Raw genomic sequence first — 142,138 nt, forward strand, 5'->3', positions numbered from 1 at the left:
GGATCTACCCCTGACTTGCCAGGTGCCACCCACTGTTTATTTATTATTTTTATTATTTTATTAAATTTATACCCCGCCTTTTTGCCCAACGGGCACACAAGGCGGCTTACAACACCTTAAAAATACAACATTAAAGCACAATTTACAATAATTAAAAAATCTAAAAACAAACAAACCCCGTGGATTTTCATATAAAAAGCAAGAACGCCAGCCAGCTTGTCAACAATTAAAAGCTTTTTGAAATAAAAAGGTCTTCAGTCCACACCGAAACATTATCAACGAGGGAGCAGTTCTCAGTTCTACGGGGAGGGTATTCCACAGTTCGGGGGCCACCACCGAGAAGGCCCTCTTCCTGGCCGCCGCCCCTCTCACAGTCTCTTAGTGGCGGCACAGTGCTTGTTCCCACCAAGCACTGCCTCATAATCTGCTGGCCACCACCCACAGCTTCCTGCCTCCACTCCCTGCATCCTCCATACTAAAAGCCACCTTCCAGTAGCCAAGTTTAGCTTCAGCTCAGTGCAAATGGTGAGTGGTGAGGTGCAGCATGACATCAGTTAAAACCAACTGCGGGAAGGTTTGTACATCACCATATCACCATCTGCATCCATGCATTCATATCCTAGGCCAATCTGTGGCCAAAAAAATGGCCAATCGCTCTTGGATGCATCTTGAAGTTCCTTTGGGCAGAAGTGGGGGGGGGGGGCAAAGCACACCATGTTCCTTGATACCCTGCAAATGCAAAGTCTCCTCCTGTGTGTGCTGGACACGGCTGCTGAATCTCAACTGCTTTTGTCCCATCAGACACTGTCCAAGTTCACCCGGCTGGGCCATCTGGTGGCAGTGTTGGGGATCTGCTGCGGGGACCCTGTCAAGTCAATCAGCTCAAAGGCTGCCAAGAGTGTCCATCTCCTCCTCGCTGTCGTGCTGGGCCAAAAGAGTAAGAGACTAACACTGTGAGCATGTTTTGGCCTTGTTCCTGGAGGGAGAAGTCAGTAGTGTCCACTTTGTCTTTCCTTTTCCCTTTTCTCTCCCATACCAGTGGGGGCAGTAGTTGGGAACACCTACATTCCAAATAGTGGAGGTTTGAATTTATACTCCAAAAATTGCCATTTCTAGGAGTGTGCATGATAAAGAAACCCCTTCCTCCTGTGTGTTTTTTAAATACCTGCTTGCAGCTGTTGCTCCCCCAGTCTTCTTTTGCTTTAGGTGGGAGAGGGAGGATGCATTTCCATAGCCCAGGCATCGAGGCATGATCCTAGCTGGGAGAACAGAAACAGCAGAAAGGACCCCTGATTCCATCTCTGAAATGTGGGAGAGCGTGTGCAGTCTCGAGTGCCTCACCAGAAGGGGCATCAGCACACAGACCAGGAGTTACTGGCTACTGCACAGGCTTGGCCAGCTGAGCAACTACCCTTGCAAAATCCTTCCCGTTGGCAGTGCAGTGCTGCTAATTCACCCCAACGTCTAGGGATTCTGTGTCTGTTTTCCGGTTCACTGCTAGATTTAAATTTTAAATTGTATTATCTTCTGTTGTTTGTGGTGTTTGCTTTAGTAAAAACTTTTTGAAATTTTATATGAAAAGGCAGTGTGTATATTTTTAAAAATAAAAAATAAGCACAATTGCCAAGCAGAATTCAAAGTGCTGGGGTGACTACCCTTTAAAACCCTAAAAGGCTTTGAAGGTGGTTATTAATTTTGATTATTGTCCACTGCCTTGTAAGTACATGGTAAGTACATGGTCCTTCTTTACATGAGTGAATGCTGATACTAACAAAACTTGTGTCTATAAAACCCTGCAAATGCCTGATCTTGTCTGATCTTTGAAGCTAATCAGGGTCAGGCCTGGTTAGTACTTGGATGGGAGACCACCTGGGAATACCGGGTGCTGTAGGCTTATACCATAGTCTTTCGAGACTGAAGGCTGCCAACCACTGTGTCTGTAAATTAGATTTGTTATATGTTTTATATCATTGTTTTAACTCTTAGCTGCCTTGAGTGCTCTGGATGGGCAGAATATCCATTTGCTTAAAAAATAGCCCTCTGTTTAAGCAGTTGCCATGTTCTTGCTATGTACCAAGATGGCTCTGGAAGGGTCTGGAGCCGAGGGTGGGGAGAAGGCACCAGTCCTGCTGCCAAGCAAGGGAGATGTTGTGACACTGTGAAGGAGAAACATTAATTGGGGGGGGGGCTGTTTGACCGCTTCTCCCTGCCTGAAACCTGAGCGGGAGCCCTAGACTGAGAATCTGAAAGGTCTTCCTGAAGAGTCCTCCCAAGGTTCTCTCCAAATCTGTGGGCTGGATTTGTGCTGACCACTGAAGTGGGGTGATGTTTTCATCCCTGTGTGTCTCAGTTGCGAGGCTGGATGAGAAGAACGTCCACACAGAAGCCATCAAGAGGAAGCATAAGGAATTCCTGGAATCATGGAACCCACTGGTGTTTCTCAAAAACCCCTCTCGAGTGGCAGAGGTACGTGGATCCCCTGGGAGCTGCAACTGTGGATTATCAGCAGTGTAGCAAAATGCCTGGTGTGTAGAGTGGCCAACTCAGACTGCAGATATTCCTGGAGGTTTTGTTTCCATGAAGTTGTTGTGCCTAGTAAGCCAAGAAGTCCAGCTGCTGCCCCTGTTAACATCTTCAAGGTTGCATGCAGTTTTCTCATAGAAAGTGATGCTGATCCCTGGAGACTCCAGGCCAGTCCTGCTGGTGTTATGACTGGTACAATGGAGATCTGGCAGGGCAGCCTCTGGAAAGGGTCTGGAACCTTCTGCCGGCTCAAAATGCCGCAGCAAGAGTTTCAGCGGAAGCCAGTGTGGAGCACGTGAGTCCTCTTTTATACCAGCTTCTAGCCCATTTTCAGATCCAGTTCAAAGTGCTAGTTAACACCTTGAGAGCCCTAAACCATTTCAGACCAGAATTCCTCCTCCTGTATGATCCTGACCACCCACTCTCAACAGCTGGGGAGGGCTTCTTGGCTGTCCTGCTGTATGATTGGAAGGGACATAAATAAAGACCTTTCCTATGGTTGTGCCTCAGTCTGGCATTCCCTGCCCTGGAATATTTGCCTGGCCCCCTCCCTGATAACTGTCTAGCATCACTTAATGACCTTTTTGTTCATTCAGACAAATACAAAATCTATTTTATTTTTCTGATCCTGGTTTGTATGAATTGAGTTAACTACCTACGACTGCTAGCAGTGGGGTGTCCTTTAATCATTCTTTTCATGATGTTTCATTTTTGTATGCCTCTTTGGGCATTTGTAGGTTGAAAGATGGGGTATAAATGCTTTTGGTAGATAAATGTGTGGAGGGACGCTGACCACAGCCTCCTTGGAGCCATGAAGCTCTAAGCAAGGATTGGCAACTTTTCCAGCAAAGGGGCCGGACATTCGGTGATGACACCCTCACCAAACTTCTAGGTTGCGGATTTCCCAAAAGTGGCTGTGGATAACTTGGTTTGGGAGGGGAAGCCTCGCGCCCAATTTGCCGCACATTGGACAGGACATGGCAGAGCCACCTGCCCAGGCTTGTGGAATCCCTGTGTCACTGTGCAGCATAAGAACTCAGCGAGCCTGGGCAGGTGGCTCTGCCATGCCCTGTCCGGCACTCAGAAAATTGGGCACAAGGCTTCTCCTCCCAAGTTTAACTCTGAGCAGGCTGGATGACTTTGCATGGCAGGTCCATGGGTCAGAGGTTGGCAACCCATGCTCTAAGGATTTCTTCAGACAAACATCCTAAAGGGCTTTCCCCTTGCTTTTTTATTTTTATTTAACCTAGCAAAATGTATACTATGGTCTGTGTACAATACATCTGTGGAAGAATTTGTTCGGTGCAAAAGGATTCCAGGTTCTTGCATAGGTTCCACCTGGAAGCCCACCAGCACTCAGTCTTGCAGCCTTCCTTGAGAAAACTATTGTGAATGTTTAAATAAGTGTTGGTAGAGTGGAGGTGGCAGTTCTAGTTACTTGGTTTCTAGAAATCTTCAGTATCTTTAGAATTGTGTTTTGGGGTTAATTTTGCCTTGAACTATGTACTTTCTAATTGTATCTTGGAAAAAATGGAGCATAAATCTTCTGTCTATGTTGCCATCTCTGCCAACTATGCCAGTGGTGAAAGACCTTCCTTCCTTCCTTCCTTCCTCTCTCTCTCTCTCTCTCTCTCTCTCTCTCTCTCTCTCTCCAGGTCTTTGGACTCTACTTTAGCCCAAGAGAGAAGACTGACTTCATTCTGACAGCGTTAGATGGCCTGACGGAGCACTCCAGCAGCACCTCTTGCACCACCACTGAGGGGCTTCTTGCCAGCATAGCAAGGACCTGTGGTGCTGAAATAGAGAAGGTGAGGGAGGTGAGAGTTTGGAGGCTGCATGTCACAGGCTGCTGATTCTTGCCAGCGGGAGTCCTTCACGGAGCCAGTTCTGATGATGGTTCATTGCCCAAACTGACTTCACACAATGGGAGATGTATGCGCATTCACAAAATATGCACCAACTTGCCACTGCCACCCTGTCCTGTGGGGGTTGGGTGCTTTTCTTTTAATAGAGATGCAGGACGAGGTTCATCCGAACTGTCCTCTACACACACTGATCAACCTACTTTGAAGTTTAAAAGAACCATTTACTGCCTCCCATGTGATTTCAGGAAAAGTCCCAAATTTCCCCAGACAAGCCAGAAGGGGCTAGGATTATGGGCCTCAGAGCTGGTTCAGGTGATAGTGTCACCTGAACAGCCCATAGTACTTACTCCACCATCTCCTCTCCATCAATAGTCTGTTGCCTGCACTGGCCCTGCTTTTCGCCCATGACTGTGGCTGAACACCTTCTCACTTCTGTCTGCCATCCTCCCAGGTGTCAGATATCGTGGATGGGATCTGCAGCCGCCTGAATCTGATCCACCGGCTCAGCACCAGGAGACTAGTAATAAAGTTGGTGGGCTTGCTAGCAGGCAGGGCTGAACATTTGGACACCGTCATCTCAAGTCTTCTGGAACATTCATTTCCACCAGACAGGTACAGCGTTCCTCACATATGTACCATTTGAACATGGAAACTCCGGATGCATCTGGGTTGGTGTCTTAGGGGAAGGTGCTGCTAAGGGGATCTCGAACTGGGGCTCCCAGCAATTAGGCCTCCCAGCACTTTGCCACTGAGCCACCAGCGCTCTACTTCTGCTGCAAGCCTGGCAGACTGAGTGTTAAGGGCTGTTGGGATGAAGGATCAGCCTGCCAGAGCATTGGGCCAGCTGACCTCAGGGCCCGGTCCCTGCTTTCCAGGCCCCGTACATACCAAAGATACTGACGCTCCCAGCTCCCTTCCCCAGATTGATGCCTCGGATCTTGATACCCCTCTGGCTTTGACTAGACCCTCACTTCTGGGGCCTTGGATCTCTGCTTGCTGCTTTGGAACTCCACCCCTGTGCACTTGCTTCTGGCTCACTGAGTCTGCTCTCCCAAGTCATGGAATGGACCAGCCTGTGCAGCACAAAGATGCTGATGCCAGGCACCAGGCTAGACAGGAGAGTTCAGCTGTCTGTGACAGCTCAGGAGAAAGATCTTGGGGTGCTGGTGGACAGCTCGATGAAAGTGTCAACCCAATGTGCAGCAGCAGTGAAGAAGGCCACACTAGGGATCCTTACAAAGGTGATTGAGAATAAAACAGCTAGTATTATCATGCCATTCTACAAATCGATGGTATGGCCACACCTGGAGTATTGTGTTCCGCTTTGTCATCTTAAAAAGGATGTAGTGAAACTTGAAAAGGTGCAGAAGAGTGCACCTTAAAATGATTGCACTCTTAAAATGATTGCTGGACTGGGGCACCTCCCATATGAGGAAAGGCTACAGCATTTGAGATTCTTCAGTCCAGAAAAAAGGCACCTGAGGGGGGACATGACTGAGACATACAAAATTACGCAGGGGAAGGATAGAGTGGATAGAGAGATGCTCTTTTCACTCTCACATAACACCAGAACCAGGGGACATCCACTAAAATTGAGTGTTGGGAGGGTTAGGACAGTCAAAAGAAAATATTTCTTTACCCAATGTGTGAATAGTCGGTGGAACTCCTTGCTACAGGACATGGTGATGGCATCTGGCCTAGATGTCTTTAAAAGGGGATTGGACAGATTTCTGGAGGAAAACCTCATCACAGGTTACAATCCGTGATGGGTATGTACCATCTGAGATTAGCTGGTCACTCATCATGAGGGTCAGGTAGAAGTTTTTTTCTGTCATCTGAATTGGGTGGCAGTTTTTTTTTGTTTTTTGTTTTTGCCTACCCCAAACTGGCAAGGGAGGGAAGGTGTGTCCAGTACATTTCATGTGTTAAAAATTGATCACTTATATTTAATAAAGTGGCCCAAGTTAAACCAAGGGCAGTCTGTTGTCTTTGGGGGGTGTGTGCAAAGGTATATAGAATGCCAGATGCAGGGAGTGGCAGCGAGATGCAAGTATCTTGTGGTCTTGTATGCTCTGTGGGGCATCTCCTGTGAGATACAGAAAGCTGGACTAGATGGGCCCTAGGTCTGATCCAGCAGAGCTCTTCTTATGTTCATAAGTAAATAAAATGTTCACTTATCTTCTCTGCCGCTCCCCTGCCCCCTATGGGCCTACTCAGATGTATGCCAGCTATTTTTCTGGTGTAGATCTGAACTAACACAAGGAGCATGACAGTCCAGGATCAGAGCTTCAGGCATCACTGCCATTGAGATTCGCCCTGTCCCACCCCCAGTCTGATCTCTGCCCTGATCCACCCCTGATTCATGCCACCGCAAACCTACCTGTGCTGATGGCCAGTCTGCTGCCAGTGTGGGCCTTACCAGCTGCCGTGCCATCATCAGTACGCCACAGACCATTGGAGTAGCTGCAGTAATGACAGCCTATGTGATACAATGGCAGGCTGTGAGATCCAGATTGGAGTGGGCTGTAGATCTGTAACCAGAAGTTCAGGAATCACTACCTGTCGTGGGATCTCACAGTAGGACATGAAGTTATCTCAACACCCTTCCAGCCAGATGTCCTTCTTACAAGCCAAACAAAACATATCTTTGCTGTTAGAACATATAGCAGCTATATGTCACCTTGTGGGACAGCTCCAAATTCAGGTTCCTCTCAGGGGTGAACCTCACCTTCAGGACACAGGAGAGACCTGTCATGACTGTCATGCCAGAATGGCAGGGGTTGCAATGTCTATAAACCCAATTGTGTGACTCCTGCCCTTCTCCCTCTTGCAGAAATTCTTCTGAGCTGTGGCAGTCGCTCTCTACTGAAGAAGTTGTGGAAGAACAGCTCATGGAGAACCTGCTTGCCAGGCTGCAGAGTCAGCACAACACTGAGCAGCAGACCTCAGCCTTGACTGTTGCTGTGAGTCTCAGGCCAGGTCTTCCTTTGGAAAACAGGGTTCTAGGCCTCCCTCTCCTGGAAGCAAATGGGGCTGATGTCGATGTGATGAGCTGCATCGCTTCCTTGGGCTCATGATGAGGCCAAGCTTCTCCAAGCAAGCTGGGTCCTCGGAGTCTCCCTTGAGATGGAATCGGGGTGCATTGGCAGGGGCCACCCCATAAGGATGTGCAGTTTGTGCACTGCACAAGGGTGCTACATCTAACTTGGCTAGTCTGATGCACACCTGTTTGCCCCCTCCAGGCATTCGGCTAAGCACTGGAACAGGCCTGCATTTTGTGCTCTCTTCCAAATCTCCCAGTCCACATGTGGCAGCACCTTCTCCAAGGCTGGTACCCCAGATGAGGCAGCCAGGGTCTTGCCGTCTGCTCGGCAGCAGACGTATGCTGAGCCTGCAGGAAAGAGAGACCTTGTGGTGTGCTCAGCTTTTGTCCCACAAGAGGCAGGAAGGTGGTCCCTGCCCAGCTTTGCCCCTACCCCCACTTCAGCTGCCTCTTCCTGTTGGTCCAGGGAAGGCGCCCCCCAAGAGGGGACCAGACTTGCATCACCTGGTCCACCAATGTCCCAGAGCTAAAGTTGCTGTTGAGTAGCAGCATCTTGCACCAGGAAGTGCCACACTAGAGCAGCTCCTCTTGGAGGCCAGTGTGCAATAAGGGTGCCAGATGCCATCCTAGAGACAGTGCCCCAGCAAGTGCCACCATCATAAGAGTAGGACTCAAGGAAAAGGCAGCACATCTAGGACAAGAACCTGCTAACATCCCCTCTTTGTCTGCTGGTATTCTTTTTGCATCTTTTTAGATTGTGAGCCCTTTTGGGACAGGGAGCCATTTAGTTATTTGATTTTTCTCTGTAAACCGCTTTGTGAACATTTAGTTGAAAAGCGGTATATAAATACTGTTATTATTATTATTTGTCAGAAGTGCTGATGAAGCAAAACCGCCTTCTGCATTATCCAAATGCTGGGATTACTTGCAAGAATGTCTTTGAGATCATGCGCAAGTTAGCTTTGCTTTCTAAGTGGCCCTGAGGGAAGGTGTTCTCTCGGAGTGCCCTGGGCTTCAGAGACAGTGGCATCCCAAGTGCCCCTTGGGGCTTTTCTCACTTCCCTGCCTCTATGCTGAGGCCCAGTCCCTTCCCATCCCCTTTGTTCTTCTGCTTAAGAAGTGAGCAGGTTCCTGGCAGCCAGTGGGAATCAGCCTCCAAGCTTCCCCACCCAACCGTCTTTGTTTGCACTTTCCTCCACCAGATCACCCAGGCTCTGTATGAAGTCATTTCTGTGCCCGAGTCCAAAGAGGCAATCCAGCGCCTGTACCCAGAGCTTCTGATGGTTCTCCTCAATGAACTCTATTTTGCCATGGAGGCCAACACTTCGCCAGACCTGGCTTTCCTTCAGAAGCAGTGCAGACGGGCAGATGGCCTCACAAGGTATGTGTCTGGATGGGAGTGAGTCCCAAGGCCAACAGTGCTGGGATCCAACAGTTAGCCGTGGGGTGAGGAAGCATCACGTGATGAGTGGGCCTACTCATCCATCCAGTCTGTATTCCCTGCCAAAGTGGATCTCTTATGTTTAGCAGCTGTCCCTATGCCATGGACTGAACCTGGGACCTTCTACGTGCAAGCAGGTGCTCGATCACTTAAATTTTCTTGAAGAAGCACAGCAGCCAAGGGAATGCAAACATGCTGTCACAGAGAGGTGCTTTTAGAAAAGGGAATTAACAAGGCTGTCCCACTTGTGTAGCTTTGCAGTGGAGGCCATCAAGCTGCTCCTCCTTCGCATCGGGTGCCACTACGAGGTCACATTCATGGAGAAGACACGGGGCTGGTCAATGCTGCAGAGCTCCAGGGAGCTGCTCCAGGGGGTGACCGTGCTGGCCAGGTGAGAACTGCTCACTGTCCTTCCCCCTCAACATGTCAGAACCCTGGGTGGAAGAGCATGGGGCAGGAGGACACACACACGCACACACACGTAAGGTATTTGCTGGAAATCTTACACGCAACCCAAGGACACACACGTGCAGGCTGGGTTCATAAGCTGGCGTTCTGTTGAGTCACAAATACAGTATTTACAACTGGTAGAAGCAGCAGAGCAGAGACTCAGCATAACTAACTACTAAGTGAAACCTGACTGAAGATACACAATGCTGACTTTTTCTCATGGGAAGCTGCTGCCCCTTTCTGTCAGTGTTTCAGCTGGCCTCAAAAGCAGAGCTGGTCCTTCGTGTTCGACCTTTCATCCATACAATGGCACTAAATATATTTATTTGTATATCTTGCCTTTCCTTCAAGGAGCTCAAGCCCACATACATTGTTCCTTCCTCTGATGTATCCTCACAACAGCCCTGTGAGGTAGTCCCTGACTGAGGTCACCTAGTGTGTTTCATGGATTTGAACCAAAGCCCTTTTCCAGGACCTGGCCTGGCCTAGCCTGTGCCAGGCTACGACCCCCTCACCTTCATGTCCCGCTGGGCGGCATCCACAGGCAGCTGACTGACAGCTGCTAAAGCACAGCGCAGGTTTCCAAGGAGCACTGCCATGTAAGCACCACAACACATCAGCTGTCTTTAAAACTTTGCTATTCAGTTTTTAAAGACTTCAAGAGGTTTTTAAGTCTCTGAGACAGACACACTCGCACACAGTAGCCCCATTGGTGGGCCAGCCATGATCACAGGTCTGATTTGGGGGGAGGGGGCAATCGCTAGTGATGAAGATGCGCCATCATTCTTTGAAGGTATTGGGAGCAAGTGCCACCTTGTGGCTCGCAGGCAGAACTGCAAGTGGCTGGGTTAGGAGGGATGGAATGTGACGCTGAAAACACAAAGGCAACTGGGTTTATCTGCTGGATTATTTTTCAAAGTCCTAACACAGGAATTCTACCAAATTTCCTCCGACTTGACAACTGCCTGCTTCTGAATGAGGTGGGGCTTGGGGCTGGTGTTGCTGTGCCAGTTGATGGGGCTGCAAGAGCTGACAATAGGGCCTCTTCCCTTCTTTGCCTGGAGGGGGTGCTTTCTAACCATGCAGAGTCCTGCTCAGGGCACCCCACCCCTGACATAAGAGCCTGACTGGTCTTGGCATGCTCATCTTCCCCCCCCCCACAGGGTTCTTGAGGCCTCTGGCCATCCAGCACCCATTTGCTTTCAGATGTCCAGGCCCTTATTAGAGTGTTAGGCTACGCTACCAGATTGGGAAAATACCAAGGGAGTGAAGGGGACATCCATGTTCATAGTCCATGATCTTGGCTTGCTCCTTCCCTTACGGGAAACAGATTCTTTCTCCTCCTCCTAACAGAGTGGCTGCCTTCTGTGTGTTGCAGGGCCATGATGCACTTCACTTGTCCTGAGACCATGAGGATCCTGGATTTGTTGTTCTCTGTACTTGGCAGACCTGGGGGGACGCTCAGGCCAGCCACCATGGCCTTCTTTGTAGAGGTAAGAGATGGTTGTTACAGGGCAAGTAGGGTGTTGTGATTCAGGGCTGCACCCCACCTGATCTTGTAGCAATTTTCTGCTCCGCTACTGAGTCATTGCCCTCCGATGAACTCAGCATAGACATTCGCCTATAAGTCGACCCCACAGGCAGGTTTTGAGCCAACAATCATGGAATTTTCTATGATGCTCGGATAAGTCGGGGGTTAAACTTAGGGGTCCATCCCTAAGGCCTTCAGATCCCTCTTGCAGATGTCCTTGTATCGCAGCTGTGGTCTACCTGTAGGGCGCTTTCCTTGCACGAGTTCTCCATAGAGGAGATCCTTTGGGATCCGGCCATCATCCATTCTCACGACATGACCAAGCCAACGCAGGCATCTCTGTTTCAGCAGTGAATACATGCTAGGGATTCCAGCACGTTCCAGGACTGTGTTGTTTGGAACTTTGTCCTGCCAGGTGATGCCGAGGATGCGTCGGAGGCAGCGCATGTGGAAAGCGCTCAGTTTTCCCTGGCCTCTGAGCGGCCCGCTTGGAGGCAGGCTGTGCAGCATGGCCTTTCCCAGTTTGAAGAGACACTTTGCCAACAGTCTGAGGCTAAGAGGCAAAGAAGGAAGGCCCATAGCCAAGGAGACAGACCAGGGACAGACTGCACTTGCTCCCGGTGTGGAAGGGATTGTCACTCCCGGATTGGCCTTTTCAGCCACACTAGACGCTGTGCCAGAACCACCTTTCAGAGGGCGATACCATAGTCTTTCGAGACTGAAGGTTGCCAATACAAACTTAGGGGGGTGTCTGACTATAGTTTTGTCTGATTTTGAGGCCAGATCCTGAAAAATAACCTACCACAAATTGTTACCTAAGAACTGTAGTCTAATTTATTAAAAACAGTTTGCCAACACAGTAAAAGATCACAAGATACATTTTTATTCTTTTTAAATTCTGGTCTTCACCACCTTTTTGTAAACACTATCAGAGTAAGTGCACTGTAAACAACATACCAGTAAAACAGTGGTTCCCAACCTGGTATCATGTACTCCCAGGGACACTCAATAGGACCTTTAGAGGTGCTTGAAAAAGATTGGAATAAAGGCAGGTTGTGCTCCAGAATGCCTTGCAAGGACCAGCAAGGCAGGAAGGGAGGTAGCTAGTTGGCTGTGAAAGCCCCATCAGTAGCTAGTTTTTGGTCATCAATTCATGTATGAACCAGTGATTGAAAACCAGCACAGTAAAAAAGCTGAAATATAATATGGAAAGTGATCAATCACCCAGAATTTCTCAGGACACTTCTGGTGCAAAACAGTAAAAAGGCAGAGTCTTCTGTTTTTCAAACAGATTACAAGAGAAAGTATGTGATGAATATATGTAGTCTGGGTTTTCATAGAGAGGAGATGAGGGCTTGTATTATTAATTACAAACATTTTGCTAATAGGAAGGGTACGATTTACGGAAATGAGCTGCCAAGGGATATGCAAGTGAAAAAGGTTGGGAACCACTTGCAGGAGTTATGTTGGCAACCTTCAGTCTCGAAAGACTCTGGTATCACGCTCTGAAAGGTGGTTCTGGAACAGCGTCTAGTGTGGCTGAAAAGGCCAATTCGGGAGTGACAATCCCTTCCACACTGGGAGCAAGTGCAGTCTGTCCCTGGTCTGTCTCCCAAGCCAGAAGCTCTACATACAACATACAACCCATAACACATAACTGAGAGTGTGTAATTCAATTCACAGCAGAGAGGAGATATTTGAAACCCTTTTTACTCAGAAGTAGATCCACTGTTTTCCATGGGTGTTATTCTTAAGTAAGGGTGCATTGAACTGTAACCTGGGACTTTGCTTCAAATGGAAAGGAGGATCCCATCCTGGTGTTGAAAAAAACAGACCTGCTTTGCAAGCATTTGCAAAGCAGAACCAGGCTGCAGCAGCAGCATTTGCAAAAGGGAACTAAGGAAGGAGAATAAAAGGTTAACTTTGACTGGAATTTCTCAGTGAAGTTACTGTAGAAACAAATTGCTTCTAATGAGCAGTGTCTTCCTGCTGCTTGAGAAAGAAAGGAAACTTTTCAGAGCTGAAAGGCTCTGCCCTCTGATTGAGTGATAATTGGAGCTTGATTACTTGGCAAAAATTTTAGGTACTATAGGTGAGGAGTAATAATAATAATAATACAGGTATTTATATACCGCCTTTCTTGGTCTTTATTCAAGACTGTATTCAAGGCGGTTTACATAGGCAGGCTGATTAAATCCCCGTAGGGATTTTTACAATTGAAAGAAGGTTCTATCTTTCAAGAACCACAACAGTCCAGATGTTTCACTCTGATCTGGTTTCACATCCTGGCCTCCATCCTCCCACGCTCGGAGCAGATGGAATAGCTCGGCTTCAGCTTGTCAGCTGCTTCAAGGTCGCACGGTGCCGGTGGCCTCGAACCGGCGACCTTGTGGATGTTATCTTCAGGCAAATGGAGGCTCTACCCTCTAGACCAGACCTCCTGTATCTAGGTATATTCTGTTTCTTAAATAATGGTGTACCTCTGTACTTATATTCTTTGATATATTCTTTTTCTTTAACTGGCTTACCGAAAACCAGTTAAAAAGATATGAAAAGAAATTTGAGCAATTTAGAACAGCAGAATTAAGAACTGTGAACATTGGCACAGCAATGAATAAAACACTTTCAAGCTGTCCAGCAATGTGCACTCCAACAGAGGAGAGTTTCTGTAAAGCAGTGGCGTAACTAGAGGGGGTGCAAAGCTCTAAGTTTTATAGAAAGCCTCATCATGTCATGCAAGCAGCCCCTCCCCTTCAAAGTCAGGCATTTGCCTCTCAGTGGCGTCACTAGAGTTCACGTAACCCGTGCAGGAGGCCAGCACGTCACCCCCCTATGCAGTGGGTGGGATAACACCCCGGGCAGTGGACATGGTGATGTACCATTGCCTGACCCCCATTGGTTTTTTGGTTGTACCTTTTGATAGAACAAAGATAGAACACATTCTGCATGAAATTACACATTGATTGATATATAACAAGATGGTATCATTCCTCCAAACTGTGATTTTTGGTTATTTGGGTCACTAGTGGTGTCACATTTCCCCCCCCCCCCGGGTGTTAACTTACTAACACCTTATTGCAGCAGTTCTCAAACTTTTAGCACTGGGACCCACTTTTTAGAATGACAATCTGTCCAGGACCCACCAGAAGTGATGTTATGGTGGAAGTGACATCATCAATTAAACTAAGTAATTATAAATAATTAAAGTAAAACAATTAAATAAGGAGAAGCCAGTCCTGGTCCACCAAGTGAATTTCCTCTGTAGCCTGCCTGCAATAACACCCCCCCCCTCCAAAACCAGTAAAGTTTTCAGCCCTACCCAGTGCCCAGTTCAATTTAAGATCTTCAGTTTAAACCAGATCACTGGCAGGATCCACCTGGCTTTGCAAGTTTAAAAAAAGTTCACCTTATCAGCTAAAGCCTCTGTTTCGATCCTTTTTGGGGGGGGGGCTGCCTTCTGGAGCATTTGTTGAGCTCCAGTCCCATCAGATCCAGACCATTCTGGTGGCCTCACATCCCCTTTTGCCTGGCCTGACCACAAGCCAAGAGATGTTTTCTTATTCACAAGTTTACACAACCATTTGGTTTAGTTTCGCATTCCATCGGGCTCAATACATTCGACTGCTTGGAGGGAGGGACCTCCTTCTCAGGTGTTTTTGGGGGCTGCATTCATTGGATCAGGACCATTCTGGTGTTGTTGGATTCCTCTCAGCCTGCCCTTTCCGACAAACTAAGGCACGTTTGCCTACTCTGAATAAGTGCACAATACGGCTCGGTTTCACTTTCCATAGGGCTCCATGCATTTTTTGTTTTCCGGTTTTTTGCCCATAATGTTTGATAGAAAGGAGATGATGTGGCCCTCCTGCCAAAAACTTTGGACACCCCTGCTTTACACTGCAACCCTATATTTTCTTACCTGGGTGTAAGTCCCACTGAACCATTGAACCTAATGGGACTTACTTCTGAGAAAGCATGCAGAGGCTTGTGCTGTTAGTATCTCAAAGTCGCTTACTGAGGTATGGGCTATATGCAAATGAATTTAAAAATAATCAATTAATTGATTGGCTTCAAAGCATGCAATTAATGGACCAAATACACTTTCATGCATTGACAGCCCTGACGAGTTGGAATGTATTATTGGAATAGGTATTCTTTCTACAAGACTGGTATGAAAACCCCTTTGTGACTTGCACAGACAATGGATACACTTTTGGGTCTTAATCAAGGCTTTGTCAGTTTTTGTGTCACAAGTTCCAGCTGGGTCTTCTCCTGAGTCAGCCAGCTGGCAAGAAATGGGAGCCCAGCAAGAGCTCCTTCCCTTCCTGCCAGTTGCTTCTTCCAGCAGTTCATGAGCTGAGTAGGAGGGAAGCTTCTCTGTCCCTGTGATGATGGACAGTCCCTCTCTTCTTTGCTTCCTCAGCTGCTGCATTGCCAAGAGATTGAGCAGCTCCCTGATGAGCAGATTTTTGAGTGCCTCGAGGACTGGATCCAAGACCCCAACCCGGACGTTCGTTCTCTTGGCCTGCGAGGACTCGGCATCCTGGCCATCCATCCAGATAAGGTGAGGAAGCCACCAAGGAGTTAAAAGTGGAGAACAGCCCCTCTTGTGACACTGCACATCAACACCTCAGACTGCTTAAGCTGAATTTGACCATTCCCACTGGGAGGAGCGCTCCAAGGTCAGGCAGGGAACCTGTCCCAGCCTTACTTCCCTGGGACTGGGCTTAGGACCTTCTGCAATCATCAAAGTCAGTGCTCTGTCAGTGAACTGGGGGCATGGTCCACTTCCTACTACTTCAGAACTCAGAAATTACATGTGGGTTTTGTTTAAAAGCTGGGGCTTGGCATGGCTTAGCCCTGGTACCCATTTCCAGAGCCACAACTCAGCCCACAGCCTTGCCAATGACTCATGAAGAAGTCTGTGCATTGGGACACATGCAAAGTGCCTCTCCCAGAACACCAAGATGAAATGAGACACAGCACTAAACACACTCAAATGGAAGCTGTGTGTGTGGGGGGGGGGGGAGGGAATGACATAAGAATGGCATTTAACCCTTTCCATGAGCACCACTATACTGCTGAAATAGTCATCTTCCTCCCCTGAAGCTGTTCTAGGCCCTGGAAGGAAACTTTCATTGGCACCAAGTAGGGAAGGATGGACTGGTGGCTGGCTGGCCTCAGAACAAAGCAAAAACCCTGCTGGATCAGGATGAAGGAGACCCAGCCACTCTAGCATCCTCTTTCCCGAAGGGGCCCACTAGCTACCCTGGTGGGGAAGCCCACAAACAGGAGATGATAGAGACATTCCTCTCCCTGCTATTGCTGCCTTGCAGCTGTGTTCAAAGGCATTGTGCTGCTGAACCTGGAGGTAGCTATTGATAGGTCTGTTCTCTATGAATTTGTCCAATCACCCTTGGAAACCATCCTGTGGAAGGGAATTCCACAGACTAATTATTCATTGCTCTGAAAATGCTGATTTAGGTGAATCTTCAGTCTTGGGGGAATCCAGCAATGGTTGCGCAGAGAACATAAGCACTGCTCTATGGGCTGAGCCTGAGAAAGCCTCTCAACCAGCATTAAGAACATAAGAACAGCCCCACTGGATCAGGCCATAGGCCCATCTAGTCCAGCTTCCTGTATCTCACAGCGGCCCACCAAATGCCCCAGGGAGCACACCAGATAACAAGAGACCTGCATCCTGGTGCCCTCCTTTGCATTGGCATAACCCATTTCTAAAATCAGGAGGTTGCACATACACATTGTGGCTTGTAACCCGTCCTAACCCTCCCAACACTCAATTTTAGTGGATGTCCCCTGGTTCTGGTGTTATGTGAGAGTGTAAAGAGCATCTCTCTATCCACTTTATCCTTCCCATGCATAATTTTGTACGTCTCAATCATGTCCCCCCTCAGGCGTCTCTTTTCTAGGCTGAAGAGGCCCAAACGCCGTAGCCTTTCCTCATAAGGAAGGTGCCCCAGCCCAGCAATCATCTTAGTCCTCTTTTGCACCTTTTCCATTTCCACTATATCCTTTTTTGTGCCAGAACCACCTTTCAGAGCGCGATACCATAGTCTTTCGAGACTGAAGGTTGCCAATACAATATATCCTTTTTGAGATGTGGCAACCAGAACTGGACACAATACTCCAGGTGTGGCCTTACCATCAACGGCATTGTAATATTAGCTGTTTTGTTCTCAATACCTTTTCTAATGATCCCAAGCATAGAATTGGCCTTCTTCACTGCCACCATGCACTGGGTTGACACTTTCATTGACCTGTCCACCACCACTCCAAGATCTCTCTCCTGATCTGTCACAGACAGCTCAGAACCCATCAGCCTATATGTAAAGTTTTGATTTTTTGCCCCAATGTGCATGACTTTACACTACTTACACTGAAATGCATCTGCCATTTTGCTGCCCATTCTGCCAGTCTGGAGAGATCCTTCTGGAGCTCCTCACAATCACGTCTGGTCTTCACTACACAGAAAAGTTTGGTGTCGTCTGCATACTTTGCCACCTCACTGCTCACCCCTGTCTCCAGGTCATTTATGAAGAGCATTCTGATTCTCAGGGGATCTGGGAGACTTGTAAGCAGGTGTGGTGGCATCAACCCTTCCCATGGCTTATCTTCAACCTCAGAAAATTAGGAGATGAAAGCAAAGCCCATCCCCAGCAACTGGCACACTGTAACCCTCAGGGTAGTTCATACCTGTAAATGGAGCTGTCCTCCCTGAATTCATCTCATCCTTTTTGGATGAGCCATCAAAGTTAGTGGTCCTCACCTTGTGTTCCAACCATGTATTCCATAAGTTAATCGTTCATTGTGTGAAGAAGAGCAAAGTTCAGCCACGTCCTCCTTCCAGGTGGAGGAGGTCAAGGCCCTGCTACCCAACCTCCTGGGGAGTCTGGAGGAGATCAATGGCAGAGTCGTCACTGAAGGCATCACTGCCATCCAGAACCTCCTGAAGTTCATGCAGAGGAATGACATTGTCACCCTTGCCGAGAAGCTGCTTCCTTTGTTCAGCAATGTAAGTGTGGAGCCCTCTGGTGAAGGGGGGCTTATAGTCTTCCCAACCCCAGAACTCTCTCCCTGGCCCTCCCATCACTTCGCTTCCCATTATGCCCCTGCTCCTGCTTTTAGGATGTGGGGGTTCCCTCCTCATCTGATGCTGGCAGGCTGACAAAAGAGGGTCCCAGCATTTGGGCTGTCCTACCTAGATGTGCTGCTTCCTCCTTTGTGTATTAGCCCTGGGGAGGGAGAGGCCTCCCTCTGGGCCAGTGGAAAGCAGGGCCCAGAAATGGACTAATGAAAGTGTGGAGAGCAGCACCGTGAGCTCACACACCAGGCTTCCTTCCCTGGGCGGGCCAGAGGGTGGCCAAATCCAGCCATGCCTGGGCCAGCCTTTCCCCAGAAAAGCACTGCTGTTCCCTCAAGGTTAGCGCGATTCCCCAGACTCCCACAGACTCATTCCCATTGACTCTGACCTTGATCTGTGGAAGGAGACAAGCAGAGGTGTCCACAGGTCCAGATAACTGCAGGGCATTGGCATCCTCTCTTGGGCTTCAGCAAAGCTCCTGGCCTGGTCCTCAGGTACTCAAGAGCTTCCTGTCTTCAGAATAGAAATGCATCCTACTGTCTGCCAGCAGCTTCCATGCAGGAATGACCATAGAGTCAGGATTGGACAGTTGGTCAGTGAGGATGAAATGTAGAGGATGGGGAGTGAGAGTCAGATGTGGTCAGCTAGTGTTTGCTAGTAAACTGACGGCACAATCCTAACCCACTTTCCAGCACCAACAAAAGGGCAATGCAGCTCCGAGGGAACAAACATTCCCTTACTTTGAGGAGGCCTCCGTGAGTGCCACCCAACTGCAGGATGCAGCACATGTCCCATTGGCACAGCTATGCCAGTGTGGGAAAGTTATAGTACTTATGCCAGCTAAACAGCTGGTGCAGGTTCAGGGAGACCAATCTACACAGTGGGAGGTGTAGAGAGGGGTAAGGAGACATAAATACTCTTTCCCCTCCCAAGCCTCCCTATCCTCCACCACCACCTGCTAGATACAGCACACTCTTTTTCTGGTGCACCTACATGGGGGGGGGGGAGAATAGGATTGGGCTCCAAGGCTCAGACTCCCCAGGGGAGACTGCCTTAGGTTCCGAGCGTGTTGTTTGCAGATAGACCCGAAGGCCCGCACTTCCGCCATCACCCTCTTTGCTGAGCTGCCCAACATAGTGAAAAAGAAGGAGAAGTACCTCATCCAGGAGCAGGTGACCCAGAGTCTGGTCCCACTGCTGCTGCACTTGCAAGATGAAGAGCCAGACGTGGTGAAGGTGAGTTGGGCCCACAGTTCTCCAGGCCACATTTGTGGAGCCTGGCTGGTCCATGCTGCTAGATCAGCATCGGCAGGATGCGTGCAGGGATACAGGAGGTGCCCTAGTCAAGGCTGTCCGTTTACTGTCATTTTGCAGTTGCGCTGTGTGTTCATCTGTCTGAACATCCTGCCACTCCCCCCCCCAGCCAGTTACCACCCCTTTGGGCTGCACAGGCATAGGGGGAAAATGATAGGTTTGGGGAATGAGCAGCTCACATCCATAGGGAATATCTGGAAGAACTGTATGCTTTGCCAGCCAATTTTTCTGTGTATCTTGCCATCCAGAATCCTTTGGGGGGAAACTCGGGTCTCCAAAATTATTACTCCAAATAAGTAAACGTTTAATTTTTTAAGACGGCAACATTTGATCCATTAATCAGATTGATTAAAAGATTGAAAACACGTCTTCATAAAATTGGTCAGTAGGCACTTAATTAAAATTATAATTGTTAAAGAAAAACTGTTAGTGGGAAGGAGCATTCCAAAAGAGGCATTCTGTCTTCCTTTGCATAGGAAGGCATCGCTCTGCTACAACTCATGCATGCAGCATCTAAAAACAAAGGAAACGGGCCTCAAGGACCATTGTTTTGACTCATGTGCAAATCTAATCAATCACTTAATCACCTAAAACTCATGCAATTAATTTACTAAGGCAGTGGTTCTCAAACTAGGGCATCACCATGCCCCAGCCAGAGAGACCTGGCCTTTGCCCCCTTAAGGGTGGGGAGGGGGTGAAGGCAACGACGCAACGCACTAGATCGCCCCGCTTTGGAGGGGTACAGTGACTTGCTGCCACTTACCATACCCTGCTGCAGCCTCCCAGGGGTGTGGGGAGCCACCACGCCAGCCTCCACACGGCTTCCCAACGTGCGGAGACCCTCAAAATCATGATTGCAACCACTTCTGCTTTCATGAACACAAAACCGGAAGTGATCACGATTGCCATTTTGAGGGTCTCTGCTGCATGGAGAGACCCCTGCACACACTTACTGAGGCTGAAACTCTTCCTTTGAAGAGTTTGAGAACTGCTGGATTAAGGGCAGCAGTTAGTCCCTGTCTAACTTCCCAGCATCTGTGCAGCTGCAATGCAGCCCCAAGTTAAGGGAACCAATATTTCTTTATCTTGAGAAGGCCACTGTAAGTAACTCCCCAACCATGTGCCCTGTTAGCATGGCTGCATCAGTGATGAAAAGCTGTGGACAGGATTGGGCCCTAAGATTTCTTTATGCCCTTTAAAAAATGGACTTGTAAACCAGAGTGCAGGGCTCCTGTGAGCTTTGTGTCACATCATTGGGCAGAGCGTAGTGTTCACTGGAGGGTATTGTCTTATAGGTGGAGTTCAGACAAGCGCCATAATTTACAAATGAAGTGCTTGACAGAGTCTTGTAAGCAAACAAATGCAGGCAAGTCTCAGCCCCCAAGGAACGCACAGTCTAAAACAGACAATGAAGAAGACATCAGAGGGAAGGAAGGGGAGCAATGAATGGATGTGAGCAAGTCTGATTCCACAATGTGCTCACTGCCTTGCTTCTTCGTTTATCATTCCTTAGTTGATCATTCCTCTTAATTGCATGCTGCAGGGATGCCAGGAAGCCCTCACCAGGTGCTTTCGGTTTCTGGGGTGGTCGCTCCCAAAGAAGATAAACAGCAAGAAGGCTTGGCATGACCACCCTCAGATTGCAGAGTCCCTCTGCCGGCAAATTGTGAGTTGCCCAGAAAAGGAGCGAGCCACCATTCCCTTCGCACAGGATGGGTGGGATGGGATGGGGCAGAAAGCAAACTGTTTCAGATATCTGGACCAGTGGATTAAAATTCTGGATCTCAGCAGTGCAGTTCCTATGTTGTGTAATTACAACATTATGTTGCGCAATTAGCAGTGCAATTACTGCCAAAGATGTGTCACTTTGGACCCAGTCTTTGAATGATCTGGAGAACCTCAGATTTCAGGTTTTGTAAATTATTCACTTGGAAAAGAAAGCGGCCCCAGATGAAATTACAAGCCCACTTCTGTCTGTATACTGGGATAGAGAAAATGCATTCTGTCTAGTGTGGTAAGGCAAGTGACTGGCCAGACTTTCAGGTTCAAATCTCTCCTCTGCCATAAACAACCTTGGTGGCCACAGGCAAGCCACTCTTTCTCTGCCTCAGTCTTCTTTAGTATAGCAATAATAGGTTGTAAGCAGAATAAAATAATTTGGGAGGGGTGGGTGGGAGCCTTTTTGTGGTTACCCTTGTTCAGCAAGTGGAAGTCAGAAAATCATGTGGATCCACTGCAAATCTCCTGCCAGTGGATCCCGATCTCCTTTCAACCCACCCAGGGGCCTTAGCACTTTGCCCTCTTGCTCCCATTGGCCATCATCTGCACTTGCTGGTCCAGATTTTTCAATCTGCTGGTCATTTATTTATTAAGTCCTGTAGTGATTGGTTGCCTTCTCCCAAATAACTCTTGGCAGTTCACAAAAGCAAAACATTCAACCATTCTTTTCAAAAACCCGTGAATCATTAAAAGCAGCAAAAGCACATCCGTTTAAATGCCAGGATCACTTTAGAACCAGGCATCATGGCAAACTGGTATCTGAGAAGCCGGGCTTTAGTCTCTTGCAATAGCCTACCACAGCAGGGAACCAACAGACTTCCAGGGACGTTCCTGGAAGTCTGGAAAGTCTGGAAAGTTCCACAATGGCCTAGTTGAGAATCCGGTATCCTGCCCATGCACTTGCAAACTGAGCCTCTCCAAACATGGAGCCGTGCAGAAGGAATATTCCCCAGCCATGCACAACTTTTGCTCCCCAAACTTCCTTATATTTAAACACCAAAATCTGCCACACCTACATCTACTTTGGAGGCATAGGGTAACACATCCCACCCCACATTCCTGCCCCATCTGAGTCCCCACTTGGTCTGCGAGTGAGAAGGAGGGGTGTGCCTGGGAGCAGCAAGCCAGGTGCGGTTGGGAAGGCAGGTCACCTGTGGGAACAGCCACTCCAGCAGGAGCTGCCGGGTGAGGTCTCTTCCCCATGGCCAGAAAAGATCCCTTGCATTGTCATTTTCCCCATCATTGCTTTGCTAGTCATGGAAAGTCAAGAGCATCCCAGCCATCTTGCTTCAGTGCCTGGACCACCTTCAGTGCCCGCAGGTCTCCATCCGAAGAGCAGCAGCCATCTTCATTGGTAAGGGGGAGGAGGCGGTGGGCTGCCTTCTGGGGCTCATGCTCCGCTAGCCCAGAAGGCTCTCTAGAGCTTGGTGGTGGGGCTGGGCAGGATGCAGCAGCTGGGCTGGGACAAGAATTGCTGTGCTGCTGGAGGAAGCAAGAGAGGAAACGGGACATGACAGACAGGTTCCCTGGAGTGTCCTGGGCCTGTTGGTTGTTTTTTCTGCCACTGCAGCATCTCCAAATGATATCATAAGAACATAAGAACATAAGAACAGCCCCACTGGATCAGGCCATGGGCCCATCTAGTCCAGCTTCCTGTATCTCACAGCGGCCCACCAAATGCCCCAGGGAGCACACCAGATAACAAGAGACCTCATCCTGGTGCGCTCCCTTGCATCTGGCATTCTGACTTAACCCATTCCTAAAATCAGGAGGTTGCGCATACACATCATGGCTTGTACCCCATAATGGATTTTTCCTCCAGAAACTCGTCCAATCCCCTTTTAAAGGCGTCTAGGCTAGACGCCAGCACCACATCCTGTGGCAAGGAGTTCCACAGACCGACCACGCGCTGAGTAAAGAAATATTTTCTTTTGTCTGTCCTAACCCGCCCAACACTCAATTTTAGTGGATGTCCCCTGGTTCTGGTATTATGTGAGAGTGTAAAGAGCATCTCCCTATCCACTCTGTCCATCCCCTGCATAATTTTGTATGTCTCAATCATGTCCCCCCTCAGGCGTCTCTTTTCTAGGCTGAAGAGGCCCAAACGCCGTAGCCTTTCCTCATAAGGAAGGTGCCCCAGCCCCGTAATCATCTTAGTCGCTCTCTTTTGCACCTTTTCCATTTCCACTATGTCTTTTTTGAGATGCGGCGACCAGAACTGGACACAATACTCCAGGTGTGGCCTTACCATCGATTTGTACAACGGCATTATAATACTAACCGTTTTGTTCTCAATACCCTTCCTAATGATCCCAAGCATAGAATTGGCCTTCTTTACTGCCGCCGCACATTGGGTCGACACTTTCATCGACCTGTCCACCACCACCCCAAGATCTCTCTCCTGATCTGTCACAGACAGCTCAGAACCCATCAGCCTATATCGAAAGTTTTGATTTTTTGCCCCAATGTGCATGACTTTACACTTACTGACATTGAAGCGCATCTGCCATTTTGCTGCCCATTCTGCCAGTCTGGAGAGATCCTTCTGGAGCTCCTCACAATCACTTCTGGTCTTTACCACTCGGAAAAGTTTGGTGTCGTCTGCAAACTTAGCCACTTCACTGCTCAACCCTGTCTCCAGGTCATTTATGAAGAGGTTGAAAAGCACCGGTCCCAGGACAGATCCTTGGGGCACACCGCTTTTCACCTCTCTCCATTGTGAAAATTGCCCATTGACACCCACTCTCTGCTTCCTGGCCTCCAACCAGTTCTCAATCCACGAGAGGACCTGTCCTCTAATTCCCTGACTGTGGAGTTTTTTCAGTAGCCTTTGGTGAGGGACCGTGTCAAACGCCTTCTGAAAGTCCAGATATATAATGTCCACGGGTTCTCCCGCATCCACATGCCTGTTGACCTTTTCAAAGAATTCTATAAGGTTTGTGAGGCAAGACTTACCCTTACAGAAGCCATGCTGACTCTCCCTCAGCAAGGCCTGTTCGTCTATGTGTTTTGAGATCCTATCTTTGATGAGGCATTCCACCATCTTACCCGGTATGGATGTTAGGCTGACCGGCCTATAGTTTCCCGGGTCCCCCCTCTTTCCCTTTTTAAAAATAGGCGTGACATTTGCTATCCTCCAATCTTCTGGCACTGTGGCCGTTTTGAGGGACAAGTTGCATACCTTAGTCAAGAGATCTGCAACTTCATTCTTCAATTCCTTAATAACCCTTGGGTGTATGCCATCAGGGCCCGGTGACTTATTGATCTTTAATTTATCAATGAGGTCTGAAACATCTTCTCTTTTAACCTCTATCTGACTTAACTCCTCGGTTAGGAGGGGCCGTTCGGGCAGCGGTATCTGCCCGAGGTCTTCTGCCGTGAAGACAGATGCAAAGAACTCATTTAATTTCTCTGCCATCTCTAAGTCTCCTTTTATCTCCCCTTTCCCTCCCTCACCATCCAGAGGGCCAACCGCTTCTCTGGCGGGTTTCCTGCTTCTAACATATTTGAAGAAGCTTTTATTATTCCCCTTAATGTTGCCGGCCATGCGTTCCTCATAGTCTCGCTTGGCCTCCCCTATCACCTTCTTACATTTCTTTTGCCACAGTTTATGTTCCTTTTTATTCTCTTCATTAGGGCAAGACTTCCATTTACGGAAGGAAGCTTCCTTGCCCTTCACAGCCTCTCTAACTTGGCTGGTTAGCCATGCGGGCACTCTCCTGGATTTAGTGGAACCCTTCTTTCTTTGCGGTATACACCTCTGCTGGGCCTCTATTACTGTTGTTTTAAGCAGCCTCCATGCACTCTGGAGAGACTGGACTCTTTTTACCCTCCCTTTCAACCTCCTTCTAACCAGCCTCCTCATTTGAGGGAAGTCCGCCCGTCGGAAGTCAAGGGTTTTTGTTAGAGATTTGCCTGGTATTCTTCCCCCAACGTGCACGTCAAAACGGATCGCAGCATGATCACTGTTCCCCAATGGCTCAGTAACGTTTACATCTCTAACCAGGTCCTGCGTACCGCACAAAATTAAATCCAGAGTCACCTGTCCTCTGGTGGGCTCCGTGACTAGCTGATCTAAGCCACAGTCATTTAGCACGTCAAGAAATCCGGTTTCCTTATCGTGTCCAGAACACAAATTGACCCAGTCAATATGAGGATAATTGAAGTCCCCCATGATTACAACTCTGTCCTTCCTTGTCACCTCCCTGATCTGTTTCCTCATTCCAAGGTCCCCATCAGATTTCTGGTCTGGAGGACGATAGTACGCCCCCAGTATTACATCGCTGCACAAGCCTGGTAATTTAACCCACAGAGATTCTACGGTGGAGTCGGACCCACCTTCAATCTCTACTTTGCTGGATTCTATCCCTTCCTTAACATAAAGGGCCACCCCACCTCCAACACGCCCCTGCCTGTCCCTCCTGTAGAGTTTATAGCCCGGGATTGCGGTATCCCACTGATTCTCCGCATTCCACCAGGTTTCCGTTATGCCCACTATGTCAATATTTTCCCTTGTCACCAGACATTCCAGTTCTCCCACCTTTGCTCGTAGACTTCTGGCATTCGCATAAAAGCATTTATACACGGAATGCCCCAGGATGGGCTGCTTATTCGCTCCTTTGTCCCCGCATCCTGTCATTGTGCCAAACCGTCTATCACATCCCATCACCCTACCTTTCCCAATTTCTTCTCCTACCCTTCCTTTGTCTTGTTGTTCTCTAACCTCCCCATCCTCATCCCATAGGGATGAGGAGTCCCGAACCGGATGCCCCTCGGCTCCTGTCGGCCTTCCCCCAGGGATCAGTTTAAAAGCTGCTCTGCCACCTTTTTAATGTTATGCGCCAGCAGTCTGGTTCCATTCTGGTTCAAATGGAGCCCGTCCCTCTTTTACAGGCCCCGCTTGTCCCAAAAAGTTCCCCAGTGCCTAACGAATCTAAACCCCTCCTCCCTACACCACCGTCTCATCCACGCATTGAGACCCCTGATCTCCGCCTGCCTAGCTGGCCCTGCGCGTGGAACAGGTAGCACTTCAGAGAACGCTACCTTTGAGGTCCTGGCTTTCAGCTTCCTGCCTAAAAGCCTAAATTTGGCCTCCAGGACCTCCCAGCTACACTTGCCCACGTCGTTGGTGCCGACATGCACCACAGCCGCTACCTCTCCCCCAGCACTGCCTACTAGCCTGTCTAGACGAGAAGTGATGTCCGCAACCTTCGCACCAGGCAGGCAAGTCACCATGCGGTCCATATCAGAGCAGCGCTGGGGAGGAACGGTGTTTAACCCTTTCTCCATGGACCATTCATCTGCTCAGAATTTTGCACACATGCACCAGTTGCTTTCCCACATGTGGGGGGAAACTTGCTGAGTCCTTGAGAGAAGAGCAGCAGCAGAGGAGGTACATGCGCAGTGTGCACTGCCCGGGAAAACTGGCTGTGGGAAAGCAGGAAAGCACTGCTTTTCCCTGCCTCTTGCTCAAATCGAGCCTCTCCCCATAACTGTGTGTGCAACTGTAGCAAAAGAAAAACCCAAACTGCCAGGCGCTCCACATGCTTCTCATGTCTTGTCTAGTTTGGCCTTCAAACAGCTTCTCAGTCAGTGGCAGAGCTGGCCTGTGAGTTGGGCCCAAGAGACTTCTGTTTGCCAAATTCCCAGTCCAAGTTTTGCCTGGAGAACCTATGCCCACTTCAAGCTCATTGGCTCCCCTGTATTCCCCAACAATGGCCCTAGTTTAGCACTGCTGGACCCCACCACCAGTGTAGCTTACCTGTGCAACTTGCAAAGGTCCTCCCCTCTCCTCTCCTGCCAGCAGCTTCTCCAGCCACCACAGCAAAAACTTGGTCCTCAACAGGTCTTGGGAGTGGCAACCACACACCAGCAGTCTCTGTTCTAGCAATCTTTAGACGTCCATTTGCCCACCAGTCAGTCAGTAAGTCCAGTAGTCCATCAGTCAGTTCATTTGTTCCTCAGTACATTAATCCATCAGTTTCATTCTCTCTCCTCCTAGCTCCTTCTTTCTACTCTCTCAGTCACTCCAAGCTCCTTCCTTCTACAAACTTATACCAAACGCTCCCTTCTTCAGGTACTGCTTTTATCCCTTAATGACCTGGTTGCCTCTGGTGACTGCAGCTGTGCAGCACACTCACTGCAGTCTAAGGCCCTAGTGTCAACCCCATACTTGCCTGCCAGAGCAAGGGGCCACTGTTGACACCACACCCTATCTCATCAAGAGATCTTGCGCATTTCCATCACAAGGCCACAACACAGTGGGTCTGTGGCAGGAGCAGGCTTTGAATCTGGGTCTTCTGGGCCCACCTTCAACCCTCTGTCCTCATTGACTGAGAACTGTGTAGTGCTCTGCAGGGGGCATCCCTGAAGGGGAAGCGTGGGAGCATCAGTGGTGGGTTTTCCTGGCAAACTGACTTTGCCCTTGCTTTTCAGGCTGTGTGGCCCAATGTGCAGAGCCAGCTGTGATCACTCAAGAAAAGAAGGACTTGATATTCCTCTGTAAGTGTGGTCATCTCCAGCCCCAGCCACAAGTATCTCTTTCATTTCCACTCTCAGCAGTGCTGAAGAGGTACAGGATGACTCCTCTCCCCATTGGGGTCCCAGTCCCAGGGCCAGCCTTAGAGTAATTTTATCAGTGTGGTCAAATTGCACCCCGTGCCTGGACGTGCACCACACTGGTGCGGTGAGCAAAGCACCTGCAGCTGGCACTTTGCTCTGTAGTGGATGCTCCAGCATGGTATTTTCTATACTGAAACTTTGCGAGGAGAGTGCAGCAAATGGAGCATTGCTGCTGGACAGCCCACCCGCCCCAGGTTCAATTGACTCAAAATCCCCTCTGGTGGGTGCTTCACCATTGCCATGCATCCTGGTGAGTAGGGGGGCAGTTGGGGTGAGGGGGTGAAAACATGTTTTGCATTGGACCCTGCAGCTCCTAAGGCTGGCCCTGCACATCACCCTCTCCAGATGAGAGGCAGGAAGGCCTCCCCCTGATTCTGGCTCTCTAGACACCAGTCTGTCCTCAAGCCTTCACCACCTCTTACTGGTGCTTGTCAAAAGGGGCTTCCACAGTGGCATTGCTAGGGGAGTGCGGGCCACATCGGTTGACAGGGGGGGTGACACCACTAGTGACCAAAATCACTAAAATCGTGGTTTCTAGGAATAGTACCATCATGTTATATACCATTCAATGCGTAAATTTACAGCAGAATGCAATGAAAAACACTGGAGTGAAGTATGTCCATTCTATCAAACATTATGGCCAAAAAACCAGAAAACAAAAATGCAACTGTCTTATGTAACAAAAAAGTGCGTTTCCTTAATTCAGAACGGACCAATGAGACTGAAGGCCCAATCTTATCCAGTTTTCCAGTGCCGGTGCAGCTGTGCCAATGGGGCATGCTTGGCCTCCTGCACAAGGTGACACAAACAGTGGGCTTTCACACAAGTTCCTTTCTCTGGCTTTTCTGTCCTTTGTTCACTCATTGTTAATGGAGCATCCAGATGACGTTTCCCAATCACTGGCTTTCCACGCCTTTGCTTCCCCCTCATCTGTTTTTCTTTTTAAAGACCTCATTTATTTTTATGTTTTTTAATAAAATGCTGTGGAAGCTCTAACCTGTCCAAAACAGGGATGACAAAGCTCTATATTGTGGCTTTTCAGGGCTTGTGACCTTTCAGGATTAGTTGACTTTTTTGCTTCCCTACTGAGTACTGAAAGATGCTGCTGATTTGACCCTTGAATTGCCCCAGTGTCAGTCTCATTTCCCATTGGGAGAAAGAAGCCTTAATTACTTATTTCCTCTTTTTTAATAATGAAATTGTACAATTTATAGCACTATTCAATTATTTTAAAAATACAAAATAATGAAGGAAATAATTAAATCCATCTCTACCACCCCTATGGGGAGAAATTCTGACATTAGGGGCAATTCATAGGCTGTTTGGCCTGCATCACCCAGCCACACTGAATGGGGAAGCAATTGAACTGGCTGCATCTGCAGTGAGAAGACTTTCCATTTGCTTTGGAAAGGGCCTTTGCTGAATGGGATGTTCTTTGTAGAAAATATTGTGGAACAGTCTTGACCATTGCTGGATAATACAGCACAATAGTAAATGCTATTTAATGTAGTGAGTAGTAATTGTTCTAGTTTAATTCCAACATTAAGAGCTTCAATGTGGAAGCTGTCAATGGCTGTGTGAACTGCCATCACCTTTTAAGTGGTCCATACTCTTTCTAAATAATTATTAAGTGGTCCTCCAGCCCCGCGTTGAGCCAGACTTGGCCCCACTTGAGCCCTCCAGAGGCAACCGGAGCCCCTGAAGGGCTTTCCCAGAGCTCAGAATGCCTCAGAATCAGGGTTTTTCAAACTTTGAGGGAGCTTTACTCCCTCAGTAAGTTCTTGTGTGGGAAGGGCTAGGGCAGCAATGCGATCCCCAGGATCGTGTCGGGAAGGGGGGCAAAGGGGGTGCTTGTGCCTTACTTTGCATGATGCTGGGCTGCAGCAGGCTGCAGGAGGCGCAGGCCGCCCTTCACAGCGCTCCCCTGCAAAACGGAAGTGCTTTGTGCCCGCTTCTTTTGCAGGTTCCAAGCATTGGGGAGTGCTGTGAAGGGCAGCCTGCGCCTCCTGCAGCCTGCTGCAGCCCAGCATCATGCAAAGTAAGGCACAAGCACCCCCCTCACCCCCCTTTGCGATGCGATCCTGGGGTTTGCATTGCTGCCTCCCTCCCCTTCCCCCACCCCTTAAAGGGACGGGGGAAGTGTTACACGAACTGGTAGGTCACAACCCACCAGTTTGAGAACCACAGCCTTATATGGCATAAAACATTACTTCCAGTTTCCCTCAGGAAACCAGAAGTAGCATTTTTTTTTGGCCAAAAAGGCCATTCTGAAGCCCACAGAGGCCACTGGCAGACACACGTGGTGGACAAATGTGGCTTCGGTGGGCTTCAGACAGTCCTCAGAGGGCTTAAGGAGCTAAAGATTGCAGAACTGATTATTCTCTGTTTTCAATATTGGGGGATATCCATCCCCATGGATACCAAGGCCCAAACTGTAATGTTGTTGCATTTGATAGTTTTATGCCATTTCCCCATTAAAGCCACTAAATCATAAAAATATATCAGTTAATGTTGTAATAAGAAGTCATATTACTGGAATGAAGCTGCAATCCTAGCCGCATTTACCTAGGAGTAATCCCCATTGGCTACAATGGGATTTTCTTCGGAGTAGACATGCATGGGATTGGGCTTTAAATTTCACTGTCTGAATATTAAGAGCATGTGACCGGATTCATTTTCCCAAACTCAATTCAATTTTACTCTTCCCTGTATTAATGCATGGGAGGGGAAATGGGGGGGGAGAGTTTGTGCTCCCTGGTGGATTAGAGTTGTTTTTTTCCCCCCCCTGTTTAGCACTCTCCAAACTACAGCAAGATCCCAACTCTTCTGTTCGTCTGACTGCCTTGCAAGCCACACGGATGGTCCAAGAGTCCTGCGGGGCCCCATCTGACATCCCAAGAAGCCAGATTTCCCTGCAACAGTTAGCGAGACAAGAGGGACAAGAGACCAACCTCTTTGAAAGAGGGCACTGGGACATCCCAGATCCTGCGGTGACTCACCGGTGGAATCCAGCGTCCCCGGTCTCCCACCGAATTGTTTTCAGCAATATCAAGAGGAGACTGTCTGGGTCACACCGCCAGGTCTGATCCCACCACCCAGAAGCCCCTGCACATTCTATGGTGGAAATCAGAACAAGTCCAAGACACTGACCTTCCCCCACACGTACCTCACAATCAAGTAGCTGCAGCTGAGCAGTGGCTGCAACCACAGATTATCAACAAGGTGCTCAAGTCAATGTAGGAAGAAGAGATGTTCTGCTGTGGGAGGGAGGAGCTTGGGATGCAACTGGCATCACAGGCGCCTGCCGCTCTGTGAGTCTTTTGGCTTCTCCGTTTGGTTTCTCCTTCTCTGAGCCACTGGAAGCTCAAGGCTGCCCTTGCATGGTGAGTTCCCTTTGCAGGAGGGAGAAATGATGCTTAGAGCATATCTAAACTGTACGTGTATTTCTGGTTTATAGCACTGTCATAATTCTGGCTATGCTGTCTGTTAGAACTGTGTAGAAGAATTCACAGATAACATAGGTATTCACATGGTTCTGTTCAACTCTTTGGTGGGGCTGTGGACACAGGTCTACCACCAGCTTTCTCCTGGGGGGCAGTTTAGTGGATGTTTATGTTTCGTAAGCTGCTTTGCACCTACTGTAATTTATTACAGGAGCAGAGGTATAAATATATATAGACCTAGGGAAGGGAGCAAGACGGGATGCTGAGTTGTATTTCAAGGGACAGCATACAGTTGTCTCACTATGCCTGAATACAATGGTGTGTCCCCCAACCTTGGAGCTTTTAGTTTGGTGACAGTGCTGCAAATTACTTTCGAAATCCATAGCCCTTCCCTGTCCGCTTTAGGCTGTAGTTTGCTTCTAGTGTCATAATCCCTGGCTGCTAGTCTGAAGGGCTCTCGCAACAGCTCTGCCCACATAAAGCTGTTTAAGCCCTGAGATCCACTTCGAAGTTCTGTTTTCTGGCTTGCCATTAACTCCAACTGGTGGGTTCCAGAGAGAAGGACTTCTCACAGCACAATCCCAGGCATGTTTACTTAGAAGAAAGTCCTACTATGCTCAATGGGGCTTACTCCCATGTGCATTTGTGCAGGATTGCAGCCTCACAGCCAATCCTATGCACACTTTCCTGAGAGTAAGCCCCATTGACTTTAATGGGATTTACTTCTGAGTAGACACGCATAGGATTGGGCTACCCCGTGATGTATCTGCAGCTGTGGAGCTCGCTCCCTTGGGAAACCTTCCATTTCTTCCCACTTCTAGATGGACTTTGAAAACTTTTTAAATTCCTTTTATAAGACTTTTTTAAAATTAGTGTGAGAGACCTTGGGAAAATGATATTTCTGAAAGCAGGTCATAAATACAGTAGACAAACAGATAGACAGCTTGTAGCATCATTGGCATCCTTCAGCCTCGGGAGACTCTGGTATTGCACTCTGAAAAGTGGTTCCGGAACAGCGTCTAGTGTGGCTGAAGAGGCCAATTCAGGAGTGACAATCCCTTCTACACTGGGAGCAAATGTAGTCTGTCCCTGGTGTGTCTCCCTGGCTGTGGGCCTTCCTTCTTTGCCTCTCTGCCTCAGTCTGTTGGGCAAGTGCCTCTTCAAACTAGGAGAGGCCATTCTGCACAGCCTGCCTCCAAGCAGGCCGTTCAGAGGCCAGGGTTTCCCACCTGTTGAGGTTCATTCCTAAGGCCTTCAGATCCCTGTTGCAGATGTCCTTGTATCGCAGCTGTGGTCTACCTGTAGGGCGCTTTCCTTGCACAAGTTCTCCATAGAGGAGATCCTTTGGGATCCGGCCATCATCCATTGTCACGACATGACCGAGTCAACGCAGGCGTCTCTGTTTCAGCAGTGCATACATGCTAGGGATTCCAGCTCATTCCAGGACTGTGTTGTTTGGAACTTTGTCCTGCCAGGTGATGCCGAGGATGTGTCAGAGGCAGCGCATGTGGAAAGCGTTCCGTTTCCTCTCCTGTTGTGAGCGAAGAGTCCATTACTCACTGCAGTACAGTACTCAAGACGCAAGCTCTGTAAACCCAAAAAACCCAGAATCCTGAGAGTTGTCTTGTGTGCTTCCTGGGGCATTTGTGTTGTATGGTTGCTCCCCAGGGCATTTGGTGGGCCACTGTGAGATACAGGAAGCTGGACTAGATGGGCCTTTGGCCTGACCCAGCAGGGCTCTTCTTATGTTCTTATGAGAGTTGCTGCTATTTTTGATAGAAAACAAAAGGCAGTTGATTATCAGGCCTGACGCAGACAAAATGGGCAAATATGTATGCAGCTATGCTGAATCTGCAGAATCAAAGCAGAATACAGAATTTAGCTTTGCCTTGGCAAAGTCTGTTTTTTAGCTCAGTTTATATGTGCAGTATTTAGGATGTAGGAACAAGCTCTTCCTCTTCTGTGCTGTGGCAAGCACAAGTCTCAGGAATCATCTTTGTGAGCAAACAACTCTTACATAAGAACATAACATAAGAACAGCCCCACTGGATCAGGCCATAGGCCCATCTAGTCCAGCTTCCTGTATCTCACAGCGGCCCACCAAATGCCCCAGGGAGCACACCAGATAACAAGAGACCTCATCCTGGTGCTCTCCCCTGCATCTGGCATTCTGACTTAACCCATTCCTAAAATCAGGAGGTTGCGCATACACTTCATCGCTTGTACCCCATAATGGATTTTTCCTCCAGAAACTCGTCCAATCCCCTTTTAAAGGCGTCTAGGCTAGACGCCAGCACCACATCCTGTGGCAAGGAGTTCCACAGACCGACCACGCGCTGAGTAAAGAAATATTTTCTTTTGTCTGTCCTAACCCGCCCAACACTCAATTTTAGTGGATGTCCCCTGGTTCTGGTATTATGTGAGAGTGTAAAGAGCATCTCCCTATCCACTCTGTCCATCCCCTGCATAATTTTGTATGTCTCAATCATGTCCCCCCTCAAGCGTCTCTTTTCTAGGCTGAAGAGGCCCAAACGCCGTAGCCTTTCCTCATAAGGAAGGTGCCCCAGCCCCGTAATCATCTTAGTCGCTCTCTTTTGCACCTTTTCCATTTCCACTATGTCTTTTTTGAGATGCGGCGACCAGAACTGGACACAATACTCCAGGTGTGGCCTTACCATAGATTTGTACAACGGCATTATAATATTAGCCGTTTTGTTCTCAATACCCTTCCTAATGATCCCAAGCATAGAATTGGCCTTCTTCACTGCCGCCGCACATTGGGTCGACACTTTCATCGACCTGTCCAGCACCACCCCAAGATCTCTCTCCTGATCTGTCACAGACAGCTCAGAACCCATCAGCCTATATCGAAAGTTTTGATTTTTTGCCCCAATGTGCATGACTTTACACTTACTGACATTGAAGCGCATCTGCCATTTTGCTGCCCATTCTGCCAGTCTGGAGAGATCCTTCTGGAGCTCCTCACAATCACTTCTGGTCTTTACCACTCGGAAAAGTTTGGTGTCGTCTGCAAACTTAGCCACTTCACTGCTCAACCCTGTCTCCAGGTCATTTATGAAGAGGTTGAAAAGCACCGGTCCCAGGACAGATCCTTGGGGCACACCGCTTTTCATCTCTCTCCATTGTGAAAATTGCCCATTGACACCCACTCTCTGCTTCCTGGCCTCCAACCAGTTCTCAATCCACGAGAGGACCTGTCCTCTAATTCCCTGACTGTGGAGTTTTTTCAGTAGCCTTTGGTGAGGGACCGTGTCAAACGCCTTCTGAAAGTCCAGATATATAATGTCCACGGGTTCTCCCGCATCCACATGCCTGTTGACCTTTTCAAAGAATTCTATAAGGTTGGTGAGGCAAGACTTACCCTTACAGAAGCCATGCTGACTCTCCCTCAGCAAGGCCTGTTCGTCTACGTGTTTTGAGATCCTATCTTTGATGAGGCATTCCACCATCTTACCTGGTATGGATGTTAGGCTGACCGGCCTATAGTTTCCCGGGTCCCCCCTCTTTCCCTTTTTAAAAATAGGCGTGACATTTGCTATCCTCCAATCTTCTGGTACCGTGGCCGTTTTGAGGGACAAGTTGCATACCTTAGTCAAGAGATCTGCAACTTCATTCTTCAATTCCTTAATAACCCTTGGGTGTATGCCATCAGGGCTCGGTGACTTATTGATCTTTAATTTATCAATGAGGTCTGAAACATCTTCTCTTTTAACCTCTATCTGACTTAACTCCTCGGTCAGGAGGGGCCGTTCGGGCAGCGGTATCTGCCCGAAGTCTTCTGCCGTGAAGACAGATGCAAAGAACTCATTTAATTTCTCTGCCATCTCTAAGTCTCCTTTTATCTCCCCTTTCCCTCCCTCACCATCCAGAGGGCCAATCGCTTCTCTGGCGGGTTTCCTGCTTCTAACATATTTGAAGAAGCTTTTATTATTCCCCTTAATGTTGCTGGCCATGCGTTCCTCATAGTCTCGCTTGGCCTCCAGTATCACTTTCTTACATTTCTTTTGCCACAGTTTATGTTCCTTTTTATTCTCTTCATTAGGGCAAGACTTCCATTTACGGAAGGAAGCTTCCTTGCCCTTCACAGCCTCTCTAACTTGGCTGGTTAGCCATGCGGGCACCCTCCTGGATTTAGTGGAACCCTTCTTTCTTTGCGGTATACACCTCTGCTGGGCCTCTATTACTGTTGTTTTAAGCAGCCTCCATGCACTCTGGAGAGATTGGACTCTTTTTACCCTCCCTTTCAACCTCCTTCTAACAGCCTCCTCATTTGAGGGAAGTCCGCCCGTCGGAAGTCAAGGGTTTTTGTTAGAGAAAACTCTTCCCCTTGCACTGGTGGTGGATTTAGCCAACTGTGCTCCCAGTGGTGGGGTGACATTGGCTGCAGCTCTGAGCAACTCAGCTGCAGCAGGCAAGCAGCTTAGGGACCTGCCTGAGGGCTGGGTACAGTACCCCAGTAAACCAGTTTGAAAATGGTCTGGATCCTGTTTAAGTTGTAGTGGTTTCCTGCAGGAGAGCGAGGAAGTGCTGCTTTGCAAGGGCACTCCAATGTCCTTGTCCTGAGACACTGTGTAAGCCTGTGCGAAACAAGGTGCCAGGCTGTGGAAAGGCTATTTCACACAACCACATCAGTCAGCCATTGGTGACTTCCAGCTGAGCCATATGTGCAAAGATGTGGTTATGTGAAGAGGTGCTTTAGTGACACAGCAAGCAGAAGTCTGTTAGAGTTTCCCTTCTTGTAGACATTGTGCAGGTGTGCTTTCATTCATTGCAGAAGGAGAATGACGGAATGCCTGTGAAACCCCCCAGCCAGGAGCAGGTGGCAGAGGAGCATCTGTTAAGAAGCCAGGGTCTTTGACTGCAGGAATGCTTGGCTTCCTCGAATGGTGAGTGTGCCAACCCCAACCCCCCCCCCCATATCTCTAGGAATGGGGCATTTGCTGTGCTGAAAACTTGGCAATGTTCGCCTCCTTGTGGCAATTCAGAAAACTGCATGCAGGGGTGCCTGGTGGTGGTTGGTGGTTGGCAACCTTCAGTCTCGGAAGACCGTGGTATAACTTACTGCAAACAAGCAAGCAGGGGGTCGCTTGGAGCAGCAATAGCTATAGGCAGCTTGCCCAAATCCTCGGCAATGACCAGAGGGCCCAAACTGAGTGGGAAAGCACTCGCTTTGCACACCAGTGATTCCTAACTCCATCCCTGACATCATCAGCTAAAAGACTTCTGGGCAGCAACTTCAGTCTTTACATTATTGCACCGTCGTTTGTGCAGCATGAGCCTGGAGGCATCTTCAACGTGAGTAGATTTGGTAGAGGATCTGAACGAGACCACTTAATCGGATGCCTGATCCTGGTTGGCAAAGATGAACAGTGTGACCAAAAGGCCATGATGTGTCAGTGGGGCAGCAGCCCTGCAGAGCCGCCAGTGGACTCCCAAAGAACCAAGGTCCATTGGCCAAGCCATCATGGGTGGGAAGGAGACTATCCTTGTGGTTGTGCCCGTAGTGTGGAAAAAGCCTACATTTCTGAATAATTCCGCATAGGAAAAGAATCCAGTTTACTAATAATTCTGAGTTCAGTCATTTTCATGCTGGAGCCTTCCTTGAGGGCGGCAGCAGAGTGATTGGAATCTGACATCTTCTCCCTCTGGTTTTTGAATGTCACTATTTTTGATGTCAGATTTGTGTCCAGTTAAGAACATAACATAAGAATAGCCCCACTGGATCAGGCCATAGGCCCATCTAGTCCAGCTTCCTGTATCTCACAGCGGCCCACCAAATGCCCCAGGGAGCACACCAGGTAACAAGAGACCTCATCCTGGTGCCCTCCCTTGCATCTGGCCTTCTGACATAACCCATTTCTAAAATCTAAAATCAGGAGGTTGTGCATACACATTATGGCTTGTACCCCATAATGGATTTTTCCTCCAGAGACTTGTCCAATCCCCTTTTAAAGGCATCTAGGCCAGACGCCAGCACCACATCCTGCAGCAAGGAGTTCCACAGACCGACCACACGCTGAGTAAAGAAATATTTTCTTTTCTCTGTTCTAACCCGCCCAACACTCAATTTTAGTGGATGTCCCCTGGTTCTGGTATTATGTGAGAGTGTAAAGAGCATCTCCCTATCCACTCTGTCCATCCCCTGCATAATTTTGTATGTCTCAATCATGTCCCCCCTCAGGCGTCTCTTTTCTAGGCTGAAGAGGCCCAAACGCCGTAGCCTTTCCTCATAAGGAAGGTGCCCCAGCCCCGTAATCATCTTAGTTGCTCTCTTTTGCACCTTTTCCATTTCCACTATGTCTTTTTTGAGATGCGGCGACCAGAACTGGACACAACAGTCAGACAACAGAAGGGCATTGTTGGCAACTGATGATGTATATCACCCTCTGGTGACCCTCATTAGACCTGGTGACCCTCTGGTGACCCTCGTTAGACCTGAATGGGTACGAGCAGTAATGGCCATGCCTCTGCAGTGCCTGAATCCCCCCCCCCACAGCTAATGCCCCAGCGCATGCTCATGCATGCACACTCTCCCATGGATTGGGGAGGGCAAAAGAGCAATGGGAGGCAAGCAAGCAAGTGTGCCTCTGCCCCTTCGCTTATCAAGAGTGCAGCGTACAGCCTCCCATCTCCCCACTGCATCTGCTTCTAACGAACAGGCAGTGCACACTGGGAGCATTGCTCCTGGTCACTGGAAAAAGAAGTGATACAGAGCAGGAAGGCTGTGTGCTGTGCTCCTGTAAGTAAGGGGAAGAGAAGGGGTTGGGATCTAAATGGCCTATCCCTGCCCACTTGGTGTCTCTGCTTCATGGAAAGGCCAGCCTTGGAAATGGGGTCGGAGGTGAAAACGGGGCCTAGCAGAGCCTCCCTTCCATTGTTGCTGCTAAGTGGTTGTTTTAGAGAAGGAGGCTCCTTGTCCAGGAAGGGCTGTAGTTAGTTGCTGACAATACATGGAGCCATTTTAGCCAGCAGCCAGAGGGAGCGAGGAGTGCTGTTCTTCCTCACTTTCTCTTTATTATTTAGGAATTCGCCAACCTCTGGACAGCCCTGGAAGAGCCTGTAGCTTCAATGGAAGGAAGAACAGGAAAGCACTAGATCATCTTCTTGACTGTCTGGAACTGCAGATTCCTTCTGGCGCTCTTTTGCAAGCGCGTTCCAACAGCATCCACTTTGCATCCTGTATTTCTGGAAGCTTTGACCCCTCTGGGTTGCTACAACTGACTGTCTGCATTTTTATTATTTTTCACTTTTCTGCAAAATCATTCAAAGCGGCTTAACAATACTGAGGAATAGACAACAAAGCTACAATTTATAAGCTAAAGTATATAATATTTTTTTTAAAATAATAAAGTTTAAAAAGCTGACCTAAAAAAGCTTAAAAGCAAAAGGTAATGAGATGTTCTTAAAAACAACAGAATAAAATAAAAACAACTAAAAGCCTGTTGAAATAGAATGCCTTCAAGAGACATCAAAAGTCGGAAAGAGGGGAAGCCCAGCAAAGCTAATCTAAGGTAGCTCACAGGGTACAAGAGCCATGCACACTGCCCTGAGCTCCGTGGAAGAACGGCGGGATATAAATGTAGAAAATGAACTTCATTGGAAGGGTATCCTGCACTGCTGCTCTGACTAGAGAAGGTCCTGTCTCTTATGCATGTCTGTCTTGTCTTATATGGAACAGAGTGCTAGGCCTCTCCATTGAATCTTTGGCCGGGTTTGTGTAAGGGAAGGCAGTGATTGAGGCCTCCCTACCATGGCCTGCTCCTCTCCCCTCTAGGTTATTTAGAGCCTTAAAGGTAATCATCAGCACTTTAAACTGAACCCAGAAATAACTAGGTGACCATTGAAGAGATTGTGTAAAATTGCATGTATGTGGTCCAGTTCCTGGATCCCAGAAGGCACTCTGCTTTTTGGACCAATAGTAACCCTCAAACTGTTTTTAAAGGCAGCCCCTTATAGACAACATTGCAGTAGTCCAGACTAGGTCGTGAGTGGTTGATGCCTGGTCCATCCCCATCCATTGGCAGGAGGGATGCAGGAACTGCCTTTATCTGTCCCCCAGTGTCACCACTTAGTAAGCCAATTGTGGTATATGTTGCTTTGATGCCGCCCTTCTGAAGTGGACAGGTTTTGGAGAACGGTTCCTGTGGCCCATATTGCCAGGGACAGATGAAGAGCTCCACTTGCTATCTGGAGAGATGACAAACTGCCCTCAAGTCTAAGGGGTCCCTTCAGGTGGAGCTTGCTAGGCGTGAAAGGTGTGCTGGTGCATTTGTAGCCACCCTGCTCAAGGTCCAACCATATGGCTCCGGTTGAATGCTGGCTGCTCTCACACCGTGTGAAGGCCAGGAATGCACACAGATGGCTCCTCCTCAGACTGAAGCTGCACACAGGAGCAGAGAGGGTAAATATGTCAGTGCCTGGCAGTCCAAGGCTATCTAACCTCTCCACACTCTCTTCCTTTACTCGTTTGTCCATGCGTTGAACATCCCAAGAACTCCAGGCAAGGGGCACAGAGGAAGCCACCGTATACCAGGTCAGAATACTGGTGCATCTAGGACAGGATGTGGCTCTCCAGGATTGCAGGCAGGGGTCTACTTCCACCCCACCTGGAGCTGCTATCAGGGATGGAACCCGGGACCTTCTGCCTGCAAAGCATGGGCTTTTCTGCTGACTTGCAACCCTTCCCCAAGGCTTTTGTTGCTTGGCACCTCACTGTGCTTCTGACGGGGAGGGGGCCAACAAGGTGCTGTGATGTGGTGAGAGCCCCTTGAGAGATTCTGCCATAATGTTTTTTAAATGCATGGTCCATAACGAATCATACCAGCCTGCAGGGCTCAGAGCACACATGTAAGCTGACAACTACGCTTCAGTGCATTAAAAGTGCTGCTATTCTCTACCACACCCTGTCTGTTTTTACAGCTCAGATCAGAAATTCCTTTTTCTTATTCACTCTATACAGTCCCCCCAATCCTAGTCTCTGCCTCAGTCCTACTTGCATTCTTTTCCCTAATCTTGATTCCTACCAAACAAATCCAAATTGCTAATCTGCCCATCGGAATGCACATTCAAATATATCCAAAATGGATATAGCAGGAGAATAGTCTGTCCTCTCTCAGAGCATGCCTCCTTCTGGAAACCCACAGGGATTCTGTTGGGATCCAGGGGTCAGGGAAGCCACAAGGTGGCACTGATGATCAACAGAGTTCATGTTGGTGTTCCCAAAGCTTGAACAGGCTTTGCACTTTTCCATATCTGAACAGACCCAAAAACATTGGCCAAGGAGGGTCTCTGTTCTGTGTGTCTCACTGTGCTACCAATACTGTTAAAAAATGCCCAGAGATTGATATAATTCAAGCTCGAGTTCAGCAGCTTAGCTCCAGGACCTTTTTCTAAGCCCAGGCTGAGTTCTAGCACCCCTGTATTTGCACAGGTACATTCCTGTAAAGAGAGAAATGGTCTCCCACACCTGAGCACTCACCAGCAGGGACACAATGAACATGGAAAGCAAGTCACCCCCTCTCTCCCCCCTCCCATCTGCCAGTGAGATTTAAATGGCTAAGACATCTGCTTACCTGAGAGGAAGCCATACTGGACTCAGTAGAACCATCTTCTGAGTCACCTAGGACTGGACTGTGACTCTCGCTCCTGGAACCACAGCAAAGTGCCTGTGATTATCTGCTTCACAAGCTGCTTTTGCCTCTGGACCTGCAGGCTAGCTGGGCAGGCCTGCCCCAGGACATCAAGTTCCTTTTCTTCGCCACTGCACCTGAGCTTCCCTAGCATGTATGCACTGCTAAAACAGACGCCTGCGTTGGCTCGGTCATATCGTGAGAATAGATGATGGGCGGATCCCAAAGGATCTCCTCTATGGAGAACTCGTGCAAGGAAAGCGCCCTACAGGTAGACCACAGCTGCGATACAAGGACATCTGCAAGAGGGATCTGAAGGCCTTAGGGATGGACCTCAACAAGTGGGAAACCCTGGCCTCTGAGCAGCCCGCTTGGAGGCAGGCTGTGCAGCATGGCCTTTCCCAGTTGGAAGAGACACTTGGCCAACAGACTGAGGCTAAGAGGCAAAGAAGGAAGGCCCACAGCCAGGGAGACAGACCAGGGACACACTACACTTGCTCTCAGTGTGGAAGGGATTGTCACTCCTGAATCGGCCTTTTCAGCCATACTAGACACTGTGCCAGAACCACCTTTCAGAGCGCGTTACCAGAGTCTTTCGAGACTGAAGGTTGCCAACAACAGCACCTGAGCTTGGGGGGCAAGGCCTCTAGGTTCCAAGGATGCAGGCTTCCAGACAGCACCAACCACAGCATGTCTGCACTGTCCAAGAGGTGGCATGTCTAGGCTCTGGAATGCCTCCCATCAGGCAGCAGTGCAGCTAGAGGGGCTGCAAAGCATTAAGTTTGGAGGTTGCCTCACTGTGGCATACAGGCAGCCCCCTCCCCTTCAGAGCCATTCTGGGCAGGAGGAGCAAAACTCCTCCACCTGGCATCCACCTGGCTCGGAAGGGGAGGGACCGCCTGCATGCCAGGTGAGGCTCCTGGCAGAACTTAGTACTTGGCTCCCCCTCTAACTCTGCTGCTACCTCCAGGACACCCGCCTGGACCCCATTTTATTGGCACTTAAGCGCTATGCAGATTCTGTTTGAAAATGTCCTTCTTAATTATTGGTTTGAGATTTCTGTTGCTCTATAATTTTACTGTAGTGAGTTTACTACCTTGTCCTATGCTGTTTTGGAGGCCTTGGGGCAGAAAGGCAGTGTATAAATATAAACAACTGAGCTGACTGAATGAGTAATATTTATTTTACTACTAAGAAATAGATAAGCCTGTTCAGATGAGGAGGGTCGCAGAGGGATGAGGGAGGCAAATCAACACACTGGACTCATATTATAATGCCCTTGTACAAATCGATGGTAAGGCCACACCTGGAGTATTGTGTCCAGTTCTGGTCGCCACATCTCAAAAAGGATATAGTGGAGATGGAAAAGGTGCAAAAGAGAGCAACTAAGATGATTACGGGGCTGGAGCACCTTCCTTATGAGGAAAGGCTATGGTATTTGGGCCTCTTCAGCCTAGAAAAGAAACGTCTGAGGGGATACATGACTGAGACATACAAAATTATGCAGGGAATGGACAGAGTGGATAGGGAGAAGCTCTTTACACTCTCACATAACACCAGAACCAGGGGACATCCACTAAAATTGAGTGTTGGGAGAGTTAGAACAGATAAGAGAAAATATTTCTTTACTCAGCGTGTGGTTGGTCTGTGGAACTCCTTGCCACAGGATGTGGTGACGGCATCTGGCCTGGACGCCTTTAAAAGGGGATTGGACAAGTTTCTGGAGGAAAAATCCATTACGGGTTATAAGCCATGATGTGCATGTGCAACCTCCTGATTTTAGAAATGGGCTATGTTAGATGCAAGGGAGGGCGCCAGGATGAGGTCTCTTGTTATCAGGTGTGCTCCCTGGGGCATTTGGTGGGCCGCTGTGAGATACAGGAAGCTGGACTAGATGGGCCTTTGGCCTGCTCCAGTGGGGCTGTTCTTATGTTCTTAACTACAATTCCCAGGAAGCCTTGCAGGTCTCTTGTTATCTGGTGTGCTCCCTGGGGCATTTGGTGGGCCGCTGTGAGATACAGGAAGCTGGACTAGATGGGCCTTTGGCCTGCTCCAGTGGGGCTGTTCTTATGTTCTTAACTACAATTCCCAGGAAGCCTTGCAGGTCTCTTGTTATCTGGTGTGCTCCCTGGGGCATTTGGTGGGCCGCTGTGAGATACAGGAAGCTGGACTAGATGGGCCTTTGGCCTGCTCCAGTGGGGCTGTTCTTATGTTCTTAACTACAATTCCCAGGAAGCCTTGCAGGTCTCTTGTTATCTGGTGTGCTCCCTGGGGCATTTGGTGGGCCGCTGTGAGATACAGGAAGCTGGACCAGATGGGCCTGTGGCCTGATCCAGTGGGGCTGTTCTTATGTTCTTATGTATGGACATTTAAGGCAACAGATGCTTTGCAGCCTGCCAGCCCCACCTCGTCTTCCCTTTGGAACTTTGTTCCAAAGTTTGCTGTGTCTTGGCGGCCTACGCCACGCTGCGGAGCAGGCTCTGGGCTTTTTGAGAGACCAAACAGAATGATCAGGACTGTTCAGAAAACAGGCCTCTGGTGTGGGTGCCTCTTGTTCCCCCATTTCTGCTTTGCTCCTCTGTTTGCTTAGGGCTCAAACAGACACCACTTCCCACAGTCTGATATATTTCCTCAAACAGCAAACAGTCCCCACCCGTACTTGCCTCCCTGCTGGAGGGCAGGGCCTGGCCCTTCTGAGGAAGAGGAGTGTTTGGCAGCCACACCACATGCAGTTTCTCACACAAGTCTCAAGAGCCCCACATACACACTCCCTCCACATTTAGCCCCCGGCAGCTGCTTTTGGGATTTGTGAGGACTGTGTGAGAAAAAAGCCTGGTTTGCTAAGGGCTTGTTGAGGGAGGACCAGCTGCCTCAGGGTACAAGATGTCACCAGAGCAGCCGGTCCTGTAAGGCCATCCTCTCCAACCAGCCATGGAGGTGGTGTCTGAGGACTGGACAGCTCCCTGGCACAGCACATTTCAGAAGCTTTATTTATTGGAGTGCCTTTCAAGGTGAACAAAGGAAGGATTCATGTTGTCTACTACCACTGGGATAAACTGTTTGTGCCGATTCCCAAGAGGGATTAAGCAGCAATCCTACTTCTTTGTCTCCAGCTGGGCATGAGCCAGCTTGTTTCACAATTTGTTTGAAGGGCCAGATTCACTAATCCCCTTCTTGACAAATCTTGAGATTCCAGCAAGGTCCCTTTGGAGACAGGGATCCCTCCTCTGATTCCTTGGCTGTGGGGCAGCACAATCCTAACTTGCGCAGGATCAGGCAGGCCAGTGGGCCTGCACTGTATCCAGTGCAAGTTTGAGGCTTGGCCCAAGGCAAGGGAAAACTTTTCCCCTTACCCTGAGGAGAGCTGCAGCTGCCTCAATGGGTCTACTCAGATCTGCACCACCTGATGAGGTGGCACAGATCCGAGCAAAACAGAGCAGCCTGGAGCTGGTCCACACTGCCTGGGAACAGGGGCTAGGATCTGGCACAACTGCTGGATTCTGGTCCCACCTCCCTTCCCCCCCACCCATGGGCCTGCTGCTGCCCAACCCACCACCACCACCCAGACCAGCCAAATTTGGCCAGCGTGGACCTATCTTATTCTGTCACTGCAGAGGCTGGATGCAGCCTCCACAACCCAGCACACCTCCATGCACTGGTGTGGCTTGCTTCCATGGAGGTGCAAATGTGCTTTATGGAACATTTGTGACCCTCTCAGGCCAGCGCCAGAGACTTGCGCCAGCCAAGCACACCTTTAGGATTGTGCTCTAAATCACTTTGTGAGCTTCGTTGAAACATAGTATAAAAACATTCTTAATAAGAGCAATATTGAGTAGTTCAGCAGAGAGCACCTTTGAGCAGAGTGTCTTCTGTTGCAGTAGAATCATGAGCTCTGGTTCAGCTCACTGACTCAGGATAAATGCTCCTCACCTGGCAGCAGCTGCCATTTTCCAAAATGGCTGAATTTTGAATGATTTGTTAAGGAAACTGCAAAAGTTGGGGGTGCGAAATGCAGTGAGCAAACCAAGGTTAACTGTTGGGGCAATTGGACTGGGGGGGAGAGCAGGGCAACATGGGCACATCACTCACATTATGGTAGCAGGGCAAAGAATGCTGGGGAAGCTGCAGGCTGCCCCTTGGAGCCAGAAAGCCATGATGCACACCAGAGCAGGAACTCTGGTTTCTGGCCCACTCAGGTTATATTTGAGAAGGTGAACGCCAAAGTGTTTTAGGGTTTGCATAGACTGGCATCTCTCATGCCACAAGCCTTGGTCCAACATCAGTTTTCCACCTTAGATACGAACACACCAATCTCTTTATTGTTTGGGGGGGGGATTAAACTTGGTATAATTAGAAACAGCTCTTGCTAATCTGTGGCTCAGCTCCTACCAATCCAGATCCCTTTACCTCCCCACATATTGGATTGCCTTTCCGCCCAAAAGTGCAGAGGTTGCAGTTCCTGAAGAAAGAGTTTCACAGTAGCTGGCAAAGACTTGTCTTCTTCCAAAGGGTACCATGTCCCTCAGGGAAGCACTGCTCACTTCTCTCTCTCATATCATGGACGCCCGATTCTTGATGTAAACATGGTAAGGGTCGCTCTGTTTGTCCACCTCCTTACCAGACCTGGTGTAGCCAAGGATCAAGCTCCCAACGGTCACAGCAAACAGGATCATCACGAAAAGGATGTACAAGTAGGCATAGCTCTCCTTCCCATCCTCATGGCTAGCATGCAGGGGGCAGGGTTCCACGTGGTGCAGTGTCTGGTTCAAGGCCCTCAGCATAGAGTCCAGCTTGCGGAGCCAGCTCTCCGTCAGGTTCCCCACCATCATTGTCTCGGTCAAATCCCAGGAGATGCAGCTTCTGCTGGCAAGTACAAAAACAGAGATGGTTGTAGAACAGCTTTCAAGGGGCTTAGCGGAGGCACTCCTGGTTTCAACCACTGTTTATTGTGGCACTGCTGCTTTCAAAGAGACTCCGGGAACCTTTATAGTGGTGCTGAGAAGTAGAAATTTAGATTCTTAATACAATTCCCAGGGTTCCTTGGGAGGGGAGAAGGAAGATTCATGAGCCCAAAGGGTCAAAGTAGTTTGATTTTGTATTGCAAGCCTGTGCTCAGAGAAGGGGGTGCTAAACTGTCATCCATCCTGAGAGGCAAGAGAAACACCCCTCCTTTATTTTCTCACCTGCGATGTGAACCTTGTTTGACCTTATCCCAGCCAAATGATGAACTGCATATCACATCAACATTGTACCAGTTTGCTTCGAGGGCTCATTTAAGGTGCCAGTTCTTGCCTCTGAAGCCCTGCACAGTATGGGACCTGTTGGATATCTGAAGGATGGTCCTCTCGCCACCCCCCCCCATGAGCCTACAGTTCACACACAGCAGGGGAAACCCTATTATGCACCCCTTTCACCTGGGAGGCGCAGAGGATTAGAGTGCAGGTCTGGGCCTCCTCTTTGGTAGCACCCAGATGGTGACACCTTGTTTAAGGTAAATTCAAATGGCAGATCAAAACACACTGCTTAAACACCTTTCTGGCACTGCTTACTCTTCCTGGCTGTTAGTTTCCTGCTATTTAGTTTTGGGGGGGGGGGGTTTGGTTGGTTGGACTGTTGCTTTAATATTGCTTTTTAGTTGTGTGGATTGTAAGTATTCTTTTTTAGTTGTTTTGATTATAAGTGTCCTAACTGGGTGGAAATTGTGAGACATAGGCTGCAATCCTAACCCCACTTTCCTGGGAGTAAGTCCCATTGAACACAATAGGACTTACTTCTGAGTAGACCTGCTTAGGATTGTGCCCATAAATGTTTAGAGCAGGTTCGCCTGTTGCCCTTTTCCAGGTGCCTCAGTCTGCAACACAGGTGAAAAGAACATCAGAAGAGCCCTGCTGGATCAGGCCAAAGGCCCACCTAGTCCAGCTTCCCGCATCTCTCAGCGGCCCACCGGATGCCTCTGGAAGCGCACAAGACCTCTACATCCCGTTGCCAACCCCTTGCACTTGAGGTAGCCTACTTCTAAATGTGTGATGGCTTTTGTTCCTCCTGGAAAAAGCAAAGGGGGAAGAAGCACAGGACATCACGGCTCTCCCTGGTCCCTACATGTGTGTGCTTACTGGGTTCAGTAATTGGGTAAACACCAACAAGACCAAGTTCGACAGAGACAAATGTAAAGCCTGTAAGTGGGGACAAAAACTCAGAGTCACAAATACAGGGTGGGGGAATCAGGTTTGACAAAAGCAGACATGAAAGAGATTTTGGAGGTGACTCAGCCTGGAGAGGACCAAGGGGAGATGTATGATAGCTGTCTTCAAGCATCGGAAGGGCTGGCACACCGAAGAAGGAAAAGCCTGCTCTCTGTGGCTTCCAAGGGCAGGGCTAGAACCCAGGGGTTGAAACTACAGGGAAGTCGACTTAGGCTAAAATGAGGAGGAATTTCCTCCCTGTCACAGCTAAGTGGCACTTAGCTCCTCCTTCTGCCGTTGTGAAGGTTTCCAGGAGGGAGGTGGGAAGAGATGAGTGGAACAGGATGGGGCAGGAAGGGGATGAATTCGGTGGTGACACTCACCAAATCCTAACCCCCTTCCAGGACCTGATCCTCTTTCATGGGTCAACAGAGCTGGTGAAGGTCCAAGTTGACCCATGGTGGCTATGGACCAAACTGGGACCCATTGCATGATTAATTCTGGGGTTCTTTCTATGAGATTGCTCAGGTGTTTTCCTGGGGAACAGCTGAAGGGAGTCATCTCAGAACCCCAGTGGAGGGAGAGCACCCGCCTCTGCCCACCTTTCCCCTGCTTCACTTCTATACATCCCTTCCTTGTTGAACTCCAGAAGGGAGAGGACCAAGAGCTGCACCCCCAGGTGAGGGCACCTGCCTTGAGAGCCAGGAGGAGGTCTAAGACTGGCCCTGCAGATTACCTGGATCCATCTGGACCTTCTCTGAGGGATGGGGCTGCAAAGTCAAAAGGTTGGGGGGAAGATGCTTGCCCCCACTTTCCATGGCACCCCCCCCCAACCAGAATGTGGATTCAGCTCATCCCACTCCCTAGCACACCAAATCAGCTCAGTAGCTGTGAGCTAATTGTGAGCAACCATGTTGCACCTGGCTCCACCCCTTGAGCTTCCACTAGTGGTTTTTCTGGTAAGAACACAGTGGCAGTCCAGCTTCTGCCACTGAAGAGGGCAGGACTCTCCCGCCTGCACTGTCCCAGCTCAACATCAGTTTGGTTTAGAGAACGGCAGGTCTGCGCTGCTGTGGGGGAAGCCCCGCTGTGCTTGCAGAACGAGGAGGACTCTCTGAAAATCCCCATAACTTTGCACTGCCAAATGACCTCCAAGTGATTTCCCATAAAATACTATAATTTAGAAAATTATCAAGATTGAGCCTGTAGTGCAGGGCGTGCTTGGCAGGAGCAGTGCAAACCTCTGCCAGCCCAGGAACTGAAGTGGACTCTTCTTCTGGTCTAGCAGGGCTTCAAACTGCTTTCAGATCCACTCCTAAATCTTCTCTCCCTAGAGAAAGGTATGGTGGTTGGTCTTGTGAATAGTTTAACAGGCATTCAGATTGGGGGACAGTCAAAGTGGGGTGAGTGCCCAGCCCAGCCCAGACCTGGGGTTATTCGCTTGGTGGTGGGCAGTTCTGGTACAGGCTCCCATAAAGCAGAGGACGTGACAGTGGAACCAAATGTGTTGATCAGGCTTTGGAAACCAGACAGGGACCTCAACCCGTCCACAGAGGTGGAGACACACAATCTGCAGTGCAGCTTTGATTCAAGCTGGTCCCTTGGGGGAGATAAATCAGTGTTTCCACAGACACTGAGCATAAGAACAGAACAATTTGAGAACATGTGATTTTTCTTCTTTGAAAGAAGACAGGCAGGATTTTCTAAGAAACCTTCAAGTCTCAGTCACCAACCTCTGACTCATGGACTTAGCAACAACTTGTGTAGTGTTTATGTGGAGGCGCTAGCCTTAGCCTTAGTATGTTGGCAATCAAGCAAAGCACACTTTGCACTTGCACAGAGCAAACTCGGTGCGGCCTTGGTGACATGCTGAGTCTGAAGCTCTGTAGCCTGTCAACAAGAAGATGTTATGAAGAAGCGCTTATCTAAGAATGTGTTTGCGGTTAAGGTAGAGAGCCGGCTAGTTATAGCCAGTGTGAATCTCAGCATCCTCTTGTAAATTTCCCTATTACGCAGACTTCTGACTCATGGTTTAGTATTGTAAACAAGATCAGAGAATGGAAAACCCCAGCCTGTTGTGTATTGTCTGAGAGGAAATAAAAGTCAGATAAGGCTGAATCCCAGAAGCTTTTCCTTCTGCATCTGGCCTTCTTTCTGCATCTCGCTTCTATACATGTCTGTGGTATTCATTGCTCTAACTCTTTGCTGTTTCAGGTTCTAACTTTCAAACCCTCAGAGTGCTTCTGCTTTAAGACTCTCCATCAGGCAACAAGATACAGTCTTGTGTGTCTCCCACCAAGCACCAAGGCCCCCAAAAGCCTTGGATGCTCCCCAAAGCAGCACCTTGCGCTGCTACAAACTTGCCCTTTACTTTAAGGCAGGGGTGCCCAGACCCCAGCCCAGGAACCATCTGCAGCCCTCAGAGACCCCCAATCTGGCCCGTGGGGAGCCAGCAGTCTTCAAGGAGCCTCTGGCTCACACACTGGTCCAATGCAACTGCACTCAGTGTGAGGGCCAACTGCTCAGCCTCTGAGACAGCTGCAGGCCAAGGGCTCCTTCCGCTGCCTGCTGTTTGAGGTTTGTGTAGCAGTAGAAGCGGCAGCAGCAAAGACCAGCCTGGCTTTGCACAAGGCTTTTTACAGGCCTTGAGCTCTCATGAGACCTTCAGTCATTCATATGTTCCATCTATAATATATTCATTTATGTAAATTTATTCAATTTTAAATGTAAATTAATTCTTTTTCCGAGCCCCCAACATACTGTCAGAGAGATGATGTGGCCCTCCTGTCAAAAAGTTTGGCCATCTCTGCGCTAAGGCATTCCAGTGACTTGCTCTGTGCCCACTTCCCATTTTCCCCCTGTCCATGACCTTCTCTTCAACTCCAGCACCTTCAAGCACCCAAAACTCCTGCTCCCTCAAAGAGCACTGCCCTTTCACCTGAAACTTTGCCCCAGAAGACCTCTGCAGTGCCCCCTCTCTCCTAGGCTCAGCATTCTGGGGTCACAGCTCAATGGAAGATGGGGCAGTGTTATCTGGAACCCCCCCCCCGAACCCTTACTATGCTCTTTCTGCGCTGCCGTGAAACCTGCAAACACAGGACTTCCTGTTTCATTTATAGCAGGGGTGCTCAATAGGTGGATCGCGATCTACTGGTAGATCGCAAGGCAAAATGAGTGCAGAGCCCTGTCTCTCCAAACTGTTAATATGTCAGTTTGGCCTAGTGACTAGATGAAACTGACATATTTAGCTGACACTAAACTGAAACTGACACTTTAGCTGCTCTTCAGGCATGCAGCAACAAAACTGACGAAACTGACTAGACTCCATACATCAAAGGGGGTGTCTGTCAGATGCTTCCTTCCCCCCTGGTAGATCTCCGGGCCTTGCTGGGTTTCAAAGTAGCTCTCGAGCCAAAAAAGTGTGAGCACCCCTGATTTATAGGGTTGGTGCATTCACACTATCTCTGTAAATGAAACAGGAAGTCCTGCACTTCCAGGCTTCACAACTGCATGCAAGGAGCAAGGTAAGAAGACAAATGAGGTTTGCATTGGCAGCTGGCTGGAGGAAGGAGATGGCAGCAGATTTGAAGTGAAAGGCACTGGGCATCCACCCCCCCTTCTGACCCTTTGCAATCTGCCAATGATGCAGCTGCACCCAGTGGCCTCATGGATGGCCCTGCAGTGGTGGTAGAGCAAATGCAGAAGGTCCCAGGTTCCGTTTAGGTGGCCTCTCTGGGCAGAAGCCTCTGGTGGCAGGGCTGGGAGAGACTCCTGCCTGGGGAGCCAATGCTGGTCAATCCTGTGTGTACTTTAGAAGGACCTACTATTATTATTATTGATTATTATTAACAGTATTTATATACCGCTTTTCAACTAAAGGTTCACAAAGCGGTTTACAGAGAAGAATCAAATAACTAAATGGCTCCTTGTCCCAAAAGGGCTCACAATCTAAAAAGATGCAAATGAATACCAGCAGGCAGCCACTAGAACAGACAGTGCTGGGGTGAGGAGGGCCAGTTACTCTCCCCCTGCTAAAAAAAAGAGGAGCACCCACTTGAAAAAGTGCCTCTTACCCAATTAGATAAAGATCAGGTCTGATTTGGACACAGAACTGTTTTGCCAGATGTTTAGCTGGTTTGCACACATTTTAAAGTGCTAGAATCCATGTGTTGTAAGGTTACTATCATCTGAGCAATGAGGGCTAGAAATATGTTCTTTAAAGAACACCAGACCTGCCTCAAATACAGAACAAAACAAAACATCCCTCCAGAAAACAACTCTGCAGGGGATCTCATTCCATTGCACTTCTGTTGCTCTGCTTGCTCAAGGATTTTCAAGGACTCTGCAAACAGGATTACACTTCATTACCCTCCTGACAAGGTAGACAAACATTTTTTTACTGGAGACTGTGAGGGTGGTTGATTCCACCAGGAACAAGTGACTTGCCTGGGATTGCACCCTAGAGCTCAGCACTTTCCTCCTCAGAATTGATCACACACCCCCATGCATGGAGCGCAGAGGCTGGGGGCAGGAGGGGTTCGTGTCACTGCTTGTGCTTGGCCACCAGGAGCTCTAGATCAGCCTTTGGGCAGAGACAGAAAGGCCCAATCAGCCTTTCTGCAGAAGAGTGATGCAAGCCCTTCTCTCCATCCCACGCAAACAACCTCCAGCATGGAACATGCATGGGCGCATAAGTGCATGGCTTCTGTCCCTCAAAGGAAGAACCACACATTCTGTACCTCCAAGTGCTCACATGAAAGGCTATGTCCTCCTGAACTCTCTCTGTGGGGGGGGGGGGGAGAGCTCAGATCATACCTTTCCCCAGCTATTTCAGAGCCTGGGATTTGATGACTGTGAACTGAAAACACTGTGTTTGAGAGGAGAGAGAGATTCTATAAGGGATGGCTTCTTCACAAGGGCTGGCTCATCCATGAGGCTAACTGAAGCAGCTGTCTGAGGCAGAACATTGGTGGGGGGGGCACCCATCCCTGTCCAACTTGCCTCCCCTGCTCCCTGGATTGGAAAAAGAGGAGGGAGACAGAGAAGAAAATATGTGGAGGGGAAGAAAGTGTTGAGCTAGAACACACTGGAGAGTGGGAGAGCAAAGGCTGCCATAACATCAGACAAGGGGGGACAGAGCTTGCAGGCTGCCTTGGGAGGTCTCAGGCTGGCCCCAAGTTCAAGCTAAGTTTGCCATCATCATCAAGTGACAAGCAGACCTGAGTGAACCAGGATCTGCTGGGAAAATCACCACCACCAGGGCTGACTCCAGGTTTTGGGGGCCCTCAGCCAGCTTCTCTCCATGGGCTCTCCCTCATCTAGTGGAGCCTAAGAGTCCCTTTCCTACCATCACACCAAGGCAGTGGGACACAAAACTGGTCTTGAGGGTCCACACTGCACCTGATGATGCTGACATCTGATTCTGGCCACAATGACCTTTACAAAAGCCCGGATGCAGCAAGTGACCCTCTGGATGTGCAGAGGCCTGCCCAGTGGATAGGAAGAGGCCTGCCCAGTGTTCTTGCCACAGTGCACACAGAAAACAGGGCCACTTCTTTCATTTCCTGCCAAATCAGATTTCACATTCCAGCCAACATCCTTTATTTCCTGGTCTTGCTTGGGTGCTGTGGCACCGAACCTCCACCTCTGCACTTGCTGAATGCCGCTATTGTTCGGTGTCAGGGAGGGAAACACTGATAAAACTGGAGCTCAGCTGCCAACCAAGGGTCAGGCTGTCCAGGACACCACCACCCTCCCTCCTCCAGCCCAGAGAGACGTCAACCAGAAATACTTCCTTGCTTGCTGAAGGCCTGACAGACACCTGATCCACAGTCTCCCCCTGCGGAGCATGACGAGGCACTTCAAAGAGGATGTTCAGCAAAGACCGAGCTGCAGGAGTTTCCCAGGAGGCGCTCGTGCTGATTGGCTGGCCTGAAAAGACGGTTTCATAGGCAACGTAGGGATGGGGGCACTTCTGAGAGCAGAGCATGGGTCTCCCTATGTCCCACCAGGATCAGGTCCGGGGTCTCACCACCTGCTTCTTGTGTCATCATTTGACCCACAAGACTCTACAGTATTTGTTGACTTTAGGGATTTTTACTCTGCTTTCAGATCCAAGAAGGTTCCCTCCCTGCCAAACAATTAAATACATAGGAACCATTTAAAAAATCTTAGCAATAATCAAGACAAAACAAAGAGCAGCCAGGAAACAGGCTCCAGCCGATGCCTCCATCCTATTTTGACACTTCTGCAGGACCCTCTTGGTTCTCTGCTCCAAATGCTTTTAGGACAGTGATCAAACCAACAGGCTGCAGTTGGTCTGAGAGGCAACCCCCCTTCCCCAGGGAACACCAGGAATAGGCAGGGCCTTTGTGGTGCAGAGAAACCAGATATTTCACAGGGAGTTTTTGGCACCCTCAGCAACCTACAACCCCAGAATTCTTTGGGGAAGGCCTGGCAGCTAACCAGGTATGGCATAGGGGTTACAGCATTGGACAAGGGCTGTGGGGACCTCAGGTATTAATGGCCACGAAGCAGCTGGGCCCTTTGGGTGAGCCTTTCTCTCATCCTAACCCACCTCTCAGGGTGGTGGCAAGGACAAAATGTGCATTATGGGATATAATCCTGTACAGTGTCCTAAGGAGCTCTTTCCAAGAACAGTGAGGAAAAAATGCAACTCATCATTAAAAAATTGTTACATCTGTAAAGCAGAGAGACTCATTCTAGGAGTTGTCCCCCATTGGGGGGGGGAGAGGAAGCAGCCATCTGTCTACGTTCTAGTTCTGTATTGTTGACGCCAGGAATTTAAGGTGGAGCCTTATACCTGCAACACACACGCCCCCGACTTCTGACCTTTATTCCAGGTAGGTTTGCAGCACCCAACTGACCAACTTCATTGCATTCCAAAGCATCTGTTAGGGTCCAACAAGGTGTGCACATAAAGGCATACTTCAATTTTGGGTTCTTCTAACAAATAATTTGGGGGCAGGATGTGCAAACCACAGCAAGAGCATGCCCTCCCCTCCATGCACCACTTACAATATTTTACTGGCCTTCAGTTAATACGCAAGGAGCACACAATCAGGCTCAGAACTGCAGCGGGAACTAGAACTAAGTGCTACTCCCCTGCTGCGACTTGGGCCACTCCACATGCAGCACCAGCCCCAAAGACCCAAGCGTCTCAAGCAGGTGCTGCACACTCGCTTGGTTTGACCTCTAGAAGAACTCACAGAGGGAGGCACAGAACTATCTCAGCCGGAGGCCCTAGAGGGCTGCCAACAGGCCAAGCTGACAGCACTGGCCCAGGTGTATCACTGTTCAGCCCCTGGATAATAAGGCAGCTCACAAGAGAGGCCAGAGCACCCAGCACTTGCTGGTGTATCCACAGGCACTCTGCCCCCATCACACAGTGGCACAGAAACCCCAGGAAGCTATAGGGCGGCAGTGTTCTCAGGAAGGTGTGAACCTCTGCAATCCAAGTGCCGCCCTGCCAGAATCTCATGCAAAGTCAGAGAAGGTGCTGCGGCACAACCAGGACCATATGGCAAAGTTGTGCCAAGCACCTTCCAGGACACTTGCAGCAGGACAGGGCCCAGCAAGCCTTGAACAGCAGGCCAAGTATCTCTGGCCGGTCTTGTTCACACTCTCAGAATTCAGCCCCCCTGCACTTTATGCCCCTCTTATCTCTGCTGTTTACACAGGGGAATTAATTGCATATTTCAAGGATTGCCTGCAGTGTGTACTTTCACCAGTCTGCGCAAACAAAGCTATCCAGTTTCATCAGCCCCTGGAGAGAGAGACTCAACACCACAGCCAGCTTCCTGGACCAACATCAGCCAGGCCTCTGCAAGCCCAATGGGAGGCAGGCACAAAAGAGGCAGCTTTGGCCCCAAGGGGTTTATGGTGTCCCATTTCACAGAGAGGAGAGCCCAGGCTTAGAGAGGGAGGGAGGGAGGGAGGGAGGGAGGAGGGCAGACGCAAGAGGAACCAGACAAGAAAGTGATGAAATGCAGCAGTAAACAACCAACTTCCAGTCACTTGTGATAAGTTTGCCTGGTCCAACTCTGGGTAAAACCTATCTTTATACAAACATTTGTTAAAAAGACAACACACACTATGCTAAAAATGTACACTGTTAACATGGCAAACCGTGGTAGTGGCATAGCTAGAGGGGGTGCACATTTTGCAGGAAGCCACATCGCCGCATATAAGCAGACCCTCCCCTTCGGTGCCATTCCAGGTGGGAGAAGCAAAATGGAGGCACTTGCCTCTTCTCTGGGTCTTCTCTGGCATTTGAGAGAAGGGGAGCATAGAAGCGCAGGGGCCACTTGCACACTGCGGTGAGGCTCCCTGCAAAACTTTGTGCTTTGTGCTCCCTCTGGATATGCATCTGCATCCTGAGAGTGAGACTGGAGGAGCTGAATTGGCTGCACCTCCTTGTTGAGAACACATTTGGTGGCAAAAATGCCAGAGGCCATCGGCAGAGGATCCTGGGTGAAGTGGCCAGGGCAAACTGTCCGTCCTTTAACCCAGGGGTCTCCAAGCTTTTCAGCACAAGGGTCACATCATAGCCACATTGTATATTTTGCACACTTTTGCAGGCCAAAAAAGATCAGTTTTATTATTATAATTGAATGAATGAAATTTAAATGATTGAATAAGTTTAACTTGAATCTTTTTGTAGCCACCATGATACGATTCAGAATAGAGAACTGTGATAATCACAAAGAAATAATGCTGTGCTTAAACAGAGAAATTATATGTAATGACTAAAAATGTCATTTTAGTCATTACATGAGTAAAAGCTCTGACAAAAAAGACAAGATGCTGAGGGCCAGATAGAATCTTGTGGCAGGCTGGATATGGCTCCTGGGCCAAAGTTTGGAGACCCCTGCTCTAACCTGCGGCCAATGAAACGTCAGCATCTCTACATCACAGGCTTCAGCTGAAAAGCCAACACACAATTATTTGTGGGTGAAGCCCACTGACCCCGAGAACGCTTACTTCTCAGCATAGGACTGAGCTGTTAGTCTTTTCCTCTGTCGGAGAACAGTAGTTGCAGGGGTGGGGGTGGCCTTAGCTTCAGCACCTCATCAAACTACAGGTCTGAGGATTTCTAGGAAGACTTTTAAACTGGCATAACACTGATTTATCTTTGGAGAGCAGACCTGCCCAGAGAAATCCTGGTCCAGGCTTCAAGCACTAAGAACAGATCACCTAGTCTTTAGTTCCCTCTGGAGGCCATTCCTTGAAATAGGTGTTTAAAATCAATTCCCTATTTTTTATCAACAGCTTTGATTGATAAGGCTTTATAGTATGCAGGCTTTCAATGCTATACAGAGCTTTAGAAAAAAAAAAACATGGAATGAGAGCTACTTCTCAACAATGCAGCTCACTGCAGGATTCGTATCAGGAGTAGGTACATCTGTCTGCTGAACTGTTGGGTGTGAACTGAAAGTTTACAAACCAAAGACAGCCTGGCACCAACACATGATCCACATCTTTGGCACACTGCTTCATTGTGAGATATGGGAAGCTGGACTGGATGGGCCTATGGCCTGATCCAGCGGGGCTGTTCTTAAGTCCTTAAGCACTAAGTTTTGCAGGCGCCTGAGCAAAACGGAGGCTTTTGCTGGCACAGTGCGTTCAGGTGCCTGCAAAACTTAGTGCTTTGCCCCCCCTCTAGCTACACCACTGGCTGGAATGCACCTGGAGGGGCCTCCAACCGGGCAAGGAAGGGCTGACCCCAATTCCCATGCAACCCGATGCAGAAGGTGGAGGTTTGCTGGAAGGTAGACACGCTTCGTCCCTTCGACGAGGAAGACACTGGCTCTACGCCCCCCCCCCCCCACTGTGCTGCTCCCCCGAAAGGCCAGGGGAAGGCAGCAGCACCCGGAGACCCTGCCGGAGGCACATCACACCCCCACCCCCACCTGGGAGGCAGGGAAAGGAGTCCCCGCAGGTGGCTGAAGGGGGCGAGCGAGTGGGAGAAGGAGGAAGGACCCCCAGTTCCTGCCGTCAGGAGCCCCCCCCCCCGTGCTGGCACCTGGAAGGGGTGGAGAGGGGTGGGTGAAGGAGCCACAGCAGGGGAGGCTCCGTCCTGGGACCGGCAGGTGGGGGGGGGGGCAGGACGATGGGGTCGCTGCCTGAGCCCAACTCGGCCACGAAGGGTCAGTTGCCATCTCGCAGCCCAGCCTACCTCGCAGGGCTGTCGCGATGCTACGGGGGAGAGAACCATCCTGCGCCCCTTGAAGGAAGGGTGGGGGAAAGAGCCCAATCCTATGCTGTCTACTCAGGACTAAGCCCCATTCTAGTCAATGGAGCTTACCCCCAGGAAAGTGTGGATGGGACTGCAGCCTAAGAGAGCAGGCGGGGGGGGGGGGCTGAGTTCCTCAGCAGCAGGGAGGGGCGCTGGACTCTGCACACGCCCAGGGGCCCCCTCTCCTCCCTGCCAGTGTGCCAAGGTCTTGCCTTTGCCGGGACCCGCGACCAAGATCCCTCCCTCCCTGCCGGAGCAGCGGGCTTCGGGGGCAGAGAAGGGCCGTCGGGTCCAGGGGGGCGACTCCGGCCGGGCGGCAGCGCGGGGAGGGGCTGCTACCGCCGTCCTGCTCACCTCGGTCCGGGACGGGACGGGACTGGAGGCGCCTCGTGCAGCGGATCCCTTTGGCAGCCGAGCGTGCCCGGCGGGGGGCCAGCCTAGCCCGGCCCAGCCCGGCCCGGCCCTCCCTCCTGCGCGGGGACCGCCCCGGCCGGCCGGGAGCCACCTGCAGCCAGTGGCGTAGCTGGAGGGGGGCAGAGCGCTGGGCTTTGTCTGCGAAGGGGAGGCTCCGCGCTCTGCCCCCTCCAGCTACGCCACTGCCTGCTCCTCCTGACGCTCGTCACTGAGGAGGAGGCGGGACGGCAGCCTTCCTCGACGCACACAGGCGTGCTTAAGGTGCACAAGTACGAAGGAGGGAGACCTACTGACTTCGAGGGGCTTACTCCCGAGCAGGAGTGTAGCACGGAGAGGCTTTCCGCCCTCCGGTGAGCAGACCGCAGTCACACACGTGCCCCCACCCCCCTCCTGCCCATGGGCGGCCAGAGTGCCCTTCAAGAAGGCACCCAGGAGGACGGACCACTGGGGGGTCTCTCGGGCACGCCGGGCAGCCTGCTTCTGCTGGGAGTGCCCAGTACACCCCGGAGAGGAGGCCTCCTTGCTCAGGGCACCCGCCCTCGGGCTTCAGCACAGCCCCAGGAGGGTGCCATCCTGGGCAGAGGGCAGAACAAGGCTGGAGCCTGAGGGGCACTACCCCAGCGTGTCCTCAGCCTGGCTTCCTTCTCTGTCACTTCCAGGTTCTCTGGAGGAGGCACTGGTGGCAGCTGCTTTGCGATCTGGCTGCCGCCCCCATTCCTTCTGGGGGGGGTGCTCCATGGGAGAAGGAATGGGGCCAACAGCCAGATCAAAGCTGCTGCTGCCACCAGCGCCTCCTCCTTCTCCAGAGAACCTGGAAGTGACATCACAATATTATGTGACGACCTGACGCTGTGATGTCACCGCCCCACGTGCGGGGCCATTAGATCCCCCTCTGCCTGTCCAGACTTGGGTGGGAGCAGGCCTGGCGGAATGCCATCCTCAGCTGAACCCACTGAGACTGCCTGCTGGCGCCCACCAAGACAGCTTGCGGGGCTTCTCCCTTCCATCAAACAGCCAGTCAGTTGGAAGGAAGGCCTGCAATGTGTCCAGCGAAATTCCCTCTTAGGAGAGTTTGTGCTCAGGACTGGGGCCTTCACCCCCGCCTGAGTCTGCCCCCATTTCTCCAGGGGCCCTTCCACCTTTCAGTCTAAAACAGAAAGGCCATCTCGACTGATTCTGGGGTTGGTTTCTGAGAACAGAAATGCACATAGTTGTTGCCGCCCGGCAGGGGGTTCAGTGCTGAGTCTCCTGCCCTTAAGAGGGCTGCAATCAGATGCACACTTCCCTGGGAGAAATGGAGCCCCACTGACCAGAATGGGCCTCGGCAAACATTCACAGCCTTGCACAGTTGGCCTCTTTGGCATTACCTGAGAAGCCAGCATTGCAGTGCCTCATCTTGATGGCTTCCAGGAACAGGAGGGCGACAAACCCTTCAGCGAGCAGCTGCTCGTTTGGCAGAGCTAAAGCTCACATTCTGCTGCAGCAGGGCCTGCCCCATGATGATGCAAGACGTTCCAACAAGGGACAGGTACAGAGCCTGCAGGCACTCTCACTGTAGCCTCTGGCACTCATAAATCTAGGCAGTCCCAAGAGATAATACTGCCCTGCCACCTTTTAGGAGAAGCAGAGGAACAGCAAAGTGGGTGGTGGCCGCCGAGTCTGGGCATGCCTGCCCTAATGCAAGCCAAGGGGTCGGAGGTCGGAAATGGTGCAATTGCCATTGTGGAGCAAGCCTGACCCACCCCCACCTGGGTTGCAGGCAGGGTGAGGGTGGCAGAGACACAGCCATGAGGACAGAACTAGTTCACGAAGCAAGGGCATTTGACAGCACAGTCCTATTCGGAAGTATCACTGCACTCAATGGGACTTGCTCCCAGGAAAGTGTGCAGCCTTAGTGAGTGCAGGAATGAGGGTGGGAGTCTTGACAGGGACGATTGGTGAGGGGTGCTAAACACACTGTACCCACTGATCCGCCCTGGCATGCAGCAGCCCGCAGCCCTTTCTGAACACTGCTTTTTTCTCCTAGTTGGGTGCCAGGACTCAAAGGCATTCAGCCAGGGCCGGCCTATCGGGAGGCCAATTGAAACAGCCGCAGCAGGCAACAGATTGGTTGGGTGTGCCCATCTTTGTTTTAGCCTACTTGCCACTACTTTTTCCCCTCCTCATTCCACACCCTGGACTGGAAAAGGACAAGGGGGATGGAGGACAGTGCTGGGCAAGAACATTGGAGGGCAGCACATCATCAGGCAAGGGGACAGCATTTGGCATGCCACCTCAGGTGCCAGGCAGTCTTGGGCCAGTCCTGCATTCAGCTGTGGGGAAAACGAACTGCAGTGGCATTTGAAAGGGATAACTGGTATGGGACAGGCTGACGGTTTCCCCCCCCCCTCCCACTAGGCCATTCTCTTCTGCAGTGGCAGCTCCATTTTACTCCCACTAGCAGAATGGCTGTGAAGGGGAGCGGCCACTTGCATGCTACGGTGAGGCTCCCTACAAAACTTAGTGCTTTGCACCCCCTCTAGCTATGCCACTGCTCTTCTGCAAATCCCATTGCCATGGCTGCATCAGCGCAGGAAAGTTGGATAGGATTGGGCCCTAAGACAGTCAGCTCAGCTCCCTTAAGGATAGGCTGCAAATACTTGGGAGGGAGGGGTCAGCTATCCCAGCCACCTGGCACTCCCCACATCTCCACGGAAGGCAAAACTACCCCCACCCCAGCTCCCACAGGGCTGCACACTCCTGGGAAAAGCTACCAGCTGCAGCCTTTTCAACTTGCTCATGCCATGCTGTTAGTGTCCATGACACACTATACTGAGTACCACTGTGTAACTGCCTTGGAATGAGGATCTACATTCTCACTCTGAGGAAGAGTAACTAACCCCTCAGCAAAGGGGTGAGTGGATGGGGCAAGGGCAAGAGGAGAAAATGCACAGCTGTGCTTAGGGTTTGGCTTCAGTGAAAATGTGTAGCCTACGCTCAGAATATTGTAATTCAGAGAAATACACATCACCCCCCCCCCAAAATGCCATGCCCCCCCAGATTTGGAAAATTTGCATATGAAAACACGCAATTTGGAAATACTTATGAAAGTATGAAGAATCTTGTTGTTCTTGTACAAAACTCAGAGTTGTTGATGAAGGTGAAGCAAGGGGTGAAGGGTGTTTCGCAGCCCACCCTGACATGTTCCCAAGTTCTGCTTTCTGTGTAAGAGAAACCATCAGTATATCTCTGCATGAGACCTAAAGCTAATTTGTTATTCACTGAGCATTTCCTGCCAGCCCAGAGGCAAAGCCATAAGGTATTGAGCAGGGCAAGGCAATTCCACATTCTGGACTAGACGTCAGCAGGCACGCAAAATAACTCCTGCCACCCTCTTGTAACATGTTTTATTGTAACATGTTTTATGCTTGGTGAATGATTGAATTATCCACCCTTCCAACCAGAGGCAAGCCTGTGGGGAAGGGCTGATGTTTTGAAGTTCAGCTGTCACCCTTTTCCTTGGATGCAGAAAGGCTGTGAGCTGGAGGCAATTCCCAGAGTCAGAAGGTCAGGGCATGCAAACAGCTAACACAGATACATGCATTGAAAGGGGAACAGAGACCCTTTACCACTTTTAGTTCACTTTGAGTCCAAAAGGGTAACTTGGGTGCACCTTCTCACTTCCCACTACCCTAAAGGAAATGCACACCTAGAGAGCACAGGCTCCAGCCCCACTATCAGTTAGGACAGATCAAAATATTTGATATGAACCTGTTTCTGGAAACACTATACCTTCTACCACCAGAATAAATATTCACATGGGTAAATAAACAGTGGAAATAGCTGGGTGTAGCTATTCTCTGGAAAATAAACTGTTGATAAAGCACCTGCGCAAAGATAACCTGTTATACAGTAGTTTGTTCCATTTGTTTGTGAAAAATATCTGCTGCCTGAGAATTTCATTTCTTGCAAAAAGTGAAAACAAAAGATTTTAACAAGAAGTATGAAGGGGAGTTTAATCCATGTTAAACAATGTTGTGTGTTTAGCAAACATCATCTGCACAGGCCGAGTTTTTTCCCTGTTCCTTCCTACAATCATGAGGACTAGCCACTTGCTTTGTTCTTTAAAGTGAAAACTGGGATTCCAAGAATTCTGCTGAGCAGCCCCATTCCATAAGAACAGACCCACTGGATCAGGCCATAGGCCCATCTAGTCCAGCTTCCTGTATCTCACAGCGGCCCACCATCCTGGCATCCCTCCCTTGCATCTGGCATTCTGACATAGCCCATTTCTAAAATCAGGAGGTGGCACATACACATCATGGCTTGTAACCCGTAATGGATTTTTCCTCCAGAAACTTGTCCAATCCCCTTTTAAAGGCGTCCAGGCCAGATGCCGTCACCACATCCTGTGGCAAGGAGTTCCACAGACCAACCACACGCTGAGTAAAGAAATATTTTCTTTTGTCTGTCCTAACCCTCCCAATACTCAATTTTAGTGGATGTCCCCTGGTTCTGGTGTTACGTGAGAGTGTAAAGAGCATCTCTCTATCCACTTTATCCTTCCCATGCATAATTCCAAGACTTCAAAGCACGAATGCCCACATGGGCTTCCTACAGCCAAACATTTCTAGCTGCTTTGTCATCACCTGTCTACACACGCACTTTTTATGAGTGGCTTTTAAAAAAGTTATACGGAGAGAGTGGTGTTCCAATGCAGCATCTATTTATAGACACATAAACTCATTTTATGTATGTTAATGGAAACAAGATGTCTTAACCCGTAATCTACACCAAACTTTAAGAGGCTTTAATCAACTTTCTCTGACATAGGCTCTGTGGGATTGGCAGTTTTCTTGTATGTACTGAAAAGCAGGGACACGCGGTGGGTGGGGAGGCAGGTGACGGCAGAGCCTCCCCACAGGAGTCCTTTGTAAAGCACTGCTGCCATGTGAGGTGCCCAAGCACCCAAAACCCACATGCAGAGCATCCACAACCCACACGCAGAGCATGTGGGTTATGGGTGCTTGGGTGCCTCACATGGCAGCAGCACTTTCAAAGGACTTTGGTGGGGAGGCTCTGCCCTCACCTGCCTCCCCCCCCAAGTCCTTGCTGAAAAGTCTCCGGTAGGGGTCTTTAGACTTCCTCCCCACAAAGAAGGAACATTCCCAGGATTCTTTGGCAGTTTGAAGCTCCAGCATTTAAGGAGTATACTGTAGAAGACACACCCTAATACATAAGGCAAATAGTCATCTTTCAGAACCTTGTGTTAGGGACTGCTAATATTCCCAGGAATACCTGGACCCAAATAATTAACCTAAGGAGGAACTTCAGAATCTTCTGGAACAGTTATCAAAGTGCACTTGAACACGTCCTGAAAAGCGGCCAGGAAGGGCTCAGTGGCTTCTTCCACAGAAACATGCCTCTGGAGTTCTTGGCTCAGGGAGGTCATCTTCGTCCCCTCCAGTCCACAAGGAACGATGTGGTCAAACCAAGTTAGGTCCGTGCAGCAGTTCAGAGCCAAGCCGTGAGAGGTGATGTGACTTCCGCAGTGGACCCCTAGAGAGAGCGAGAGACAAAAAATGCAGTCAACAGACTCGAAAAGGTTCCCACATCACTGGGATTCTGGGCACTTGGGCTTTCTCTCCACAGCCTCACACTAGGAAAATAATAGGCAGCGGGTGGGTGGCAGAAGAAACTGTTGCCCAAAGTAATCTCACAGTGAACCCTGGAATATAGTGTTTGTCTGGATCAAACTTGCACTGAATTAAAGGCAGGAAAGCTGAAAATTGCGTGGGAGTGTGAGCCACCTTAAGACCCGTCAGGAAAGACAGCAGAAATTTAACTATTTTTTTAAACAAAGGAATACATAATAGCTCTAAAAAGATTGCTGAAGGAACCAACAGAAGCTTTTTAGGTTTTAGAAATTTCTAGGTTTCTGTTTACTATAGAAACATCACAGAAAACAGACACGTATAAAACTCACGTCTGCAAGGGGCAGATTCCTGCCCAGTTTGGCCCTGGGTGCAGGACCTACATCACAAGACCTTTTGCACCTGCGAGTTATCTGGACCCACTGCTGACAATTTTTGGATCTTTGTGTCAAATGCACACACACTTCTAGGTGGGTTATTTGAGAAAGAATCCATCCCACTCCAGTGCCCATCTTGTGGCAGTGAATTCCATTCATTAATTGCACTAATGTCTGCAACTCAAATCACTACCAAAGTCATAAATACAAATGCCAATGGAGAAGTTAGCACCCCTTGAAAGCACCGTGTGGAAACACAGGGCCATCTCATTCATCATACTATCTCATTTTGAGGCCCACGTGGACCAGGCCTGTACAGCACAACGTGCTTACCAGGAAGCAAGGCCCACCAAGCTCACTGTTGCTTAATGTACAAGATCACAAGTGTAAAGCATGATGAACTCACTAAAACCAAATGTTACTCTGATTGTAACACAGTAATTTTTAACAAGGAGCCAGCTGTGTAGCTAGAGGGGGTGCAAAATACTAAGTGTTGTGTGGCGCCCCCACGCAGCATGCAAGCAATGGCTCCAAAGGGGAGGGGGCTGCTTGCACACAGCGGGGAGGTATGTGCAACACTAGTACTTTGCACGCCATGGTAAGGTGCTGTCAAATCTTAATACTTTGCACCCCCTCTAGCTATGCTATTGCAAGGAGCTATTTTAGGAGGGGCTGTAGTCGCTGCTAGCCAGTGTTGAGCCAGACAGGTGAACGGTCTGACCCATGTCTGGCTGCTCACTTGGTGCCTAGCCTGGGTCAGCGCCCACCACAGAATGAGGTGCTCAAGCGGGCTGCAGAGGGAGGACCACAGTGGTGACAGATCCCCCCCACAACCAATACCCAAAGAGCTTCTCATTCCATCTGGCTCTCTCAGAAGAGACCCACTGGATCAGGCCAAAGGTCCAGCTTCCTGTATCTCACAGTGGCCCACCAAATGCCTCAGGGAGCACACAAGACATAAGAACCTAAGAAGAGCCCTGCTGGGTGGGCCCATCTAGTTCATCTTCCTGTATGTTGCAGTGGCCCACCAGATGCCTCAGGGAGGACACAAGACCACAAGACACCTGCAACCTGGTGCTGTCCCTTGCACCAGAGGCAGCCCACTTCTAAGACCAGGAGGCTGCACATACCCTTAAAGACTTGTAACCTGTGATGAACTTTTCCTCCATCAGTCTGTCCAACCCCCTTTCAACAGCATCCAGGCCAGATGTCATCACAACATCCTGTGGCCAGGAGTTCCCCAGACCAGCCCCATGCTGAGTAGGGAACTATTTTCTTTGGTCTCCCAACACTCCCTCCCAGCGGCTGTCCTGGTTCTGACGTTGTGCGAGAGGGCAAAGAGCACCCCTCTGTCCACCACGTCCTGTGGCCAGGAGTTCCGCAGACGCTGGGTGGAGAACTATTTTCTTCGGTCTCCCTACACTGCCTCCCAGCGGCCATCCCGGTCCTGCGTGAGGGCCGGGAGTTCCCCAGACCAGCGCCCGCCCGCCCGCCCGCCCCGCGGACCCACCGAGGGCGCAGAGCTTGCGGTCCCCGAGCCAGAGGCCGGTGCGGGGCGGCGGGAGGGCGCGGGCGCGCGGCAGGCCCAGGGCGCGGCAGGCGGCGGCGGCCAGGCGCAGCAGGGCGTCCACGTGGGCGCGCAGCGGGAGGCCGAAGCGCCGCAGGTCCAGCACCGGGAAGGCCACCAGCTGGCCGGGCCCGTGGAAGGTGAGCAGCCCGCCGCGCCGCAGGCGCTCGAAGCCCGCGCCCAGCGCGCGCAGCCGCCGCTCCTCCCCCGGCGCGGCCCCGCCGCGCAGCCCCGCCGTGAACACGGGCCCCGCCGGCTCCCACAGCAGCAGCCGCCCCGCCGGCGCCGCGCCCGCCGGCAGCGCCCGCTGCAGCCGCACGCAGCGCTCCTGGGCCGCCTGCGCCGCCGCGAAGGGCACCCGGCCCGCGCGCAGCAGCGCCACCGCCCGCCCCGCCGCTGCCGCCCCGCCGGCAGGCATCGCGCGCCCGGGCGCCTCCCTCTCCGCCGCCGCGGCTGCGCGCCTGGCCGGGCGAGGGCGCACGCGCCAGCCTGCTGCCTGCGGGGGCGGAGCGGCCGGCCTCCTGCCCCTCCGGGCGCCGCTGCGCTCAGCCAGCCTTCCAGCCGCAGCCCCTGCAAGGGGGCCGGGTCCCCGCCCCTGCGGGAGCGACTGCGCAGGCACTGGCAGGCTGGGCCCCCCAGTGTCTAATCAACCCCAGAAGCAGCCACGAAAACAGAGTGCGGCAAATATTTCTTTACCCAGCGTGCTGCGAGCCGCTGGAACTCCTTGCCACAGGATGTGCGGTGGCATCTGGGCCTTTCAAAGGGGAGTGGACAGGTTTCTGGAGGAAAAGGCCATCACGGGTTGCAAGTCATGGTGTGCATGTGTGGGCCAGCTCAGAAGAGCAGGCACAAGGGAGGGCGCCAGGGTGCCGATCTGGTGTGCTGCACAAAGCATCTGGTGGGCCACTGTGGGATCCAGGAAGCTGGACAGGATGGGCCCTGGGTCCAAGCCAGCAGGGCTCTTTTAGGTGCTTATGTTTTCCTGCATAGTCCTCATACCTTTGAGTGAGGTTTGTGCAGGAGAACTTCCCAGAGGGTGAGAAGTTCTATCCCAATTAGTGTGGTTTGATTATTATCTGCATGTCCTTTGCAGTGCTGGTGAGAGCATTCAAACACTGAACGCACTGGAAGCTACAGGACTGATGACAGAGGCATCACCAGGGCTTGCGTCACCCAATGCATCACCCCCATGATGCACCTCTTCCCATACCAGACCATACAGAAAAAATTACAAGATCCTACCTACAGCCTCAATGCAGTTGCATCACTGGGGTTGGTGTCACCCCATTCACTTTATTTATTTTAATGTATAACAGTCCTGGTCACCCAACAAATCAGTAACCTGCCCAAAGCCAGTGGCCAACTTGATGACACACATCTGAATCAAAGTCCTGGTACTGTAGTAGCTCTGTTACATGGAAATGTGAGCTGACTCCTGCTAATGCCTTATGGGTTTCTGCTGTGTCATAATAACACTTCATTGGCTCTTGGAACAATCAGTCTCACTGGTTGTTTTAAGTTAAGGAAATATTTGTTACATGTAAATATTTGTTACGTGTGGTTGGTCTGTGGAACTCCTTGCCGCAGGATGTGGTGACGGCATCTGGCCTGGATGCCTTTAAAAGGGGATTGGACAAGTTTCTAGAGGAAAATCAATTACGGGTTACAAGCCATGATGTGTATGTGCAACCGCCTGATTTTAGAAATGGGCTATGTCAGAATGCCAGATGCACAGGAGGGCACCAGGATGAGGTCTCTTGTTATCTGGTGTGCTCCCTGGGGCATTTGGTGGGCCGCTGTGAGATACAGGAAGCTGGACTAGATGGGCCTATGGCCTGATCCAGTGGGGCTGTTCTTATGTTCTTAACTACAATTCCCAGGAAGCCTTGCAGGTCTCTTGTTATCTGGTGTGCTCCCTGGGGCATTTGGTGGGCCGCTGTGAGATACAGGAAACTGGACTAGATGGGCCTATGGCCTGATCCAGCAAGGTTCTTCTTATGTTCTTACATAAGGCAGTTGTGTGAGTGGGGTTTTTTTGGCTTTAACTTTTGATAGAATACAGATATTTCAACATGGTTTGTTTCTTTGCATTCTACATTCAATTATGCATAGAATGATATATACCGTATTTTTCGCTTTATAAGACGCACCTGACCATAAGACGCACCTAGTTTTTAGAGGAGAAAAACAAGGAAAAAATATTCTGAACCAAATAGTGTAATAAAATATTTAATAAACTATAACAGAATAACATTTGAACCATGTAAAGTGAACAGCAGTCAACAGTGGCATTAAGAACCATTATCACTGTCATTAACAAATGGAGAGACTTAAAGGTTTGAGTACTCTAGTTTTCTGGAAATCCCAAGAACTCATCATCACTAGAGTCAGAATTTATGAAGCTCACAAAAGCAGGTGCACACAAATAGGGGATCACATTATCTTTCTGCTACAATGATGTTCTGCCAAATTCCAATCCACTGGGCCTCATGCCCGCTTAAGGCTGATCAGTCCCCCTTGTGCAACTCACCAGTGCAGCAAGCAAAAATGAGTCCAGTTCCAGTCCACAGATGCCAAGTAAATCAGTCCCATCATTCAGAGTTACCAAATCAGAGTCCAGAGCCAATAAGCCAAATTACAGTCCAAGGTCAGGTTCCAGGTAGGTCAGTTAAATCCATCAGGGTATACAAGTCCAGCCACAGTCAGATTCCAAATTCAATAAACCCAGTCAGTCAGTCCCCCCAACCCAAACCCAACCCCAACCCACAAACCCTTTCTGCCTCTGGTACTCCTTATATCCCTGAGGGCCCTATTGCCTTCCAGTGGCTGCAGCTGTGCCCAGGATGCCCAGGCCTTACCCTTAAAGGGGCCACTGCTGACACCACATCTACCTCCTCACCAGATCTTCCTGGATTCCAATACAAGGGGGGGGGGAGCAGATCTCTATACAGACCAGTGCAAAAACAGGGGAAAGGTGTGGGGGAGGTAAGATCTTTGTATAGGCATCACAGCAAGACCAATGCAAAACCCCTTGCACACAGAACCAACAGATGGAAGTGGGGGGGGGGCGCAGATCTCCATACATACCCGTGCAAAAGCAGGGGAAAAGTGTGGGGCAGGTAAGATCTCTGTATAGGCATCACAGCAAGGCCATTGCAAAACCCCTTGCACACAGAACCAACAGATGGAAGTGGGGGGGGGGGGCGCAGATCTCCATACATACCAGTGCAAAAGCAGGGGAAAAGTGTGGGGCAGGTAAGATCTCTGTATAGGCATCACAGCAAGGCCATTGCAAAACCCCTTGCACACAGAACCAACAGATGGAAGTGGGGGGGGCGCAGATCTCCATACATACCAGTGCAAAAGCAGGGGAAAGGTAAGTCAGCCCCAGTAGAGCCAATGGGGCTCACTCCCAGGGATGAGTGGACAGGAGAAAAGCCTGCCAGCGCCTCCTCTCCCAGGGAGGAGCCCGTCTCAGTCCCTGGGCTCCCTGGACTCACTCCCTAGGCTCGCTCCCTGGGCTCACAAGCCTGCCAGGGGCTCACTCCTAGGGATGCGTGGACAGGAGAGAAGCCCGCGATTGACTCATTTCGCCTGGAGATGGACTGGTAGCTCGAGGGTCGACGTAATGAGCACCCCTGCTCTAGGGGCTTGCTCAGCAAGACTGCCACCCCACCCCCGCTTTCCTGGGAGTGAGCCCCAGTGACTCTGAGACTTACTTCTGAGTAGACACGTGGGCTTTCTCAGCGAGCCTGCCATCCCCCCCCCTTTCCTGGGAGTGAGTCCCAGTGAGTCTGAGACTTACTTCTGAGTAGACACACGGGCTTGCTCAGCAAGACTGCCACCCCACCCACGCTTTCCTGGGAAGCGGAGCCGAGCAGAGCGGGCAGGGGGCGGGGCCAGGGGCGGAGTTTTTTTTTTTTTTTTTTTTGCAGTATTCGCTCCATAAGATGCACACACTTTTCCCCCCACTTTTTGGGGGGGGGGGGGAAAGTGCGTCTTATAGAGCGAAAAATACGGTATATAACATGATGGAATTATTAGAGAATACCAAGATTTTACCATTTTTGCCAGTAGTGGTGTCACCCCCCTCTAAGTGCATCAGCCGGTGTGATCTGCTCCCCTGCACCACTCTAGTGATGCCACTGTCTGGTGAGCAGCTTCCTAGCCACAGAATCAGCAAGCGTAAGGACTTTTCTATGCCTGCATGCTGGCTGAATAACAAGCAAATTCTGCCCAAAGCTGCTAGCCATTCTACCACTTCCTGAAATACACCGCACTGCAACAAATACATAAAGGAAGAGGCGCACAAGTGAGCCCTGAACACTTCTTGTCTTTGTTTACTTTCTCAGAGGCATAAAGGAACGGATCATGAGAGAAACCATTAAACCTGTTTGCAAGAAGAGTGCTAAACAAGACAAGCCTCAGCAAATAATGTACAGAGTCCAAACTTGTGACTCCACCAAGGGGCCATGGCCTCAGATGACCTCCACCCTGTATGAGTCAGGACTGAGGCCTGTAGTCAGGATTCTAGAGGTGGGGAGCGACTATTTTTTTTGGGGGGGGGCAATTATGTTGAGTATCTATACTGCTGTGCAAAATGAAGGGATAAGTATGGAGAAACATCAAAGTCCCTAACTCCCCCAAATTTCATGAAGAGAAAATATTTGGGGGGGGGGGGTTATTGAAACACGCATTCATTATCTGTAACAAGATACATTATCTGTAGCAAAGTAACAAGAATTTTCATAGAGTAAAATGCATCTCCGTATGCAATGTAAAATATATTTGTCTACATTGAAAAACATGCAACATATCCTTTCATTTTACACACCAGCACAATATACAGGCTTGCATCCCTGATTAGCAATCAGATGCACCTGTGTTAGGTGAGAGCCATGTGACCTGGGGAGATAAGTGCAGAGTCACATAGGCTATGACCACTGGACAGCCAATCAGAATGGGTCACAAGACTATCTTGTGATGATGAGGTCGCCTATTCTGATTGGCTGGCCCCGGTATATATGGGGGCAAGAACAGACACCAAGTGTGAGTCGTTGTGGTTGAGTTTTGATTTGTTGTGCTGCTGGTTTGTTCTGTGACTTGGACTGCTTATCGTGACTGTGCCTTGCTGTATCCCTGACTTCTGGACCGTTTGACTGACTACTCTGCTGCCTGCTCCTTTACCAATACCTGCTTCTGCAACAAACAAGCCTGTGTCTGCTTCTTTGGCTCTGTTTGGGATCGCCTGCTTCCTGTGCTATCTCCCTACGCTCCTGTCCCACTCTACTATTGGGAAAGCAAGGGCTATCCTCCCCTGCTGCCCTGACAATAATTTTGTACTTCTCAATCATGTCCTTGCTCAGGCCTCTGTGGCTGTTTGCTGGACTTGGAGCCCAGGTCTACCTGCTTGGGTAGACCTGGGCTCCAGATTGAGCTTATAGCCTCTGTGGCTATTTGCTGGGTGGGTAGACCTGGGCACCCGCCCAGTGGGTGTTTTCCTGACACCTGATTTTGCTCTCCATCCCAGTGGGTGCCCTTCCCTGCTGGCAGGACAGCTGGGGTGGGGATATGCACCCATGGCCTCTCCCAGATCCGCCCCTGCCTAGAATCTTTTCCACACTTAAATTCCTGGTTCTCTTTAGCTCAAATGCTTTCCATGCTTTTTCCACCAGAAAAAGGGTTTCCCCAGTCCCCAAGCAGCAGCCATTAATTTTAAAAATATCCAGGGAGTGGGAGCAGGACCAGTCTGAGCAGGTGGAGGTGGGTGCCTTCTGCCAGCCTGCTCTCTGAGGCAACCACTTCAGTTGGCCGCATGGATGGGCCAGCTCCACACTGCAAGGCTATCAGGAACCCATCCAGTCTCCCAGGACACCCAGCTCCTGACTAGAAAGTCAGCCGGTAACCTGGCAAAGAGGCACTTTGGAAAGTGGTGGCTCCCTTGCAGTTAGCAGGGGGAGAGCAACAATCCCCAATCACCCCAACATAGTGTTTTTCCCAGTGGCTGGAAACTCCCTGGTTTGCCACTCCCTGGAGCCTTCCGTTTTTTAGATTGTGAGCCTTTGGGGACAAGCAACTATCTTCTGATTTGGCAACGTCAACTGCTTTGGAATCTCTTCTGTTGCAAAGCGGTATATAAATATTTCTAAGAATAATACAGAAAGCCAGGAGAATGATCCCCATATTGCAGACTTGAAGTAGCGACCAAACAGGCTTCCTAAGCCTGTCTCATGAGCAGAGGCATAGCTAGAGGGGGTGCAAAGCACTAAATTTTGCAGGGAGTCTCACTGCAGCATGCGTGGTCCCTCCCCTTTGGAGCCATTCCAGGCGGGAGGAGCAAAAGGGAGGCATTCACCTCTTCTCTGGGTTTTCTCTGGCATTCACCTCCATTTTGCTCCTGTGGCCCAGAATGGCTTGGAAGAGGTTCTGTACTGGAATTGCAGAAGATACTGCGAGGAGATAGGATGTGGTGTCTGCAGTGGCCCTTTGCTCTGGTGAATCTGGGAAACATGGGATTAAAGCCTGGGCTTTCAGCAGTGGGTGTGCTGCACAGCTGCAGCTACTTGAGGCAACCAGGTCTTTACAGGGATAGAAGCAGCACCTGGAGTAGCAGGAGTGTGTGAGTGTAGAAGGAAGGAGCTTGGAGGAAAAAGGGATGGCTGAACTAAATGAATGGGGACTGGTGTGTCATGCCCAGGAGCTGCTGGGAAGCAAGGTGTTGCTGCAGTGGCTGGAGAAGCTGCTGGTAGGAGAGCAGAGGAAGGAGGAACGCTGCAGGCTGACCAGGTGAGCAACCCTAGCGGTGGGGTCCAGCAGTGCTTTCTGCAGAAATGGGGGCTATTCTGAGTGAACTAATTAGCTGAAAGTGGGCATAAGTTTGTAGACCAAGCTTGGAAAGCAAATTTGGCAAAACAGGTGCTGTTTGCATGCTGCAGTGAGGCTCCCTGCAAAGCCGCATGCTTTGCAACCCTCCAGCTATGGCACTGCTTGTGAGTGTGTGGCCGAGGCAAGATTTGGATTGGGGCCTTTCTGGCTCCCAGTTCTGTTTCTTAGCCCTAATGCTACACTAACTCTGAGATTTGTAAGCTCTTCCACTTCAGCCTGCTTCATTTTTCTCCTCTCTCTCTTATGTGTGTTTGTTTACTATCCAGTCATTTCCTTCTTTCCTGAGGAGGCATCACAGTTATTTCTCAACATCAAAGGCCAATCTTTTTCCTTTGGGATTGCTGACAGCAGGAAGACGATGTGAGGAGCAGGCCAGGCTTCAGAAAGGGGAACATCCAACTTTGCTGCTGTCACCTGACTCATTGCAAATATCCCACTTTTCATGCGGAAGAAAGACCTGAGAAAGTTCCCCCCCCCCTGCCCAGGTACAGGCAGGTCAATACAAAAAATGTGCACCCAGCAGCGACTAACAGGCTCCACAGTCCTGCATGCCTTGGACAGCTCTATATACATCTGAATATTTTGTTTGTGTGTTTTGTGTGAACAGAAGTGGCACAACAGAGTAGCTGAGATTCCACCTAGTTGGCCAGCTGTTGGTAGCTGGTCTGGACTGTCCCTTCTCCAGGTTGTCCCTGTCCAACTTAACAGGGCCAGACTAGAGACAGCTGCATTGGCATCCTTGCCCTGTCATGACCTTCAGCCAGTGTCTCTCAGCCTTGGCTACCACACAGGGTTTTTGCCTGGATAAGGTGGGGATGGGGACCCATACTATGAGTTCCTTGGAGGAAGAACAGATTACGAGCATAATACGATGAAGGGATCAGTTAAATGATCAGCATTCCATGATCTTGCACGTGTGCTCTGGGGCAATTCTGGATCAGAAAAGACTTGGGGGCAAATCCTATCCAATTTGCCAGTGCCGGTGCAACTGTGCCACTGGGGTGTGCACTGCATCCTGTGGTGGGGAGGCAGTCACAGAGGCCTCCTCAAGATATGGGAACATTTGTTCCCTTATCTCAGGGCTGCTTTATGGCTGCACCAGTGCTGGAAAGCTGGATAGGATTGGGCCCTGAGTCTTGAGTGCAGTGCAGGTTCACCCCCTCAGCAGTTCAATATGGGTGACATGAGGCACCTTCCTGAAAAAAAGATAAACCCAGAACGCCCATGATCCAGGGAGCAAGCAAGGTTGTGTGCTGACCAAATTCAGGCTGCAGCCAAGTCTGCCTTCCACTGTCCCAGCGGCGGCACTTCCTGGCTGACTTCCTTAATGGTCCCAGCAGTGTGTGAAGATGAGAAGACAGACGCAGATGATAATGTCCTGGTGTTTCCTCTCTTTCCATCACCGTCTCGGGAATGCAGTTTTGGGTCAGCACATACGTAAACGGAGCTGGCGTCTTCCTGGTTAGGAAGCAAACACAGCAGATCTTGCAAGGAATCCACGACTCGGTGACTGAATGACCCCCAAGAAGCAGAACTGTCATATCCTGACTTTTCAAAACAACTTTTAAAATCAGATGGCACCAACCCACTACCTTTTGTTTCAGAGTCTGAATTTGAGATAGTTGTTCCATAAACGGAGCAGGGGGCACTTGTGCATATGTTTGAGCAAGAACAGCTGGCAGAAACTTGTGATGCGTCTGGAGATGGCATTTCCCAGGCTAAGCCAAGCTTCCAGGAATGCAGGAATTCCAGGAATGCTCTCCACTGTCCTTCCTCTCCCCAGAGCACTTCTAATTGCAGTGGTGTCAGTCACAATGTGCAGGAGAAGACTGTGTGGACTGGGTTGGTAAGAGATAACAGCCATATATTGCTGGATGGAGCCCTGGCTGTCTGGGAGTTGGTGATCTTGATGGGCAAGATGCTGTTTTAGATTATTTCTGTCTACAACTTCCTGGCACAATGGGGCAGCGATCTCAATTTTTCAGAACCTATATGTAGAGCTGCAGTGTTTGATCAGCTAATTAATTATTCATTGATTTAAAAACTTTCACAAACTAAGGGCCCAATTCTGTCCAACTTTCCAGCACTGATGCAGCTGTGACAACAGGGCATGCGCTGCACACTGTGATGGGGGGCAGTCATGGAGACCTCCTCAAGTTAGGAAATGTTTGCTCCTTTGGGGCTGCATCAGTACTGGAAAATGAGTTAAGACTGGGCTGAGTTTTGTTAAGAAATACAATTTTCTACAAAGATTTTGTTGTTGTTGTTTAAAACACCGACTAAAGCCATAGGGCCAATTAAATGGGCATACTTCTAAAAATTATGAGTAATAGGTGCTAGTGTAATGTAATTAAGAGACTAATGGCCAACCTTGTGGATATTTACAACAGTAGGACAGCCCTGCTGGATCAGGTCATAGGCCCATCTAGTCCAGCTTCCTGTATCTCACAGGTGTATTTCACAGGACTAGTATCCCACTGGTGTAAAAGGCCCTGCAATGGAGCAAGAATTGCATCACTGCCAGGCCATTTGAGGCTGTGGACCCAGGCAGCGCCAGGGCAGATACGCTGGTACAGAAGGGGGCGGAAGTTTGTGCCCAGGGAGCTAGGAGGAGAATAGGAAGAGTAACTGGGTAAGGAGAGGGAGGAATTGGGCATGTCAAGGGCATAAGAACATAAGAACATAAGAACAGCCCCACTGGATCAGGCCGTAGGCCCATCTAGTCCAGCTTCCTGTATCTCACAGCGGCCCACCAAATGCCCCAGGGAGCACACCAGATAACAAGAGACCTCATCCTGGTGCTCTCCCCTACATCTGGCATTCTGACTTAACCCATTCCTAAAATCAGGAGGTTGCGCATACACATCATGGCTTGTACCCCATAATGGATTTTTCCTCCAGAAACTCGTCCAATCCCCTTTTAAAGGCGTCTAGGCTAGACGCCAGCACCACATCCTGTGGCAAGGAGTTCCACAGACCGACCACGCGCTGAGTAAAGAAATATTTTCTTTTGTCTGTCCTAACCCGCCCAACAATCAATTTTAGTGGATGTCCCCTGGTTCTGGTATTATGTGAGAGTGTAAAGAGCATCTCCCTATCCACTCTGTCCATCCCCTGCATAATTTTGTATGTCTCAAAATGGGATGGATCCAGTGACTTTCACCAGCTCCTATTTCCCATTTTGCAACCCAGCATACCCCCAGCTCACCGTAGACCTGCACCAGCAAAAAAAGTGGTGCAGGTCCCAGGAGACCTATAGAGGATCAGAAGGCAAGTAAAACATTTTTATTAACCTCCTGCAGGTAAGTATTGACCTATCAACTCCTTTGGTGCAGCTGCATGCTGTAACACGGCTGTCAATGAGGAATCAGGAACTCTGGGCTCAAATCTTGCCTCTGGCACAAACTTAGCAGGCAGCTGGCAGCAAGCCACCAGGCCCCAGCTCTCCCCCCCCCCCCAGCAACAGTGGGACAAGAATACCTGACTCACCTTCTGTACTTACAGGATGACAATAAGATAATACACGAGGCACTTTGCACATTAGAATATTGTCCCTATGCAAACCAAGTTTTGTGTGTGTGTGTGTGTGTGTGCGCGCGCGCACACACGCATTTTTGATAGGATTATGCAGGGGCAGGGAGGGATAAATTCCCTTCTTTCTGCCTTGCTGTCTTGATGAAAGGTATTTTAAATGAAAAATGCACACGTACACAAGCAGGGCCAAACTCTGTGGGTAATATAAAATGTGGGTCCGTCATTTCAGTGCTTCCCCCAAGGACAAAAAAAATTGTTTGAGGGCTGTGACCATTCCATGCAACTGCTTCTGTCCCTTCCCTAGCACTCTATCTATCTTCTCTTTTAAGGAATGAGCAGCCTTCACTCCTGCATGACCCACTTCTCAGAATGACACCCAAAGACCGCTGCTGCTCCTTAAGCAAAATGTGTCACTCTGCATTTCTGAAGAAAATTTGAGAAGAAAAAAAAATGGTCAGGTTTAAAAATCAGTACCATACAGCCTCCTGCACTCTAGATTGGGGAATTTTCTTTATTCTTTGTGGTCACAACATTAAGATCACTCAGTGTTTGCAAGGAACCAGTGGCATAGCTAGAGAGGTTCAAAGCACTAAGTTTTTCAGGTGCCTGCACGCAGCCCCTGCCCCTCAGTCATTTTGGGTGGTGGCAGCAAAATGGCAGTTGCCTCTCCACCTCTGCTTTGTTCTCACCACCTGGAATGGCTCTGAGGGGGAGGGGCTACTTGCATAGTGCATTCAGGCACCTGCAAAACTTAGTGCTTTGCACCCTCCCTAGCTATGCCACTGCAAGTAACCCTTATTCCTTCCACGTGGCCTCTGCCTTTCCAAAATGCATTGCTGTTTTTTCTCATCACGGCCCCAACAGTCAGGCTGACGGGCAGAATTCTGTTCCAGCAAGGCTAGGGTGCCTTTTCCTTTCATTCTCTTTTGATGGCCTCTTGCCATCTCTTGCCTTTCCTCCCTCATGTTTCCTGTTTTGAATTTTATGGATGTGTTCCTGGCCATTCCAAACATGCTTGTTGGTGTTGGAAAATAAGCAGGATGACTCAGAGGCCACCTGTCTCAGACCTTGACTCTGGTCCTCTCTGACCTGGGGGGGGGGGAGGTATGTCCCTTTCTCCTGCTCTGCTCTTTCTGTCTCAGGCATGCTGACCTCTCTCCATCAGCTATGACCAGCTGCATGGAGATCTCACACACCCAGGCAAAGAGAATAGCTGTAGGATTCCCTGTCTCAAGCCCATAACTTGTACCATCAACAGAAATGCATGTACTGTGAATTGCAGATCAAGTATTTTTCTCTGAAGCCTTTTTGCTGCCTCTGCTCCCATTTTATTGGTAGCAGCAAACTACTGGGGTTGGTGGGGAGCAGTTGGGAAAAGGGTCTTCCACTCATGACTCTACTTGAATTAGACCCCTTTTTCCAACAGTTACCTGCAAAGTTTTATCCATGTACTTAAAAGGATGCAGCCAGTTGCAAGCTGGGTAGTGCTGGGAGTCCTTCAGTGTAATCTGTCTTCAGTCGGCTCCTATGGGAAAGAATCGGGCAAAAGTAACTACAGAAGAAGTATTGTTTGCAGCACCTTGTCCAATACTATGTTAGAAAATTATTACTATACTTCTCTCTGCCGTGGTCTGTCTTTATTAACTGCCTGCAGTTTCATAGGGAAGGTCAATCATGGGAGGAACAAGTGTGACAAAAGGCTTTGGAAACAATTTGGTGTAAAATGGTGAAGAAACGGGAAAGCGTAAAAAGGGCAGCATTGCTGAACTCACAGGGGGTATCTACATGAAGATCCGATGGGCTTTGTATATTTTTTACTGTTCTGGCTTCTCCAAAGAACTGTGCAGTTGCATCATGCAAGTGTGGAATTTGTTACCAAGTTTCACAACAGTGAGCCAAGCTTGCAAAGAGTTAAAGGTGAGTATTAAAGTAAGTTCTCCAGGAGGTTTGCTCCTCAGTGGTGCTTTCAGATGGTCTTACTTCAGGGAACATCTCTGATGTAACTCTGCTCCTGCCAAAGCATCTGACCAGCAGAATGCCTTGAAGAAATTCTCTCTCCCTATATTCTTCTCCAACTGCCCTTTAAACAGCTTTTTCCCAACTGCTTTTCCCACCACACAAAGTTCTCCTTTCCTAAAATGTCTCCTTGCTTGTCTCGTCCTTTTCCTATTTCCTGGGTGTGCAACACCGATGCTGGCAGCATTGGGGGCAGTGTGGAATGAACCCAATTTCTCCACCCTCAAAGCACGCAGCTCCCACCACAAGAGCTTGCCTGAGTCTTTCCTCCTCCTATAGGTTCAGCCGGGTTGCTGAAGTAAGAACAAAGTAAAGTGTCCTCAGTGTTCCTTCCTCCGTGACCCAACAGTTCCATTCCTACACAAATCTCCCCCCCCCCCCCCAAAAAAAATACACTCTCTGGGCAGAGGGGATGGGGCAATCCACTAGCTGCATAAAGTGGCACAGAGAGAGAGAGAGATTGGAATGACATTACTAAAATTAAGGAGACACCATTCATAAGTTTTTGGAGTAAAATGTTGGACTCTGACTCTTGCAAGATCTGAGAAAGTGTGCTGGGACTCTGTGGCATATGCAAAAATGGGGGGGGGGAGAAATCTGAGGAGGACCATCCAGGAACCCTAAACAGAGGGGCTCCACAGGAGGAGGAGGAGGAAATGGTGACACAGGACAGCCATCCCTTCTGGGGATGCCACTTCCCAACAGTTCAGATGAATGGGGATCCCTGGACATGGTGTTGGAAGTGTTTACTTGACAAAACTAACAACCATCACTGTGTTTTCTTTGAACTAGATATGTTCTGCCCCTTCTATCTCATCCTCAAAATTAATTCAGTTTTTCTGTTGTTTCAGCTGAACACTTGCTAAGGCTTGAGGGTTTTTTCAGCATTTCAGTACAAATACTCAGAAAGTTCCACTACTGTTGTTTCCCTGTATCCCTTTCCTTAAGGGATTTTCCACACAAAACAGTATCTTGGAGAAGGGAGTAAAAGGTGGAAAAGACCTTCCTTCCAGATGAGAGAGGTCCTTCAAGAGTGGCTGAAAATGATGTGCTTGAAGTCAACCCTTGTCATATCCCGAATGCTAATTAGGTGGCAGTCTCATTCTAATTTCAGGGCAGAAGAGTAAACCCATAATAAAAGTTGGCATATGCCTCAGTGACTGGAGGGAACCGGAGGGACTACGATGAGGCCAGATCAACAAAAAGCTGCATGGACAAATCCTACCACTGTTCCAACCTGTGTACAGAAACAACTGCTGCAACAGCACTCACTCTTACCTGCTCCCTGTATCTAACAAGTTCACTGTGCACTGACATGCAGCCACTGCAAAGCTGACCCATAGCACAAGATCAGTCAAATGGGTCAAATGTATTTGGGTGTGGAGCTGCACCGCAGCCAATGTGGGAATTGGCACTGGTACGGCTGCACTGTGGTAATCAGGTTATACACAAGGACCTCTCTTTTGGCTTATACCACAATTAAGATGGTGGGACTGTATCATGGTCAATTGTTTCCTATTCTACAGCAGAACACCAGTGTGGTGTTGTAGTTGACACTGGAGAAGGACTGGGGTTTGAGCTGACACTCAGCCGTGAAGACCATCTGGTGATTTGGGGCCAGTCACTGCTCTGTCATATGGGGTTGTTGTGAGGATCAGAATCATGTAAGCTCCCCCAACTCTTTGGAGGAGATAAAAATGTAACAAACATGCAGAGCTGCCCCCTACATAAGCATCAGGCAGATGCAAACCTTGCCTCACTTCCACAACCCATAAATTTCCTTTCAATGGAAATAGCTAGTTGCATTAGGCCGTGTCTTCTGACACATCAGAAACTGACTGATTACTTGCAGCATGTGGTACTGTGTGCCAAGAACCAGCTTCTTCAGATGTATCAATACTTCCTTACACAGTAATTGAAATCCTCATCCATTTAGTCAGGAAAAATCTATCTGTTCTCCTCAAACAGTAGTTCTCTTCAGCACTCTGATAGAATTCCCATGACTGGGCCGACTGGGCAGCTCCTAGATTTCATTTAGGGTCACGCGGTATCCCTCTTCCCCCCCAATTGCTCATAAACTATACCAGCTATTTTCCCCTTTCAGATGCTGCTTGCTCCATCTCCAAGAGCATTTGTCTTCCTGTTCAGTCTCAATTCAAACAGTGAAGTGCCCTGTTGGAAAAGGGGAGTGCTCCCTAGCAAGCTTCTTTCTCAGAGAAAAGACAGGGCTTCGGTTTGTCTGGAAGAAAGTTGCTGAGGAAATGCCTGCCTTTAAAAACCTTAATTTCATCCTCTTGATGTCGCTCTTGTCCCTACTTGTCTGTAAGTATAAACTGATCAGTAACTCACTTTTTTCCTTAGGCTTGATACCCATAACACATCTCTCACCCACGACAGCTGCCTCAGTATTCTCCTGGGACAAATAGAACATGAGACCATGACAACAGTCGTATCGACCTGGACAATGATGGACAACCATCAGCGGCTGATGCCTTGATTGCAACTCTTCTCTTGCAAAAGTCACGACAGTTGCAATCTGCCACGACTGTGATTTTCCACCTTCACACATGAAGCATGCCCATACGGCACATTTCCCCAGAGAAGGCTGGATCTCCTCACAGGGATGAGGAATGTACCATGGGAGTTTGGTCCTGAGACAGCTTCAGCTAGTACGTCAGTTGTAACAGAATGGATGCATAGATGACATTGTGTGCCTTTTTACAGGCCTCGGAATCTGTGATAGTGACTGGGGTTGTGCAAATTACAGGGGGCACTGCCGAGAGGCTTGTTTTCCCCAGGAAAGATCTCTGGGCCGCGAGAGCTGTGCTGAAGGCCTGCTGTAAGTTGCAAATAATGATTTCCTCTCTTATTCTGACTTTACAGTCAAACTGCATGACACATTAAGCACATGCCTAAAATGCTTAAAAAAAACTAAACAGCAACCAGGTTGGGCTTTAACTGCCACAGAGAGACCTACTTCTGAGCAGAGTACTTCTGAGAAGATATTTCACAGGCTTGGGCTGTAAACAGCACCACTGAACTGAGACTTACTTCTGAGTAAGGTATCAGAGCAGCTGTAACTCTGGTACAGTCAGAAAAACCTATTAATAGAGAAGCTATGAGTGAGGTTGTTCTGGTTACTGATGATGTCTATGAAAACTACACCTTACATTAAGTGTCTAGTTGGCTCTGTGTGCATATTTTTCTAAAGTACTTGTAGTAGCCACAGATGGCCAGATCAGGACTGCAGCAAATGGAGAGGGGGTATTTCTTTCCCACTGCACCACAGTCCTGATAATAATTGTGCCCCCAAAGGTACTAGGAGCTTCAGGAGGGAAGTTACTTTTGAAAGAAAAAAATTGTGCCTGTATGGGCACAATCCTAACCCACTTTCCAGCATCGACATAAGGGCAATGCAGCTTCTAGATAAGGAAACAAACATTCCCCTACTTTGAGGAGGATTCCATGAGTGCCCCTCAACTGCAGGATGCAACACACATCCCATTGGCACCACTATGCCACTGCTGAAAGTTGGTTAGGATTTGGGCCTAAGTTTTCTCCTCCATGACTAACAGCTTCAGGGGAACATTTGGACTGGAGTTATGGTGCAAGGGAAAAGGGTTACACACCCCCTACCCTTCTACACCTCAGCCCAGTAAAAAACCCCTTACAGATGCTTTTTGAATTAGGAAAGAACATGAGGAGTTCTGATCACAGAACTAAAATGTAAAATTTAATATACGTTTGACAGGAATCTAATCTATTGGGAGTCCCTACTAACCCTTCCTTCATCCAATGTGCAGGTGCTGTATGTCGGGCATGTTGGGATAGAAATCCCTGTCCATCTCAGTGATTCAGATGCAAAGAGAATACCACTGACCCAAAGGAGCTTTTGCTGAACAGTCACCAACATGAACCCAACTGTGACAGCTCCATGACAGCAAACAGCCTTCAGTTAATAAAGATATTTCTTGCTCAGCTTTTATTCTGAATTCGGTTATGGTTAATCATTTCTCCAGCAGCAGTTATAGCAGTTTCAATGCCTAGGCCAAGGGGGAGGAAGGATAAAACAAAACTGGGGAAGGAACTTTCTGCCCTGTTTGTTCTGATCTCAGTGATTGACAGTGGAGGGGCCAAAAGAACTACCAGCACATATTCTGAAAATCATCCATCTCTGTTTTGAAATCAAGTGGCTTGTGAATCACAAAGCTCCAGGCAAATTTCTTAGTGTATACCACATCTGTGGTAGAATGTACCTCTTTGCTGCAAATACTACCGCCTCCAAGAGTGTTCAGAGCTTTTTCTGGTTCCAACTTCTCAACAGGATTGCCATCTTTTGAAACTGATCTTAAACTGGCCAACTATTCACTGTGTCAGTGGGGTGAACATAAGAACAGCCCCGCTGGATCAGGCCATAGTCTAGCTTCCTGTATCTCACAGTGGCCCACCAGACGCCTCAGGGAGCACACAAGACAAGAGACCTGCATCCTGGTGCCCTCCCTTGCATCTAGCATTCTGACATAACCCATTTCTAAAATCAGGAGGTTGCACATGCACATCATGGCTTGTAACCCGTGATGGATTTTTCCTCCAGAAATTTGTCCAATCCCTTTTTAAATGCATCTAGGCCTGATGCCATCACCACATCCTGCAGCAAAGACTTCCACAGACCAAAGAGTTCCACAGGCTGAAATAAGCAGGACCTGGTAAGAGGCAAAGAGAAGGGCATGTGACAATGAATGGGCCAAAGCCTGACATAACACTCCTCCCAGAATGGTCCACTACCACATCCCATTTCTACAGATGCTGCTCTTGTGTTGATCACTGGAATAAACTGCAGGCTTAGGAAAACACAGGGCACAATCCTAACCAACTTTCCAGCACCAAGCTAAGGGCAACGCAGCTTCAAGTTAAGGGAACAAACATTCCCTTACCTTGAGGAGGCCTCTGTGATTGCTACCCAGCTGCAGGATGCAGCACATGCCCCATTGGCACAGCTCTGTCAGTGCTGGAAAACTGGTTAGGATTTGGGCCACAGAGTCACACAAGCGACACTGTCCCCCAGAGGCAAATCATACCCCGCATGGGCTCTTGTGTGAATATGGGGCTGCAGCACATGCTCTGCTAGCCCCACTGCTGCCATGTCCCTGAGTTGATTGCAATCTAAGTTCTGCCTGCTCACTTCTAGCAGGCTGTATGGATTCTACACCAGCACAGAGCAAAAACCTGGGCTATAGCACCACCTGCAGGAACCAGGGGGAACAGCGCCAGAAGCCCGAGCACTTCGGCACAGCTAGCAAGAGTTCATCAGAGGCATAACTAGAAACGCCTGTGCCTAGAGCAGTGACGTCATGATGTCACAGAGCATTGTGATGTCACTTTCGGGTTCTCACTGGAGGAGGTGCTGGTGGCTTAGCATCCTGTGTTCCTTCTCTTGTGAAGCCTCCGCAGGAAAAACGGGAAGTGAAGCCGCCAGCGCTGCTGCCTCCTCCAGGGAGAACCTGGAAGTGACTGCTTTACACATTGCACCCCCCTTGGTGTAATGCTGGGGGCAGCTGCCTCTCAGGCTCCCTCATAATTATACCTCTATTCTTCATGACAAAGTCCAAAGTCTGTCAAGATTTTTCAATACACATGACACAGCGTCCAAGAAACACCCAACACGCATTCCTCCAAAACTCTTCTTCTATAAAGGGCTTCTTGGTTTAGCACAGTGTTTCTAACATAAGAACATAAGAAGAGCGCTGCTGGATCAGGTCAAGCAGTGGAATGGGTACCACCAGTATTAGAGCTACAAAGCATACATTTTGCATGCTCGAAAAAGCCCTTCTGTCCATCCTGAGCCTCTTACTTGCAGACTTGTGCACAGTCTTACTAATAAGTAGTAATAATACTTTCATGCAGTGGCGTAGCTAGAGGGGATACAAACTACTGCAGCATGCAGGCAGCCATTCCGGGCAGTGGGAGCAAAACAGAGACATAGGCCTGGCTCTGAAGGGGAGGGGCCACTTGCATGCCGCAGTGAGGCTCCTGCAAAACTTAGTGCTTTGCACCTCCTCTAGCTACGCCACTGCTTTCATGCCCTACTTGTGAGCTTCCTAAATGCATCTGGCCGGTCGCTGTTGGAAACAGTAGACTAGGCAAACCTTTGCCCCAAGCCTGTCAGGTCCTTCTTATGTTCAGCTCCGCAGTCACATCCGAAAGAAGGATGCGATTCTCCTTCAAACCTCAAGGGGTCTTCAGCACCCTGGACAGTTCCCAATTCTTGCCCCCCCCCCCCCCCAGCAGTGGCATGATGAGCCCTTCGAGATGCCTGGCCCTGGGCAAAAGGGTCCAGATTTTCAGCAGTCTGGCTACCTGCCTGGTTTGAACCTGAATCTGCTGTGGTCACCTTGGTGGGTGATCTACAGTGGGACGTAGACAGGGCCCCCCCCCTGTCTACCCCGGTCTGTGAACCTCTTGCTGCTCTGGATCCCTCAGCAGCTTTCTGCCTTCAACCAGCGAGCCTTCTGGTTTGCTTAGCCAGGCTAGATGCACTTTTTTGTGATTCAGGTCTGACACGGGGAGACTTCTAGCAACCACCTAGTGCCAAGCGCTCACTCCCTTCCTGTCTCAATCCGTTTAACGTGCAGCCTTGTGGGGCAAGACTTGGTAGATCTAGTCCGCTGCCACCAGCCCAAGAGATCCAGTTCCCAGAGGGTTTTCCCTCCCCAAGAACGCTGTTTAGGGTTGTTACGATAGCACCTGCAGAGCAGGCAGGCTGACAAATCCCCTGATCCCAGAACACAGCAGAGGTTTGAAGCCAAAAGGTTTTATTAACAGATGAGAAAAAACAACGTAAAGAGGCTTGGTTCCTCACACAGGTTAACAGCCCCTGAATGGTGCTGGCTCTGCAGGGAAGCCTCACACACGCAGGCCCTGCTGCACAAGGCCGACCCTGGATCCCTCTCAGCCTGGACCGAGCTGAGGGGACAAGAGATCCCAACGTCTTGGGAGGGGGGTGGACACACAGACAGACCTGGCTGACACCTGGCTCCTTTCTATGTCCCTGGGGCTCTCCCCAGCAGCCTTCCACTCTGCTCCCCAGAGAGTGGCTCTCCCTGCCTGGCCCAGTCTGAAGAACACAGGAGAGAGAGAGAGAGAGAGAGAGAGAGAGAGAGAGAGAGAGAGAGAGAGAGAGAGAGAGAGAGAGAGAGAATCTCCTCAAGTCTGGTGAACTTTACCCTGGCCCTGCCTCCCTGGCTCTTTGCTTGTCTGGCTCCCCTTAGAACCTGCAGCCCCTCAGAAGTGGAAGGGAAAATCCTCCACAATGAAATACAGATGTTAACCATTTCATCAGGAGGGTCAGGAGGTCTGGTCTAGAGGGTTGAGCCTCCATTTGCCTGAAGATAACATGCACAGGTCGCCAGTTCGAGGCCACGGGCACCGTGCGACCTTGAAGCAGCTGACAAGCTGAGCTGAGTTATTCCATCTGCTCTGAGCATGGGAGGATGGAGGCCAGAACGTTGCGACCAGATCAAGAAAGTAACACCTGAATGCTGTGGTTCTTGAAAGATAGAACCTTCTTTCAATTGTAAAAATCCCTGTGGGGATTTAAATAGCCTGCCTATGTAAACCGCCTTGAATAAAGTCTTGAATAAAGGCCAAGAAAGGCAGTATATAAATACCTGTATTAATTATTATCAGTGCTTTTTTGTAAAAAAAAAAAGTGCAGGAACTCACAACTTGTTAATCTTTTATTTATTTATTTATTTTTAAACTGAACTTTGAGGAGTTTTGCAGCCTCAACTGGCCCCCCTTTAGGCAACTGGCAACCAACCTTCATATTTTGCAGCCATGGAGCACCTCCCCTCCTAAAAAAAAAAAATTACTTCCTCATAGGGATTTGAACCCCTCCACAGACCAACACTTTAACACTTGAGCCATAAGAACTCTTAGACTCAGAGTGTTTGGAACTAATACTTGAGGCGCTGATGGCCACCAGCTGGGCTCAAGACCTTATATATTAGTTCTGAGCACTTTGACTACAGGCTTCCCTATAGCCCAATGGAGAGAGTGCTGGGCTGTGGAACACGTGGTTTGAATCCCTCCCTAGCCCTCAGGTTAAAAAAAAAAAAAAGGTGGAGCACAAGGTCAGAGCCTGGGGTGCCAAAAAAAAAAAAGTGGAGCACGAGGTCAGAGGTTCGAATCCCTCCCTCAGTGAAAGGGGCAAAAAGAGGTCCGGAACGCAGTTCCGGTGTGTTATATTACAAAAAAAAGCCCTTATTATTATTATTACGTTCTTCAACACGAAGCCCCAACATAGAGTCTCTTGGAGACACCCAAGATCAAAGCACTGGCACCAGCTTGACTTGATTCTCTCCAGACGCTCCAGCCTTCCCAGCATCAAGATCACACGCAGTTATCAGGGTGCTGCCTGCGACACTGACCACTCCCTGGTGTGCAGCAGAGTGAAACTGCAAACAAAGCGACTGTACCACACGCAAAAGGAAGGAAGACCTCGCATTGATACCAGCAAGACCCGGGAACAGAGAAAAGTGGAGGAATTTGCATGAACGCTTGAGGAATCTCTTCCAGGCCCGGTCGATGCAAATGCATCCAACAGATGGGAACATTTCAAGAATGCCGTTTACAACGCCTTGTCCATATTTGGCACGAAGACCAACAAGACAGCAGACTGGTTTGAAGCCCACTCTGAGGAGTTGACACCAGTCATTAAGGAAAAGAGGAGAGCTCAAGCAGCATACAAGGCCTGTCCCAGTGAGCGCAACCTGCAGGTCCTCCAAGCTGCTCGCAGCAAAGTCCAGCAGACTGCCAGGAGATGTGCTAACGACTACTGGTTCCAGCTCTGTTCCCAGATACAGATAGCAGCTGACACGGGCAACATCAAGGAGATGTATGATGGTATCAAGCAGGCCCTAGGTCCAACAAAGAAGAAAATTGCCCCTCTGAAGTCTGCCACAGGCGAGGTCATCCAGGATTGGGCTTGTTGACTGGTGCGAGGTCTTCCTTCCTTTTTTGTGTGGTATAGTCGCTTTGTTTGCAGTTTCACTCTGCTGCACATTATATACTTTGCCGCTATTACCCCGCACATGACAGACGGTGCCCCTGCGATCACGAGTCCTACAGACCCACAACCTTCTTGCACTATAGTAGTGCATTTCAAGGCCAAATTTGTGCCAGTAATGGTGACCAAGCTCTTCCGGAACACCTGGGCACTGCCTTGCCTTGGCCTTCCCCATTCTCACCCGCTTCCCGCTTCCTGCACAGGGTCCGGCTGCCATTCGGCACCTGCCTCCAGAGCCTGCACCCATTAATGGAGACGGCCCAGCTGGAGGACACAAACAAGGAGCAGAATTCGGGAACAAGGAGCTGCATCCAGAACTGATCCAGCAGCAGCTGCACCTGAAACTGCTTCCATTAGAACCCCCACCAGCTCGTGCCTCTCCCCAAGGAAAACACAGCCTTAGATCGAGGCAGAAGAGAGGAAGGGAGCTTAGATCAAGAAAATCTTTGTTGGAACTTGATCGCTACTCTCCCTAGAGCAGAGTAGCTGCTAGCAGCTACTAGATGCTGTGTGGGCACACAACACACAAACAATAAAGCTGGAGATTGTTTCTAAACCAGCGTTTTTCAAACTGTGGGTCGTAACCCACTTGGTGGGTCGCGACCTGAAGTCAGGTGCGTCGTGAAAAGTTGTGGGCCACCATCTTGGAAACTGGCAAATTAGGCGGCCATCTTGGAAGCTGGAACTGCATTTACCTAAGCATGCTGTGTATGTGTGTGGCCATCATGGAGGTTGGCAAAGAGGGCAGGCAGCCATCTTGGAAGCTAGAACTGCCCTTGCCCCAGCTTGCCTGTGTGTAGTCAAAGCTCCTCCCAGGAGCACAAGAGCAGCCTGCACAGGAGTGAGTGTGGCTGCTGAGTGTCTCCGGGAGCGTTGCTGGATTATCTTGAGGTTGGCTGCAGCCTCTCCCTGCAAATGGGGGCTGGTTTCTTGTTTGCTTTGCTGTCTCTTTCACCACCTCCTTCCAGCTCAAACTCTGCCCTGTGATCCAGTCCTCCCTCCCCCCACTTGCATCCAGCCTAAGCCGTGCCCTTCCCACCCCCCTCCAGGTACTTAAACCTCAGCAGATCCCTGAAGTGGGGGCATTTTTATCCCCCCCACTTCCATCCAGCCCAAGCCTGCTCTTCCCACCCCCCTCCAGGAACGTCAACCTCAGGAGATGCCTGAAGTGGGGGCATTTTTGATTTTATTTTATCCATGCCAAGGCATCATGAGGAGAGAGCAGCAAGCAGTGTTGCAGCTGGCACAGCCCTCCCTCCTGCCCACCTCTGGGTCTGATTGGCTTGAAATCCCCCCAGAAGAAATTGGCAGTGATGCCACTGCCTGGGGCCTCACCTCTGCCACTCATCCTGGTGAGGGCCCTGTGGGGGCAGAACTCAGCCTCTAAGCCTGGCCCTGATTTTTGTCTGAAGACAAATATGCTTCAGGGGGCCAGTTCGGGGAGGGGGACCAGAGGAATGTTCTGCCAAGCTCCCTGTTCTGAGCTTTGCCTAGAGATCCTATGCCCACTTTAAGGCTAATTAGTTCCATCGGCTTGACTACAGCTAAATCTGCCTGTACCAGCAGGAAGGAGACCAGTAGGTGGCTTGCCTGCAAGGTCCCAGCTCTCCAAGTGCAGTCCTTCCAGGTAAGCAGCAGCACCTCAGCTTTCCAGCACTCAGCAGTCTGTTTAATTAGTCCATTAGTTAGTCTGAGCCAGATAATCAGTCCAAAAGTCCAATATGTGGCCCCTAGCCCTCAGCTGATGATTTCCCCAGCCTTGAGTGGCTGGTGGGGATATATGATCTAGACTAGTGTTTCTCAAACTGTGGGTCAGGACCAACTAGGTGGGTCACGAGCCAATTTCAGGTGAGTCCCCATTTATTTCAATATTTTATTTTTATTAATATATTAGACTTGATGCTACCATGCTTTGTGACTGCATCTGGGGAAATGTTACAGACCTGTACTTTTAACAAGCTACTATATATATTCTTTTAACAATGCTAGTAAATAGGATTTACTCCTGGGTAAGTGTGGGTAGAATTGCAGCCTAGGATTGTTAAAAATGGTCCTGCTTTATGATGTCACTTCCGGTCATGACATCACTTCCGGTGGGTCCTGACAAGATTCTCATTCTAAAAGTGGGTCTCAGTGCTAAATGTGTGAGAAACACTGATCTAGACCTTCTGCCCACCACACAGCTCTTGGTCGGTGGAGCCAAACCCTTGCCCCTGGCAGTGGGCTTCTGTCGCAAACTCATGTTGAGGTGTCGCAAACTTAGGGGGGTTTGGGGTGCTCAGAGTTCTTGGTTCTTGAACCCTAAAGCCCTCAAGGCCCCCCTGTCCAGTAGTACTGCCACCACCCTGTACATGCCAGTGTCTCAGTCCAGGGGCACTGAGACCCTCTAGGCTTAATTCTATCCCTTGCAGGCACTGAGCGCTTTCTCCAATTAAAGCTTCAGTCCTCAAGTTACTAGACCTCAATGAGCACTTGGTAGCTGGGTCAGGCCAGTCCAGTGCAGCTTCCTGTGTCTCAGCAGCCCCCAAAGCCATGGAGGAGGAGGAGGGCCACCCCTGCCCACTTCCAGGGCAGCTGCAGCAGTCCTGCCCACACTTTCCTGGGAGTGGTGGCGTGGCTGGAGGGGGGCGGAGCACTCAGCCTGGCAGGGAGGTGGTGCCTCCCTCCCTTCGGGGCCATTCCCGGCGGGGTGGGGGCAAAACGTAGCCATACAGGGGAGGGGGGATTGAGCCCTGACCTCCAGGCTGAGCGCTCCGCTCCCCCTCCAGCTACGCCACTGCCTGGGAGGAAGCCCCCTCGACTATAATGGGACTTAGTTCTGAGTAGACACGCAGAGGATCTGGGCCAGGCCGAGCTGCTCGCGACCCTCCAGGCCGCCCGCCCCCACGTGGCGTCCCCTCCCCCGGACATTCCCTAAGCGGCCCTTCTGCGGGGCTGTTGAGTGACGAGGCTTCTTGAGAAGGAAAAGGCCTCTGGTCACCATGGAAACGCCCCGCGCGGCTGCCGTAGTGCGCATGCGTGCAAGTGAGGTCTCGTTAAAGAAAGTGGATCTGTCGAGGGACGAGGCGCGCGAAGGAAGGGCCTTTGGCCACCCTGGGAACGCCCTTGTGGAACGTCCCGATGCGGCTGCCGTAGCGCGCGCATCGGCTACCGTAGCGCGCTGCCCGATGCGGCTGCCGTAGCGCGCGTGAAGTCTCTGGTTGCCATGGAAGCGGGAGCGAAGCGGCGCGAGAGGGAGGGGCCTGTGGTCGCCATGGCAACGCCCACCCAGAGTGTCCCCGCGCAGCTTCCGTAGCGCGCGCGGGAAAGCGAGGTCTCCGGTTACCATGGAGGCGGGAGCGGCGAGTCGCGCGCCGGTGTGCGAGCGGCCTTGAGGGGGAGGCGCTCCCGCGGTCGGGCGAGTGGCCGCCATGGAGGACGAGCTCTACCTGGAGAACATCGACGAGTTCGTCACGGACCAGAACAGGATCGTGAGTGGGGCTGGGGGCGCCTGCAGTGACCCCCACACACACTGCAGGTGGCGGGCACAGGAGGCTCTGAGGGAGCACGTGCCGCCGCCCCCCGCGCAGAGCTGACCCTGGGTGGGGCAACTGACGTCACAGGAGACTGTGATGAGGGGGCTGGCAGCTGTGCACCCCATTCCTTCTGTGGGGCTCCTCAAAAGAGAGCAGTCGCCAGCCCCTCCTTTGAGGAGAACAGGAAGTGACGTTGCAATGGCCCATGACGTCACAGTGCCTGGTGACATCACTGCCCCAGGCACTGCCTCTGTCTGTGTCCCTGGCAGCCCCATGAGGTGGTGGGGCTGGGACTGCTTCGGAGGCCTCTGGGTCTTCAGGGGTCTGCCCAGCAGCTGAGAGCCTGAGGGCTGGATAAAAAGCTTCTGCAGGCCACATCCGGCCCCCCCTGCCTTATATTTGACACCCCTGACTTAAGGTGTATCTAATCCACTGAGTCCTGAGCATTTACTAAAGTAGAATTCTTGAGGCCGCCACTGTGTGTTCAGTTAAGTTTACAAAGTGACAAAACACTTCAGACAGGGGTGTCAAACTCATTTAATGCAGAGAGCCAAACAGCATTCATGATGCCTGCTGAGGGCTGGAAGTGATGTCATTAGGCAGGAAGTGATGTCATTGAACAGGTCATGACCAAATATAAGCACTTTTCCTCACTTGGGACCTCATTAGCTGCAAATGACAGAAGAGAAAATATACTTATCTTGATCATATTCAAGATATGGGAGAGCTCAATTTTCAAGTGGGCTGCACTTTCAGCAGTAAAATCTCAGAATGGTTCAGCAGCTGAGAGCCTGAGGGCTGGATAAAAAGCTTCTGTGGGCCACATCCGGGGGGGGGGGGAGCCCTAGCCCCTAGCCCCTAGCCCCTGGCCCCTGACTTAAGGTGTATCTAATCCACTAAGTCCTGAGCATTTACTCTTGCTTAACAAGGTGTCTTACTCAGCTAGGCCAATATCTCATCCAGCATTCTTTTGCAGGAGCTGCTTATGAGACCCAATCAAAATTAGCTACTGCCCATTATTAGTCTGTTGCCTTCTGTGTGCCCTTTTCTGCTGGAATCATAGGCATCTGTACACACTCATATGGTGTGTTAAAGATGCATATGATGTTTGTATGTAAAGGAAACCACTGATGCTTTGTCAGTGAACTCCTGTGATGAAGCAACGGCACTATATTTAACAAGACCTGAAAGAAGGATGGCACCAGGTTGGAGACAGTGGATTTAGATCTCTTTAGATGACCGAAATAATGAGAGTTGAGGTGCCATTTTGCAAGTTTTGTGAAAGGTTTGTTGTATATTAAGACGGGTATCTTTTCTGTTTCAGGTGACATACAAGTGGCTGAGTTACACACTAGGTGTTCATGTCAACCAAGCAAAGCAGTAAGTATTGGTGTATCCTGTGCTCAGCACTGAATGAAATTCAATCAATACAGGTCTTATCTCAGAAGTATTGGGGGAAAGCTTCTGTTTTTGGCTTAAGTTCTAATAATTGACAGTGGGATTGTAAGAGTGATTGACTAGAAGAGTCAGAGTTTTTACCTGTACTGAGTTGTCTCCAGTGGAAGGAAAGTAGTTTCTAGCACTGTTCTTCAAATACTTGTGCAGAGGCTTGCCCATGCATTCACACAGTGCAATAGGGAGGTTCCATAGTAAAAGAGGTTACACAAAGTTTGGTGCAGACTGTTTTGCAAGCACAACAGCATCTTTGAGTTTACAGTACTTTCATGTTTCTCACACAGTATTCTAGTGCAAGGTATAAAGTGGCTCTCCTGTGAGCAGAAGACGCATTCTGCATGCAGAAGGGCACCATTGGATCCACCTTATTAAGTATATGTTACAAGCTTGTAAAAGCTTGAGGAAGCATCTTTATTTCTACATTTTACAAAACGCATACACACAAAACTGGGTTATGATATAGTTTCAGGAAGAAAACTAGGCTAAAACGCATATCTCTGATGTCTTGTTTTCTGTGTTGACAATTTTTAAGTGCAGTAGCTTTCTATCATTTGAGCACCCTCATGCAGCTTCAAGTTGTACAGGAACAGGGTTACCTCTTTTTTGAAAACCTATGACAGGCTGAAATTTAATCTTAATCTCAGCCTCAGTTTCTGAGGTAAACAGCTCAGATTAACCCATGTGTGTCCCAAGTTGCTGAGTAATTATTATTATTATTTTACTATTGAGAATATTTATGTCCTACTTTCACAAAAAAGTTCATCAACAGGTTTGTATAGCAAAAGAAAAGATAAAATGGTTCCCTGTTCCAAACAGGCACACAGTATTAAAAGAAAGTACACAAGGGAGAAAGTAGCAGATAGCAATTGGAAAAGACATTATGCTGGAATGTGTATGGACAGTTGCTCTCCTTCCTCATAAATATAAGAAAACCACCATTTAAAAACTTTAGAGCTCTTTGCTCAGTTAGAGGCTTCTAAAAATCTCAAGAACTATGCTATTTTGAATGAAATCTTTTTTTTTTTTTTGGTCTGTTGTGTACACAGGATGTTGTATGATTATATGGAAAAAAAGCGAAAGGAGAATTCAGGAGCCCAGTTGCATGTCACCTATTTAGTAGCCGGAAACCTCATTCTGAACGGACACATGGTGAGTGCTTTGCCATAAGCATGAGAGAATTGTATCTTGCTGAGTGGGAAAGCCAAGAAAAGGGTAGTTGTCTAAATAGAATGGCAAGCAAGGAAGGTTGGGGCTGCAGTCCACTAAGCGTTGCTCCTTTCAGGAGCAGTCTTGGTCAATGCACATGAGTGGTAAGACCAAATAAGAGGAAACATGAGCATTGATGATTTTTTGTAAGACTTGGAAAACGTAGCCAGATCATGCAAATTATCATGTAAATATGTAGCAGTTTGGATCGTTTAAACAGTTTGTAACAGATCATATAGCAGATCACATAAACAGTTTGGACAGTGAGTTAAAGAGACTTATAACTTATCCTTCAAACCAGCCTAGGTGGTAGTCAGAGTAACACCAATTTTTAAAAATGTATCCAGGAGAACTGGGGAAGCCTGAGGATGACCACAGGGAGTAGAGCCTAGTGGTTAGTGCTCTGTTCACCTTTTCCTGCTCTCTGCTTCACTGATTTATTGGTTCAGTGGCTGAGGGAAATGGGAAGGGTGTAAAGATACCCACTACCACTATCCCAAGCTGGGGAAGCCTCTCCCAGCAGAACACAGAACCTAGCAGTTCTTGTTTATTAAAAGTAAATCAGTAGTATGCATTGAATTACTGGTAGACTAGGTATGGAAGTAATAGGAATATAACCAGTTTATTAAAATCCCAAAGTAAAAGGAATTAAACAAAATGGGGAAGGGGTGGAGAGAAGTATAACTTGTAGGTGGGTGAAAAATGCTTGGATGTGGCAGGGTGAACAACAAAGAGATATCTTGACTACAATTCATGCAGTAACTCCATGGTTCTCAAACTTGTCTGGGATCCACCAGTGGGTTGTAATTCCATTTTTGGTGGTTCACAAAACTGACAAGGCCAGATTAGGCTGTGTGCATCAAGGATTAGACAAGCTGCTATTAGTGGGGAAAACTGCTGTCCAATCACTATTATAGCACACCCCATGGCGGTTTTAAATCAGGCAGCAACCTCTAGGGCAGAGGTGTCAAATTTGTTTTATGCAGAGGGCTGAAGATAGCAGTTACGGTGCCTGCTGAGGGTCCGAAGCGACATCAGTAAGCATAAAGTGACATTGTTAAGTAGATGGTGGCCAGACATAAGCACTTAGTTCTCACATAGAAACTCATTAACTGCAAATGGTAGAAGAGAAAATGTGTAAATCTTGTTCATATTTTTGAGGTGTGAGAGAGTCCAATCAAGCTGGGAGAATCCAGGGCTCAGATAAATTGCTTCTGGGCACAGTGTTAAGCCCATGGGCCTTATGTTTGACACCCCTGCTAGGGTCTCTAAAAAGTTTGAGAACCCCTGCAATAATTAATAACACCCAGCAGGGGGAGTCAATAGTTTTTTAAAAAGAAAATCACATAAACTGTAAGCTGCATCGGGGAGATTTACGCCTGATTTACAGGAGATTTACCCCTATACAAGTCAGTGATGTAACCACGTTTGGAATACTGTCTATAACTCTGGTTGTCACACCTCATGAATGTTATCATAAGGCTGGAAAAGGTGCAAAAAAGGGCAGCCAAAATGGAGAGCCAGTGTTAACTTCATTAAGAAGAAAGGCTATGGTATTGGGTGCTTTTTAGGCTGGAAAAAAGGCAATTAAGAGGGTACACTATTGGAATAATAGCATAAGCATGCTGTGGAGAGATTGAGGATGAACATTTTTCTCCTCTCACAGTGCTAGAACCAGGGGGCATCTAATGAAACCAAGTGGCAGGAAATTCTAGACAGACAAGAGGATGCACTTCTTCATACAGCACATCATTGGGCTGCATAAAAACGATCGTTTGCTGTAGTAATAAGTTGTCATTTTTTATAGTGCCACAAGGTTGCAGTAGTCAGAGAAGATAAGCTAGAAGGTAGGTTTATTTATTTATTTATTTATTTCCATCAATGTGTTCAGTGCTTTATTTTTTCACATTTATATACCACCCTTTCTCCAAAGAGCTCAGGGTGGTGCGTGTGACTCCTTCCCTTCCCTCTATCCTGGTGACAACCCTTTGAGATCAGTTACTGTACCTCAGCTCCAGTAAACTTCATGAATGGAGTTCTGAACTTGGGTTCAAGACTCTTAACTCCTACAGCAACCTGGCTCTTACAGGGGGGTTTAACAGTCTGGATAGACACAAGGAAAACAAGAAATGGGAGGCTTCCTCGGCAGGCTGGCCCTGATGCTCATTCCCTCCTCCCTTCCTGCCCATTCTTCTTGGCCATCTCTCCCTTGAAATGGCCAAGCTGTATTGCCCTAGTAGAATGGTGGTGGCCCAGTGTTGTGCTGCAAATGCATACAGTACATCATGATGTCCACATGTACAGTTCTTGCATAGAGGCTCTGATTTATGCAAAGATTCCTCTGCAGCCCAGTGCACTCTCCGCTCACTTGTGCAGAGGCTGCCATCAAGTATGAACCATCTTAGTGTTGTTGACACACTTTAGAAAATTCCCTTTTGCTTTCATTTCAGCCATGAAGTCGAAGCTGTTGACAGTTGCCAGCGTGCACATCTACAGCATCCAGAAAGCCATGCTGAAGGACAGCGGTCCACTCTACAACACAGACTATGACATTATCAAAGTAAACTTCCAGAACTGCAGCAAGTGAGTTATTTTTTAGTGACTGACCTCTGCTGGGCCTGTTGAATTCAGCTGAAGGTTGCCAGTATTGTGGGCTGTTAGGAATAATCTCTGGCCTACCCATCCCAGTGGCTTCCAGATCTTATTGTGTTCAGTTGTAGCACTAAATAATTTGTTTTAGCTGCTAGGAAAAGGTCTGGGCTGGTTTTTTTCCCTTTCCACTGCATCGTCAACTTCCTACTGACTGATCAGTGTAGAATCTTCAGCATACAACTCTGTACTCCCCCCTACAGCACTGGTTCCCAAACCTTTTAGAGGCCTTAAAGGCTGCTGCCTGATTTATAAATGTCAAGGGGTGGGGCTATAGTGATGATTGAGCAGCAGAGCTCCCCCCAGTAGCAGCTTGTTTAACCCTTGATGCACATAGCCTAATCTCCCTGTCAGTTTCGTGAACCACCAAAAATGGGTTGTCAACCCACTGGTGGGTCTCAGATCCACAGTTTGAGAAGTGCTGCCCTAGAGCAATGCCAGTCTCCTGTTAAGGGAATGCCTGTATCTTGATGGATTTTTTTAATAATTTTAGAACTGTTCTTGATTCCTGTCCACACTGCAGCATTTCAGCAGCAGTTGTTAGAACCAGGAGTCATTTATATGAAAAACAGTGCAGACCTTCCTTGACCACATAGTGTTTGTTATTGGGAAGACAGAATGGTTTTATTTAACACATTTTAAAGGAATACTTACAGAGTAATGCAATCCCTTCCAGTGTGGAAGGGATTGTCACTCCCGAATCGGCCTTTTCAGCCACACTAGATGCTGTTCCAGAACCACCTTTCAAAGCGCGATACCAGAGTCTTTCGAGACTGAAGGTTGCCAACAATCAATGCAATGAAATTGTCTGCCTAAGGATGCATCCTAACCTAGTGCCTCTAAGAGAGAGCCTGGAAGGCTGAACACTTAAATGCAGAAATGAAGGTACCCAGTGAAAGATTAAGTTGCCAAATGAATTTTTATTCTATTCCTTCCCTTCCTCTCCCCAATTCAGGTTCAGTGCTATTCACTGTGCGGATGCAGTTGCCAGGACAGCAGCTGAAATGTCTCGCGTTGAAGCCCCTGTGCAGGTGGATGCCCAGCCACCAAATGGCATGAATGCAGTCACTGTGCCTGTGGTCAATGGCCGCACCTCCAGCACTTCTACCAAGCACACTGCCCAGCAGACCAAAGGCATTATGGGAATGTTTGCTGCCAAATCCCGGGAAACACACAAAGAAACCAAAGTGGAGACTAAGGAGATGCCAAGTGTTGTAAGTAACTAGGTTTGGGGAAAGGGTGGAGGCTTTTCCTTACATTGCCCAGGACTTTGGAGGCAGGAATGCGTCTCACTACTTACCTCAGAAACACAGTGTGATGTTAGAGCAGGGGTGTTCAAAGTTTTTGGCAGAAGGGCCACATAGTCTCTCAGACACTGTGTTGGGGGGCTGGGGGGAAAAAAAGAATTAATTTACATTTAAAATTTGAATAAATTTACATAAGTTTACATAAATGAATATATCAAAGATGAACTTATATGAATGAATGAAGGTCTTGCAATAGCTCAAGGCCTTGCACAAAACAAGGCTGGCGTTTCCTTTGCTGCCGCTGCTGCATCACAGACGTGAAAGAACAAGCAGTGGAGGGAGCCCTCATCCCACAGCTCACACAAGAGGTCAGTCTCCCTCGAGCTGAGAGCAGTTGCGTCGGGCCAGTGTGGGCTCCAACAAATCTCTGGAGGGCCAGAGGCTCATTGGAAACTGGGGCTCCCTGAGGGCTGCGTTGAGGCCTCGAGGGCCGCAAGTGGCCCCAAGGCCGGGGTTTGAGCACTCCTGTGTTAGAGTCAAGAACATTTCCTGCCCCAACTCTGTGGGGCAGTGGCTACTGCAGGCTTTGTCTGGCTAGCAAGACCTGCCCAAATTTCTGGACACTTGTTTTTTTAATCTTTAAGAACTTGCAGGCTTGTTCAAGAAAGCAAACGGCCACGATTTCTGCAATTTGGTAACATGGAATGCAGTACCCCTAGTGTACATTCCTGGAGAATATTCACTTTTTCTTTGTGCTGTTCATGCCTTCAAAGAGATGCTTGGAAAACTTAACAAAAATGTGGTGCCTTCAGGCATGGCGAGGAACTTCTTTCTCACGGAAAGAAGTGGGGTGATGCAGGGGCACATCACTGCTGTTCATTTCAGTATGACTTGCAAGCCTGTAGTGGATTGTGGCTTGGACTTCCCCTGGCATCTGTGTGGTAATTTCTTTTATTTACTTCCAGGCCTCCGCAGCCAGCAGCAAGGCACCTGCCAAAGGAAATGTGCTGGATAACTTCTTTGGGAAAGCTGCTATGGGTGAGAATTGTAAACTCCTTTATTGTATTGTTTTCCATCCCAAGAGCTTGAGGCAGGTCACAGTGATAATGTTGAGATCCTGGTTTCTAAAGCGTTTGTATTCAGTTAGGTGAAGCAAATAGCTTGGGCCTATGTGTGCATGTCCAGAAGTAAAACTCATGGAGTTAAATTGGACCTTTCCTGGTAAAAATTGTTCTGCATGTGGCAGAACGAGATGGTAGAGTTCTGGTGGTTGGCTCACATGTGGTGCATACTTCTGGGATGGGATGGGAAGGTCATATTTTTTTGAATGCTGTCCTACATTTAAAAATAGCTGCAAACAGAAAATTAACACTGCAGGGGATGGGATAAAAACTTTATAAATTTTGATTAAAAGAGTTCAGACTTTAGTAGATGAGGAATATGGAGGGTGGGGGTGATTATTTAATCTGTTGTCACCCTTGCTTTCCTCCCAACAAATAGTTGCCCAAGGCAGTTTGCAAATAGTATAAAAACAACAAATGAAAGGAGAAGATACTCAATTACAAAAAGTGGGCACAGAGAAACAGATTATTTTCAAAGAAAGAGATTATTTTCAAAGTGAAAATTTGTTGGTGCACCTGTGAAATTTCTGCCAGAGTCTGACAAACTGAAAGCATATCCTATGTTGGAGAAGTATAAGAGTCTTGCAAATAAGTCTATAAATGTATCAGAGAGCCTTGTGTCACCTGAATGACTCAATGTGTCTATTGTAGCATAAACTTTCTTGGACTGTAGGTGTGTTAGTCCTAAAGGATACCACAAGATTCCTAGTTGTTTGCTTCTACAGATTAACGTGGATATCCCACTGGAAGTTTTCAAAAGTCACTTGCCTGTAGTGGCAGCCAGTCAGTGTAGAAAGAACCAGACTGATTTAACTCTGTAGAAAGGTGGGTGGGTGTGTGTGAGTGAGCATGTCCAGGTGTAATGTCTTCTGCCTTCTGTGTCTGCCCAGAGAGGCTGCTTGATGGTCTCTGGAACCATGCTCAGTTCTTGCTGATCAGCAAGACTTCATATTCTTGTGTGAGGCCTTTCTTATCCCCACCCTTTAGTCACAAAGAGTTTATGTGTCATTCTTTTCTTACCTATGCATATAGTAAGTTCCGATGAAGTCAGTGTTGAGCCTGAACAGCAAAAGGAAGAAAAATCAGGAGCCAAGTCTCCAGTGGAACCAAAATCTCCTTCTGGAACTGCAGGGCTTGAGAAACCTGGCAAGAAAGTTGAACCTGCAAAAGTGCTGCAGAAAGACAAAAAAAGGTACGAAAAAATGTGATCAAAGGTATGGATATTGCAAAAGGGCAGTTTGGGCTCATTTATTTGCTTGACGATTTGCATGAGGTTTTGACAGAGTGCTGTGTTTTGCAAGAGAGAGAAATGTGAGTGTAAATACAGTATGTACCTGTATGGAAGTGTGAATAAAAAAGAATACATAAGAGAGTACACAAAACAAGAATAAGCAGTCCTTTTTTCTGTAGCCAAATCCAGTGTCTTCAACCAGCTGCAGGAGATAGCACACGGTACAAAAATTGTGACACAATCTGTGCCTTCGCTTCGCATGCAGGAGAAAGTGGAATTCTGTGAGGAGGCAAACTAAGTCATTTGCATCCTGAATGCATCTCCTTTTCTCACTGCTGGCAGAGCAACAGCAGCTTATTGACAGAGCATCTGCTTCGTATACAGAAGGTCCCATATTCAGTCCTCGGCACTTCCAGGGAAGGCAGAGAAAGATTCTTGCCTGAAACCTTGGAGAGCCATTACCAGTCAGTGCTGACATGGCTAAACCACGGCTGACTTGGTCTAAGGTAACTTCCTGCATTTAGTTTGTGTGCAGAGTCCTGGGAGGCATAGGAAGTTAAAGGGGACACACACACGCACAACTTTGGCTGAATGCTCTTTTACACTTTAGCAATTAGGGATGCAACCCAGAGGTGGTTGTATGAATGCAGACTTCCCTGTTTCAGTGGCAACGAAGTTGTCATCTTCTGTTGAAAGTACCATGCACACTGGTGGAACTGTAGAAATGCACATGCTTTCGAAATCCATTGGCCTGTGCCTCACACAGCGTCCTTCTATTTGTGTCATATGCCTTCACTTGATGCCTCTTACAAGCTCTTGCAGGGTGACAAGATAAACGGCTCCTGGGCTGGTGCTCCAGGTATAATTTGGAATTGCTTTTCTTTTTTGTTTCCTAGCTCACCCTACTAGGTGGCAAACTCTTTTTTTGCAGCTTAGCGACAGATACATAAGTAAGGAATGGTCTGGGAAGTTTCCTGTTGCAGTTCCTTCCTTATTTGATTCCCTATTGCAGCTGATGCCCACTGGCATTTATGTTTGTCTTCAAAGCTAGCTAGTTCTTCCTCATTAATACAGAAGGAAGTCATTAATTTTTTCCCCACAAATGGAATACAGGGGTGCCCCCATATTGTGGATCCTGTATCCGTGGTTTCAGTTAACTGTGGAACAGATCTTTGGGGCCCCTCCACCCTCCCCTGTGCACTCCCCCTCTGGAGGCAAGGAGAACTGGGCTCCCTTCACTTTTGGAGGGTCTTTTGAGGCCTGCAGAGGCCACATGTGACCGCCCATGGTCACTGTGGACCTCAGAATAGCCAAAAAAGCTGGTAAATCGCTACTTCCAGTTTCCAGAGGGAAACTGGAAGTGACATTTTAAAACGTCACAGATACTTCAGGTTTCCAGAGAGAAAGTAACATTTTTTGAGGCCATTTTGAAGCCCTTAGCAGCCACTGCGGGCCTCAGAAAGTCTCTGCAGGTCCAGGGGAGCCTAAGTCCCCTCACCTCCAGAGGGCAGGGAGTGTGCCCAGTTATCCGCTGTTTCATTAACCATGTGAGTTCTGGAACAAAACTCCCACTGGGTGGGATACTGGGTGACACCTGTGTGATCATATTAAAACATGTATTTAAAAGTAGCTCCAGAAATGTGAGACACTGCCTTAGAGCGGGGTGATTTCATTAAAAGACAGTAGTGAGTGACATGAGTTCATGTAAAACTGTACTTTGAGGACCAACTTGGCCATTGTTTTTCTAAACATGTTCTTAAACACCAGCACTTCTTGAAGCAGGATGAGATCCTTGATGCAGGTATTTTCCATTGCTCTAGGGCCACCTGCATAAGCATGGAATTCTGCATTTGGGATGACTGTGCCTTCTATATCCCATCCTATTACAAGAACTTAGGACAGGCTTGGGTGACTTTTCTTTGTTGGTAAATAAATATTTGTCAGCTTCACCTCAAGTTGAAGGGAGTTGGGTGATAGTCACCTGTCTTGCTTGACATTGGCTGAAAGGCCCTGGATTTACTGTCTTTGTCTTTGCTTACTCCATTATCTGCTCCAGGTTCCCTTTTGTTGTCACTTTCAAGCTCATTGCCTGTTGCTCACACACAACCTATTCACAAAGTCCTTCACTTCTGCAGTCTCACTCCCAGAACTGGTGCGTGCCCCTGCTTGTCTTGCTGACTTCCAGCAAATGGCATAATCCATGCAGTTCTTTGTGTGGTTCCATATTCAGCTGTTCTTCTCTTCCTTCCCATAAGTCCTATGTCACTGCACTTTGCTTTAAACTCATTTTTTTAAAGTCGCAAAATATGCTGGAGGCAGGAGTACGTATGATCAGCTGGGAATTTCAGAAGCATGTTCACTACTGGGAGTGATAGTGCAATGGATGCCCCATTTGGATCCCCTTTTTTCCTTTTCCTTTCTCTTTTTCTACATTCCACCATTTATTTTGTCTTTTTGTTTTTATTAGATTTTAATGATGTTTCTTAGGTGCATCGGGCGTTTATTTTTAAAAGAGAAGGCAAGTTATATGTTTAAAATGGAGTACATTTGTTCAGTATGAACAGTTGCCTTTGTAAGTGGTATGAGTGGAAGCTGTTGCATGTTCTAAATAGCTACTTGAGAAGTGTACATTTGCAGACACATTAGAGTTGCTGTATCTTGTTTGCAGGGCAAAGAGGGCAGAGGTGTCTGATGACGAAGCCAGAGAGTCTGAAAACATGAAGAAAAAGAAGCGTAGAATTAAACTGCCTCAGTCTGATAGCAGCGAAGAGGAGGGTAAGAGGGAATGCGTGGGGTAGTTGGAGGCACTGTGGTTCAAGCCAGTGCCTATGTCTTGGCTGCCTTAGAAATAAATGAGCATGCTCATGCTTGGTTTCTGTCCTGGGGAGTTCACAGAAGCCCTCTGAGGTGACTTTGCTTTCTCTGTGCTCTGAATGGCAGGTAGGTAGGGGTGTGTGTGTGTGAGAGAGAGAGATGTTACTGCTGCTCATGTAGTGTTTAATGACTTTCATTAAATTTTATTTTGGGATATGTAACTCACCACGTGACTTCAGAAGAGTCTTCAGGGCAACAAGCTGTTAAATAACAGCCATGAAAAGCAAAGCTTGTAGCAGAAATAAACATATGTATGCGCTGCCATTACAAATAGCACAGTGTCATAAAATGTCAGTGCAAGACAATGAAATACTCATTAAATCTACAAGATGGTCTTTACAGAACTTCTAAAAATCAATACAGAGCAGGCCTGCCAAACCTCTTTGAAGAGCAAGCTCCCAAAACTCGAGCATGGTGTCGGAATCTGTCCTCCTCCCTCTTTTTTGCTATGGCCAATTAAAAACCTACCACTTGTTTTCCACAGGTGATGCCCCCACAATCTCTCTTCACTTCAAAAGACCCATGGAAGGATATTTTCAAAATGTGTACTTAATCCTTCCGCAAATCGAGCTTTTTCATGAAGTCTTTTGCCCAAGTCGTTTAACCGTGAACATTTTGAGTCAAATACTTGGTACTGAACTCCTTTCTTTGGATGGAGACCAGGTAGACAGTTTCCCTCATCCCAGAGTTAGTTTGACAGTCCCCAGCATCCATCAGTGCCAGGATACAGGAGGAAATTCGAACTTGCTGTGGTTTTGCCAACAGTTACAACCTGTGCAGGTAGGGATGCCAGAACCTGTGTCATTGGCAGTGCTGGTATCCCTCAATCACCATCATTTGATTAGCTGAAATGTTGCAGGGAAGTCCCACTGAGTTCAAGGGAGAGCTCCTGCTTCATAGACCCTCACAGAGTGAGCAGACAGAGAGAAAAAAAGCCTTGCTGGCACAGTTGCTTCACGAAAACTGTGGAAACGTAGGTCAGAGGAATAGGCTGCCTGCCAAAGCTCACCTGCCTGCCCACCTTTGGCTAGTGAAAGGCTGCTGCTGCTGCTGCTGCTATTATTATTATTATTATTATTAACAACTTTATTTTTACCCTACCTTTCTCCCTGGAGGGACTCAAGGCAGCTTACAACAAAGGTTAAAAACATAGATTAAAAAAACATAATTTAAATGTTATTTAATGTTAATTAAATAATTCAATGTTATTGTGACACATGGTCTGGTGCAAAACAGCCGAGCCTCTTAGATCATCCTTGGACATTAGGTCTGGGTCAGGCATGAGGCCAAGCAACCTTTTGAAATTTAAACAGTGCTCAAATCAAAGTGGTGTCTGGCTTCCAACCACTAAAACAAGGAACTGTGTTCTGCCAAGGGGGGGAGGGGACTGCCTTTCATAACAAGAGGGCTGTAGTAAGTCAAGCAGGAAGCGTTGGCTGGTCACAAGGCAACACAAAGATGCACACCTTGGATCCCTGCCAATATCTGGAAGTGCCAGCTATTAAAAATCTGTTGGCTTCCTAACTGTTTCAATAAAGCACAAGGTCAAGAAGTCTTCAGGGCTTGAACCTGATGCTCAGAATCTACATGACTGTGAGAACAGAGAAACCTTGAAAAATCAATTGGAAGGTTTAGAATTGCTCAGAATGGAACTAGAGGATTAACTAGCGGGTTAAGGCAATAGGGCAATAGGGCAGATTCTTGTACTATCGGGGTCCTACATGGAATGTAGTTTTGTGTAGAAATTTGCTGTAGTGGTTCTGATGTTAGACCTGGAAAATCCAGGCTCATTTCCCTGCTCAACTGTGATGCTTCCTGGGTGACTTTGGGCCAGTCACTATCTCTCAACCTCGCCTTCTTCACAGGGTTACTGTGAGGACGAAAAAAGGGAAGAAACCATGTACTCATGTACCCTGAGCTCCTAGGTGGAAGGGTGGTATAAAAATTAAAAAATAAATAATCCAAGTATGTACATTTTTATGTAGGAATTTGGTAGCTTGCAAAGCAGCTGTTGGTCAAGACCAGGGGTGCCCAAACCCCGGCCCTAGGGCCACTTGCGGCCCTCGAGGCCTCTCAATGCAGCCCTCAGGGAGACCCCAGTCTCCAATGAGCCTCTGGCCCTCTGGAGATTTGTTGGAGTCCACACTGGCCTGACGCAACTGCTCTCAGCATGAGAGCGACTGTTTGACCTGTCGCATGAGCTGTGGGATGAGGGCTTCCTCCACTGCTTGTTGTTTCATGTCTGTGATGCAGTAGCGGCAGCAAAGGAAAGGCCACCCTTGCTTTGTGCAAGGCCTTTTATAAGCTTTGAGCTATTGCAAGACCTTCATTCATTCATATAAGTTCATCTTTAATATATTCATTTATGTAAACTTATGTAAATTTATTCAGATTTTAAATGTAAATTAATTCTTTTTTCCCCCGGCCCCCGACACAGTGTCAGAGAGATGATGTGGCCCTCCTGCCAAAAACTTTGGACACCCCTGGTCAAGACCATAGAAAGAGCTCTAATTTTAGCCCCTGTTGACTCCATGCTGGGCCATGTTGCTTGAAGAATCAGATAACACAGGCCAACACACATTTTGCTTCCTTGAACGTTACACAATTCTTGGGTACGTTTGGGGTACTGATTCAAAAAATGGCACCTGTTTTGCCTTATCACATCTAGTTTTGGAGACACAGCATAGCCTCTTAAGTGAATGGTTCAAGCAGCTTCCTCATGAAGGAGCCTACACCATGGCTATACTATATCCAAAACTAGATGTGATAGGGCAAAACGGATGCCATTTTTGGAATTGGCACCCCAAATTCATATCAAACCACCATAAATTTTGGGAAAAACTTTTCTGACCCTCAATTTTGTAGGCCTGTGTAATTTTCAGGTTTCCTTCTTGCCTGATCGGAGAGGAAGATGTAAATCGTTGCAAGTCTTCTTGAAAGTGCTACAGCCCTTCTTTTCCCAGGCTGCTTGCTGAGAGCCCTGATGTGCTGGCATCTTTTGAAAATGGGGTGTTCAGTGTGTACTCAGCTGTCTAATGTTAGAAACTTGAGTGTGAAATGTGTTTGACCTGACTTTAATTAGACAAGTGTTAATATATCTAGTCCAACGTGATAATGCTGCAAACCACATAGAGCCACAGCTCAACATTTGCAATTAACTCTTCCTCCTCCTGTTAGATACCCTGGCATCACCTGTAACTCCTGAAGTGAAAGATCTTTCTCCTGAACCACCTCTGAAGCCACATTCAGACCCTGTGCCCTTGGAGGTAAAGGCTCTGCCTATGTTCTAAACACCTAGTGAAAAATCTGATAATAAAAAGCCAGATTCTGAGATGGGGTTCTGTTATGCAGACTTGCATATCTCATTTGGCTGCATAATTTATTGCAGGATTGGGTGGGAAGCAGCATGTTGCAGAATTTGACTCCTGTTCTAATCTCTTTGTCATGGAATGAAGATAGAAAAATGGAGTGTTTGGAAGACATTTTGGGAAGACATTTAAAACGTCTTCCTTCATATGCCAGTTTTTAATGTGACTTGAAAGAATATATCACACCTGACCTGTGTTCTTTTTCCTGCCAAGTGGGTCCAAGCAGTCAGCCTGGCTAAATGTTCTTTTTCAGTTTTCCTTTCCAAATGGAGGAGACCACGGGGGGGGGGAGGGCTGTTAGCGTCTTCCTCCCCCTTCAGGTCTGAACTGTCCTCCCAAAAGAGGCAGGAAAAGGTGCTGCTCTTCTTGGTCCTGGCTGTGGGCTCTGCTCATTGTGCCTCATTCTCATGCCCCTTTTTGTACTGCATTCTCCCCATTCAGGCTCCAGCAGGGGGGAAGAAAAGGAAGCGGAAGCGAGTACTTAAATCCAGAACCTTTGTGGATGAGGAAGGCTGTATGGGTAAGTAGTGGGGCTGTTACTCACTTGAAAGAGAGCTCAGGCAATTCTTTAAAACTCATTTGAGTTGTAATGTCTTAAATCTACATACATTTGTCTGTGAGTAAAAGCAATTGCTCTGTAGAGAGCCCATTTTCTTGGTTTTTAGATGATGCCTACACTCAGTGTCTGACAAGAGGCATGCCTTTCTGTGTTAGGAAGGTGCAGGAATGCCTCTTTTAAGATACCTGTGGTTTGGGAAGTGCTTTTTCATTATAAATAGTTTAAAAAAATTTAAATCTCGTCATCCAAGGGTATCTTCTTTATCCAGATGCTTTTCATCCATTATTCAAGTTAGGGCACAATCCTATCTTGCACTGGAACAGGCAACCCAGGAGGCTTGCACTGTATCCAGCATAAGATAGGGCTGCAAAGTGGCTCAGCCAGAGTTAAGGGGAAACTCTTCCCCTTTGGGTGAATCACTGCAGCCCCTGTGGGTCTCCTCGCACCGCCTCAGGAGGTGGCACAAGACCGAGGAGTGCGGAGTAACTTGAAGCTGCTCCTTGCTGCTCGGGAACGGGGGTTGGGATCCAGCAGAACAGCCAGTTCCCAGCCCCACTGCCCGCCCGCCCAGGACCGCCCTCCCCATCCCAGAACGCCTCCCTCCTGCTTCCTCCCCACCCACCCCAGATCCTTGCATCGTCTGAGCTCAGCCAATGCAAGGCTCGCCCCGCAAGCCTCCGTGTGCCAGCACACCTCTGTGCACTGGTACGGCTTGCTCTAGAGGAGGCGCAAACATGCTTTATGGCATGTTTGTGACCCTCCTTGTTAGGATTGCGCTGCACGTTGGCTAAATGTTGTAGCAGAGATCCTTCTTGGAGGTACACAAGGTCACTGTTCTGCAATTTAGAATGCTTTTGATGTCTGGCAAGGGGCCTGTAGTGCACCAAGTTTACTCCCCTCATTAGAAATGGCAAGGACTGTAGCTCAGTAGGCAGAGTAACTCGTTCTTTGGATAAAGAAAGTCTTGGATACAGCCAGGTCTCCTGCAGCTTAGCTGGGACTGATATCTTTCAATAAAAAGCCTTAAAGACTCTAAGATATGCCTTCATAGGCCAGAGTGATTACAGAGCCTGGCGTGCTCCATTCATACGTCCTTAAAGGACAGCCCAGTGATCCAAATATAACTTTGCACCTGCCAACCCGGAACATGCCTTTTCCAACACAGCTGTCGCAAAGGGGGAGGAACGCAGTGTCCCCTAAATGCCTGAAAAGGTACCTCCACAAAGGATTAGGGTTTCAAAAGGCAAATGATTCTGTTGAGGGCACTGTTGTTAAGACAGGGAAGGGCGTGATTATCCCCGAGGTCCTTGCAGACACATCCTGTGATCCCAGATTCTGTGTTCATGGACACAGCAACATTTTTGGTAGCACATTACCAGGCAGAACTCTGGACACTCTGGTGTTTCATGTAGGACTCCTTTAAAGAGGCCTGTTGCAAGTTAGGGGAAGGAGGAGTGTGTGGCCACGTACTGACAGACACTCAGTGCAGCTGGCCGTATTTGTGCAGGCCTGTCGCCCAGGGCTCTGTAAAGTTGAAAATGGATTTGTTAAAGCTGTGGCTCAGTGCCTTACTGGGGAGATGCGTGCTCTGGCCTCTAGTTAGTTTGTTGAAAAAGGCTCTCTCCTTTCTCTCCCCAGCTTACTTTTTTTTTCTCCTTCCCAAGGCTCGTATCTAGAGCTTGGAGTAACAAAGATGGACACTTCTTTCTCAGTTCACAGGTGTTGAATTCTTTAATCTTGGTCTTCTCTGAACTGTCTTTTCTCAAGGTGGAAAGCTTGCGTTTCTCACTTATCAATTCCATTCATTATTCTTCTGGTTTGCAGTCTAGATCCTGTGTAGTTGTCAGGGAGTTGCATCCACTCCCATGGATATAGCGAAGAGAGAATGTGATGAGAATTGTGGTTAGGGTCTCCTGGAGAAGAGGGAATTCTTTTCTACACTTCCTAGTCAGAGATCCTTTGCCTTTCCAAAATTTGAAAAAAAGTGGCAGTATCTGTATAGTAATCAAAGAGTGGGGGTGAGAAGATATTAGCAGACACATTTGTAGAGCAAGAGGGCTGTAGACTTGAGGAGATACTACAGGACCTGTCCCATCCTAGAACATCTAGAAAGCCAATGCAGGGCGGTTTTCCACTTCCCCATTTTTAACACTCTGATCTTGAACATATGCGGAGCCAGACCATTGACCCACCCAGCTGAGTAGTACCCACTGATGGGCAGCAGCTCTCCAGGGACAGAGAAGGGACTTTCTCATCACCTGCCGCCTGGTCCTTTTTTAACTGTGGATCCCAGGAATGGACCCTGAGAGCTTGTCATGCAAGCCTTGTACTCTGTCGCTGAGCTTGAGCCCCTCAGCAGCCAGATCAAGAAGGGGATTCTCCAAAAGGCCACTCAGGCACCACCATTGCTGCATTACCAAGGCAAGAACGGGGAAGGCAGGTTGCAGGTTGGGCCACTCAAGAGCCCTTGCCTGGCTTGCTGTAGGTGCCCACCAGTATCCAGAACGGAGGTTGACTTGGCCTGGCATGAAGAGTGATGGAGACAGAGTGAATCAGGCCCTGGTAAATGCTGCTGTAACCACTTCTGCCCCTTTTGTTTCCAGTGACTGAAAAGGTTTATGAGAGTGAGTCCTGTACAGACAGTGAAGATGACTTCCGTTCAAAACCTTCTGCTGTTCATAGACCCTCTGCTGGGGTGGCAAAGAAGGAGCCCAAAGAAGAGCGGAAAGGCGCCAGGAAAGGGGTGACCGTGCCAAGCAAAGCCAACAAACAAGCGTCCATCATGGGCTTTTTCCAGAAGAAATAAGCTCCAGTCATCCTGCAGTTTGCAGAGGCTGCTTCAGAGCAGACCACCACCTTTTGATGCAAAGTACTTACTGTGTAAGTGAGCTCTCCAGAGCCAGAATATGGGCTCTTTGCCTCCAGGTGGACACTTTCACTGCTGAACCAACTAGAAAGCAGCAGCAGGAGACAGTGGCAGAACTCTAATTTGATGGTCTGTTCTCTTACTACATGATGGCCTTTTGAAAAATTTTTAAGTTTGGCTCATCTCTAAGCTGATAAAGGCAAGCAGCATTCAATGGATTGATCTCTCTCACTGGCTCAGATGCACATTTGTAAATAAACATTGCCACCAGTTCTCTCTTCCCTTCTCTCCACTTCCTCAAGGAATTACTCTTGCTTGTACTGGTGTATTTGAAGAACCTGATGGAGGGCTTAGGAGTGTTCTGTGGGCAGGGGAGATGGATAGTTCTGCAAGTGGGACTTGCTGAGCAAAACAGGTGTGTGTGCTAGGGCAGGATATTTCAATAGGATGTCCTGGGGCTTCCAGTAGAGTGCATCCCAAAAGCATGCCTGAGGTCAGGCTGCAGCACTTGTCCCTGCTAAAAAGAGAACCTCTCTGGAAGACCCAGAAATAAATGGTCACGTTCACACTGGCCTTCTTGGTCAATTGTGGCATTAGGGGAATGCTGGCAAGGCAAGACTGGGAGTCATCAATTCCCAGTGAAACATGGCCTGCCTTTTTCTTTCTTAAAGGCTCTGTGTGGTTGGGATGGAAGAGGGAAAAGCTGATCGTCTCCACTGTTTGGCCTGGCTCTCTCAGCAGGGATGGGGTCTGCATGCTGTTGCCTGCTAAACAGCTACCGGGAAGGCCACCTACAGCTAGAACTTGAACATCTTAGTATTTCCCTCAACAAACTGGTGAAAAGTGTGTGCATTTCATAAGTGTTGTCAAAAGTATTAGGGCTTGTATTGGCAGAGGTTGCCTGTGCTCCAACATGTGCTTGAATTGGCGGCAGTGAGTTTTGTATTGAGGAGCATCTCTGGTTCCATGCTGAGTGTGTGCCCTTGCAGTGAGTGGCTGCTGCAGAATGCCCAGTTCACTCTCCCACAACTGTGGCAGGATGCCTGTGATACTTATAGAAAGCTTTGCCCGGAAACTCCCCTCTCACCAAGGACAGCTGCTCTCCTGACAGCTGAGGAGAGTGCATTGTGGCCTCTTTGCACAAGTTGTTTCTGTCCCCTCATCCAATGAAAGGCGATAGAGCCCAGGCTGGTTTGCCTAATTGGTCTTCAACCAAGGTTTTTTTCTTCTTCTTGATAAAGAAGCCACTTGGGACGAAGCTGGTGACAAGGGCCTCTGTTTGGAAGGACCCACCTCCAAAGAAGCCAAAGTCCAAAGAATCACGGCGTCTCTCGCTGTCTGTACCTTAGCAGGAGCTTACCCCTGGCTGGCCTGTGGTCTCAGCTGGTTGTGGCACAGGAACAATAGGCAGGCTCTACTGAATCATGCTCCTGCCTCCTCCAATTTACTTAAGTGCATCTCTTTCTTGAGAGAACTGGGATAGTCAGGATTGTTCAGGAGTGTTGCCTAGACTTTGTGCCTTTCTTCAGAAGCAGGCTGGCTGATTGGGGCATCAGGATGAGAGTCTGGCTGTTTCAGCAGATTTCATCAATGGTAGCTTAAGAGAGAAGCCCTTTCTCTCACCTCCTCCCTTACAGGTGTGTTAGCTTTGGCTTTGGCGTCGTCGTAATCTGTAGCCATGACCAGCTGCAAACAAAAGACAGCATCAGGAGGCCTGTAGGTGAGCATCTGCCAGAATTATGTCAGTCTGGGGTTACCGACTATATAAGCCAAGCAAAAATCAATTGCCTCTTAGATGACCAAAGGAGTAAGAGGGTCCCAGTCTTGCAGAAAAATATTTTTATTCTAGGGTGTAGCACTGAAGCTGTTAACCATCCAGCCTCGCTTCTAAAAACAGTTGGAATACTTTGAATAACATAAATCTGTCCTCAAGTTGTTTCAGTCAGTGGAAGAGCCTGCACTCTTGGGCAACCCTGGGTTCCAGTCTGCTCAGAACACACGTGCACTTGGAATTTCTTGGGTTGGCAATGGCTGGTTTTGTAGTCAGTGCAGCCAATCTATAGTCCAGGGCTGCAGGCTGGCCTTCATAACAGAAACCTGTTCAGTGTTCTAACCCCAGGTCGACCCCACCCTCCACAAGGTGAGTTTGGCACCACTGTCCCTATAGAGTTCAGTTGCTGTGGTGCTTTTGAGGGAGAGCAGGGGACCTTCACTTGAAGAGGCTGGAAAAACCTTGGTCTTGCTCTTGCCAAGTATTTCTTTGCATCTTTCCCATGAAATGAATAATGTTCAGTCCCATGTCTGCCCCCCCCATTTGTATGCTCAGAAGTTTGTGCTGAGAATAAATGAATAAATCGTTTAACAGACAATTAATGAATAATTGTAAAATAGACGACTGTTTTCTTTCTTGTTTTTCCTTGGCAGTTTTCTTTAAATGAAAAAAGTGCTAATTTTTTTTAATCAGTTGGCTAAAATTTCATCAAATCTCATGGCTTTCAGCACCATCTATATGCTTGTATACCCAGCTATCTCCCTCTGCTTCAGAACTGCCACCCCCTCCCCAATTCTGCGCCGTTAACTGTCTGACATCTCAGCCAGGTTGCTGCATAGTTGTCTCAAGCGCAGGATGTCCAAAACTTGAACTTCATGCCTTTCTCCCCAGAACTCATTCTTCATATCCACTGATCCCGTAGAAGAGCTCTTAGTCTTGGCTTTACCTTTCCCATGAGAAACGGGCTCATTTCTCCCTTTCATTTCCCCATGTTCAGTCTGTTCTCAGATCATGTCATTTCTTCCTTCACAATATTGCAAGAATCCTGCCCTTCTCAGCAAAAGCCTGAATCGCCACTCGGTCACCTCTTAGCTTGACTGTTGCATCCGGACTACTCTGTGCTGGTCTTCCACTGGCACAGCTTGGGTCCTTCGCTCTTGCCCCACACTGTGCGGTAAAGGTCATTCCTCTCCCTTCTGGCACCACTCAGACTCCTGCACAGCCCTGAAGCCAGCATGAGCTCCCTGTCCTGATGTTCAAAGTCCTCTGCAGCCTCAGCTCCTGTGCACTGTTTTGCTCCTGCCCATGACCCTTACTCTTCCCACTCTGCCTCTGGTTGCAGCCATCGAAAGGGCCTCTTGCTCCCTCCAGTGACTCTGCCCTTGCTGCCCATGGGCGTGGTCCTGCCTCCTAGAGCACTGGTGGATGCTTCCCTTAAAGTCCCTCCTCAACACCCACCCAAGCCTTTGAAGTCTTTGTCCTGTTCCCTGCTGCTCAGTGTAGTGCATGCAACTGAAACAATGGTGTATGTATTCTGTTCACCCCACCTCCACCCCTTCCCATGTTGTTTCTCATGCCAGTATCTAAACTGTATGCCCCTCAAGGCAGAGACCCATCTCTTTCATTCTATGCAAAGCATCATTGTAGGATTGATAGCACTATATAAATACAAGAGTAGCAACAGCAGCCTTCCTCTCAGATGGAAACAAAATTATGAATTTTTCACTCTGCAGTCTTGCACAGTACCCACTAGAAGGAGCCATATACCTTTACTTGAACACTTAGCACACAATGCTGCTAGAATTTGGAGGAATTTGAGAGACAGGGAGATGGTGGCCCTCTACCAACTCCATCTACCAGGGAATGAGCTCAAAGGCCCAGGGTAGCTGGTAACTGGCCCACCTCACCCCAGCAGTGTCTTTTACTAGTGGCTGTCTGCTGGTGTTCTTTTTGCATCTTTTTAGATTTTGAGCCCTTTTGGGACAGGGAGCCATTGATTATTTGATTTTTCTCTGTATACTGCTTTGTGAACTTTTAGTTGAAAAGTGGTATATAAATACTGTTGTTAATAATAATAATAATAATAATAATAATAGAGCACCCTGAAATCTGAATTGCAGCAGATACTGGAGATGGTAGTTAGCATCCACAGTATGCCGTGGGAGGAAAGGAACGACATCTCTCTGTCCTATGCTAGGAGAGGGCCAAACCTTGGTGGTGCTTTTGTGTGCAACAGGTTCTGGTTTCAGATCTTGGCATTTCTGGTTTGTGCCAGCTGGAAGGGGTGGAAAATGGGCAGGGCAAGAGCAGGTAGCCCTTGGGGGCCTGGTCGCTGAGGCATGGAAGTTGCTACTGGGGCTGGGGTGGGAAAAGGTGACACATCTGGACTGTGAGGCCAGGAGGGAGAGGTCCTCCAAGCAAGGCCATGGTCTGGAGGAGGGGAGAGTGTCCTGGCTGGACTTGATCTGGCTCCTTGATTGCCAAATCAAGGCTCCCTCTGACCATTGACCAAGGCCTGAGTCAGTCTCTGCCCCCACATCATTCCCATCCTGGGGTGGCAGGAGAGCCTTTAGAGCACTCCCCCAGCCTTCTGTTCCTGCTCACCTGACCCTCTTCCACTCTGCATACCCTCTGCAATCCCCCAATACAATGCCCTGCCCACCACCACAACCACAATAACTCCAGCTCAGCCAGAAGCAGCGCAGATGGATCCAGCTCTTGTCACATTGCTCACTGGCTGGCACTGTCACCGTAGGCACACTGGCTTGGGCCGAAGCCATGGTGGCCAACTTCTGCATGGACAGGGGCGTCATCTCTGGACATAGTTGGAAAGGATCTCTGGTAAAAAGACCTCATCCCCTGAAGAGCTGCTGGCCATTGGAGCAGAGAATAGTGGGTCAGATGAACACCTGAGTACTGTGTAAGGGACATGCCAAGACCAGTGGTGGAGCATATACTTATCTGGGCGGGCACTCCATCTTCAGTCTCCAGCATCTCCATCCAGTTAAAAAGGTCTTGGATAGCAGGACTGAAAGGGATCTTTCTGCTCCTTGCCCCGTCATTGGGGCAGTGGATCTGGTGGCATTAAGCAGCTTCAAATGCTTCTGCTGGTCTGTCTCTCTGCCCTAAGAAGCTGGCGGGCACTGAGGTTTAGATCCTGAACTCAACCTTAGAACAGTGTTTCCCAAATTGTGGGTTGGGATCCACTGGTGGGTTCATGAGCTGGCTTTTGGTGGGTCATGAAAGAACATTGAAACATTAAAAAAACAAAACACCTTTGCACGCACGCTTGCCCGCTTTGCAAAACAAAATTGTTAGCTGGAATGCTAACCTGTGGTATGCAATAATCTTCATACCCCCAAAATAAAATGTCACATTTTCTGATTTTCTCTAGTAATTAGTATGCTGTAGAGTAGATAATGGTGAACCCAGTTTCAGCCTTTTGTGGGCCTGGAAGTCCCTAACTTGCACATCTTGCTCTCCAGTTCAGCCTTCTGGGTATCGTGGAATGACTGTAAAGGTTTGGGGAACAGTTCTTGAACTCCATTTCTAGGGATAGTCTAGCAAATGTCTACCCACATACTGTATGTAAAGTATCAAGCAACCGAGAAGTGTATGGTACCCTGATTATTTTTAATTTGTATTGGCAACCTTCAGTCTCGAAAGACTATGGTATCGCGCTCTGAAAGGTGGTTCTGGCACAGCGTCTAGTGTGGCTGAAAAGGCCAATCCGGGAGTGACAATCCCTTCCACACCGGGAGCAAGTGCAGTCTGTCCCTGGTCTGTCTCCCTGGCTATGGGCCTTCCTTCTTTGCCTCTTAGCCTCAGACTGTTGGCAAAGTGTCTCTTCAAACTGGGAAAGGCCATGCTGCACAGCCTGCCTCCAAGCGGGCCGCTCAGAGGCCAGGGTTTCCCACTTGTTGAGGTCCATCCCTAAGGCCTTCAGATCCCTCTTGCAGATGTCCTTGTATCGCAGCTGTGGTCTACCTGTAGGGCACTTTCCTTGCACGAGTTCTCCATAGAGGAGATCCTTTGGGATCCGGCCATCATCCATTCTCACGACATGACCAAGCCAACGCAGGCGTCTCTGTTTCAGCAGTGAATACATGCTAGGGATTCCAGCACGTTCCAGGACTGTGTTGTTTGGAACTTTGTCCTGCCAGGTGATGCCGAGGATGCGTCGGAGGCAGCGCATGTGGAAAGCGCTCAGTTTCCTCTCCTGTTGTGAGCGAAGAGTCCATGACTCGCTGCAGTACAGAAGTGTACTCAGGACGCAAGCTCTGTAGACCTGGATCTTGGTATGTTCCGTCAGCTTCTTGTTGGACCAGACTCTCTTTGTGAGTCTGGAAAACGTGGTAGCTGCTTTACCGATGCGCTTGTTTAGCTCGGTATCGAGAGAATGAGTGTCGGAGATCGTTGAGCCAAGGTACACAAAGTCATGGACAACCTCCAGTTCATGCTCAGAGATTGTAATGCAGGGAGGTGAGTCCACATCCTGAACCATGACCTGTGTTTTCTTCAGGCTGATTGCCAGTCCAAAATCTTGGCAGGCCTTGCTAAAACGATCCATGAGCTGCTGGAGATCTTTGGCAGAGTGGGTAGTGACAGCTGCATCGTCGGCAAAGAGGAAGTCACGCAGACATTTCAGCTGGACTTTGGATTTTGCTCTCAGTCTGGAGAGGTTGAAGAGCTTTCCGTCTGATCTGGTCCGGAGATAGATGCCTTCTGTTGCAGTTCCAAAGGCCTGCTTCAGCAGGACAGCGAAGAAAATCCCAAACAAGGTTGGTGCAAGAACACAGCCCTGCTTCACTCCGCTTCGGATGTCAAAAGGGTCTGATGTGGAGCCATCGAAGACAACAGTGCCCTTCATGTCCTTGTGGAAAGATCTGATGATGCTGAGGAGCCTGGGTGGACATCCAATCTTGGGGAGAATCTTGAAGAGGCCGTCTCTGCTGACCAGGTCGAAAGCCTTTGTGAGATCTATGAAGGCTATAAAGAGTGGCTGTCGTTGTTCCCTGCATTTCTCCTGCAGTTGTCTAAGGGAGAATACCATATCAGTGGTGGACCTGTTGGCTCGGAATCCACACTGCGATTCTGGATAGACGCTCTCTGCAAGTACCTGGAGCCTCTTTAGTACAACTCGGGCAAACAGCTTTCCTACAACGCTAAGGAGAGAGATGCCGCGGTAGTTGTTGCAGTCACCCCTGTCACCTTTGTTCTTGTACAGCGTGATGATGTTTGCATCCCTCATGTCTTGAGGTACTCCACCTTCTCTCCAGCAGAGACAGAGGATTTCATGCAGCTCAGTGACGATGATCTCTTTGCAGCATTTTAGGACTTCAGCAGGGATGCTGTCTTTTCCAGGTGCCTTGCCAAAGGCAAGGGAGTCCAGGGCCACGTGAAGTTCTTCTAGGGTTGGTTCACTGTCAAGCTCTTCCAGCACAGGCAGGCACTCAATGTTGTTCAGTGCTTCTTCGGTCAGTGCTTCTTCGGTCTTCTTCTTGGCTTTGCGGTCAGAAATACCCTGCTGAAATCCATCATCCCACCTACTGTGGGAAGTGAAAGAATTTTGTCCCTGCAGCTCCAGTCATCAGCAGGACCTATCACTCTCATCAGTGCTTATGCACCGACTCTGTCGTCTCCAGCAGAAGCCAAAGACAAATTCTATGATGACCTGGCCACCACTGTCAAGAAAATCCCTGTAAAAGAGCCATTGTTCATCCTCGGCGATTTCAATGCTAGAGTTGGTGCTGATAACAGTTCATGGCCCACTTGCTTAGGTCAGTTTGGCACTGGGAGGATGAACGAAAATGGCCAACGCCTGCTATTTTTAATTAATAATTTATTAAAAATAAATATTTATTTTTAGATTTCTTTTTTCCTAGCGGGTTGTGATAGATTGTTGTTTTTAAAAGTGGGTCTAAGGTGCCAAAATGTTTGGGAAGCATTGCCCTAGAAGATGCAGTAAATGAGCACCTCTCTTCAGAGATGGTTGAGGTTTTGAAGGAAGCAACAAAATTACATTATTATCCTGCTCTTGCTACCAGTTGCTGAAAGCCATGTATGAGTTCCCAGCCAGCAATCTTGCATACTAGGCTCGGTTGAGAGAGGGACTCTAACCCAAGCCCATCCACTGAGTGAGGATTTGAAGTTGAGTCTCTTCTACCTTGACTAAATGCTCCCATTTCTCCCACGTATTGCATTGTTGCTGTTATGAAATGCCAATTCAGATATCAGTCTTCCACCCCTTCTAGAAGATGTGGTTGCTTTGACAAGTCTCATGGGTCACACTGTATGGGTTCTGTGGTGCATATTGCAATTGTGCACAGAAGTTAGCATCCTAGAACCCCAGCTTTTGAAGTTAAGAACAAATGTCTAGCCCTCAGTAATGCCAGGATAGATTTGAAGTGCATGAACAGTGTCTGGTGAAGTCTCAAAATAGGAGCGGAGAGGCTTTCCAGTGGCCCTGTGGTGGGGCTGAGTGCCATCCTCGGCTCTTTTCACCAGCCCTTGTTCTGACTAGCAGAACAAATTATGTAAATGAAGCAAATATGCAGATATCAGGATGGCTAGATTAAATCTTAAATCAAGATGATTTATCTGAGGGGTTATAGGGCGGTAGAATTCTGATGTCTTTTCCAAGTGCAGGTTTTTCACAGCCCTGTTTCAACAGAAGGAAATTCCATGCTTGAGGGGGTGATCAGTCAACAAGCATTTAGTTGTGGAGGGAAACCACTTCAAGCCAGCAGGCCCAGTGCTGAGGGGAAGAGCAGTGCTCAGGTAACCGCTTAGCATAGTGGCGAAGGAGGCAAGCCTTGCAGTCCTTGGCTAGGCCTTCACTAAGTTCTGTATCCGGCGCATGGGGCATGCACGCGTGCAGTATGAAGCTTCCTCTTGCCACTCGAAGGCACGTCTAACGGACATTTCCCCACAGAATTGCCTGCAAGTGAAAAATGCTAATTACAGCAGCATTTCCATGAGCCTGTGCAGGTGACCCAACTGCCCCAGGGAGAGTTTTCCCCCCCACACACCCACACTGGAATAGGTTTGTGGTCATCCATCCTGCCAGCTGATAAAGAGGATTTTACCTTCTGTCAGGTGTGATAAAGTGCTTGCCTGTATTGGCCTGCCCAGCAACAGTGGTGTAGCTAGAGGGGGCGCAAAGCATGAAGTTCTGCAATGTACACATCCGTTTTCTTCCCCCCACCTGGAATGGATCCAAAGGGGAGTTGGAGGGGCTGCTTGCAGGCTGCAGTGAGGCTGGCTCCCTGCAAAACTTCATGCTTTGCACCCTCTAGCTGCATCACTGGTGGGGTGTAACTTACCTGAGTGCCTTTTTGAATTCAAAATTCAGAGGAGCAGTAAACTTTCCCTTGCTGCTTGGCAGGACAATCTGGGTGATTGCGCTGCCCTTGCCAGAGTAAATCCCATTCATGCATTTCATTCAATGTATGTCCTATTGCTAAATGCATGTGGTTGACCCCTGGGAAAGAGGTGCCCGGGTCCTGGTCTGAACCAGCAGGGCCCTTTGCCTGCCCTTGTATCCTTAGATCACACTGCAAACCATGTCCACATGATTGTTGATCTGTAGATACATGTGGTTGTTGACACATTATGCACTGGCACTACAAGTGGTCTATATTCTACCTTTGAGAGATCCAGTTGACTTTCGAATGCACACACAAGTACAATGTAACATGTGAATACTTCTCTTGTAGGTAGTTGTTTCTGTGATCAGCTTAGGTCACAAGGCAAGCTGAGCAAGCAGGCCTTGGTCTCCCGCAGGGCTCTCCAACGTCGAGGCCTGGCTGGGGTCTGCCCAAAAGGAAGCTGGCTTTCTCATTAACGGAAAGGTCAAGCTCATTTGCCTCTTCAAGGTCTGGGAACTGCTCCAAATTAACCTCTGTGTGCGATATCATTACGCAGGGGGGAAAAAGGCCACCAGCCCAACCAGCATCGGATAATCGTGAGTTGGCAGCCTCAACCCCAGACTGAGCACAGCAGGTGGCTCCTGAGAGTCGGGACTGACGCACATTGACCATGGCTGCTGGGGCTTGCGAAGAGAGCACTGGGGCTTGTTTGGAGTCAGAGCTGAGGAGCTTTGTCAGGCGAGGCTGGGGCCCTCAGATCCTAATTCTGCTATCTAGGGAAAACCTGGGTTAAATCCAGCACTGGGTATCAGAGGAGGCTGATGGGAGGGCAGATGTTGGCTGAGGTTACAATCTTATACCCATTTTTCTATGAGTAAATCTCATTGGACACAATGGGACTTACTTCTGAGTAGGCACATTAAGATCCCTCCCATTGTTCTGGGTGTGCTGCTGTTGCTAAGCCAGAGCCCTTGGCAACCTTCACAACTCCTCGAAAGAAATAATTCCAAAAGAAAACAGGTGGAGCATTTTGGACATGCTGCTTGTATATCAAGAGGGGCCACGAACCTCATGTCATGAAAATGTACAGTTTAGGCCTAGGTTAGCATGTGAAGCCTGAACCAAACTAAGTCAGTAACGGAGAAGTGGCTCACAGTTCCTAGCTGCAAGAATGTGAGTAAACAAACAAAAAGATTGTTGTCTCTCCTTTGCTGGCCAGAAAGGACAGACAACAAGAATTACAACCCATTGGAATTCTTAAGACCTCAGTAGACTGAGACCTCAGTAGACTGAGGGGTGCCTGATCAAGCGGAATGGAATGCAGCTGTTGACCTCCAGTTGGGGGGGGAAAGAACTAGGAGGGCTGGCAACCAGACCCACTCCGAGAAGGGTCTGTCCTCAAAAGTTTCTGATTGGACAGTCTAAATAAGTATGAAGTCACTTCAGTACTATTAGCATAAGAAGTATAATAATGAGGGCGCAAGGGGTGTGTCCGGCTCCTTGGACAGAGTTTGGGGGCAACATCCTGCACGCTGGGAGCTCCATTGTCCAACATGGGCATCTGGCCTCACAGGTAGCCTGGAGCTAAAAGATCTACAAGAGAAGCTGACTCAGGTGAGAGATAGGGATTAATAGAGATAGCCAGCTAGCTTTATTATTTTATTGCTGATATGTTTCCTAGATGTTTATGCCTCTAGCATTTGCTGCCTTATGTACTTAATAAACTAAAATACCTTTTACTAAGCTGTTTCATTATCTGTAGAGGACAAAGGTTTAGAATCCTGCCTAGCCATTCAGCAAGCTACCAAGTGCTCATTGAGGTCTAGTAACTTGAGGACTGAAGCTTTAATTGGAGAAAGAGCTCAGTGCCTGCAAGGGATAGAATTAAGCCTAGAGGGTCTCAGTGTCCCTGGACTGAGACACTGGCATGTACAGGGTGGTGGCAGTACTACTGGACAGGGGGGCCTTGAGGGCTTTAGGGTTCGAGAACCAAGAACTCTGAGCACCCCAAACCTCCCCATAGTTTACGACACCTCAACATGAGTGTATGTGGTTGGAGCGCATTTGGGCAGGAGGTGTAGTCTGATGGTCTCATTTCGCGGACCTGGCCACAGTAACCCATGCCCTAGCGACATCTAGATTAGATTATTGCAATGCGCTCTACATGGGGCTGCCTTTGAAGACGGTCCGGAAATTACAATTAGTACAGAACGCGGCTGCTCATGTGGTGGCTGGAGCACGTCGGTTTGACTCTGTCGAGCCGTTGCTTCGGTGTCTACACTGGCTGCCGGTTCTGTTCCGGGCCCAATTAAAGGTGCTAGTTTTGACTTTTAAAGCCCCTTACGGCTCGGGTCCAGGGTATTTGAGGGATCACCTCCTTCCTTACAATCATGCCTGGGCTCTTAGATCATCTGGGGGGGGCCCTTTTGACTGTGCCGCCACCAAGAGATGTGAGAGGGGTGGCGGCCAGGAAGAGGGCCTTCTCAGTGGTGGCCCCCAAATAACATTTCGGCGTGGACTGAAGACCTTTTTATTTCAAAAAGCTTTTAATTGTTGACAGGCTGGCTGGCTTTCTTGCTTTTTTATATGAGAATCCACGGGGTTTGTTTTTAGATTTTTAATTATTTGTAAATTGTTTTAATTATTGTTTTTAATGTTGTATTTTTAATTGTTGTAAGCCGCCTTGTGTGCCCTTTGGGCATAAAGGCGGGATATAAATTAATAAAATAATAATAATTTCTGGATGGGAGACAGAATGCCAGGTTGTGACAAGCTGCTGTACCCATTGTGGCAGGATGACGTCACTGCCGAGTTGATGAGCCCCTGTAGTGAGAGAGCGGAGGAGTGTGTGAAGGTTGGCCAGTAAGAACGAGGAACAACCTGGAGGACCTGTCCAGGCTTGATTTACAATTGCCTGCTGGAGCTCGATAGCACCACACAGCCACAAGAGATAACCGCTCTGTGAAGGCCACATCTGGTGACGAAGCATTCTGTGAGTCTTCCACAGAACATATTGGAAAAACTCCATTGGAAAAAATGGTGGCTTAGATTAGCTTGCCTATGAAAACCACCTTGAATGCTGTGTTGAAAAAAACAAACTGAGAAAGGTGGTATATAAATACCTATGTACGTGTGGCCCCGCATGCAGACCCCGGCATTTCCTGTTAAGCAGAGGCTGTGTGCAGGACTCCCGCTTACGAGCTGAGAGCTGCTACAGTCTGGGAGCTGTCTGACAGTCCTTGCCTAGAGTGACCAAAGGCCTGACTTCGTTTGGCAGCTTCATGTGTTCGGGTAGCTGAAGCTGACATTTGTGGAGGGATCTGAAACTGCCTCCCAAGACCCCTGTGTGTTGCCATCTCTCTTCAAAGCCCAGCTTGTCCAGGAAGCATTGCTCACCACCTTGCATCCCCATGCTCCACTGCTGCAACCAACCCTAAGTATGTGGGACAGAAATAAATGCCACTTTCCTCCCCTTGCTCTGCTGCTTCCTCTTTGTCCAACCAACAATTGTAGGTTGTATGCTCCTTGGGACAAGAACCTGTTGTTGTACTTAGTCCAAGCATCATACAGTGACTCAATTAGCAACACGTGGATCCAACTAATCCAACGAACTATCCACGAATTTCCCATCCAAACTGGAGTTCATCAGGGAGATGTTGCTTCTCCCTTGCTTTTCAATATCGTGATTGGTGCCATTATGAGGAAAGCATTAAAGGACAGGCTTGGTGTTCAGTGCAATGTAAACAACTTCCTGACCGACTCGATGTTCACAGATAGTGCCTTATTTCCCAACAGAGATGCACACCACACTGCTCACATCGCCCAATCCTACAGTCTAAGAATCAATGTGGATAAGACCAAAGTTATGACCACAGATGGATCATAGACCAACTTTCACCTCAATGGAGTCCAAATTGAGCAGATACAAGAATTAAAATACCCGGGTTCGCTGGTACAGGAGAAAGAAGTGGCCTCCATCACCAAAGTCCACAGTAGGATTGGCTAGGCAACAGCAGCATTTACCTTGCTCAAATGGTGTCTCTGGAAGGTCAATATCTTCATCAAGACCAAAAGTTACCTCTTCCGAACACTGCTCCTGCCAATATGGATCGGAAACATGGACTCTGCTCAGATCAGACATGAACAAGCTTGAGGTCTTCCAAATGTGATGCTTGAGACAGATCCTGGGTCTCTCTCTCTCTCTCTCTCTCTCTCTCTCTCTCTCTGCGATTGCCACCTTAACAGGACAATTCAGATACGTTACAATCACCAACCATCAGGAGAAGAACAAATCCAAAAACGCAGACTGCAATGGTTTGGCCACCTGTGCAGAATGAACGCCAGTTGGCTGCCACACAAGCTCCTCTAGCATGAGCGACCTCCCTACTGGAAGGCTGAATGGGCAGCACCAAAGAAAATGTGACTCAGACACATTGAGAAAGATCTAAGGAAGCAGTGATGGACCATCAATGAGCTAGAAATACTGCCAGTCACAAAGAGTGGAAGCATGAGATGAATGACGTATGGATTCCAGCAGCACCTGCAGCTGTTTAATGGTTGAGAGGACAACTTGCTCCCCAACTGCCAGTGTGGAGAAGGAAGAGGAGGAGGAGGAGATGTTCTTAATAAAGTGCCATAAATATACATGATACTATATACATTACGTGGACTGTACAGCTATGCACACATTCCTGGGAATAAGCCCTACAGAATCCAACAGGACTTGCCTCTGAGTAATGTGCTGTTGATGAATGCCATGGAGCCACATTGCCACAGACCCGTCCTATTAGTGCCTCTGCATCTGGGTGATCCGGAACTGAGACGGAGAGGGTGCGACTTGCTTCCAGCTGCAGAGTGAGTTGATGGCTGAGGTGAGGTTTGGGTGAAATTTGGGCAATAGAGTGCTGGTCATCCCAAGATGGAGGACGGCCTCTTTTTGTCCAAGAGAACTGCACTGGGATTTTCTTGCATCAGTATCACTTTGAAGATGTTCAGAAATTCAGCATGGTTTTCCTTCAGTTTAATGAAAGTTAAGAGAACATAAGAACAGCCCCACTGGATCAGGCCATAGGCCCATCTAGTTCAGCTTCCTGTATCTCACAGCGGCCCACCAAATGCCCCAGGGAGCACACCAGATAACAAGAGACCTCATCCTGGTGCCCTCCCTTGCATCTGGCATTCTGACTTAACCCATTCCTAAAATCAGGAGGTTGCGCATACACATCATGGCTTGTACCCAGCAATGGATTTTTCCTCCAGAAACTCGTCCAATCCCCTTTTAAAGGCGTCTAGGCTAGACGCCAGCACCACATCCTGTGGCAAGGAGTTCCACAGACCAACCACGCGCTGAGTAAAGAAATATTTTCTTTTGTCTGTCCTAACCCGCCCAACACTCAATTTTAGTGGATGTCCCCTGGTTCTGGTATTATGTGAGAGTGTAAAGAGCATCTCCCTATCCACTCTGTCCATCCCCTGCATACTTTTGTATGTCTCAATCATGTCCCCCCTCAAGCGTCTCTTTTCTAGGCTGAAGAGACCCAAACGCCTTAGCCTTTCCTCATAAGGAAGGTGCCCCAGCCCCGTAATCATCTTAGTCGCTCTCTTTTGCACCTTTTCCATTTCCACTATGTCTTTTTTGAGATGCGGCGACTAGAACTGGACACAATACTCCAGGTGTGGCCTTACCATAGATTTGTACAACGGCATTATAATATTAGCTGTTTTGTTCTCAATACCCTTCCTAATGATCCCAAGCATAGAATTGGCCTTCTTCACTGCCGCCGCACATTGGGTCGACACTTTCATCGACCTGTCCACCACCACCCCAAGATCTCTCTCCTGATCTGTCACAGACAGCTCAGAACCCATCAGCCTATATCTAAAGTTTTGATTTTTTGCCCCAATGTGCATGACTTTACACTTACTGACATTGAAGCGCATCTGCCATTTTGCTTCCCATTCTGCCAGTCTGGAGAGATCCTTCTGGAGCTCCTCACAATCACTTCTGGCCTTTACCACTCGGAAAAGTTTGGTGTAGTCTGCAAACTTAGCCACTTCACTGCTCAACCCTGTCTCCAGGTCATTTATGAAGAGGTTGAAAAGCACCGGTCCCAGGACAGATCCTTGGGGCACACCGCTTTTCACCTCTCTCCATTGTGAAAATTGCCCATTGACACCCACTCTCTGCTTCCTGGCCTCCAACCAGTTCTCAATCCACGAGAGGACCTGTCCTCTAATTCCCTGACTGTGGAGTTTTTTCAGTAGCCTTTGGTGAGGGACTGTGTCAAACGCCTTCTGAAAGTCCAGATATATAATGTCCACGGGTTCTCCCGCATCCACATGCCTGTTGACCTTTTCAAAGAATTCTATAAGGTTTGTGAGGCAAGACTTACCCTTACAGAAGCCATGCTGACTCTCCCTCAGCAAGGCCTGTTCGTCTATGTGTTTTGAGATCCTATCTTTGATGAGGCATTCCACCATCTTACCCGGTATGGATGTTAGACTGACCGGCCTATAGTTTCCCGGGTCCCCCCTCTTTCCCTTTTTAAAAATAGGCGTTTTTAAAGAGAGACTTTGTACTGCTACTAACATCCTCTTAGAGAAAGCGCAGCACAGCCTCTCTGGTCCCTGCAGCAGAAGCCCTGCTGCCTTGAGGAGAGCAACTTCTCACGCATGAGGCATGACTCCAGCATCTTGACCCAGCCAACTCCTGCCTTCCCTTGCAGATGAAAACAGCAGGGCCTCGGTGCACACTGCAGGCTGCCTGTGACCTGGGAAAAGCCAGTAGCCCAGGGGAAAAACATGAATGAGACTCTTGTACCTTTGTGAGGATTAAGACTTGGCTCTGGGCAATGGTGTACCTAAAGGACCTGGCACCTGGGGCAGTGACTTCTCAATGTCACATGATGTCGTGCCATCACTTCTGGGTTCTCCTGTAGGAGGTGCTGGTGGTGGCTGCTTTGCAATCTGGCTGCTGCCCCCTGTTCCTTTATCGGTAGAGACTGCCCCTTGAAGGGCAGAAGGAATGGGGGGGCAGCCAGTTTACAAAGCCACCAAAACAGAAGGCAACAACTTTGGGATCTGGCTGCCTCCATTCCTTCTGCTCAGTGGCACCCCCCTTCAAGGGGCACCCAGGGCAGGTGTCCATACCTGCCCCATTCTAGATATGCCATTGGTTCTGGGAAATTTAAAAGGCTGAAGATTGCAAAGGATGGCTATCAGAGGTGTCAAGAGAGGGACAAAAGGTCTTTAGGGAAATCACTTCGCAACATTCAGCTACAGTGAGGACCTAGGCCAGGGTTTTCCAACATTTTTCTTCTCATGGCACACTGATCTCCATGGTCTTCATCTCTTTTGATGTCAGTGTGCCATGACACGTCAGCTGCAAATCACTACCTTAGAACAGGAGTCTACAGACATTTTGGCCCCAGGGCCACATCATATATCTTAACACGGTGTCAAGGGCTGGATGTGGCCCGTGGACTGAGGCTTGGAGACCCCTGCCTTGGAAGATGAGCAGGTTGATAGGAAAGAAGTTGGTCCTTCAGATTATTATTATTATTATTATTATTATTATTATTATTATTATTAAGGATATTTATTTACTGCTTTTCAATAAAAAAAGTTCACAAAGCAATTTACAGACAAAATCAATTAAATACCTCAGTCTCAAATCATTAAGGACATTCAAAGTCAAAACCAGCACCTTGAGTTGTGCTCACAAACTGCTTTTTGGTTGTGAAGTAAGACACTGAGGGTCAAGACCTCCAGGGAAGCATTCTCAGACCTGTTGCACACTCAAGAACATAAGAAGAGCCCTGCTGGATCAGGCCCAGAGTTCATCTAGTCCAGCTTCCTGTCTCCCACAGTGGCCCTCCAAGGGACATGATTGAGACATACAAAATTATGCAGGGGATGGACAGAGTGGAGAGAGAGATGCTCTTTCTATGGCCAATTCTATGCTTGGGATCATTAGGAAGGGTATTGAGAACAAAACGGCTAGTATTATAATGCCGTTGTACAAATCGATGGTAAGGCCACACCTGGAGTATTGTGTCCAGTTCTGGTCGCCACATCTCAAAAAGGACATAGTGGAAATGGAAAAGGTGCAAAAGAGAGCGACTAAGATGATTACGGGGCTGGGGCACCTTCCTTATGAGGAAAGTCTACTGCGTTTGGGCCTCTTCAGCCTAGAAAAGAGACGCCTGAGGGGGGACATGATTGAGACATACAAAATTATGCAGGGGATGGACAGAGTGGATAGGGAGATGCTCTTTACACTCTCACATAATACCAGAACCAGGGGACATCCACTACAATTGAGTGTTGGGCGGGTTAGGACAGACAAAAGAAAATATTTCTTTACTCAGCGTGTGGTTGGTCTGTGGAACTCCTTGCCACAGCATGTGGTGACGGCATCTGGCCTGGATGCCTTTAAAAGGGGAATGGACAAGTTTCTGAAGGAAAAATCCATTATGGGTTACAAGCCATGATGTGCATGTGCAACCCCCTGATTTTAGAAATGGGCTATGTCAGAATGCTAGATGCAAGGGAGGGCACCAGGATGCAGGTCTCTTGTTATCTGGTGTGCTCCCTGAGGCATTTGGTGGGCCGCTGTGAGATACAGGAAGCTGGACTAAATGGTCCTGTGGCCTGATCCAGTGGGGCTGTTCTTATGTTCTTATGTTTCAGGAAGCACACAACAACAAGAGACCTGCATCCTGGTGCCCTCCCTTGCATCTGGCATTCTGACGTAGCCCCTCTTATAAAATCAGGAGGTTGCACATACACATCATGGCTTGTAACCTGTGATGAACTTTCCCTCCAGAAATTTGTCCAATCACCTTTTAAAGGAGTCTAGACCAGATGCCATCACCACATCCTGTGGCAAGGGGTTCCATAGATTAACTTGTGTGTTGGCATCCTTCAGTCTCGGAAGACTATGGTGTCACGCTCTGAATGGTGGTTCTGGAACAGAGTGTCCTCTCCAGTGCGCGAAGCCTGGGTAAAGTACGTATGGAGTATAGGCTGTTACCCATGCAGCAAATCCCCCCTCTCCACGTCGCTGAAATGGTCCAATGGAAAGGCAGAGGCCAATACGGTTGGTTCCAGCGGCGTTGCAGGAGTTGCCAGAACGTGACTGTGTTCAGCCATGAACTGCCTCAGGGACTCCGGCTCCGGATTTTGCCTCGAGGTTGACTCCTGAAGCCTTTTCCATAACTGGATGTAGCCACAAGGCAGTGGAGGTTTGGGATCAGAGTTTTCCTTCTCTCAGATGAGCTGCCTTCCCAGGCTGACGAGTCCCATCTACCCGGTGGCTGTTTAGTCGCCTCTTACGACAAGTACAGCCAAACGGAGGGCCTATTCTTATCCCCAGCCCCCAGGGGATAAGATTAACTACATGCTGAGTAAAGGTAGGCCAATGCGGTGGACAGAGCTGAGGGTCTCAATGCATGGGGGAGGCAATGGTGTCCAGGGTGGGGCTTTGATTTGTCTTGCAGGCAGAAACCTTTTAAGACAAGCCACACCTGTACAAATGGGATGGGCTGCACTTGAACCGCTGTGGAACTGCTGGTGCTTAGCAGCAAAACTTGGCAGAGCTGCGTTTAAACTGACTCTGGGGGAAAGCAGACAGGAGCTGAGCAACATCCGGTTTGGGGCAAAGCATCCCTGGGGGAAGAGGGTGTGAATGTTTATCCAAGGGTACAGCTGGGAAATGACTGGGTGAGGACATTGGGTCAAAGCGAGCACAAGGCTGCAGGGAACAAGGCACACGCCAACCTGTTTCAAAAGAGGACACCTTGTACAGATGTTGATGCATGAGTGCCAGAAGTTTCCGAGCCAAGATGGGAAGCTGGAGTGCCAGTGAGGGCACAGACAGAGTGGGCATACTGGAAACCTAGTGGAGTGGGAATGGGATTATTCCAGAATACAAAGGACAGGAAGGGACACATTGCTTGTGGCAAAGCCCTCTGTGTCACAGAGGGCATAGAAGTCTGCACATTAGCTACCTTGGGGGAGCCAAACTCCTCCACAGAAACACTTTGGGTGAAAATACTAGGCCCAAATAATGGCCTAGACCTGTGGGCATGCTCTCTCCCTCCTAATCAAAATGCTGAGGATGATCTTGACTTGTGGCCCAATCCTAATGAAGGTTTTTGCCAGCAGAACATGTTTTCTGCTGGTGTAAACTGCTTTCTGGCCACCACAAACGCCACGCAGCCAGTGCATGGGGCCTGGCAGCTGCTACAAGCAGTTGGCAGCCATGTCCTCATTCCAGCAGACCAGGGCACCTGCCAGAGAAGGTTGGGCCAAGCAGGGGTGGGCAGAACGGGGTGGTGATGGGGGAAGGGCTGATCAGACCTGGAAGGGGGGCAGGTTCAGGGGCAGTGGTGGCACATGCCAAATCCTAACCCCCTTTCCATGAATCAACTCGGACTTGTGCCAGCTACTGACCCACCTGGCCTGCAGAAGCTTACCCTGAGGCAAGGGAACCAATGATCCCTTACCCAGAGGAAGCCTCTGGAGGCCAAAACTCTCCCTCCAGATGCATTGGAGGTCACACCAGTGCAGCTGCAGCACCTTGTGGGGAGTTGGGTAGGATTGGGCTGTTGGAGAAACAAAGCAGGGAAGCAACTGATGGATGTAGTAATGAGCGACTCACAGAGGCTGGGTCATGTGCAAGAAGCACTAATGTCCAGGAAGTGCTAAGAGGCCAGTAAGGCTTCCTTCAGAAAATGGAAGTCCTGCTCAACTGAGCACAGATTCTGGCCAAAGACATATAAGCTTGGGCCACAGTACTTAGCACACAGTAAGGGGTGTGCTAAAAGAGCATGAGGATCACATGACTGAAAGCATCAAAGCAAATCATCCAAAAGTCTTCCATCAAAGCAGGAGATGGTTGGACCATTGGGAAATAAGGAAATCAGCACAAAGTGCAAAGAGAATATTAAGATTGCAGAGAAGCTACTGGTGATTAATTTCTCGGTGTGGGGGAGATCAGCCCAGACCTTGGGTTTGCAGGAACGTAGACAGTTTGATCCTTTCTGCACAGTAGTCTGCATTGCAAACAGGGTGAAGAGGGAGGCTTGATGGCGAGGAACCGGTTCTGCAGAAGTCAGGCTCAGGGAAAGCAGGTGGTGGACTAGATGGTCTTTGGCCTGATCCAGCAGGACTCTTCTTCTGTTCTTAGAGCCATCTTCAGAGTGACCCACTGCGGGAGGCTGAATTTTCGAATGCTTTCCCATGTCAAAATTTGATGCTCTCAGAAAGCTGGCATGTATGTCAAGGAGAGTGTTTGCTAATTTTCTGCTTACAGGCTTAAAAAATGTAATATGGGGAAACACTCAAGAATTGGTATTCTAACATGGTTCAGCTGTCCAAAGTGGGCTGTACCACATGCTATTATCTGAGTGTATAAACGGAGCTCCCAGGGCCGAAGCTGTGTGTGTGGCCAGGTAAAAGCTGTGCAGCAGCTGGTTCTGTCCCTGCTAGGGAGGAATTCACTCTCCAACCTGAAAGGAAAATTCCTTGCCAGTGGAGTGATGGTTTCCATTCCCTGAAGCCTCCAGTCACTGAGAGCAAGAACCTTGTTTCCTCTAGGCGAGTTCCAACTATTGGAACATAAAAAATGAAATAAAATTAAAAAGGCTCAGATTGCCAAGCCTTCATGATTGCATAGTTGGTAGCTGCCGGTTGAGAGGATCCAAAAAACTAGAAAGGGGATCGGAAGGTGCCAGCAACATTAAAGAAAGAATCCAACCTTCCCCTGCCCAGCATTGCACAATCAGCCCAGGTGTGTGTGTCTTTGTAGGGCATGAGTAACACAAGAAGCAGCTCTTGGTCTGGGGGCTGCGGCTTAACCACTTGGCCAGCAGAAGGTCTAGCAAATGGCACCATTTCCTGCCTCTCTCTGCCACTGCCAGATCTCCCACGCTGCAAGTGCTTCCTGCCCCGACCTTGCCAGAGTTATTCGCTCAAAGGAATTCCTGTTGCACCCTTCGTGGGTGTCCAAAGTCTGTCTTTGGCGACTGTCCAAAGTCAGGTTGGTGTTTTGGGTGTTCGACACACCTGATCTCTTATGTGGCTTTCTAGTATGCTTCATTGTAAACCCCTTGACATGATTAAGAGGAGTGCAGTGAAGCTTTATAACGGTGGCATTGCCGGAGAGGGGGGTGGAGCGCTCAGCCTGGCAGGGAAGTGGGCAAGCAGCCCCTTCCTTCAGAGCCGTTCCCAGCGGGGGGGGGGGGAACAGAGCTGTATGGCTCTGTTTTGCCCCTCCCGCCGGGAATGGCTCCAAAGGGAGGGGCCGCTTGCCCTCCTCCCTACCAGGCTGAGTGCTCTGGCCCCTTCCAGCTACGCCACCGCCTTATAAGACTATTAAGAATTTGTCTCACATGCAACGACAACTACGGGTGCATCTAGCTCAGTTGACAGGAGAGAGATCTTGGAGGACTGGTGGACAGCTCAATGAAATTGTCAGCCCCGTATGTGGCAGCAGTGAAGAAGGCTAATTCCATGCTTGGGATCATTAGACAAGGTATTGAGAATAAAATGGCTAATATTATAATGCCGTTGTACAAATCGATGGTAAGGCCACACCTGGAGTATTGCATCCAGTTCTGGTTGCTACATCTCAAAAAGGATATAGCGGAACTGGAAAAGTTGCAAAGCAACCAAAATGATTACTGGGCTGGAGCACCTCCCTTACGAGGAAAGACTACAGTGTATGGGGCTCTTCAGTCTAGAGAAAAGAGATGCCTGAGGGGGGACATGATTGAGACATACACAATTGTGCAGGGGATGGATAGAAGGATGCTCTTTTCCCTCTCACAACACCAGAACCAGGGGACATCCACTAAAACTGAGTGTTGGGAGAGTTAGGACAGACAAAAGAAAATACTTCTTTACCCAGCGTGTAATTAATCTGAGAATGTGGTGATGGCATCTGCCTTTAAGAGGGATTGGACAGATTTATGGAGGGAAAAGTTCATCAGAGCTTACAAACCATGGTGGGTTTGTTCAAACTCCTGGTTTTAAAGTCTGTCTCTGAATGCAAGGGGGTGGCAACAGGATGCAGGTATCTTGTGTGCTCCCTGAGGCCACTGTGAGATACAGGAAGCTGAACTAGATGGGCCTTTGGCCTGATCCAGCAGGGCTCTTCTGACGTTCATATGATAAAAGTAAAAATATTGCTACAGTATGGATATGAAAACGGGTAACAAAATGACACCAGTTGACTTGCTCAATTCAGCTCAAGAGTAGCTGATGTGCATGTCACGGCCAAAATACCTTATAAGCAGTGGCGAACCCACCCAGCCCCACACCTGGGGCAAAGGTCTGCAGTGCCGCCCCCCCCCCCCAGAAGCTACTCCTCCCCCATTCACCTGGAGTGATAAAGAGCCTCATGCAGCTCCAGGACAGACCAAAGAAGCCTCCTAAGGTTTCCTTGCAGTCTTAAACTGTGCTTCTGGCAAACTGGAAGCACAGTTTCTGACTGTGTTGGGAGCCTCAATGAGGCTTCCCACACAGTCCTAAAGGCACGCGGACTCATCACCCGGGGCATTTGCCCTGTTCACAGAGTCCTGGGTTCGCTGCTCCCCTTAAGAGAAAGGCAAGCACCAAAAATAATAAACATGCATCTGCAGTGGGTCTTCATTATCCACAAATTTGGGATTTGCAGATTTAACCCACTGTGGGTTCCAAACCCGTGGCAGGTGAACCCACAGAGGACCTCCCAGACATGACCAGAGGTGGCCTCCCCACAACTCAGAATGCCCGCCAGAGCCTTTTAACAGGAATTTTTGTTTTTCACAAAAACCAGAAGTCCCTGTCCCTGTCAGATGGCCTCCTGAATCACAGGGAGGCCTCAGTCTTGGGAAGGCTTCAGGTCACACCGGGGAGGTAGGTCCTCTGTGGGTTCATCTGTGGATTTCTTTATCTGCTGTTTTTGGCACCCATCAGGGTTCTAGGAGCAGAAAGACACGTGCACCCCCAATGCCGAGGCACAACCTGTAATTGAAAAGCATCATATTAGCAGAGCACTCTAAAGCGATGAGCCTTAAAGTGAGATATGCCTGTGTAGAACTTTCAAAAAGGCTTTGACAGTCCCTTACCAATGTAAACTTAGCAGTCATGGAATGAGAGGAGAGGTCAGAGGTTCCCAAACTTTTTCAACTGGGGGCTTCCTTAACATACTGGGCCACTAGCTGCAGCTCCCCATTAGGGCTACAATCCTATACATTATATAGGGCTGCAGGTTCACAAGGATTCTGTGGCTCCCCTGGCTGGCTTCAGCCGCTCCCTGGGGAGCCATGGCTCACAGTTTGGGAATCACTGAGATAGGTCCTTTCTGGGTGGGTAACTGGTTAAAGAACAGGAAGCAGAGAATAGGAATAAAGGAGCAATTTTTCATGGTGGAAAATTAAGAAGTGGAATTAGGAAGTGGAGTTCTTAATTAAGAAGTGGGGTTCCTCATGGATTAATTTTTTTATTGTATTGGCAACCTTCAGTCTCGAAAGACTATGGTATCGCGCTCTGAAAGGTGGTTCTGGCACAGCGTCTAGTGTGGCTAAAAAGGCCAATCCGGGAGTGACAATCCCTTCCACACCGGGAGCAAGTGCAGTCTGTCCCTGGTCTGTCTCCTTGGCTATGGGCCTTCCTTCTTTGCCTCTTAGCCTCAGACTGTTGGCAAAGTGTCTCTTCAAACTGGGAAAGACCATGGATTAATTAAGGAATTAAGAAGTGGAGTCCCTCATGGACCTGTATTGGGACTGGTTTTTTTTCAAACTGGTTCATAAATGACCTAGAGTTAGGAGTAAGCAAAGAGGTGGCTAAATTTGCAGATGGAAACAACCTGGTCAGAGTGGAAAAAAACCAAAGCAGATTGTGAAGGGCTCTAAAATGACCTCTCCAAGATGGGTGAAGGGGCAACTATGGCTGCAACCCTAACCACACTTTACTGAGAGTAAGCCCCGTTGAACAAAATAGGACTTACTTCTGAGTAGATCTGGTTAGGATTGTGCCCTAAATGGAATAAGCAGGTCAGTGTAAAGTGATGTACATTATAGTTATAGTTGGCAACCTTCAGTCTCGAAAGACTATGGTATCGCGCTCTGAAAGGTGGTTCTGGAACAGCGTCTAGTGTGGCTGAAAAGGCCGATTCAGGAGGGACAATCCCTTCCACACTGGGAGCAAGTGCAGTCTGTCCCTGGCCTGTCTCCCTGGCTATGGGCCTTCCTTCTTTGCCTCTTAGCCTCAGACTGTTGGCCAAGTGTCTCTTCAAACTGGGAAAGGCCATGTTGCACAGCCTGCCTCCAAGCGGGCCGCTCAGAGGTCAGGGTTTCCCACTTGTTGAGGTCCACTCCTAAGGCCTTCAGATCCCTCTTTCAGATGTCCTTGTATCGCAGCTGTGGTCTACCTGTAGGGCGCTTTCCTTGCACGAGTTCTCCATAGAGGAGATCCTTTGGGATCCAGCCATCATCCATTCTCACGACATGACCGAGCCAACGCAGGCGTCTCTGTTTCAGTAGTGCATACATTCTAGGGATTCCAGCATGTTCCAGGACTGTGTTGTTTGGAACTTTGTCCTGCCAGGTGATGCCGATAATACGTTGGAGGCAGCGCATGTGGAAAGCATTCAGTTTCCTCTCCTGCTGTGAGTGAAGAGTCCATGACTCGCTGCAGTACAGAAGTGTACTCAGTACGCAAGCTCTGTAGACCTGGATCTTGGTATGTTCCGTCAGCTTCTTGTTGGACCAGACTCTCTTTGTGAGTCTGGAAAACGTGGTAGCTGCTTTACCGATGTGTTTGTTTAGCTCGGTATTGAGAGAAAGAGTGTCGGAGATCGTTGAGCCAAGGTACACAAAGTCATGGACAACCTCCAGTTCATGCTCAGAGATTGTAATGCAGGGAGGTGAGTCCACATCCTGAACCATGACCTGTGTTTTCTTCAGGCTGATTGTCAGTCCAAAATCTTGGCAGGCCTTGCTAAAACGATCCATGAGCTGCTGGAGATCTTTGGCAGAGTGGGTAGTGATAGCTGCATTGTCGGCAAAGAGGAAGTCATGCAGACATTTCAGCTGGACTTTGGACTTTGCTCTCAGTCTGGAGAGGTTGAAGAGCTTTCCGTCTGATCTGGTCCGGAGATAGATGCCTTATGTTGTAGTTCCAAAGGCCTGCTTCAGCAGGACAGCAAAGAAGATCCCAAACAAGGTTGGTGCAAGAACACAACCCTGCTTCATGCCGCTTCGGATGTCAAAGGGGTCTGATGTGGAGCCATCAAAGACAACAGTGCCCTTCATGTCCTTGTGGAAGGATCTGATGATGCTGAGGAGCCTGGGTGGACATCCAATCTTGGGGAGAATCTTGAAGAGGCCATCCCTGCTGACCAGGTCGAAAGCCTTCGTGAGATCTATGAAGGCTATAAAGAGTGGCTGTCGTTGTTCCCTGCATTTCTCCTGCAGTTGTCTAAGGGAGAATACCATATCAGTGGTGGACCTGTTGGCTCGGAATCCACACTGTGATTCTGGATAAACGCTTTCTGCAAGTACCTGGAGCCTCTTTAGTGCAACTCGGGCAAACAACTTTCCTACAAGGCTAAGGAGAGAGATGCCACGGTAGTTGTTGCAGTCACCCCTGTCGCCTTTGTTCTTGTACAGCGTGATGATGTTTGCATCCCTCATGTCTTGAGGTACTCCACCTTCTCTCCAGCAGAGACAAAGGATTTCATGCAGCTCAGTGATGATGATCTCTTTGCAGCACTTTAGGACTTCAGCAGGGATGCTGTCTTTTCCAGGTGCCTTGCCAAAGGCAAGGGAGTCCAGGGCCACGTGAAGTTCTTCTAGGGTTGGTTCACTGTCAAGCTCCTCCAGCACAGGCAGGCACTTAATGTTGTTCAGCGCTTCTTCAGTGACTACATTTTCTCTGGAATATAGCTCAGAGTAGTGCTGCACCCAGCGTTCCATCTGCTGCGCCCGATCCTGGATGACCTCGCCTGTTGCAGACTTCAGAGGGGCAATTTTCTTCTGTGTTGGACCTAGGGCCTGCTTGATACCATCATACATCCCCTTGATGTTGCCCGTGTCAGCTGCTATCTGTATCTCGGAACAGAGCTGGAGCCAGTAGTCGTTAGCACATCTCCTGGCAGTCTGCTGGACTTTGCTGCGAGCAGCTTGGAGGACCTGCAGGTTGCGCTCACTGGGACAGGCCTTGTATGCTGCTTGAGCTCTCCTCTTTTCCTCAATGACTGGTGTCAACTCCTCAGAGTGGGCTTCAAACCAGTCTGCCGTCTTGTTGGTCTTCTTGCCAAATATGGACAAGGTGTTGTTGTAAACGGCATTCTTGAAATGTTCCCATCTGTTGGATGCGTTTGCATCGACTGGGCCTGGAAGAGATTCCTCAAGCGCTCGTGCAAATTCCTCCACTTTTCTTTGATCCTGGGTCTTGCTCGTATCAATGCGAGGTCTTCCTTCCCTTTTCGTGTGATACAGTTTGCAGTTTCACTCTTTGTTTGCAGTTTCACTCTGCTGCACACCAGCGAGTGGTCGGTGTCACAGGCAGCAGCCTGATAGCTGCATGTGATCTTGATGCTGGGAAGGCTGGAGCGTCTGGTGAGAATCAGGTCGAGCTGGTGCCAGTGCTTTGATCTTGGGTGTCTCCAAGAGACTCTATGTTGGGGCTTCGTGTTGAAGAACGTGTTGCTGACACAGAGACCGTGATGGCAGCAAAACTCTAGCAGGCGTTGGCCATTTTCGTTCATCTTCCCATTGTACATTACATTAGGGGGGGGAAAATCCCCACTCGTACACATATACACTGATGAGTCTGAGCAGTTGGTGATGAACCAGGGAAGAATCTTCCAGTTGTCGTGGATAACTGAATGAAGATATCAACCCGGGCTGTGGCCTCTGTGAAGAAGATAAATGTCATGCAGGCACCATTAGGAAAGAGATAAAAATAAGACTGCTGTTATATCTATATCTATATCGGCTGCCCCTCTACAAATCTATGATGTGGTCACAGTGTTTGGAATACTGTTTATAGTTCTACAGTTATAGTCTATAGTTCTACTGTTTATAGTTCTATAGTTCTGGTTGTGCAGCATGGCCTTTCCCAGTTTGAAGAGACACTTTGCCAACAGTCTGAGGCTAAGAGGCAAAGAAGGAAGGCCCATAGCCAGGGAGACAGACCAGGGACAGACTGCACCTGCTCCCGGTGTGGAAGGGATTGTCACTCCCAGATTGGCCTTTTCAGCCACACTAGACGCTGTGCCAGAACCACCTTTCAGAGCGCGATACCATAGTCTTTCGAGACTGAAGGTTGCCAATACATAGTTCTGGTAGCTACTTGTCAAGAAGGATTTTGTAGAGTTGGAAAAGGAGCAACAGAGGGAAGCTGACATGTTCAGAGGGCTGGAGCACCTTCCTTACCAGGAAAGGCAGCAACATTTTGGTTTTTTAGCCTGGAAAAAACACAATTATGGAGGGACATTATGGGGACTTATATATAACACATGGTGCAGAGAGAGTGGGGAGAGAGACGATTTTCTCCTTCTCTCACAAGAACCAGGCTGGGTCATCCAGTGAAAATGACTGGTGGGACTAAGGTTTGGGGCAGACAGGAAGTGGTGCCCCTTTCCACAGCATAATATTAGTTGGTAGAATTTGTTGTCGCAAAATGGGATAACGGCCACCAGTTTGGAAGGCTTTAAAAAGACACTGGACGGATTCATGGAGGACAGGTCTACCAATGGTAGATGATGAAGATACTACTAGTCATGATGGCTATGCTCAGTTCAGAGGTGTACCCAGAGCTTTGATCCCCCAGGGCTACACTGTGACATCATGACGCCATGCAGCGTCATGACTTCATTAGTGCACATGTGCTCCAAATGCTTCCCCAGTCAGGAAGCAGCTGGAGTGTGAAGACACACTCAGCAGTCAGCTAGGCAATTTCGCCCAACTGGCTGCCAAGAGGACACATGCACTCCAATTGCTTCCCCAGTTAGGAAGCAGTCAGAGCGCAAGGGCGCATCTGGCAGTCGGCCCGACAGTTTCACCCAACCGGCTACCAAGAGGGCATAGGCACTCCAATAGCTTCCTGGCAGGGGAAGCAATTGGAGTGCATGCTCTGACACCCTCTCCTGTTGGTGCCCAAGGCATGCACCCTGTTTTGCCCTGGGGCGATACCCCACTGGGCTCAGTTTCAGTGGCAGGATGCGTTTGCCTTTAGGATTCTGGATGTCCAGAATCTGATCAAACCCTCATGAAAAAGGAGTAGGTCTACCCTTGCAGTTTCTGGTGTCTCTGTAGTGCCTTGTTGAGAAAACAACAACAGTATTTATATACCGCTTTTCAACAAAAAGTTCACAAAGTGGTTTACGGAGAAAATCAAATATCTAATGGCTCCCTGTCCCAAAAGGGCTCACAATCTAAAAAGATGCAACACCAGCAGACAGCCACTAGAAAAGACACTGCTGGGGTGAGGTGGGCCAGTTACTCTCCCCCTGCTAAATAAAAGAGGAGCACCCACTTGAAAAAGTGCCTCTTAACCAGTTAGCAGGATGATCCTTGTTCTTTCCTGTATTTCATGTAGTTGGGATTGTCAAAGCCTTTTGATGTTCACTGTATGCCTGTGTTGGTGCACACTATGCTCTGAAATGCTGGGACTGGGAGAGAGGGAGGAAGGTTTCTCTCTGTCCATTCTTTCCATACCATGGCGTAATGCTGTAGCTCTCACTCATATTGCTCCTAAATTGCCTTTTCCCCCCAAGCTAAAAAGCCCCAAACACTGTAGCTGTGCCTCATAAGGAAGGGGCTCCAGTCCCTGATCCTTTTAGTTATCCCCCTTTGCATCTTTTCCAGCTCTACAGTATCCTTCTTGAGGTGTTACAATCAGAACGAGACCCAGTCTACCAAGTGTGGCAACAACATATAGAGGCAATAGAACAGGAGTGGCCAAACTTGCTTAACAGAAGAGCCACATAATAAACTTCAGATGTTTGAGAGCCACAACATTTAAGAAGCATTTAATTTTTTAATATATTTACTCACCTTGAACATTAAACTTACGTTTTAATCCAGTGAACCCAGTCAATCAGAGGTGTCACTAGGGTCTGTCACCCAATGTGAGATCTCACTGTGTTACCCCATGATGGACCTCCTCCCATACCAGACCATACAGAATAAATTACAATATCATATTCACAGCCTCAGTGCAGTGGCATCACTAGGGTTAGTGTAACTCCCATTAACTTTATTTATTTTAATATATAACAGTACAGGTCACGCAGCAAATCAGTAAACAAAAAACAGTCCAGTGGCCAACTTGATGACATTCACACAATTGAATAAGTGTTCTAGTACTAGCTGTGATGCTTGGGAATGAGAGCTGACTCATACTAATTGATTCCCTGCTGTGTCATAATAGCACCTCATTGGCCCTTGGAACAGTCAGTCTCATTGGTCAGTTTTGAGTTAAGAAAATCCACTTTTTGTTGTATAACGCAGTTGCATTTTTTTTTCCTGGTTATTTGGCAATAACGTTTGATAGAATACAGATATTTTAATGTGGTTTGTTTCACTGAATTCTACGTGAAATTACACATCGAATGATATATAACTTGATGGTATTATTCAAAAATACCAAGATTTTCACAATTTTGGCCAATAGTGGTTTCACACACCCCAGGTGTATCACCTGTTGTGGCCTACACCCCCCAGGGACACCACAATATTAAATAATTATAAAGCTTGAAATTTTTTTATTTACATTTTAATTGTGATGCAAAAAGGAGCTCAGCCAATAGATTTCTATGAGCTGCACATTATATATCAAAGTGCCACATATATGTCACCTATATGACAGGGATTAGACTTGGTAAGAATGCTTAAAAATTGATTAAAACATTACTTTGGAATAAAAGTACATAGCATAGCTTTCAACCCCACCCCACCCTTTTTAGGATAACACTGCCACCCATGAAAAAATAAAACCACATTTGCCTGTTTTGCTCCCCCAACCCAGAATGGTTCTGAAGGGGAGGGGCTACTTGCACACCGCGGTGAGGCTCCCTGCAAAACTTACAGTGCAATCCTAACCCCTGGGTTAGGCCAGCACAAATAACTTGTGCCAACCTGGCGGTGTCGCAAACATGCTGTAAGGCACATTTGCACCGACTGTACATAAGAACATAAGAACAGCCCCACTGGATCAGGCCATAGGCCCATCTAGTCCAGCTTCCTGTATCTCACAGCGGCCCACCAAATGCCCCAGGGAGCACACCAGATAACAAGAGACCTCATCCTGGTGCCTTCCCCCGCATCTGGCATTCTGACATAACCCATTTCTAAAATCAGGAGGTTGCACATACACATCATGGCTTATACCCCATAATGGATTTTTCCTCCAGAAACTTGTCCAATCCCCTTTTAAACGCGTCTAGGCTAGACACCAGCACCACATCCTGTGGCAAGGAGTTCCACAGACCAACCACACGCTGAGTAAAGAAATATTTTCTTTTGTCTGTCCTAACCCGCCCAACACTCAATTTTAGTGGATGTCCCCTGGTTCTGGTATTATGTGAGAGTGTAAAGAGCATCTCCCTATCCACTCTGTCCATCCCCTGCATAATTTTGTATGTCTCAATCATGTCCCTTGGAGGGCCACTGTGGGAGACAGGAAGCTGGACTAGATGCGCACACACATCATGGCTTGTACCCCATAATGGATTTTCAGGAAAAATGGGACAGAAACTTGTCCAATCCCCTTTTAAAGGCGTCTAGGCTAGACGCCATCACCACATTCTGTGGCAAGGAGTTCCACAGACCAACCACACACTGAGTAAAGAAATATTTTCTTTTGTCTGACTCTTCCAACACTCAATTTTAGTGGATTTCCCCTGGTTCTGGTGTTATGTGAGAGTGTAAAGAGCATCTCTCTTTCCACTTTATCCTTCCCATGCATAATTTTGTATGTCTCAATCATGTCCCCCCTCAAGCGTCTCTTTTCTAAGCTGAAGAGGCCCAAACGCCGTAGCCTTTCCTCATAAGGAAGGTGCCCCAGCCCCGTAATCATCTTAGTTGCTCTCTTTTGCACCTTTTCCATTTCCACGATGTCTTTTTTGAGATGCGGCGACCAGAACTAGACACAATATTCCAGGTGTGGCCTTACCATCGATTTGTACAACGGCATTATAATACTAGCCGTTTTGTTCTCAATACCCTTCCAAGCATAGAATTGGCCTTCTTCACTGCCGCCGCACATTGGGTCGACACTTTCATCGACCTGTCCACCACCACCCCAAGATCTCTCTCCTGATCTGTCACAGACAGCTCAGAACCCATCAGCCTATATCTAAAGTTTTGATTTTTTGCCCCAATGTGCATGTAGAGTTGGGGAGGCTGCCTCCACATGCTGGATCCAGACCTAGCAAGGTAAGGCGTCAGGGGGGGGTGCGTGGAGAGGGCAGCGAGGTGGCATTTCAGGCTGGGGAGAGGGTGGGCAGCCTCAAGGGCGGGCAGACGGGGAGCAGGAGGCGGGACCAGGAGCCAGCAGTTATGTCTATCCTGACCCCATTACCTAGTGGCATGGAGCAGTTTCTGGCTGCTCTGGTCTACTTGAATTTGCACCACCTCCTCAGGTGGCTTAGATCTGAGTAGACCCATTGGGGCCAGTATTGCGTGATATGAGGTGAGAGTTTTCCCCTTGCCTTGAGTTGGGTTGATTCTAGCCCCAAACATGTGCTGGACGCAGCACAGGCCTGCCGGCCTCCCTGCTCCAGTGCAAATTAGGATTGTGCCCTTAGTGCTTTGCACCCCCTCTAGCTACACCACTGGTAGGCAAGGCAAAATCATGGAGGAAAGGTCTGTCTGTCAGTGTCATTAGCCTATTAGCCAGGCTGACTAAATGGAACTTTTTCCAAGAAGAATCCTGCTAGGGAGGTCATCTAATCTGACATCCTCACTCCATCAATGGCCAGCTAATCGGGAAGACCCCAAGCAAGGCATGACAGTGATGTCTGTTTGTCCCTGGATCTGGTTATATGAGGAATAGTGCCCATGAACATGAAGGTTCTGTTTTGCTACTAGTCATTGTGAGATTGATGCCCACCAAAAATTTCTCCAATTCCCTCTTAAGAACCCTGAATATCAGATCTTGGGGGCAGAAAGCGGGGGGGGGGGGAGACTCTTCCTGTGGGCCTCCCAGAGGCACCTGGCTGGCCACCACTGGAAACAGGAAGCTTGGCGTGATTCTGGAAGGCCATCCTGATGTGCAGCGGAGGAAGTGTTCTCCAGAATCAGGTTACCTCCCTCCCCTGAGCATCAACCGAATGCCCTTAGATGTGCTTAGGGATGTGCCAGTTTCCTAACCACAGGCAGGTGTGGCATTTTTGCTGTTTTGCTTGGACCCCACCCCACTTCATAGTGTTCAAAGTCTTGAAACGGAGGCCGCTCCAACAACAACACTCTCTGCACTGACAGCCCCGGTGCCGCCTTGCAGAGCAGGGCGAGCGGCAATTATGCAACTCTGCACCTGCAGTCAACAACACTCTGCGGCTTGGGACTGGCAAAGCCCCCAGGGAAAGAGATTGCCACATGGGGTTTCCTCCCCTTCCAGGGAAAGAGGGCAGGATGTGGCTCTCTCGTGTCCCACTCCTCACGTGGCACCCCTTGCAAATTTCTGAGAAGCGCCAGAGCAGCAGCACATCCTGGATGGAATTGTCTTAATTAATGTTAATTATTTCAAGTATTTCACTCCCCACTTAATAATCTATCAAAGTAGAAACAGCCATGCTATGTCCTCCCTTGCCCTGCCTCACCCCAGCAGGTAGGATACAGGGTACCGGATAAAACTCCCTGGGAGCAGAGACAGAGTTGCAGGCAGGAATGGCTGCCTTCCGTGGTGCCTGACTTGGGACTCCCTCTACATTCCCCACAATATGGCTCCTGAATGCTCTGCAGAGAGGGAAGGGCAGACCCAGTGGGGAGAAGACCCCTCCTTCTGGGCTACAGGTGGCCCATCTGTTGGCCTGGGGGGATTTCTTTCCTCCTTCAGTTACTGCGGACCCACACCCAGCAATGCCCCACAGATTGGGGGGAAGCCCAGAGGATCCCTAAGACTGGCAGGGGTGGTGGCAAGCAGAGAATCTCAGTATGAGATCCCAGCAGTCTCAGTCCCAGCAGAGAATCTCAGTCTGGCCGGTGGAGGAAGCGAAG

At 48.9% G+C, this 142,138-nt stretch overlaps 3 protein-coding genes and 1 pseudogene across 5 annotated transcripts; 2 read left to right on the top strand and 2 right to left on the bottom strand.

The window, feature by feature from the left end:
- Positions 1-1,775: 1,775 nt before the first annotated feature.
- On the top strand, positions 1,776-1,894 carry LOC136646722 (5S ribosomal RNA; annotated as a pseudogene).
- A 43,077-nt stretch (positions 1,895-44,971) lies between these two features.
- Positions 44,972-57,766, bottom strand: KCNE3 (potassium voltage-gated channel subfamily E regulatory subunit 3). 2 transcript variants are annotated; one of them, XM_066622096.1, is made up of 2 exons: positions 57,553-57,766; positions 44,972-45,621 (listed from the first exon to the last, which is right to left on the bottom strand). In XM_066622096.1, exon 2 carries the CDS (start codon positions 45,585-45,587, stop codon positions 45,309-45,311), a length of 279 nt encoding a protein of 92 aa, XP_066478193.1. In that variant the 5' UTR covers positions 45,588-45,621; positions 57,553-57,766; the 3' UTR covers positions 44,972-45,308. The 2 variants fall into 2 exon arrangements, with proteins under 2 accessions (XP_066478193.1, XP_066478192.1); XM_066622095.1 differs by having other exon boundaries at positions 44,972-45,618; positions 57,553-57,764.
- Positions 57,767-61,580: 3,814 nt separating this feature from the next.
- LIPT2 (lipoyl(octanoyl) transferase 2) lies at positions 61,581-88,933 on the bottom strand. Its single transcript, XM_066619436.1, has 4 exons — positions 88,857-88,933; positions 86,873-86,955; positions 65,133-65,831; positions 61,581-63,150 (listed from the first exon to the last, which is right to left on the bottom strand). The coding sequence occupies exons 1-4, from the start codon at positions 88,931-88,933 to the stop codon at positions 62,909-62,911; spliced, it is 1,101 nt and encodes a 366-aa protein (XP_066475533.1). The 3' UTR covers positions 61,581-62,908.
- Positions 88,934-89,943: 1,010 nt separating this feature from the next.
- On the top strand, positions 89,944-111,144 carry POLD3 (DNA polymerase delta 3, accessory subunit). Of its 2 annotated transcripts, XM_066619877.1 has the most exons (12): positions 89,944-90,161; positions 91,531-91,586; positions 92,708-92,810; positions 94,675-94,714; positions 95,318-95,450; positions 96,472-96,730; positions 97,729-97,801; positions 98,917-99,076; positions 101,784-101,890; positions 105,167-105,255; positions 105,799-105,877; positions 108,520-111,144. In XM_066619877.1, the coding sequence occupies exons 1-12, from the start codon at positions 90,102-90,104 to the stop codon at positions 108,720-108,722; spliced, it is 1,362 nt and encodes a 453-aa protein (XP_066475974.1). In that variant the 5' UTR covers positions 89,944-90,101; the 3' UTR covers positions 108,723-111,144. The 2 variants fall into 2 exon arrangements, with proteins under 2 accessions (XP_066475974.1, XP_066475975.1); XM_066619878.1 differs by lacking the exons at positions 89,944-90,161; positions 91,531-91,586; positions 94,675-94,714 and having other exon boundaries at positions 92,739-92,810.
- Positions 111,145-142,138: the final 30,994 nt, after the last annotated feature.

The sequence above is a fragment of the Tiliqua scincoides genome, chromosome 3, assembly GCF_035046505.1.
Source record: "Tiliqua scincoides isolate rTilSci1 chromosome 3, rTilSci1.hap2, whole genome shotgun sequence".
Taxonomy (NCBI): domain Eukaryota; kingdom Metazoa; phylum Chordata; class Lepidosauria; order Squamata; family Scincidae; genus Tiliqua; species Tiliqua scincoides.

Excerpts from the sequence above, each read along its gene's own strand:
- KCNE3 (XM_066622096.1), bottom strand. The coding sequence starts at position 45,587 with ATGATGGTGGGGAACCTGACGGAGAGCTGGCTCCGCAAGCTGGACTCT.
- LIPT2 (XM_066619436.1), bottom strand. The coding sequence starts at position 88,933 with ATGAGTTTGCGACAGAAGCCCACTGCCAGGGGCAAGGGTTTGGCTCCA. Across the intron at positions 86,956-88,856 it reads AGCTGTGTGGTGGGCAGAAG|CTGGGCCGTCTCCATTAATG; the intron begins GTCTAGATCAGT and ends TGTGTCCTCCAG. Across the intron at positions 63,151-65,132 it reads CCGCAAGCTCTGCGCCCTCG|GGGTCCACTGCGGAAGTCAC; the intron begins GTGGGTCCGCGG and ends CGCTCTCTCTAG.
- POLD3 (XM_066619877.1), top strand. The coding sequence starts at position 90,102 with ATGGAGGACGAGCTCTACCTGGAGAACATCGACGAGTTCGTCACGGAC. Across the intron at positions 91,587-92,707 it reads CATGTCAACCAAGCAAAGCA|GATGTTGTATGATTATATGG; the intron begins GTAAGTATTGGT and ends TTGTGTACACAG. Across the intron at positions 92,811-94,674 it reads TCATTCTGAACGGACACATG|TGCCACAAGGTTGCAGTAGT; the intron begins GTGAGTGCTTTG and ends CATTTTTTATAG.